This window comes from Cucumis melo, chromosome 7 (assembly GCF_025177605.1).
Source record: "Cucumis melo cultivar AY chromosome 7, USDA_Cmelo_AY_1.0, whole genome shotgun sequence".
Lineage (NCBI taxonomy): Eukaryota > Viridiplantae > Streptophyta > Magnoliopsida > Cucurbitales > Cucurbitaceae > Cucumis > Cucumis melo.
Window position 1 is genome coordinate 29,909,149 of NC_066863.1, and position 141,714 is coordinate 30,050,862.

A 141,714-nucleotide genomic window follows, 5' to 3' on the forward strand; every position below is an offset into this window, starting at 1 on the left:
AACCGTCGGGGGACCGCTTTTTACCCCAGGACGAGAAAACTGAGTCCGGGGCATTCCCGCTCGCGTTTTCTTGGGACGAGCACCGGAAGTCCTCGAGCTCAGCCCGTTTCCTTCGCTACAAGTGCATTTCCAGTGGTTTCTGACACCGGACGAGCGTTCGCCACTCGTTGGAAGCTTCGGCCATCTTTTGGACCGTTTTGGGTCGCACCACAGTTCTCCCTCCAACGAGCTCGCTTCCCGACCTATACCTCCAGAAAACGTGTCAGGGAGCATGCCAGGAGTGTGGGTTGAAGTCCTCGGAGCACGAGACCCGAAGATCGAAAGACTTATGACCAATACGGAGCAAAGGGAAGAAACCGTCGGGGGACCGCTTTTTACGCCAGGACGAGGAAACTGAGTCCGGGGCATTCCCGCTCGCGTTTTCTTGGGACGAGCACCGGAAGTCGTCGAGCTCAGCCCGTTTCCTTCGCTGCAAGTGCATTTCCAGTGGTTTCTGACACCGGACGAGCGTTCGCCACTCGTTGGAAGCTTCGGCCATCTTTTGGACCGTTTTGGGTCGCACCACAGTTCTCCCTCCAACGAGCTCGCTTCCCGACCTATACCTCCGGAAAACGTGTCAGGGAGCATGCCAGGAGTGTGGGTTGAAGTCCTCGGAGCACGAGACCCGAAGATCGAAAGACTTATGACCAATACGGAGCAAAGGGAAGAAACCGTCGGGGGACCGCTTTTTACCCCAGGACGAGAAAACTGAGTCCGGGGCATTCCCGCTCGCATTTTCTTGGGACGAGCACCGGAAGTCCTCGAGCTCAGCCCGTTTCCTTCGCTGCAAGTGCATTTCGAGTGGTTTCTGACACCGGACGAGCGTTCGCCACTCGTTGGAAGCTTCGGCCATCTTTTCGACCGTTTTCTGTCGCACCACAGTTCTCCCTCCAACGAGCTCGCTTCCCGACCTATACCTCCGGAAAACGTGTCAGGGAGCATGCCAGGAGTGTGGGTTGAAGTCCTCGGAGCACGAGACCCGAAGATCGAAAGACTTATGACCAATACGGAGCAAAGGGAAGAAACCGTCGGGGGACCGCTTTTTACCCCAGGACGAGAAAACTGAGTCCGAGGCATTCCCCTCGCGTTTTCTTGGGACGAGCACCGGAAGTCCTCGAGCTCAGCCCGTTTCCTTCGCTGCAAGTGCATTTCCAGTGGTTTCTGACACCGGACGAGCGTTCGCCACTCGTTGGAAGCTTCGGCCATCATTTGGACCGTTTTGGGTCGCACCACAGTTCTCCCTCCAACGAGCTCGCTTCCCAACCTATACCTCCGGAAAACGTGTCAGGGAGCATGCCAGGAGTGTGGGTTGAAGTCCTCGGAGCACGAGACCCGAAGATCGAAAGACTTATGACCAATACAGAGCAAAGGGAAGAAACCGTCGGGGGACCGCTTTTTACCCCAGGACGAGAAAACTGAGTCCGGGGCATTCCCGCTCGCGTTTTCTTGGGACGAGCACCGGAAGTCCTCGAGCTCAGCCCGTTTCCTTCGCTGCAAGTGCATTTCCAGTGGTTTCTGACACCGGACGAGCGTTCGCCACTCGTTGGAAGCTTCGGCCATATTTTGGACCGTTTTGGGTCGCACCACAGTTCTCCCTCCAACGAGCTCGCTTCCCGACCTATACCTCCGGATAACGTGTCAGGGAGCATGCCAGGAGTGTGGGTTGAAGTTCTCGGCGCACGAGACCCGAAGATCGAAAGACTTATGACCAATACGGAGCAAAGGGAAGAAACCGTCGGGGGACCGCTTTTTACCCCAGGACGAGAAAACTGAGTCCGGGGCATTCCCGCTGGCGTTTTCTTGGGACGAGCACCGGAAGTCCTCGAGCTCAGCCCGTTTCCTTCGCTGCAAGTGCATTTCCAGTGGTTTCTGACACAGGACGAGCGTTCGCCACTCGTTGGAAGCTTCGGCCATCTTTTGGACCGTTTTGGGTCGCACCACAGTTCTCCCTCCAACGAGCTCGCTTCCCGACCTATACCTCCGGAAAACGTGTCAGGGAGCATGCCAGGAGTGTGGGTTGAAGTCCTCGGAGCACGAGATCCGAAGATCGAAAGACTTATGACCAATACGGAGCAAAGGGAAGAAACCGTCGGGGGACCGCTTTTTACCCCAGGACGAGAAAATTGAGTCCGGGGCATTCCCGCTCGCGTTTTCTTGGGACGAGCACCGGAAGTCCTCGAGCTCAGCCCGTTTCCTTCGCTGCAAGTGCATTTCCAGTGGTTTCTGACACCGGACGAGCGTTCGCCACTCGTTGGAAGCTTCGGCCATCTTTTGGACCGTTTTGGGTCGCACCACAGTTCTCCCTCCAACGAGCTCGCTTCCCGACCTATACCTCCGGAAAACGTGTCAGGGAGCATGCCAGGAGTGTGGGTTGAAGTCCTCGGAGCACGAGACCTGAAGATCGAAAGACTTATGACCAATACGGAGCAAAGGGAAGAAACCGTCGGGGGACCGCTTTTTACCCCAGGACGAGAAAACTGAGTCCGGGGCATTCCCGCTCGCGTTTTCTTGGGACGAGCACCGGAAGTCCTCGAGCTCAGCCCGTTTCCTTCGCTGCAAGTGCATTTCCAGTGGTTTCTGACACCGGACGAGCGTTCGCCACTCGTTGGAAGCTTCGGACATCTTTTGGACCGTTTTGGGTCGCACCACAGTTCTCCCTCCAACGAGCTCGCTTCCCGACCTATACCTCCGGATAACGTGTCAGGGAGCATGCCAGGAGTGTGGGTTGAAGTCCTCGGAGCACGAGACCCGAAGATCGAAAGACTTATGACCAATACGGAGCAAAGGGAAGAAACCGTCGGGGGACCGCTTTTTACCCCAGGACGAGAAAACTGAGTCCGGGGCATTCCCGCTCGCGTTTTCTTGGGACGAGCACCGGAAGTCCTCGAGCTCAGCCCGTTTCCTTCGCTGCAAGTGCATTTCCAGTGGTTTCTGACACCGGACGAGCGTTCGCCACTCGTTGGAAGCTTCGGCCATATTTTGGACCGTTTTGGGTCGCACCACAGTTCTCCCTCCAACGAGCTCGCTTCCCGACCTATACCTCCGAAAAACGTGTCAGGGAGCATGCCAGGAGTGTGGGTTGAAGTCCTCGGAGCACGAGACCCGAAGATCGAAAGACTTATGACCAACACGGAGCAAAGGGAAGAAACCGTCGGGGGACCGCTTTTTACCCCAGGACGAGAAAACTGAGTCCGGGGCATTCCCGCTCGCGTTTTCTTGGGACGAGCACCGGAAGTCCTCGAGCTCAGCCCGTTTCCTTCGCTGCAAGTGCATTTCCAGTGGTTTCTGACACCGGACGAGCGTTCGCCACTCGTTGGAAGCTTCGGCCATCTTTTGGACCGTTTTGGGTCGCACCACAGTTCTCCCTCCAACGAGCTCGCTTCCCGACCTATACCTCCGGAAAACGTGTCAGGGAGCATGCCAGGAGTGTGGGTTGAAGTCCTCGGAGCACGAGACCCGAAGATCGAAAGACTTATGACCAATACGGAGCAAAGGGAAGAAACCGTCGGGGGACCGCTTTTTACCCCAGGACGAGAAAACTGAGTCCGGGGCATTCCCGCTCGCGTTTTCTTGGGACGAGCACCGGAAGTCCTCGAGCTCAGCCCGTTTTCTTCGCTGCAAGTGCATTTCCAGTGGTTTCTGACACAGGACGAGCGTTCGCCACTCGTTGGAAGCTTCGGCCATCTTTTGGACCGTTTTGGGTCGCACCACAGTTCTCCCTCCAACGAGCTCGCTTCCCGACCTATACCTCCGGAAAACGTGTCAGGGAGCATGCCAGGAGTGTGGGTTGAAGTCCTCGGAGCACGAGACCCGAAGATCGAAAGACTTATGACCAATACGGAGCAAAGGGAAGAAACCGTCGGGGGACCGCTTTTTACCCCAGGACGAGAAAACTGAGTCCGGGGCATTCCCGCTCGCGTTTTCTTGGGACGAGCACCGGAAGTCCTCGAGCTCAGCCCGTTTCCTTCGCTACAAGTGCATTTCCAGTGGTTTCTGACACCGGACGAGCGTTCGCCACTCGTTGGAAGCTTCGGCCATCTTTTGGACCGTTTTGGGTCGCACCACAGTTCTCCCTCCAACGAGCTCGCTTCCCGACCTATACCTCCAGAAAACGTGTCAGGGAGCATGCCAGGAGTGTGGGTTGAAGTCCTCGGAGCACGAGACCCGAAGATCGAAAGACTTATGACCAATACGGAGCAAAGGGAAGAAACCGTCGGGGGACCGCTTTTTACCCCAGGACGAGGAAACTGAGTCCGGGGCATTCCCGCTCGCGTTTTCTTGGGACGAGCACCGGAAGTCGTCGAGCTCAGCCCGTTTCCTTCGCTGCAAGTGCATTTCCAGTGGTTTCTGACACCGGACGAGCGTTCGCCACTCGTTGGAAGCTTCGGCCATCTTTTGGACCGTTTTGGGTCGCACCACAGTTCTCCCTCCAACGAGCTCGCTTCCCGACCTATACCTCCGGAAAACGTGTCAGGGAGCATGCCAGGAGTGTGGGTTGAAGTCCTCGGAGCACGAGACCCGAAGATCGAAAGACTTATGACCAATACGGAGCAAAGGGAAGAAACCGTCGGGGGACCGCTTTTTACCCCAGGACGAGAAAACTGAGTCCGGGGCATTCCCGCTCGCATTTTCTTGGGACGAGCACCGGAAGTCCTCGAGCTCAGCCCGTTTCCTTCGCTGCAAGTGCATTTCGAGTGGTTTCTGACACCGGACGAGCGTTCGCCACTCGTTGGAAGCTTCGGCCATCTTTTCGACCGTTTTCTGTCGCACCACAGTTCTCCCTCCAACGAGCTCGCTTCCCGACCTATACCTCCGGAAAACGTGTCAGGGAGCATGCCAGGAGTGTGGGTTGAAGTCCTCGGAGCACGAGACCCGAAGATCGAAAGACTTATGACCAATACGGAGCAAAGGGAAGAAACCGTCGGGGGACCGCTTTTTACCCCAGGACGAGAAAACTGAGTCCGAGGCATTCCCCTCGCGTTTTCTTGGGACGAGCACCGGAAGTCCTCGAGCTCAGCCCGTTTCCTTCGCTGCAAGTGCATTTCCAGTGGTTTCTGACACCGGACGAGCGTTCGCCACTCGTTGGAAGCTTCGGCCATCATTTGGACCGTTTTGGGTCGCACCACAGTTCTCCCTCCAACGAGCTCGCTTCCCAACCTATACCTCCGGAAAACGTGTCAGGGAGCATGCCAGGAGTGTGGGTTGAAGTCCTCGGAGCACGAGACCCGAAGATCGAAAGACTTATGACCAATACAGAGCAAAGGGAAGAAACCGTCGGGGGACCGCTTTTTACCCCAGGACGAGAAAACTGAGTCCGGGGCATTCCCGCTCGCGTTTTCTTGGGACGAGCACCGGAAGTCCTCGAGCTCAGCCCGTTTCCTTCGCTGCAAGTGCATTTCCAGTGGTTTCTGACACCGGACGAGCGTTCGCCACTCGTTGGAAGCTTCGGCCATATTTTGGACCGTTTTGGGTCGCACCACAGTTCTCCCTCCAACGAGCTCGCTTCCCGACCTATACCTCCGAAAAACGTGTCAGGGAGCATGCCAGGAGTGTGGGTTGAAGTCCTCGGAGCACGAGACCCGAAGATCGAAAGACTTATGACCAACACGGAGCAAAGGGAAGAAACCGTCGGGGGACCGCTTTTTACCCCAGGACGAGAAAACTGAGTCCGGGGCATTCCCGCTCGCGTTTTCTTGGGACGAGCACCGGAAGTCCTCGAGCTCAGCCCGTTTCCTTCGCTGCAAGTGCATTTCCAGTGGTTTCTGACACCGGACGAGCGTTCGCCACTCGTTGGAAGCTTCGGCCATCTTTTGGACCGTTTTGGGTCGCACCACAGTTCTCCCTCCAACGAGCTCGCTTCCCGACCTATACCTCCGGAAAACGTGTCAGGGAGCATGCCAGGAGTGTGGGTTGAAGTTCTCGGCGCACGAGACCCGAAGATCGAAAGACTTATGACCAATACGGAGCAAAGGGAAGAAACCGTCGGGGGACCGCTTTTTACCCCAGGACGAGAAAACTGAGTCCGGGGCATTCCCGCTGGCGTTTTCTTGGGACGAGCACCGGAAGTCCTCGAGCTCAGCCCGTTTCCTTCGCTGCAAGTGCATTTCCAGTGGTTTCTGACACAGGACGAGCGTTCGCCACTCGTTGGAAGCTTCGGCCATCTTTTGGACCGTTTTGGGTCGCACCACAGTTCTCCCTCCAACGAGCTCGCTTCCCGACCTATACCTCCGGAAAACGTGTCAGGGAGCATGCCAGGAGTGTGGGTTGAAGTCCTCGGAGCACGAGACCCGAAGATCGAAAGACTTATGACCAATACGGAGCAAAGGGAAGAAACCGTCGGGGGACCGCTTTTTACCCCAGGACGAGAAAACTGAGTCCGGGGCATTCCCGCTCGCGTTTTCTTGGGACGAGCACCGGAAGTCCTCGAGCTCAGCCCGTTTCCTTCGCTGCAATTGCATTTCCAGTGGTTTCTGACACCGGACGAGCGTTCGCCACTCGTTGGAAGCTTCGGCCATCTTTTGGACCGTTTTGGGTCGCACCACAGTTCTCTTTCCAACGAACTCGCTTCCCGACCTATACCTCCGGAAAACGTGTCAGGGAGCATGCCAGGAGTGTGGGTTGAAGTCCTCGGAGCACGAGACCCGAAGATCGAAAGACTTATGACCAATACGGAGCAAAGGGAAGAAACCGTCGGGGGACCGCTTTTTACCCCAGGACGAGAAAACTGAGTCCGGGGCATTCCCGCTCGCGTTTTCTTGGGACGAGCACCGGAAGTCCTCGAGCTCAGCCCGTTTCCTTCGCTGCAAGTGCATTTCCAGTGGTTTCTGACACCGGACGAGCGTTCGCCACTCGTTGGAAGCTTCGGCCATATTTTGGACCGTTTTGGGTCGCACCACAGTTCTCCCTCCAACGAGCTCGCTTCCCGACCTATACCTCCGGAAAACGTGTCAGGGAGCATGCCAGGAGTGTGGGTTGAAGTCCTCGGAGCACGAGACCCGAAGATCGAAAGACTTATGACCAACACGGAGCAAAGGGAAGAAACCGTCGGGGGACCGCTTTTTACCCCAGGACGAGAAAACTGAGTCCGGGGCATTCCCGCTCGCGTTTTCTTGGGACGAGCACCGGAAGTCCTCGAGCTCAGCCCGTTTCCTTCGCTGCAATTGCATTTCCAGTGGTTTCTGACACCGGACGAGCGTTCGCCACTCGTTGGAAGCTTCGGCCATCTTTTGGACCGTTTTGGGTCGCACCACAGTTCTCTTTCCAACGAACTCGCTTCCCGACCTATACCTCCGGAAAACGTGTCAGGGAGCATGCCAGGAGTGTGGGTTGAAGTCCTCGGAGCACGAGACCCGAAGATCGAAAGACTTATGACCAATACGGAGCAAAGGGAAGAAACCGTCGGGGGACCGCTTTTTACCCCAGGACGAGAAAACTGAGTCCGGGGCATTCCCGCTCGCGTTTTCTTGGGACGAGCACCGGAAGTCCTCGAGCTCAGCCCGTTTCCTTCGCTGCAAGTGCATTTCCAGTGGTTTCTGACACCGGACGAGCGTTCGCCACTCGTTGGAAGCTTCGGCCATCTTTTGGACCGTTTTGGGTCGCACCATAGTTCTCCCTCCAACGAGCTCGCTTCCCGACCTATACCTCCGGAAAACGTGTCAGGGAGCATGCCATGAGTGTGGGTTGAAGTCCTCGGAGCACGAGACCCGAAGATCGAAAGACTTATGACCAATACGGAGCAAAGGGAAGAAACCGTCGGGGGACCGCTTTTTACCCCAGGACGAGAAAACTGAGTCCGGGGCATTCCCGCTGGCGTTTTCTTGGGACGAGCACCGGAAGTCCTCGAGCTCAGCCCGTTTCCTTCGCTGCAAGTGCATTTCCAGTGGTTTCTGACACAGGACGAGCGTTCGCCACTCGTTGGAAGCTTCGGCCATCTTTTGGACCGTTTTGGGTCGCACCACAGTTCTCCCTCCAACGAGCTCGCTTCCCGACCTATACCTCCGGAAAACGTGTCAGGGAGCATGCCAGGAGTGTGGGTTGAAGTCCTCGGAGCACGAGACCCGAAGATCGAAAGACTTATGACCAATACGGAGCAAAGGGAAGAAACCGTCGGGGGACCGCTTTTTACCCCAGGACGAGAAAACTGAGTCCGGGGCATTCCCGCTCGCGTTTTCTTGGGACGAGCACCGGAAGTCCTCGAGCTCAGCCCGTTTCCTTCGCTGCAATTGCATTTCCAGTGGTTTCTGACACCGGACGAGCGTTCGCCACTCGTTGGAAGCTTCGGCCATCTTTTGGACCGTTTTGGGTCGCACCACAGTTCTCTTTCCAACGAACTCGCTTCCCGACCTATACCTCCGGAAAACGTGTCAGGGAGCATGCCAGGAGTGTGGGTTGAAGTCCTCGGAGCACGAGACCCGAAGATCGAAAGACTTATGACCAATACGGAGCAAAGGGAAGAAACCGTCGGGGGACCGCTTTTTACCCCAGGACGAGAAAACTGAGTCCGGGGCATTCCCGCTCGCGTTTTCTTGGGACGAGCACCGGAAGTCCTCGAGCTCAGCCCGTTTCCTTCGCTGCAAGTGCATTTCCAGTGGTTTCTGACACCGGACGAGCGTTCGCCACTCGTTGGAAGCTTCGGCCATCTTTTGGTCCGTTTTGGGTCGCACCACAGTTCTCCCTCCAACGAGCTCGCTTCCCGACCTATACCTCCGGAAAACGTGTCAGGGAGCATGCCATGAGTGTGGGTTGAAGTCCTCGGAGCACGAGACCCGAAGATCGAAAGACTTATGACCAATACGGAGCAAAGGGAAGAAACCGTCGGGGGACCGCTTTTTACCCCAGGACGAGAAAACTGAGTCCGGGGCATTCCCGCTCGCGTTTTCTTGGGACGAGCACCGGAAGTCCTCGAGCTCAGCCCGTTTCCTTCGCTGCAAGTGCATTTCCAGTGGTTTCTGACACCGGACGAGCGTTCGCCACTCGTTGGAAGCTTCGGCCATCTTTTGGACCGTTTTGGGTCGCACCACAGTTCTCCCTCCAACGAGCTCGCTTCCCGACCTATACCTCCGGAAAACGTGTCAGGGAGCATGCCAGGAGTGTGGGTTGAAGTCCTCGGAGCACGAGACCCGAAGATCGAAAGACTTATGACCAATACGGAGCAAAGGGAAGAAACCGTCGGGGGACCGCTTTTTACCCCAGGACGAGAAAACTGAGTCCGGGGCATTTCCGCTCGCGTTTTCTTGGGACGAGCACCGGAAGTCCTCGAGCTCAGCCCGTTTCCTTCGCTGCAAGTGCATTTCCAGTGGTTTCTGACACCGGACGAGCGTTCGCCACTCGTTGGAAGCTTCGGCCGTCTTTTGGACCGTTTTGGGTCGCACCACAGTTCTCCCTCCAACGAGCTCGCTTCCCGACCTATACCTCCGGAAAACGTGTCAGGGAGCATGCCAGGAGTGTGGGTTGAAGTCCTCGGAGCACGAGACCCGAAGATCGAAAGACTTATGACCAATACGGAGCAAAGGGAAGAAACCGTCGGGGGACCGCTTTTTACCCCAGGACGAGAAAACTGAGTCCGGGGCATTCCCGCTGGCGTTTTCTTGGGACGAGCACCGGAAGTCCTCGAGCTCAGCCCGTTTCCTTCGCTGCAAGTGCATTTCCAGTGGTTTCTGACACAGGACGAGCGTTCGCCACTCGTTGGAAGCTTCGGCCATCTTTTGGACCGTTTTGGGTCGCACCACAGTTCTCCCTCCAACGAGCTCGCTTCCCGACCTATACCTCCGGAAAACGTGTCAGGGAGCATGCCAGGAGTGTGGGTTGAAGTCCTCGGAGTACGAGACCCGAAGATCGAAAGACTTATGACCAATACGGAGCAAAGGGAAGAAACCGTCGGGGGACCGCTTTTTACCCCAGGACGAGAAAACTGAGTCCGGGGCATTCCCGCTCGCGTTTTCTTGGGACGAGCACCGGAAGTCCTCGAGCTCAGCCCGTTTCCTTCGCTGCAATTGCATTTCCAGTGGTTTCTGACACCGGACGAGCGTTCGCCACTCGTTGGAAGCTTCGGCCATCTTTTGGACCGTTTTGGGTCGCACCACAGTTCTCTTTCCAACGAACTCGCTTCCCGACCTATACCTCCGGAAAACGTGTCAGGGAGCATGCCAGGAGTGTGGGTTGAAGTCCTCGGAGCACGAGACCCGAAGATCGAAAGACTTATGACCAATACGGAGCAAAGGGAAGAAACCGTCGGGGGACCGCTTTTTACCCCAGGACGAGAAAACTGAGTCCGGGGCATTCCCGCTCGCGTTTTCTTGGGACGAGCACCGGAAGTCCTCGAGCTCAGCCCGTTTCCTTCGCTGCAAGTGCATTTCCAGTGGTTTCTGACACCGGACGAGCGTTCGCCACTCGTTGGAAGCTTCGGCCATCTTTTGGACCGTTTTGGGTCGCACCACAGTTCTCCCTCCAACGAGCTCGCTTCCCGACCTATACCTCCGGAAAACGTGTCAGGGAGCATGCCAGGAGTGTGGGTTGAAGTCCTCGAAGCACGAGACCCGAAGATCGAAAGACTTATGACCAATACGGAGCAAAGGGAAGAAACCGTCGGGGGACCGCTTTTTACCCCAGGACGAGAAAACTGAGTCCGGGGCATTCCCGCTCGCGTTTTCTTGGGACGAGCACCGGAAGTCCTCGAGCTCAGCCCGTTTCCTTCGCTGCAAGTGCATTTCCAGTGGTTTCTGACACCGGACGAGCGTTCGCCACTCGTTGGAAGCTTCGGCCATCTTTTGGACCGTTTTGGGTCGCACCACAGTTCTCCCTCCAACGAGCTCGCTTCCCGACCTATACCTCCGGAAAACGTGTCAGGGAGCATGCCAGGAGTGTGGGTTGAAGTCCTCGGAGCACGAGACCCGAAGATCGAAAGACTTATGACCAATACGGAGCAAAGGGAAGAAACCGTCGGGGGACCGCTTTTTACCCCAGGACGAGAAAACTGAGTCCGGGGCATTCCCGCTCGCGTTTTCTTGGGACGAGCACCGGAAGTCCTCGAGCTCAGCCCGTTTCCTTCGCTGCAAGTGCATTTCCAGTGGTTTCTGACACCGGACGAGCGTTCGCCACTCGTTGGAAGCTTCGGCCATCTTTTGGACCGTTTTGGGTCGCACCACAGTTCTCCCTCCAACGAGCTCGCTTCCCGACCTATACCTCCGGAAAACGTGTCAGGGAGCATGCCAGGAGTGTGGGTTGAAGTCCTCGGAGCATGACACCCGAAGATCGAAAGACTTATGACCAATACGGAGCAAAGGGAAGAAACCGTCGGGGGACCGCTTTTTACCCCAGGACGAGAAAACTGAGTCCGGGGCATTCTCGCTGGCGTTTTCTTGGGACGAGCACCGGAAGTCCTCGAGCTCAGCCCGTTTCCTTCGCTGCAAGTGCATTTCCAGTGGTTTCTGACACCGGACGAGCGTTCGCCACTCGTTGGAAGCTTCGGCCATCTTTTGGACCGTTTTGGGTCGCACCACAGTTCTCCCTCCAACGAGCTCGCTTCCCGACCTATACCTCCGGAAAACGTGTCAGGGAGCATGCCAGGAGTGTGGGTTGAAGTCCTCGGACCACGAGACCCGAAGATCGAAAGACTTATGACCAATACGGAGCAAAGGGAAGAAACCGTCGGGGGACCGCTTTTTACCCCAGGACGAGAAAACTGAGTCCGGGGCATTCCCGCTCGCGTTTTCTTGAGACGAGCACCGGAAGTCCTCGAGCTCAGCCCGTTTCCTTCGCTGCAAGAGCATTTCCAGTGGTTTCTGACAGCGGACGAGCGTTCGCAACTCGTTGGAAGCTTCGGCCATCTTTTGGACCGTTTTGGGTCGCACCACAGTTCTCCCTCCAACGAGCTCGCTTCCCGACCTATACCTCCGGAAAAAGTGTCAGGGAGCATGCCAGGAGTGTGGGTTGAAGTCCTCGGAGCACGAGACCCGAAGATCGAAAGACTTATGACCAATACGGAGCAAAGGGAAGAAACCGTCGGGGGACCGCTTTTTACCCCAGGACGAGAAAACTGAGTCCGGGGCATTCCCGCTCGCGTTTTCTTGGGACGAGCACCGGAAGTCCTCGAGCTCAGCCCGTTTCCTTCGCTGCAATTGCATTTCCTGTGGTTTCTGACACCGGACGAGCGTTCGCCACTCGTTGGAAGCTTCGGCCATCTTTTGGACCGTTTTGGGTCGCACCACAGTTCTCTTTCCAACGAACTCGCTTCCCGACCTATACCTCCGGAAAACGTGTTAGGGAGCATGCCAGGAGTGTGGGTTGAAGTCCTCGGAGCACGAGACCCGAAGATCGAAAGACTTATGACCAATACGGAGCAAAGGGAAGAAACCGTCGGGGGACCGCTTTTTACCCCAGGACGAGAAAACTGAGTCCGGGGCATTCCCGCTCGCGTTTTCTTGGGACGAGCACCGGAAGTCCTCGAGCTCAGCCCGTTTCCTTCGCTGCAAGTGCATTTCCAGTGGTTTCTGACACCGGACGAGCGTTCGCCACTCGTTGGAAGCTTCGGCCATCTTTTGGACCGTTTTGGGTCGCACCACAGTTCTCCCTCCAACGAGCTCGCTTCCCGACCTATACCTCCGGAAAACGTGTCAGGGAGCATGCCAGGAGTGTGGGTTGAAGTCCTCGGAGCACGACACCCGAAGATCGAAAGACTTATGACCAATACGGAGCAAAGGGAAGAAACCGTCGGGGAACCGCTTTTTACCCCAGGACGAGAAAACTGAGTCCGGGGCATTCCCGCTCGCGTTTTCTTGGGACGAGCACCAGAAGTCCTCGAGCTCAGCCCGTTTCCTTCGCTGCAAGTGCATTTCCAGTGGTTTCTGACACCGGACGAGCGTTCGCCACTCGTTGGAAGCTTCGGCCATCTTTTGGACCGTTTTGGGTCGCACCACAGTTCTCCCTCCAACGAGCTCGCTTCCCGACCTATACCTCCGGAAAACGTGTCAGGGAGCATGCCAGGAGTGTGGGTTGAAGTCCTCGGAGCACGAGACCCGAAGATCGAAAGACTTATGACCAATACGGAGCAAAGGGAAGAAACCGTCGGGGGACCGCTTTTTACCCCAGGACGAGAAAACTGAGTCCGGGGCATTCCCGCTGGCGTTTTCTTGGGACGAGCACCGGAAGTCCTCGAGCTCAGCCCGTTTCCTTCGCTGCAAGTGCATTTCCAGTGGTTTCTGACACAGGACGAGCGTTCGCCACTCGTTGGAAGCTTCGGCCATCTTTTGGACCGTTTTGGGTCGCACCACAGTTCTCCCTCCAACGAGCTCGCTTCCCGACCTATACCTCCGGAAAACGTGTCAGGGAGCATGCCAGGAGTGTGGGTTGAAGTCCTCGGAGCACGAGACCCGAAGATCGAAAGACTTATGACCAATACGGAGCAAAGGGAAGAAACCGTCGGGGGACCGCTTTTTACCCCAGGACGAGAAAACTGAGTCCGGGGCATTCCCGCTCGCGTTTTCTTGGGACGAGCACTGGAAGTCCTCGAGCTCAGCCCGTTTCCTTCGCTGCAATTGCATTTCCAGTGGTTTCTGACACCGGACGAGCGTTCGCCACTCGTTGGAAGCTTCGGCCATCTTTTGGACCGTTTTGGGTCGCACCACAGTTCTCTTTCCAACGAACTCGCTTCCCGACCTATACCTCCGGAAAACGTGTCAGGGAGCATGCCAGGAGTGTGGGTTGAAGTCCTCGGAGCACGAGACCCGAAGATCGAAAGACTTATGACCAATACGGAGCAAAGGGAAGAAACCGTCGGGGGACCGCTTTTTACACCAGGACGAGAAAACTGAGTCCGGGGCATTCCCGCTCGCGTTTTCTTGGGACGAGCACCGGAAGTCCTCGAGCTCAGCCCGTTTCCTTCGCTGCAAGTGCATTTCCAGTGGTTTCTGACACCGGACGAGCGTTCGCCACTCGTTGGAAGCTTCGGCCATCTTTTGGACCGTTTTGGGTCGCACCACAGTTCTCCCTCCAACGAGCTCGCTTCCCGACCTATACCTCCGGAAAACGTGTCAGGGAGCATGCCAGGAGTGTGGGTTGAAGTCCTCGGAGCACGACACCCGAAGATCGAAAGACTTATGACCAATACGGAGCAAAGGGAAGAAACCGTCGGGGAACCGCTTTTTACCCCAGGACGAGAAAACTGAGTCCGGGGCATTCCCGCTCGCGTTTTCTTGGGACGAGCACCGGAAGTCCTCGAGCTCAGCCCGTTTCCTTCGCTGCAAGTGCATTTCCAGTGGTTTCTGACACCGGACGAGCGTTCGCCACTCGTTGGAAGCTTCGGCCATCTTTTGGACCGTTTTGGGTCGCACCACAGTTCTCCCTCCAACGAGCTCGCTTCCCGACCTATACCTCCGGAAAACGTGTCAGGGAGTATGCCAGGAGTGTGGGTTGAAGTCCTCGGAGCACGAGACCCGAAGATCGAAAGACTTATGACCAATACGGAGCAAAGGGAAGAAACCGTCGGGGGACCGCTTTTTACCCCAGGACGAGAAAACTGAGTCCGGGGCATTCCCGCTGGCGTTTTCTTGGGACGAGCACCGGAAGTCCTCGAGCTCAGCCCGTTTCCTTCGCTGCAAGTGCATTTCCAGTGGTTTCTAACACAGGACGAGCGTTCGCCACTCGTTATAAGCTTCGGCCATCTTTTGGACCGTTTTGGGTCGCACCACAGTTCTCCCTCCAACGAGCTCGCTTCCCGACCTATACCTCCGGAAAACGTGTCAGGGAGCATGCCAGGAGTGTGGGTTGAAGTCCTCGGAGCACGAGACCCGAAGATCGAAAGACTTATGACCAATACGGAGCAAAGGGAAGAAACCGTCGGGGGACCGCTTTTTACCCCAGGACGAGAAAACTGAGTCCGGGGCATTCCCGCTCGCGTTTTCTTGGGACGAGCACCGGAAGTCCTCGAGCTCAGCCCGTTTCCTTCGCGGCAAGTGCATTTCCAGTGGTTTCTGACACCGGACGAGCGTTCGCCACTCGTTGGAAGCTTCGGCCAACTTTTGGACCGTTTTGGGTCGCACCACAGTTCTCCCTCCAACGAGCTCGCTTCCCGACCTATACCTCCGGAAAACGTGTCAGGGAGCATGCCAGGAGTGTGGGTTGAAGTCCTCGGAGCACGAGACCCGAAGATCGAAAGACTTATGACCAATACGGAGCAAAGGGAAGAAACCGTCGGGGGACCGCTTTTTACCCCAGGACGAGAAAACTGAGTCCGGGGCATTCCCGCTCGCGTTTTCTTGGGACGAGCACCGGAAGTCCTCGAGCTCAGCCCGTTTCCTTCGCTGCAAGTGCATTTCCAGTGGTTTCTGACACCGGACGAGCGTTCGCCACTCGTTGGAAGCTTCGGCCATCTTTTGGACCGTTTTGGGTCGCACCACAGTTCTCCCTCCAACGAGCTCGCTTCCCGACCTATACCTCCGGAAAACGTGTCAGGGAGCATGCCAGGAGTGTGGGTTGAAGTCCTCGGAGCACGAGACCCGATGATCGAAAGACTTATGACCAATACGGAGCAAAGGGAAGAAACCGTCGGGGGACCGCTTTTTACCCCAGGACGAGAAAACTGAGTCCGGGGCATTCCCGCTGGCGTTTTCTTGGGACGAGCACCGGAAGTCCTCGAGCTCAGCCCGTTTCCTTCGCTGCAAGTGCATTTCCAGTGGTTTCTGACACAGGACGAGCGTTCGCCACTCGTTGGAAGCTTCGGCCATCTTTTGGACCGTTTTGGGTCGCACCACAGTTCTCCCTCCAACGAGCTCGCTTCCCGACCTATACCTCCGGAAAAAGTGTCAAGGAGCATGCCAGGAGTGTGGGTTGAAGTCCTCGGAGCACGAGACCCGAAGATCGAAAGACTTATGACCAATACGGAGCAAAGGGAAGAAACCGTCGGGGACCGCTTTTTACCCCAGGACGAGAAAACTGAGTGCGGGGCATTCCCGCTCGCGTTTTCTTGGGACGAGCACCGGAAGTCCTCGAGCTCAGCCCGTTTCCTTCGCTGCAAGTGCATTTCCAGTGGTTTCTGACACCGGACGAGCGTTCGCCACTCGTTGGAAGCTTCGGCCATCTTTTGGACCGTTTTGGGTCGCACCACAGTTCTCCCTCCAACGAGCTCGCTTCCCGACCTATACCTCCGGAAAACGTGTCAGGGAGCATGCCAGGAGTGTGGGTTGAAGTCCTCGGAGCACGAGACCCGAAGATCGAAAGACTTATGACCAATACGGAGCAAAGGGAAGAAACCGTCGGGGGACCGCTTTTTACCCCAGGACGAGAAAACTGAGTCCGGGGCATTCCCGCTCGCGTTTTCTTGGGACGAGCACCGGAAGTCCTCGAGCTCAGCCCGTTTCCTTCGCTGCAATTGCATTTCCAGTGGTTTCTGACACCGGACGAGCGTTCGCCACTCGTTGGAAGCTTCGGCCATCTTTTGGACCGTTTTCGGTCGCACCACAGTTCTCCCTCCAACGAACTCGCTTCCCAACCTATACCTCCGGAAAACGTGTCAGGGAGCATGCCAGGAGTGTGGGTTGAAGTCCTCGGAGCACGAGACCCGAAGATCGAAAGACTTATGACCAATACGGAGCAAAGGGAAGAAACCGTCGGGGGACCGCTTTTTACCCCAGGACGAGAAAACTGAGTCCGGGGCATTCCCGCTCGCGTTTTCTTGGGACGAGCACCGGAAGTCCTCGAGCTCAGCCCGTTTCCTTCGCTGCAAGTGCATTTCCAGTGGTTTCTGACACCGGACGAGCGTTCGCCACTCGTTGGAAGCTTCGGCCATCTTTTGGACCGTTTTGGGTCGCACCACAGTTCTCCCTTCAACGAGCTCGCTTCCCGACCTATACCTCCGGAAAACGTGTCAGGGAGCATGCCAGGAGTGTGGGTTGAAGTCCTCGAAGCACGACACCCGAAGATCGAAAGACTTATGACCAATACGGAGCAAAGGGAAGAAACCGTCGGGGGACCGCTTTTTACCCCAGGACGAGAAAACTGAGTCCGGGGCATTCCCGCTCGCGTTTTCTTGGGACGAGCACCGGAAGTCCTCGAGCTCAGCCCGTTTCCTTCGCTGCAATTGCATTTCCAGTGGTTTCTGACACCGGACGAGCGTTCGCCACTCGTTGGAAGCTTCGGCCATCTTTTGGACCGTTTTGGGTCGCACCACAGTTCTCCCTCCAACGAACTCGCTTCCCGACCTATACCTCCGGAAAACGTGTCAGGGAGCATGCCAGGAGTGTGGGTTGAAGTCCTCGGAGCACGAGACCCGAAGATCGAAAGACTTATGACCAATACGGAGCAAAGGGAAGAAACCGTCGGGGGACCGCTTTTTACCCCAGGACGAGAAAACTGAGTCTGGGGCATTCCCGCTCGCGTTTTCTTGGGACGAGCACCAGAAGTCCTCGAGCTCAGCCCGTTTCCTTCGCTGCAAGTGCATTTCCAGTGGTTTCTGACACTGGACGAGCGTTCGCCACTCGTTGGAAGCTTCGGCCATCTTTTGGACCGTTTTGGGTCGCACCACAGTTCTCCCTCCAACGAGCTCGCTTCCCGACCTATACCTCCGGAAAACGTGTCAGAGAGCATGCCAGGAGTGTGGGTTGAAGTCCTCGGAGCACGACACCCGAAGATCGAAAGACTTATGACCAATACGGAGCAAAGGGAAGAAACCGTCGGGGGACCGCTTTTTACCCCAGGACGAGAAAACTGAGTCCGGGGCATTCCCGCTCGCGTTTTCTTAGGACGAGCACCGGAAGTCCTCGAGCTCAGCCCGTTTCCTTTGCTGCAAGTGCATTTCCAGTGGTTTCTGACACCGGATGAGCGTTCGCCACTCGTTGGAAGCTTCGGCCATCTTTTGGACCGTTTTGGGTCGCACCACAGTTCTCCCTCCAACGAGCTCGCTTCCCGACCTATACCTCCGGAAAACGTGTCATGGAGCATGCCAGGAGTGTGGGTTGAAGTCCTCGGAGCACGAGACCCGAAGATCGAAAGACTTATGACCAATACGGAGCAAAGGGAAGAAACCGTCGGGGGACCGCTTTTTACCCCAGGACGAGAAAACTGAGTCCGGGGCATTCCCGCTCGCGTATTCTTGGGACGAGCACCGGAAGTCCTCGAGCTCAGCCCGTTTCCTTCGTTGCAAGTGCATTTCCAGTGGTTTCTGACACCGGACGAGCGTTCGCCACTCGTTGGAAGCTTCGGCCATCTTTTGGACCGTTTTGGGTCGCACCACAGTTCTCCCTCCAACGAGCTCGCTTCCCGACCTATACCTCCGGAAAACGTGTCAGGGAGCATGCCAGGAGTGTGGGTTGAAGTCCTCGGAGCACGACACCCGAAGATCGAAAGACTTATGACCAATACGGAGCAAAGGGAAGAAACCGTCGGGGGACCGCTTTTTACCCCAGAACGAGAAAACTGAGTCCGGGTCATTCCCGCTCGCGTTTTCTTGGGACGAGCACCGGAAGTCCTCGAGCTCAGCCCGTTTCCTTCGCTGCAAGTGCATTTCCAGTGGTTTCTGACACCGGACGAGCGTTCGCCACTCGTTGGAAGCTTCGGCCATCTTTTGGACCGTTTTGGGTCGCACCACAGTTCTCCCTCCAACGAGCTCGCTTCCCGACCTATACCTCCGGAAAACGTGTCAGGGAGCATGCCAGGAGTGTGGGTTGAAGTCCTCGGAGCACGACACCCGAAGATCGAAAGACTTATGACCAATACGGAGCAAAGGGAAGAAACCGTCGGGGGACCGCTTTTTACCCCAGGACGAGAAAACTGAGTCCGGGGCATTCCCGCTCGCGTTTTCTTAGGACGAGCACCGGAAGTCCTCGAGCTCAGCCCGTTTCCTTTGCTGCAAGTGCATTTCCAGTGGTTTCTGACACCGGATGAGCGTTCGCCACTCGTTGGAAGCTTCGGCCATCTTTTGGACCGTTTTGGGTCGCACCACAGTTCTCCCTCCAACGAGCTCGCTTCCCGACCTATACCTCCGGAAAACGTGTCATGGAGCATGCCAGGAGTGTGGGTTGAAGTCCTCGGAGCACGAGACCCGAAGATCGAAAGACTTATGACCAATACGGAGCAAAGGGAAGAAACCGTCGGGGGACCGCTTTTTACCCCAGGACGAGAAAACTGAGTCCGGGGCATTCCCGCTCGCGTATTCTTGGGACGAGCACCGGAAGTCCTCGAGCTCAGCCCGTTTCCTTCGCTGCAAGTGCATTTCCAGTGGTTTCTGACACCGGACGAGCGTTCGCCACTCGTTGGAAGCTTCGGCCATCTTTTGGACCGTTTTGGGTCGCACCACAGTTCTCCCTCCAACGAGCTCGCTTCCCGACCTATACCTCCGGAAAACGTGTCAGGGAGCATGCCAGGAGTGTGGGTTGAAGTCCTCGGAGCACGAGACCCGAAGATCGAAAGACTTATGACCAATACGGAGCAAAGGGAAGAAACCGTCGGGGGACCGCTTTTTACCCCAGGACGAGAAAACTGAGTCCGGGGCATTCCCGCTCGCGTTTTCTTGGGACGAGCACCGGAAGTCCTCGAGCTCAGCCCGTTTCCTTCGCTGCAAGTGCATTTCCAGTGGTTTCTGACACCGGATGAGCGTTCGCCACTCGTTGGAAGCTTCGGCCATCTTTTGGACCGTTTTGGGTCGCACCACAGTTCTCCCTCCAACGAGCTCGCTTCCCGACCTATACCTCCGGAAAACGTGTCATGGAGCATGCCAGGAGTGTGGGTTGAAGTCCTCGGAGCACGAGACCCGAAGATCGAAAGACTTATGACCAATACGGAGCAAAGGGAAGAAACCGTCGGGGGACCGCTTTTTACCCCAGGACGAGAAAACTGAGTCCGGGGCATTCCCGCTCGCGTTTTCTTGGGACGAGCACCGGAAGTCCTCGAGCTCAGCCCGTTTCCTTCGCTGCAAGTGCATTTCCAGTGGTTTCTGACACCGGACGAGCGTTCGCCACTCGTTGGAAGCTTCGGCCATCTTTTGGACCGTTTTGGGTCGCACCACAGTTCTCCCTCCAACGAGCTTGCTTCCCGACCTATACCTCCGGAAAACGTGTCAGGGAGCATGCCAGGAGTGTGGGTTGAAGTCCTCGGAGCACGACACCCGAAGATCGAAAGACTTATGACCAATACGGAGCAAAGGGAAGAAACCGTCGGGGGACCGCTTTTTACCCCAGGACGAGAAAATTGAGTCCGGGGCATTCCCGCTCGCGTTTTCTTGGGACGAGCACCGGAAGTCCTCGAGCTCAGCCCGTTTCCTTCGCTGCAAGTGCATTTCCAGTGGTTTCTGACACCGGACGAGCGTTCGCCACTCGTTGGAAGCTTCGGCCATCTTTTGGACCGTTTTGGGTCGCACCACAGTTCTCCCTCCAACGAGCTCGCTTCCCGACCTATACCTCTGGAAAACGTGTCAGGGAGCATGCCAGGAGTGTGGGTTGAAGTCCTCGGAGCACGAGACCCGAAGATCGAAAGACTTATGACCAATACGGAGCAAAGGGAAGAAACCGTCTGGGGACCGCTTTTTACCCCAGGACGTGAAAACTGAGTCCGGGGCATTCCCGCTCGCGTTTTCTTCGGACGAGCACCGGAAGTCCTCGAGCTCAGCCCGTTTCCTTTGCTGCAAGTGCATTTCCAGTGGTTTCTGACACCGGATGAGCGTTCGCCACTCGTTGGAAGCTTCGGCCATCTTTTGGACCGTTTTGGGTCGCACCACAGTTCTCCCTCCAACGAGCTCGCTTCCCGACCTATACCTCCGGAAAACGTGTCATGGAGCATGCCAGGAGTGTGGGTTGAAGTCCTCGGAGCACGAGACCCGAAGATCGAAAGACTTATGACCAATACGGAGCAAAGGGAAGAAACCGTCGGGGGACCGCTTTTTACCCCAGGACGAGAAAACTGAGTCCGGGGCATTCCCGCTCGCGTTTTCTTGGGACGAGCACCGGAAGTCCTCGAGCTCAGCCCATTTCCTTCGCTGCAAGTGCATTTCCAGTGGTTTCTGACACCGGACGAGCGTTCGCCACTCGTTGGAAGCTTCGGCCATCTTTTGGACCGTTTTGGGTCGCACCACAGTTCTGCCTCCAACGAGCTCGCTTCCCGACCTATACCTCCGGAAAACGTGTCAGGGAGCATGCCAGGAGTGTGGGTTGAAGTCCTCGGAGCACGAGACCCGAAGATCGAAAGACTTATGACCAATACGGGGCAAAGGGAAGAAACCGTCGAAGGACCGCTTTTTACCCCAGGACGAGAAAACTGAGTCCGGGGCATTCCCGCTCGCGTTTTCTTGGGACGAGCACCGGAAGTCCTCGAGCTCAGCCCGTTTCCTTCGCTGCAAGTGCATTTCCAGTGGTTTCTGACACCGGACGAGCGTTCGCCACTCGTTGGAAGCTTCGGCCATCTTTTGGACCGTTTTGGGTCGCACCACAGTTCTCCCTCCAACGAGCTTGCTTCCCGACCTATACCTCCGGAAAACGTGTCAGGGAGCATGCCAGGAGTGTGGGTTGAAGTCCTCGGAGCACGACACCCGAAGATCGAAAGACTTATGACCAATACGGAGCAAAGGGAAGAAACCGTCGGGGGACCGCTTTTTACCCCAGGACGAGAAAACTGAGTCCGGGGCATTCCCGCTCGCGTTTTCTTGGGACGAGCACCGAAAGTCCTCGAGCTCAGCCCGTTTCCTTCGCTGCAAGTGCATTTCCTGTGGTTTCTGACACCGGACGAGCGTTCGCCACTCGTTGGAAGCTTCGGCCATCTTTTGGACCGTTTTGGGTCGCACCACAGTTCTCCCTCCAACGAGCTTGCTTCCCGACCTATACCTCCGGAAAACGTGTCAGGGAGCATGCCAGGAGTGTGGGTTGAAGTCCTCGGAGCACGACACCCGAAGATCGAAAGACTTATGACCAATACGGAGCAAAGGGAAGAAACCGTCGGGGGACCGCTTTTTAACCCAGGACGAGAAAACTGAGTCCGGGGCATTCCCGCTCGCGTTTTCTTGGGACGAGCACCGAAAGTCCTCGAGCTCAGCCCGTTTCCTTCGCTGCAAGTGCATTTCCAGTGGTTTCTGACACCGGACGAGCGTTCGCCACTCGTTGGAAGCTTCGGCCATCTTTTGGACCGTTTTGGGTCGCACCACAGTTCTCCCTCCAACGAGCTCGCTTCCCGACCTATACCTCCGGAAAACATGTCAGGGAGCATGCCAGGAGTGTGGGTTGAAGTCCTCGGAGCACGAGACCCGAAGATCGAAAGACTTATGACCAATACGGAGCAAAGGGAAGAAACCGTCGGGGGACCGCTTTTTACCCCAGGACGAGAAAACTGAGTCCGGGGCATTCCCGCTCGCGTTTTCTTGGGACGAGCACCGAAAGTCCTCGAGCTCAGCCCGTTTCCTTCGCTGCAAGTGCATTTCCAGTGGTTTCTGACACCGGACGAGCGTTCGCCACTCGTTGGAAGCTTCGGCCATCTTTTGGACCGTTTTGGGTCGCACCACAGTTCTCCCTCCAACGAGCTTGCTTCCCGACCTATACCTCCGGAAAACGTGTCAGGGAGCATGCCAGGAGTGTGGGTTGAAGTCCTCGGAGCACGACACCCGAAGATCGAAAGACTTATGACCAATACGGAGCAAAGGGAAGAAACCGTCGGGGGACCGCTTTTTACCCCAGGACGAGAAAATTGAGTCCGGGGCATTCCCGCTCGCGTTTTCTTGGGACGAGCACCGGAAGTCCTCGAGCTCAGCCCGTTTCCTTCGCTGCAAGTGCATTTCCAGTGGTTTCTGACACCGGACGAGCGTTCGCCACTCGTTGGAAGCTTCGGCCATCTTTTGGACCGTTTTGGGTCGCACCACAGTTCTCCCTCCAACGAGCTCGCTTCCCGACCTATACCTCTGGAAAACGTGTCAGGGAGCATGCCAGGAGTGTGGGTTGAAGTCCTCGGAGCACGAGACCCGAAGATCGAAAGACTTATGACCAATACGGAGCAAAGGGAAGAAACCGTCGGTGGACCGCTTTTTACCCCAGGACGAGAAAACTGAGTCCGGGGCATTCTCGCTCGCGTTTTCTTGGGACGAGCACCGGAAGTCCTCGAGCTCAGCACGTTTCCTTTGCTGCAAGTGCATTTCCAGTGGTTTCTGACACCGGACGAGCGTTCGCCACTCGTTGGAAGCTTCGGCCATCTTTTGGACCGTTTTGGGTCGCACCACAGTTCTCCCTCCAACGAGCTCGCTTCCCGACCTATACCTCCGGAAAACGTGTCATGGAGCATGTCAGGAGTGTGGGTTGAAGTCCTCGGAGCACGAGACCCGGAGATCGAAAGACTTATGACCAATACGGAGCAAAGGGAAGAAACCGTCGGGGGACCGCTTTTTACCCCAGGACGAGAAAACTGAGTCCGGGGCATTCCCGCTCGCGTTTTCTTGGGACGAGCACCGGAAGTCCTCGAGCTCAGCCCGTTTCCTTCGCTGCAAGTGCATTTCCAGTGGTTTCTGACACCGGACGAGCGTTCGCCACTCGTTGGAAGCTTCGGCCATCTTTTGGACCGTTTTGGGTCGCACCACAGTTCTCCCTCCAACGAGCTTGCTTCCCGACCTATACCTCCGGAAAACGTGTCAGGGAGCATGCCAGGAGTGTGGGTTGAAGTCCTCGGAGCACGACACCCGAAGATCGAAAGACTTATGACCAATACGGAGCAAAGGGAAGAAACCGTCGGGGGACCGCTTTTTACCCCAGGACGAGAAAATTGAGTCCGGGGCATTCCCGCTCGCGTTTTCTTGGGACGAGCACCGGAAGTCCTCGAGCTCAGCCCGTTTCCTTCGCTGCAAGTGCATTTCCAGTGGTTTCTGACACCAGACGAGCGTTCGCCACTCGTTGGAAGCTTCGGCCATCTTTTGGACCGTTTTGGGTCGCACCACAGTTCTCCCTCCAACGAGCTCGCTTCCCGACCTATACCTCTGGAAAACGTGTCAGGGAGCATGCCAGGAGTGTGGGTTGAAGTCCTCGGAGCACGAGACCCGAAGATCGAAAGACTTATGACCAATACGGAGCAAAGGGAAGAAACCGTCGGGGGACCGCTTTTTACCCCAGGATGAGAAAACTGAGTCCGGGGCATTCCCGCTCGCGTTTTCTTGGGACGAGCACCGGAAGTCCTCGAGCTCAGCCCGTTTCCTTCGCTGCAAGTGCATTTCCAGTGGTTTCTGACACCGGACGAGCGTTCGCCACTCGTTGGAAGCTTCGGCCATCTTTTGGACCGTTTTGGGTCGCACCACAGTTCTCCCTCCAACGAGCTTGCTTCCCGACCTATACCTCCGGAAAACGTGTCAGGGAGCATGCCAGGAGTGTGGGTTGAAGTCCTCGGAGCACGAGACCCGAAGATCGAAAGACTTATGACCAATACGGAGCAAAGGGAAGAAACCGTCGGGGGACCGCTTTTTACCCCAGGACGAGAAAATTGAGTCCGGGGCATTCCCGCTCGCGTTTTCTTGGGACGAGCACCGGAAGTCCTCGAGCTCAGCCCGTTTCCTTCGCTGCAAGTGCATTTCCAGTGGTTTCTGACACCGGACGAGCGTTCGCCACTCGTTGGAAGCTTCGGCCATCTTTTGGACCGTTTTGGGTCGCACCACAGTTCTCCCTCCAACGAGCTCGCTTCCCGACCTATACCTCCGGAAAACGGTTCAGGGAGCATGCCAGGAGTGTGGGTTGAAGTCCTCGGAGCACGAGACCCGAAGATCGAAAGACTTAGGACCAATACGGAGCAAAGGGAAGAAACCGTCGGGGGACCGCTTTTTACCCCAGGACGAGAAAACTGAGTCCGGGGCATTCCCGCTCGCGTTTTCTTGGGACGAGCACCGGAAGTCCTCGAGCTCAGCCCGTTTCCTTCGCTGCAAGTGCATTTCCGGTGGTTTCTGACACCGGACGAGCGTTCGCCACTCGTTGGAAGCTTCGGCCATCTTTTGGACCGTTTTGGGTCGCACCACAGTTCTCCCTCCAACGAGCTCGCTTCCCGACCTATACCTCCGGAAAACGTGTCAGGGAGCATGCCAGGAGTGTGGGTTGAAGTCCTCGGAGCACGAGACCCGAAGATCGAAAGACTTATGACCAATACGGAGCAAAGGGAAGAAACCGTCGGGGGACCGCTTTTTACCCCAGGACGAGAAAACTGAGTCCGGGGCATTCCCGCTCGCGTTTTCTTGGGACGAGCACCGGAAGTCCTCGAGCTCAGCCCGTTTCCTTCGCTGCAAGTGCATTTCCGGTGGTTTCTGACACCGGACGAGCGTTCGCCACTCGTTGGAAGCTTCGGCCATCTTTTGGACCGTTTTGGGTCGCACCACAGTTCTCCCTCCAACGAGCTCGCTTCCCGACCTATACCTCCGGAAAACGTGTCAGGGAGCATGCCAGGAGTGTGGGTTGAAGTCCTCGGAGCACGAGACCCGAAGATCGAAAGACTTATGACCAATACGGAGCAAAGGGAAGAAACCGTCGGGGGACCGCTTTTTACCCCAGGACGAGAAAACTGAGTCCGGGGCATTCCCGCTCGCGTTTTCTTGGGACGAGCACCGGAAGTCCTCGAGCTCAGCCCGTTTCCTTCGCTGCAAGTGCATTTCCAGTGGTTTCTGACACCGGACGAGCGTTCGCCACTCGTTGGAAGCTTCGGCCATCTTTTGGACCGTTTTGGGTCGCACCACAGTTCTCCCTCCAACGAGCTCGCTTCCCGACCTATACCTCCGGAAAACGTGTCAGGGAGCATGCCAGGAGTGTGGGTTGAAGTCCTCGGAGCACGAGACCCGAAGATCGAAAGACTTAGGACCAATACGGAGCAAAGGGAAGAAACCGTCGGGGGACCGCTTTTTACCCCAGGACGAGAAAACTGAGTCCGGGGCTTTCCCGCTCGCGTTTTCTTGGGACGAGCACCGGAAGTCCTCGAGCTCAGCCCGTTTCCTTCGCTGCAAGTGCATTTCCAGTGGTTTCTGACACCGGACGAGCGTTCGCCACTCGTTGGAAGCTTCGGCCATCTTTTGGACCGTTTTGGGTCGCACCACAGTTCTCCCTCCAACGAGCTCGCTTCCCGACCTATACCTCCGGAAAACGTGTCAGGGAGCATGCCAGGAGTGTGGGTTGAAGTCCTCGGAGCACGAGACCCGAAGATCGAAATACTTAGGACCAATACGGAGCAAAGGGAAGAAACCGTCGGGGGACCGCTTTTTACCCCAGGACGAGAAAACTGAGTCCGGGGCATTCCCGCTCGCGTTTTCTTGGGACGAGCACCGGAAGTCCTCGAGCTCAGCCCGTTTCCTTCGCTGCAAGTGCATTTCCAGTGGTTTCTGACACCGGACGAGCGTTCGCCACTCGTTGGAAGCTTCGGCCATCTTTTGGACCGTTTTGGGTCGCACCACAGTTCTCCCTCCAACGAGCTCGCTTCCCGACCTATACCTCCGGAAAACGTGTCAGGGAGCATGCCAGGAGTGTGGGTTGAAGTCCTCGGAGCACGAGACCCGAAGATCGAAAGAATTAGGACCAATACGGAGCAAAGGGAAGAAACCGTCGGGGGACCGCTTTTTACCCCAGGACGAGAAAACTGAGTCCGGGGCTTTCCCGCTCGCGTTTTCTTGGGACGAGCACCGGAAGTCCTCGAGCTCAGCCCGTTTCCTTCGCTGCAAGTGCATTTCCAGTGGTTTCTGACACCGGACGAGCGTTCGCCACTCGTTGGAAGCTTCGGCCATCTTTTGGACCGTTTTGGGTCGCACCACAGTTCTCCCTCCAACGAGCTCGCTTCCCCGACCTATACCTCCGGAAAACGTGTCAGGGAGCATGCCAGGAGTGTGGGTTGAAGTCCTCGGAGCACGAGACCCGAAGATCGAAAGACTTATGACCAATACGGAGCAAAGGGAAGAAACCGTCGGGTGACCGCTTTTTACCCCAGGACGAGAAAACTGAGTCCGGGGCATTCCCGCTCGCGTTTTCTTGGGACGAGCACCGGAAGTCCTCGAGCTCAGCCCGTTTCCTTCGCTGCAAGTGCATTTCCAGTGGTTTCTGACACCGGACGAGCGTTCGCCACTCGTTGGAAGCTTCGGCCATCTTTTGGACCGTTTTGGGTCGCACCACAATTCTCCCTCCAACGAGCTCGCTTCCCGACCTATACCTCCGGAAAACGTGTCAGGGAGCATGCCAGGAGTGTGGGTTGAAGTCCTCGGAGCACGAGACCCGAAGATCGAAAGACTTATGACCAATACGGAGCAAAGGGAAGAAACCGTCGGTGACCGCTTTTTACCCCAGGACGAGAAAACTGAGTCCGGGGCATTCCCGCTCGCGTTTTCTTGGGACGAGCACCGGAAGTCCTCGAGCTCAGCCCGTTTCCTTCGCTGCAAGTGCATTTCCAGTGGTTTCTGACACCGGACGAGCGTTCGCCACTCGTTGGAAGCTTCGGCCATCTTTTGGACCGTTTTGGGTCGCACCACAGTTCTCCCTCCAACGAGCTCGCTTCCCGACCTATACCTCCGGAAAATGTGTCAGGGAGCATGCCAGGAGTGTGGGTTGAAGTCCTCGGAGCACGAGACCCGAAGATCGAAAGACTTATGACCAATACGGAGCAAAGGGAAGAAACCGTCGGGGGACCGCTTTTTACCCCAGGACGAGAAAACTGAGTCCGGGGCATTCCCGCTCGCGTTTTCTTGGGACGAGCACCGGAAGTCCTCGAGCTCAGCCCGTTTCCTTCGCTGCAAGTGCATTTCCAGTGGTTTCTGACACCGGACGAGCGTTCGCCACTCGTTGGAAGCTTCGGCCATCTTTTGGACCGTTTTGGGTCGCACCACAGTTCTCCCTCCAACGAGCTCGCTTCCCGACCTATACCTCCGGAAAACGTGTCAGGGAGCATGCCAGGAGTGTGGGTTGAAGTCCTCGGAGCACGAGACCCGAAGATCGAAAGACTTATGACCAATACGGAGCAAAGGGAAGAAACCGTCGGGGGACCGCTTTTTACCCCAGGACGAGAAAACTGAGTCCGGGGCATTCCCGCTCGCGTTTTCTTGGGACGAGCACCGGAAGTCCTCGAGCTCAGCCCGTTTCCTTCGCTGCAAGTGCATTTCCAGTGGTTTCTGACACCGGACGAGCGTTCGCCACTCGTTGGAAGCTTCGGCCATCTTTTGGACCGTTTTGGGTCGCACCACAGTTCTCCCTCCAACGAGCTCGCTTCCCGACCTATACCTCCGGAAAACGTGTCAGGGAGCATGCCAGGAGTGTGGGTTGAAGTCCTCGGAGCACGAGACCCGAAGATCGAAAGACTTATGACCAATACGGAGCAAAGGGAAGAAACCGTCGGGGGACCGCTTTTTACCCCAGGACGAGAAAACTGAGTCCGGGGCATTCCCGCTCGCGTTTTCTTGGGACGAGCACCGGAAGTCCTCGAGCTCAGCCCGTTTCCTTCGCTGCAAGTGCATTTCCAGTGGTTTCTGACACCGGACGAGCGTTCGCCACTCGTTGGAAGCTTCGGCCATCTTTTGGACCGTTTTGGGTCGCACCACAGTTCTCCCTCCAACGAGCTCGCTTCCCGACCTATACCTCCGGAAAACGTGTCAGGGAGCATGCCAGGAGTGTGGGTTGAAGTCCTCGGAGTACGAGACCCGAAGATCGAAAGACTTATGACCAATACGGAGCAAAGGGAAGAAACCGTCGGGGGACCGCTTTTTACCCCAGGACGAGAAAACTGAGTCCGGGGCATTCCCGCTCGCGTTTTCTTGGGACGAGCACCGGAAGTCCTCGAGCTCAGCCCGTTTCCTTCGCTGCAAGTGCATTTCCAGTGGTTTCTGACACCGGACGAGCGTTCGCCACTCGTTGGAAGCTTCGGCCATCTTTTGGACCGTTTTGGGTCGCACCACAGTTCTCCCTCCAACGAGCTCGCTTCCCGACCTATACCTCCGGAAAACGTGTCAGGGAGCATGCCAGGAGTGTGGGTTGAAGTCCTCGGAGCACGAGACCCGAAGATCGAAAGACTTATGACCAATACGGAGCAAAGGGAAGAAACCGTCGGGGGACCGCTTTTTACCCCAGGACGAGAAAACTGAGTCCGGGGCATTCCCGCTCGCGTTTTCTTGGGACGAGCACCGGAAGTCCTCGAGCTCAGCCCGTTTCCTTCGCTGCAAGTGCATTTCCAGTGGTTTCTGACACCGGACGAGCGTTCGCCACTCGTTGGAAGCTTCGGCCATCTTTTGGACCGTTTTGGGTCGCACCACAGTTCTCCCTCCAACGAGCTCGCTTCCCGACCTATACCTCCGGAAAACGTGTCAGGGAGCATGCCAGGAGTGTGGGTTGAAGTCCTCGGAGCACGAGACCCGAAGATCGAAAGACTTATGACCAATACGGAGCAAAGGGAAGAAACCGTCGGGGGACCGCTTTTTACCCCAGGACGAGAAAACTGAGTCCGGGGCATTCCCGCTCGCGTTTTCTTGGGACGAGCACCGGAAGTCCTCGAGCTCAGCCCGTTTCCTTCGCTGCAAGTGCATTTCCAGTGGTTTCTGACACCGGACGAGCGTTCGCCACTCGTTGGAAGCTTCGGCCATCTTTTGGACCGTTTTGGGTCGCACCACAGTTCTCCCTCCAACGAGCTCGCTTCCCGACCTATACCTCCGGAAAACGTGTCAGGGAGCATGCCAGGAGTGTGGGTTGAAGTCCTCGGAGTACGAGACCCGAAGATCGAAAGACTTATGACCAATACGGAGCAAAGGGAAGAAACCGTCGGGGGACCGCTTTTTACCCCAGGACGAGAAAACTGAGTCCGGGGCATTCCCGCTCGCGTTTTCTTGGGACGAGCACCGGAAGTCCTCGAGCTCAGCCCGTTTCCTTCGCTGCAAGTGCATTTCCAGTGGTTTCTGACACCGGACGAGCGTTCGCCACTCGTTGGAAGCTTCGGCCATCTTTTGGACCGTTTTGGGTCGCACCACAGTTCTCCCTCCAACGAGCTCGCTTCCCGACCTATACCTCCGGAAAACGTGTCAGGGAGCATGCCAGGAGTGTGGGTTGAAGTCCTCGGAGCACGAGACCCGAAGATCGAAAGACTTATGACCAATACGGAGCAAAGGGAAGAAACCGTCGGGGGACCGCTTTTTACCCCAGGACGAGAAAACTGAGTCCGGGGCATTCCCGCTCGCGTTTTCTTGGGACGAGCACCGGAAGTCCTCGAGCTCAGCCCGTTTCCTTCGCTGCAAGTGCATTTCCAGTGGTTTCTGACACCGGACGAGCGTTCGCCACTCGTTGGAAGCTTCGGCCATCTTTTGGACCGTTTTGGGTCGCACCACAGTTCTCCCTCCAACGAGCTCGCTTCCCGACCTATACCTCCGGAAAACGTGTCAGGGAGCATGCCAGGAGTGTGGGTTGAAGTCCTCGGAGCACGAGACCCGAAGATCGAAAGACTTATGACCAATACGGAGCAAAGGGAAGAAACCGTCGGGGGACCGCTTTTTACCCCAGGACGAGAAAACTGAGTCCGGGGCATTCCCGCTCGCGTTTTCTTGGGACGAGCACTGGAAGTCCTCGAGCTCAGCCCGTTTCCTTCGCTGCAAGTGCATTTCCAGTGGTTTCTGACACCGGACGAGCGTTCGCCACTCGTTGGAAGCTTCGGCCATCTTTTGGACCGTTTTGGGTCGCACCACAGTTCTCCCTCCAACGAGCTCGCTTCCCGACCTATACCTCCGGAAAACGTGTCAGGGAGCATGCCAGGAGTGTGGGTTGAAGTCCTCGGAGCACGAGACCCGAAGATCGAAAGACTTATGACCAATACGGAGCAAAGGGAAGAAACCTTCGGGGGACCGCTTTTTACCCCAGGACGAGAAAACTGAGTCCGGGGCATTCCCGCTCGCGTTTTCTTGGGACGAGCACCGGAAGTCCTCGAGCTCAGCCCGTTTCCTTCGCTGCAAGTGCATTTCCAGTGGTTTCTGACACCGGACGAGCGTTCGCCACTCGTTGGAAGCTTCGGCCATCTTTTGGACCGTTTTGGGTCGCACCACAGTTCTCCCTCCAACGAGCTCGCTTCCCGACCTATACCTCCGGAAAACGTGTCAGGGAGCATGCCAGGAGTGTGGGTTGAAGTCCTCGGAGTACGAGACCCGAAGATCGAAAGACTTATGACCAATACGGAGCAAAGGGAAGAAACCGTCGGGGGACCGCTTTTTACCCCAGGACGAGAAAACTAAGTCCGGGGCATTCCCGCTCGCGTTTTCTTGGGACGAGCACCGGAAGTCCTCGAGCTCAGCCCGTTTCCTTCGCTGCAAGTGCATTTCCAGTGGTTTCTGACACCGGACGAGCGTTCGCCACTCGTTGGAAGCTTCGGCCATCTTTTGGACCGTTTTGGGTCGCACCACAGTTCTCCCTCCAACGAGCTCGCTTCCCGACCTATACCTCCGGAAAACGTGTCAGGGAGCATGCCAGGAGTGTGGGTTGAAGTCCTCGGAGCACGAGACCCGAAGATCGAAAGACTTATGACCAATACGGAGCAAAGGGAAGAAACCGTCGGGGGACCGCTTTTTACCCCAGGACGAGAAAACTGAGTCCGGGGCATTCCCGCTCGCGTTTTCTTGGGACGAGCACCGGAAGTCCTCGAGCTCAGCCCGTTTCCTTCGCTGCAAGTGCATTTCCAGTGGTTTCTGACACCGGACGAGCGTTCGCCACTCGTTGGAAGCTTCGGCCATCTTTTGGACCGTTTTGGGTCGCACCACAGTTCTCCCTCCAACGAGCTCGCTTCCCGACCTATACCTCCGGAAAACGTGTCAGGGAGCATGCCAGGAGTGTGGGTTGAAGTCCTCGGAGCACGAGACCCGAAGATCGAAAGACTTATGACCAATACGGAGCAAAGGGAAGAAACCGTCGGGGGACCGCTTTTTACCCCAGGACGAGAAAACTGAGTCCGGGGCATTCCCGCTCGCGTTTTCTTGGGACGAGCACCGGAAGTCCTCGAGCTCAGCCCGTTTCCTTCGCTGCAAGTGCATTTCCAGTGGTTTCTGACACCGGACGAGCGTTCGCCACTCGTTGGAAGCTTCGGCCATCTTTTGGACCGTTTTGGGTCGCACCACAGTTCTCCCTCCAACGAGCTCGCTTCCCGACCTATACCTCCGGAAAACGTGTCAGGGAGCATGCCAGGAGTGTGGGTTGAAGTCCTCGGAGCACGAGACCCGAAGATCGAAAGACTTATGACCAATACGGAGCAAAGGGAAGAAACCGTCGGGGGACCGCTTTTTACCCCAGGACGAGAAAACTGAGTCCGGGGCATTCCCGCTCGCGTTTTCTTGGGACGAGCACCGGAAGTCCTCGAGCTCAGCCCGTTTCCTTCGCTGCAAGTGCATTTCCAGTGGTTTCTGACACCGGACGAGCGTTCGCCACTCGTTGGAAGCTTCGGCCATCTTTTGGACCGTTTTGGGTCGCACCACAGTTCTCCCTCCAACGAGCTCGCTTCCCGACCTATACCTCCGGAAAACGTGTCAGGGAGCATGCCAGGAGTGTGGGTTGAAGTCCTCGGAGTACGAGACCCGAAGATCGAAAGACTTATGACCAATACGGAGCAAAGGGAAGAAACCGTCGGGGGACCGCTTTTTACCCCAGGACGAGAAAACTGAGTCCGGGGCATTCCCGCTCGCGTTTTCTTGGGACGAGCACCGGAAGTCCTCGAGCTCAGCCCGTTTCCTTCGCTGCAAGTGCATTTCCAGTGGTTTCTGACACCGGACGAGCGTTCGCCACTCGTTGGAAGCTTCGGCCATCTTTTGGACCGTTTTGGGTCGCACCACAGTTCTCCCTCCAACGAGCTCGCTTCCCGACCTATACCTCCGGAAAACGTGTCAGGGAGCATGCCAGGAGTGTGGGTTGAAGTCCTCGGAGCACGAGACCCGAAGATCGAAAGACTTATGACCAATACGGAGCAAAGGGAAGAAACCGTCGGGGGACCGCTTTTTACCCCAGGACGAGAAAACTGAGTCCGGGGCATTCCCGCTCGCGTTTTCTTGGGACGAGCACCGGAAGTCCTCGAGCTCAGCCCGTTTCCTTCGCTGCAAGTGCATTTCCAGTGGTTTCTGACACCGGACGAGCGTTCGCCACTCGTTGGAAGCTTCGGCCATCTTTTGGACCGTTTTGGGTCGCACCACAGTTCTCCCTCCAACGAGCTCGCTTCCCGACCTATACCTCCGGAAAACGTGTCAGGGAGCATGCCAGGAGTGTGGGTTGAAGTCCTCGGAGCACGAGACCCGAAGATCGAAAGACTTATGACCAATACGGAGCAAAGGGAAGAAACCGTCGGGGGACCGCTTTTTACCCCAGGACGAGAAAACTGAGTCCGGGGCATTCCCGCTCGCGTTTTCTTGGGACGAGCACTGGAAGTCCTCGAGCTCAGCCCGTTTCCTTCGCTGCAAGTGCATTTCCAGTGGTTTCTGACACCGGACGAGCGTTCGCCACTCGTTGGAAGCTTCGGCCATCTTTTGGACCGTTTTGGGTCGCACCACAGTTCTCCCTCCAACGAGCTCGCTTCCCGACCTATACCTCCGGAAAACGTGTCAGGGAGCATGCCAGGAGTGTGGGTTGAAGTCCTCGGAGCACGAGACCCGAAGATCGAAAGACTTATGACCAATACGGAGCAAAGGGAAGAAACCTTCGGGGGACCGCTTTTTACCCCAGGACGAGAAAACTGAGTCCGGGGCATTCCCGCTCGCGTTTTCTTGGGACGAGCACCGGAAGTCCTCGAGCTCAGCCCGTTTCCTTCGCTGCAAGTGCATTTCCAGTGGTTTCTGACACCGGACGAGCGTTCGCCACTCGTTGGAAGCTTCGGCCATCTTTTGGACCGTTTTGGGTCGCACCACAGTTCTCCCTCCAACGAGCTCGCTTCCCGACCTATACCTCCGGAAAACGTGTCAGGGAGCATGCCAGGAGTGTGGGTTGAAGTCCTCGGAGTACGAGACCCGAAGATCGAAAGACTTATGACCAATACGGAGCAAAGGGAAGAAACCGTCGGGGGACCGCTTTTTACCCCAGGACGAGAAAACTAAGTCCGGGGCATTCCCGCTCGCGTTTTCTTGGGACGAGCACCGGAAGTCCTCGAGCTCAGCCCGTTTCCTTCGCTGCAAGTGCATTTCCAGTGGTTTCTGACACCGGACGAGCGTTCGCCACTCGTTGGAAGCTTCGGCCATCTTTTGGACCGTTTTGGGTCGCACCACAGTTCTCCCTCCAACGAGCTCGCTTCCCGACCTATACCTCCGGAAAACGTGTCAGGGAGCATGCCAGGAGTGTGGGTTGAAGTCCTCGGAGCACGAGACCCGAAGATCGAAAGACTTATGACCAATACGGAGCAAAGGGAAGAAACCGTCGGGGGACCGCTTTTTACCCCAGGACGAGAAAACTGAGTCCGGGGCATTCCAGCTCGCGTTTTCTTGGGACGAGCACCGGAAGTCCTCGAGCTCAGCCCGTTTCCTTCGCTGCAAGTGCATTTCCAGTGGTTTCTGACACCGGACGAGCGTTCGCCACTCGTTGGAAGCTTCGGCCATCTTTTGGACCGTTTTGGGTCGCACCACAGTTCTCCCTCCAACGAGCTCGCTTCCCGACCTATACCTCCGGAAAACGTGTCAGGGAGCATGCCAGGAGTGTGGGTTGAAGTCCTCGGAGCACGAGACCCGAAGATCGAAAGACTTATGACCAATACGGAGCAAAGGGAAGAAACCGTCGGGGGACCGCTTTTTACCCCAGGACGAGAAAACTGAGTCCGGGGCATTCCCGCTCGCGTTTTCTTGGGACGAGCACCGGAAGTCCTCGAGCTCAGCCCGTTTCCTTCGCTGCAAGTGCATTTCCAGTGGTTTCTGACACCGGACGAGCGTTCGCCACTCGTTGGAAGCTTCGGCCATCTTTTGGACCGTTTTGGGTCGCACCACAGTTCTCCCTCCAACGAGCTCGCTTCCCGACCTATACCTCCGGAAAACGTGTCAGGGAGCATGCCAGGAGTGTGGGTTGAAGTCCTCGGAGCACGAGACCCGAAGATCGAAAGACTTATGACCAATACGGAGCAAAGGGAAGAAACCGTCGGGGGACCGCTTTTTACCCCAGGACGAGAAAACTGAGTCCGGGGCATTCCCGCTCGCGTTTTCTTGGGACGAGCACCGGAAGTCCTCGAGCTCAGCCCGTTTCCTTCGCTGCAAGTGCATTTCCAGTGGTTTCTGACACCGGACGAGCGTTCGCCACTCGTTGGAAGCTTCGGCCATCTTTTGGACCGTTTTGGGTCGCACCACAGTTCTCCCTCCAACGAGCTCGTTTCCCGACCTATACCTCCGGAAAACGTGTCAGGGAGCATGCCAGGGTGTGGGTTGAAGTCCTCGGAGCACGAGACCCGAAGATCGAAAGACTTATGACCAATACGGAGCAAAGGGAAGAAACCGTCGGGGGACTGCTTTTTACCCCAGGACGAGAAAACTGAGTCCGGGGCATTCCCGCTCGCGTTTTCTTGGGACGAGCACCCGAAGTCCTCGAGCTCAGCCCGTTTCCTTCGCTGCATGTGCATTTCCAGTGGTTTCTGACACCGGACGAGCGTTCGCCACTCGTTGGAAGCTTCGGCCATCTTTTGGACCGTTTTGGGTCGCACCACAGTTCTCCCTCCAACGAGCTCGCTTCCCGACCTATACCTCCGGAAAACGTGTCAGGGAGCATGCCAGGAGTGTGGGTTGAAGTCCTCGGAGCACGAGACCCGAAGATCGAAAGACTTATGACCAATACGGAGCAAAGGGAAGAAACCGTCGGGGGACCGCTTTTTACCCCAGGACGAGAAAACTGAGTCCGGGGCATTCCCGCTCGCGTTTTCTTTGGACGAGCACCGGAAGTCCTCGAGCTCAGCCCGTTTCCTTCGCTGCAAGTGCATTTCCAGTTGTTTCTGACACCGGACGAGCGTTCGCCACTCGTTGGAAGCTTCGGCCATCTTTTGGACCGTTTTGGGTCGCACCACAGTTCTCCCTCCAACGAGCTCGCTTCCCGACCTATACCTCCGGAAAACGTGTCAGGGAGCATGCCAGGAGTGTGGGTTGAAGTCCTCGGAGCACGAGACCCGAAGATCGAAAGACTTCTGACCAATACGGAGCAAAGGGAAGAAACCGTCGGGGGACCGCTTTTTACCCCAGGACGAGAAAACTGAGTCCGGGGCATTCACGCTCGCGTTTTCTTGGGACGAGCACCGGAAGTCCTCGAGCTCAGCCCGTTTCCTTCGCTGCAAGTGCATTTCCAGTTGTTTCTGACACCGGACGAGCGTTCGCCACTCGTTGGAAGCTTCGGCCATCTTTTGGACCGTTTTGGGTCGCACCAAAGTTCTCCCTCCAACGAGCTCGCTTCCCGACCTATACCTCCGGAAAACGTGTCAGGGAGCATGCCAGGAGTGTGGGTTGAAGTCCTCGGAGCACGAGACCCGAAGATCGAAAGACTTATGACCAATACGGAGCAAAGGGAAGAAACCGTCGGGGGACCGCTTTTTACCCCAGGACGAGAAAACTGAGTCCGGGGCATTCCCGCTCGCGTTTTCTTGGGACGAGCACCGGAAGTCCTCGAGCTCAGCCCGTTTCCTTCGCTGCAAGTGCATTTCCAGTGGTTTCTGACACCGGACGAGCGTTCGCCACTCGTTGGAAGCTTCGGCCATCTTTTGGACCGTTTTGGGTCGCACCACAGTTCTCCCTCCAACGAGCTCGCTTCCCGACCTATACCTCCGGAAAACGTGTCAGGGAGCATGCCAGGAGTGTGGGTTGAAGTCCTCGGAGCACGAGACCCGAAGATCGAAAGACTTATGACCAATACGGAGCAAAGGGAAGAAACCGTCGGGGGACCGCTTTTTACCCCAGGACGAGAAAACTGAGTCCGGGGCATTCCCGCTCGCGTTTTCTTGGGACGAGCACCGGAAGTCCTCGAGCTCAGCCCGTTTCCTTCGCTGCAAGTGCATTTCCAGTGGTTTCTGACACCGGACGAGCGTTCGCCACTCGTTGGAAGCTTCGGCCATCTTTTGGACCGTTTTGGGTCGCACCACAGTTCTCCCTCCAACGAGCTCGCTTCCCGACCTATACCTCCGGAAAACGTGTCAGGGAGCATGCCAGGAGTGTGGGTTGAAGTCCTCGGAGCACGAGACCCGAAGATCGAAAGACTTATGACCAATACGGAGCAAAGGGAAGAAACCGTCGGGGGACCGCTTTTTACCCCAGGACGAGAAAACAGAGTCCGAAGCATTCCTGCTCGCGTTTTCTTGGGACGAGCATCGGAAGTCCTCGAGCTCAACCCGTTTCCTTCGCTGCAAGTGCATTTCCAGTGGTTTCTGACACCGGACGAGCGTCGCCACTCGTTGGAAGCTTCGGCCATCTTTTGGACCGTTTCTGGTCGCACCACAGTTCTCCCTCCAACGAGCTCGCTTCCCGACCTATACCTCCGGAAAACGTGTCAGGGAGCATGCCAGGAGTGTGGGTTGAAGTCCTCGGAGCACGAGACCCGAAGATCGAAAGACTTATGACCAATACGGAGCAAAGGGAAGAAACCGTCGGGGGACCGCTTTTTACCCCAGGACGAGAAAACTGAGTCCGGGGCATTCCCGCTCGCGTTTTCTTGGGACGAGCACCGGAAGTCCTCGAGCTCGGCCCGTTTCCTTCGCTGCAAGTGCATTTCCAGTGGTTTCTGACACCGGACGAGCGTTCGCCACTCGTTGGAAGCTTCGGCCATCTTTTGGACCGTTTTGGGTCGCACCACAGTTCTCCCTCCAACGAGCTCGCTTCCCGACCTATACCTCCGGAAAACGTGTCAGGGAGCATGCCAGGAGTGTGGGTTGAAGTCCTCGGAGCACGAGACCCGAAGATCGAAAGACTTATGACCAATACGGAGCAAAGGGAAGAAACCGTCGGGGGACCGCTTTTTACCCCAGGACGAGGAAACTGAGTCCGGGGCATTCCCGCTCGCGTTTTCTTGGGACGAGCACCGGAAGTCCTCGAGCTCAGCCCGTTTCCTTCGCTGCAAGTGCATTTCCAGTTGTTTCTGACACCGGACGAGCGTTCGCCACTCGTTGGAAGCTTCGGCCATCTTTTGGACCGTTTTGGGTCGCACCACAGTTCTCCCTCCAACGAGCTCGCTTCCCGACCTATACCTCCGGAAAACGTGTCAGGGAGCATGCCAGGAGTGTGGGTTGAAGTCCTCGGAGCACGAGACCCGAAGATCGAAAGACTTATGACCAATACGGAGCAAAGGGAAGAAACCGTCGGGGGACCGCTTTTTACCCCAGGACGAGAAAACTGAGTCCGGGGCATTCCCGCTCGCGTTTTCTTGGGACGAGCACCGGAATTCCTCGAGCTCGTCCCGTTTCCTTCGCTGCAAGTGCATTTCCAGTGGTTTCTGACACCGGACGAGCGTTCGCCACTCGTTGGAAGCTTCGGCCATCTTTTGGACCGTTTTGGGTCGCACCACAGTTCTCCCTCCAACGAGCTCGCTTCCCGACCTATACCTCCGGAAAACGTGTCAGGGAGCATGCCAGGAGTGTGGGTTGAAGTCCTCGGAGCACGAGACCCGAAGATCGAAAGACTTATGACCAATACGGAGCAAAGGGAAGAAACCGTCGGGGGACCGCTTTTTACCCCAGGACGAGGAAACTGAGTCCGGGGCATTCCCGCTCGCGTTTTCTTGGGACGAGCACCGGAAGTCCTCGAGCTCAGCCCGTTTCCTTCGCTGCAAGTGCATTTCCAGTTGGTTCTGACACCGGACGAGCGTTCGCCACTCGTTGGAAGCTTCGGCCATCTTTTGGACCGTTTTGGGTCGCACCACAGTTCTCCCTCCAACGAGCTCGCTTCCCGACCTATACCTCCGGAAAACGTGTCAGGGAGCATGCCAGGAGTGTGGGTTGAAGTCCTCGGAGCACGAGACCCGAAGATCGAAAGACTTATGACCAATACGGAGCAAAGGGAAGAAACCGTCGGGGGACCGCTTTTTACCCCAGGACGAGAAAACTGAGTCCGGGGCATTCCCGCTCGCGTTTTCTTGGGACGAGCACCCGAAGTCCTCGAGCTCAGCCCGTTTCCTTCGCTGCAAGTGCATTTCCAGTGGTTTCTGACACCGGACGAGCGTTCGCCACTCGTTGGAAGCTTCGGCCATCTTTTGGACCGTTTTGGGTCGCACCACAGTTCTCCCTCCAACGAGCTCGCTTCCCGACCTATACCTCCGGAAAACGTGTCAGGGAGCATGCCAGGAGTGTGGGTTGAAGTCCTCGGAGCACGAGACCCGAAGATCGAAAGACTTATGACCAATACGGAGCAAAGGGAAGAAACCGTCGGGGGACCGCTTTTTACCCCAGGACGAGAAAACTGAGTCCGGGGCATTCCCGCTCGCGTTTTCTTGGGACGAGCACCGGAAGTCCTTGAGCTCAGCCCGTTTCCTTCGCTGCAAGTGCATTTCCAGTGGTTTCTGACACCGGACGAGCGTTCGCCACTCGTTGGAAGCTTCGGCCATCTTTTGGACCGTTTTGGGTCGCACCACAGTTCTCCCTCCAACGAGCTCGCTTCCCGACCTATACCTCCGGAAAACGTGTCAGGGAGCATGCCAGGAGTGTGGGTTGAAGTCCTCGGAGCACGAGACCCGAAGATCGAAAGACTTATGACCAATACGAAGCAAAGGGAAGAAACCGTCGGGGGACCGCTTTTTACCCCAGGACGAGAAAACTGAGTCCGGGGCATTCCCGCTTGCGTTTTCTTGGGACGAGCACCCGAAGTCCTCGAGCTCCGCCCGTTTCCTTCGCTGCAAGTGCATTTCCAGTGGTTTCTGACACCGGACGAGCGTTCGCCACTCGTTGGAAGCTTCGGCCATCTTTTGGACCGTTTTGGGTCGCACCACAGTTCTCCCTCCAACGAGCTCGCTTCCCGACCTATACCTCCGGAAAACGTGTCAGGGAGCATGCCAGGAGTGTGGGTTGAAGTCCTCGGAGCACGAGACCCGAAGATCGAAAGACTTATGACCAATAAGGAGCAAAGGGAAGAAACCGTCGGGGGACCGCTTTTTACCCCAGGACGAGAAAACTGAGTCCGGGGCATTCCCGCTCGCGTTTTCTTGGGACGAGCACCCGAAGTCCTCGAGCTCTGCCCGTTTCCTTCGCTGAAAGTGCATTTCCAGTTGTTTCTGACACCGGACGAGCGTTCGCAACTCGTTGGAAGCTTCGGCCATCTTTTGGACCGTTTTGGGTCGCACCACAGTTCTCCCTCCAACGAGCTCGCTTCCCGACCTATACCTCCGGAAAACGTGTCAGGGAGCATGCCAGGAGTGTGGGTTGAAGTCCTCGGAGCACGAGACCCGAAGATCGAAAGACTTATGACCAATAAGGAGCAAAGGGAAGAAACCGTCGGGGGACCGCTTTTTACCCCAGGACGAGAAAACTGAGTCCGGGGCATTCCCGCTCGCGTTTTCTTGGGACGAGCACCCGAAGTCCTCGAGCTCAGCCCGTTTCCTTCGCTGCAAGTGCATTTCCAGTGGTTTCTGACACCGGACGAGCGTTCGCCACTCGTTGGAAGCTTCGGCCATCTTTTGGACCGTTTTGGGTCGCACCACAGTTCTCCCTCCAACGAGCTCGCTTCCCGACCTATACCTCTGGAAAACGTGTCAGGGAGCATGCCAGGGTGTGGGTTGAAGTCCTCGGAGCACGAGACCCGAAGATCGAAAGACTTATGACCAATACGGAGCAAAGGGAAGAAACCGTCGGGGGACTGCTTTTTACCCCAGGACGAGAAAACTGAGTCCGGGGCATTCCCGCTCGCGTTTTCTTGGGACGAGCACCCGAAGTCCTCGAGCTCAGCCCGTTTCCTTCGCTGCAAGTGCATTTCCAGTGGTTTCTGACACCGGACGAGCGTTCGCCACTCGTTGGAAGCTTCGGCCATCTTTTGGACCGTTTTGGGTCGCACCACAGTTCTCCCTCCAACGAGCTCGCTTCCCGACCTATACCTCCGGAAAACGTGTCAGGGAGCATGCCAGGAGTGTGGGTTGAAGTCCTCGGAGCACGAGACCCGAAGAACGAAAGACTTATGACCAATACGGAGCAAAGGGAAGAAACCGTCGGGGGACCGCTTTTTACCCCAGGACGAGAAAACTGAGTCCGGGGCATTCCCGCTCGCGTTTTCTTGGGACGAGCACCCGAAGTCCTCGAGCTCAGCCCGTTTCCTTCGCTGCAAGTGCATTTCCAGTGGTTTCTGACACCGGACGAGCGTTCGCCACTCGTTGGAAGCTTCGGCCATCTTTTGGACCGTTTTGGGTCGCACCACAGTTCTCCCTCCAACGAGCTCGCTTCCCGACCTATACCTCTGGAAAACGTGTCAGGGAGCATGCCAGGAGTGTGGGTTGAAGTCCTCGGAGCACGAGACCCGAAGATCGAAAGACTTATGACCAATATGGAGCAAAGGGAAGAAACCGTCGGGGGACCGCTTTTTACCCCAGGACGAGAAAACTGAGTCCGGGGCATTCCCGCTTGCGTTTTCATGGGACGAGCACCGGAAGTCCTTGAGCTCAGCCCGTTTCCTTCGCTGCAAGTGCATTTCCAGTTGTTTCTGACACCGGACGAGCGTTCGCCACTCGTTGGAAGCTTCGGCCATCTTTTGGACCGTTTTGGGTCGCACCACAGTTCTCCCTCCAACGAGCTCGCTTCCCGACCTATACCTCTGGAAAACGTGTCAGGGAGCATGCCAGGGTGTGGGTTGAAGTCCTCGGAGCACGAGACCCGAAGATCGAAAGACTTATGACCAATACGGAGCAAAGGGAAGAAACCGTCGGGGGACTGCTTTTTACCCCAGGACGAGAAAACTGAGTCCGGGGCATTCCCGCTCGCGTTTTCTTGGGACGAGCACCCGAAGTCCTCGAGCTCAGCCCGTTTCCTTCGCTGCAAGTGCATTTCCAGTGGTTTCTGACACCGGACGAGCGTTCGCCACTCGTTGGAAGCTTCGGCCATCTTTTGGACCGTTTTGGGTCGCACCACAGTTCTCCCTCCAACGAGCTCGCTTCCCGACCTATACCTCCGGAAAACGTGTCAGGGAGCATGCCAGGAGTGTGGGTTGAAGTCCTCGGAGCACGAGACCCGAAGAACGAAAGACTTATGACCAATACGGAGCAAAGGGAAGAAACCGTCGGGGGACCGCTTTTTACCCCAGGACGAGAAAACTGAGTCCGGGGCATTCCCGCTCGCGTTTTCTTGGGACGAGCACCCGAAGTCCTCGAGCTCAGCCCGTTTCCTTCGCTGCAAGTGCATTTCCAGTGGTTTCTGACACCGGACGAGCGTTCGCCACTCGTTGGAAGCTTCGGCCATCTTTTGGACCGTTTTGGGTCGCACCACAGTTCTCCCTCCAACGAGCTCGCTTCCCGACCTATACCTCTGGAAAACGTGTAAGGGAGCATGCCAGGAGTGTGGGTTGAAGTCCTCGGAGCACGAGACCCGAAGATCGAAAGACTTATGACCAATATGGAGCAAAGGGAAGAAACCGTCGGGGGACCGCTTTTTACCCCAGGACGAGAAAACTGAGTCCGGGGCATTCCCGCTTGCGTTTTCATGGGACGAGCACCGGAAGTCCTCGAGCTCAGCCCGTTTCCTTCGCTGCAAGTGCATTTCCAGTTGTTTCTGACACCGGACGAGCGTTCGCCACTCGTTGGAAGCTTCGGCCATCTTTTGGACCGTTTTGGGTCGCACCACAGTTCTCCCTCCAACGAGCTCGCTTCCCGACCTATACCTCCGGAAAACGTGTCAGGGAGCATGCCAGGAGTGTGGGTTGAAGTCCTCGGAGCACGAGACCCGAAGAACGAAAGACTTATGACCAATACGGAGCAAAGGGAAGAAACCGTCGGGGGACCGCTTTTTACCCCAGGACGAGAAAACTGAGTCCGGGGCATTCCCGCTCGCGTTTTCTTGGGACGAGCACCCGAAGTCCTCGAGCTCAGCCCGTTTCCTTCGCTGCAAGTGCATTTCCAGTGGTTTCTGACACCGGACGAGCGTTCGCCACTCGTTGGAAGCTTCGGCCATCTTTTGGACCGTTTTGGGTCGCACCACAGTTCTCCCTCCAACGAGCTCGCTTCCCGACCTATACCTCCGGAAAACGTGTCAGGGAGCATGCCAGGAGTGTGGGTTGAAGTCCTCGGAGCACGAGACCCGAAGATCGAAAGACTTATGACCAATACGAAGCAAAGGGAAGAAACCGTCGGGGGACCGCTTTTTACCCCAGGACGAGAAAACTGAGTCCGGGGCATTCCCGCTCGCGTTTTCTTGGGACGAGCACCCGAAGTCCTCGAGCTCAGCCCGTTTCCTTCGCTGCAAGTGCATTTCCAGTGGTTTCTGACACCGGACGAGCGTTCGCCACTCGTTGGAAGCTTCGGCCATCTTTTGGACCGTTTTGGGTCGCACCACAGTTCTCCCTCCAACGAGCTCGCTTCCCGACCTATACCTCCGGAAAACGTGTCAGGGAGCATGCCAGGAGTGTGGGTTGAAGTCCTCGGAGCACGAGACCCGAAGATCGAAAGACTTATGACCAATACGGAGCAAAGGGAAGAAACCGTCGGGGGACCGCTTTTTACCCCAGGACGAGAAAACTGAGTCCGGGGCATTCCCGCTCGCGTTTTCTTGGGACGAGCACCGGAAGTCCTCGAGCTCAGCCCGTTTCCTTCGCTGCAAGTGCATTTCCAGTGGTTTCTGACACCGGACGAGCGTTCGCCACTCGTTGGAAGCTTCGGCCATCTTTTGGACCGTTTTGGGTCGCACCACAGTTCTCCCTCCAACGAGCTCGCTTCCCGACCTATACCTCTGGAAAACGTGTCAGGGAGCATGCCAGGGTGTGGGTTGAAGTCCTCGGAGCACGAGACCCGAAGATCGAAAGACTTATGACCAATACGGAGCAAAGGGAAGAAACCGTCGGGGGACTGCTTTTTACCCCAGGACGAGAAAACTGAGTCCGGGGCATTCCCGCTCGCGTTTTCTTGGGACGAGCACCCGAAGTCCTCGAGCTCAGCCCGTTTCCTTCGCTGCAAGTGCATTTCCAGTGGTTTCTGACACCGGACGAGCGTTCGCCACTCGTTGGAAGCTTCGGCCATCTTTTGGACCGTTTTGGGTCGCACCACAGTTCTCCCTCCAACGAGCTCGCTTCCCGACCTATACCTCCGGAAAACGTGTCAGGGAGCATGCCAGGAGTGTGGGTTGAAGTCCTCGGAGCACGAGACCCGAAGAACGAAAGACTTATGACCAATACGGAGCAAAGGGAAGAAACCGTCGGGGGACCGCTTTTTACCCCAGGACGAGAAAACTGAGTCCGGGGCATTCCCGCTCGCGTTTTCTTGGGACGAGCACCCGAAGTCCTCGAGCTCAGCCCGTTTCCTTCGCTGCAAGTGTATTTCCAGTGGTTTCTGACACCGGACGAGCGTTCGCCACTCGTTGGAAGCTTCGGCCATCTTTTGGACCGTTTTGGGTCGCACCACAGTTCTCCCTCCAACGAGCTCGCTTCCCGACCTATACCTCCGGAAAACGTGTCAGGGAGCATGCCAGGAGTGTGGGTTGAAGTCCTCGGAGCACGAGACCCGAAGATCGAAAGACTTATGACCAATACGAAGCAAAGGGAAGAAACCGTCGGGGGACCGCTTTTTACCCCAGGACGAGAAAACTGAGTCCGGGGCATTCCCGCTCGCGTTTTCTTGGGACGAGCACTGGAAGTCCTCGAGCTCAGCCCGTTTCCTTCGCTGCAAGTGCATTTCCAGTGGTTTCTGACACCGGACGAGCGTTCGCCACTCGTTGGAAGCTTCGGCCATCTTTTGGACCGTTTTGGGTCGCACCACAGTTCTCCCTCCAACGAGCTCGCTTCCCGACCTATACCTCCGGAAAACGTGTCAGGGAGCATGCCAGGAGTGTGGGTTGAAGTCCTCGGAGCACGAGACCCGAAGATCGAAAGACTTATGACCAATACGGAGCAAAGGGAAGAAACCGTCGGGGGACCGCATTTTACCCCAGGACGAGAAAACTGAGTCCGGGGCATTCCCGCTCGCGTTTTCTTGGGACGAACACCGGAAGTCCTCGAGCTCAGCCCGTTTCCTTCGCTGCAAGTGCATTTCCAGTGGTTTCTGACACCGGACGAGCGTTCGCCACTCGTTGGAAGCTTCGGCCATCTTTTGGACCGTTTTGGGTCGCACCACAGTTTTCCCTCCAACGAGCTCGCTTCCCGACCTATACCTCCGAAAAACGTGTCAGGGAGCATGCCAGGAGTGTGGGTTGAAGTCCTCGGAGCTCGAGACCCGAAGATCGAAAGACTTATGACCAATACGGAGCAAAGGGAAGAAACCGTCGGGGGACCGCTTTTTACCCCAGGACGAGAAAACTGAGTCCGGGGCATTCCCGCTCGCGTTTTCTTGGGACGAGCACCGGAAGTTCTCGAGCTCAGCCCGTTTCCTTCGCTGCAAGTGCATTTCCAGTGGTTTCTGAAACCGGACGAGCGTTCGCCACTCGTTGGAAGCTTCGGCCATCTTTTGGACCGTTTTGGGTCGCACCACAGTTCTCCCTCCAACGAGCTCGCTTCCCGACCTATACCTCCGGAAAACGTGTCAGGTAGCATGCCAGGAGTGTGGGTTGAAGTCCTCGGAGCACGAGACCCGAAGATCGAAAGACTTATGACCAATATGGAGCAAAGGGAAGAAACCGTCGGGGGACCGCTTTTTACCCCAGGACGAGAAAACTGAGTCCGGGGCATTCCCGCTCGCGTTTTCTTGGGACGAGCACCGGAAGTCCTCGAGCTCAGCCCGTTTCCTTCGCTGCAAGTGCATTTCCAGTGGTTTCTGACACCGGACGAGCGTTCGCCACTCGTTGGAAGCTTCGGCCATCTTTTGGACCGTTTTGGGTCGCACCACAGTTCTCCCTCCAACGAGCTCGCTTCCCGACCTATACCTCCGGAAAACGTGTCAGGGAGCATGCCAGGAGTGTGGGTTGAAGTCCTCGGAGCACGAGACCCGAAGATCGAAAGACTTATGACCAATACGGAGCAAAGGGAAGAAACCGTCGGGGGACCGCTTTTTACCCCAGGACGAGAAAACTGAGTCCGGGGCATTCCCGCTCGCGTTTTCTTGGGACGAGCACCGGAAGTCCTCGAGCTCAGCCCGTTTCCTTCGCTGCAAGTGCATTTCCAGTGGTTTCTGACACCGGACGAGCGTTCGCCACTCGTTGGAAGCTTCGGCCATCTTTTGGACCGTTTTGGGTCGCACCACAGTTCTCCCTCCAACGAGCTCGCTTCCCGACCTATACCTCCGGAAAACGTGTCAGGGAGCATGCCAGGAGTGTGGGTTGAAGTCCTCGGAGCACGAGACCCGAAGATCGAAAGACTTATGACCAATACGGAGCAAAGGGAAGAAACCGTCGGGGGACCGCTTTTTACCCCAATACGAGAAAACTGAGTCCGGGGCATTCCCGCTCGCGTTTTCTTGGGACGAGCACCGGAAGTCCTCGAGCTCAGCCCGTTTCCTTCGCTGCAAGTGCATTTCCAGTGGTTTTTGACACCGGACGAGCGTTCGCCACTCGTTGGAAGTTTCGGCCATCTTTTGGACCGTTTTGGGTCGCACCACAGTTTTCCCTCCAACGAGCTCGCTTCCCGACCTATACCTCCGGAAAACGTGTCAGGGAGCATGCCAGGAGTGTGGGTTGAAGTCCTCGGAGCACGAGACCCGAAGATCGAAAGACTTATGACCAATACGGAGCAAAGGGAAGAAACCGTCGGGGGACCGCTTTTTACCCCAGGACGAGAAAACTGAGTCCGGGGCATTCCCGCTCGCGTTTTCTTGGGACGAGCACCGGAAGTCCTCGAGCTCAGCCCGTTTCCTTCGCTGCAAGTGCATTTCCAGTGGTTTCTGACACCGGACGAGCGTTCGCCACTCGTTGGAAGCTTCGGCCATCTTTTGGACCGTTTTGGGTCGCACCACAGTTCTCCCTCCAACGAGCTCGCTTCCCGACCTATACCTCCGGAAAACGTGTCAGGGAGCATGCCAGGAGTGTGGGTTGAAGTCCTCGGAGCACGAGACCCGAAGATCGAAAGACTTATGACCAATACGGAGCAAAGGGAAGAAACCGTCGGGGGACCGCTTTTTACCCCAGGACGAGAAAACTGAGTCCGGGGCATTCCCGCTCGCGTTTTCTTGGGACGAGCACCGGAAGTCCTCGAGCTCAGCCCGTTTCCTTCGCTGCAAGTGCATTTCCAGTGGTTTCTGACACCGGACGAGCGTTCGCCACTCGTTGGAAGCTTCGGCCATCTTTTGGACCGTTTTGGGTCGCACCACAGTTTTCCCTCCAACGAGCTCGCTTCCCGACCTATACCTCCGAAAAACGTGTCAGGGAGCATGCCAGGAGTGTGGGTTGAAGTCCTCGGAGCACGAGACCCGAAGATCGAAAGACTTATGACCAATACGGAGCAAAGGGAAGAAACCGTCGGGGGACCGCTTTTTACCCCAGGACGAGAAAACTGAGTCCGGGGCATTCCCGCTCGCGTTTTCTTGGGACGAGCACCGGAAGTCCTCGAGCTCAGCCCGTTTCCTTCGCTGCAAGTGCATTTCCAGTGGTTTCTGACACCGGACGAGCGTTCGCCACTCGTTGGAAGCTTCGGCCATCTTTTGAACCGTTTTGGGTCGCACCACAGTTCTCCCTCCAACGAGCTCGCTTCCCGACCTATACCTCCGGAAAACGTGTCAGGGAGCATGCCAGGAGTGTGGGTTGAAGTCCTCGGAGCACGAGACCCGAAGATCGAAAAACTTATGACCAATACGGAGCAAAGGGAAGAAACCGTCGGGGGACCGCTTTTTACCCCAATACGAGAAAACTGAGTCCGGGGCATTCCCGCTCGCGTTTTCTTGGGACGAGCACCGGAAGTCCTCGAGCTCAGCCCGTTTCCTTCGCTGCAAGTGCATTTCCAGTGGTTTCTGACACCGGACGAGCGTTCGCCACTCGTTGGAAGGTTCGGCCATCTTTTGGACCGTTTTGGGTCGCACCACAGTTTTCCCTCCAACGAGCTCGCTTCCCGACCTATACCTCCGGAAAACGTGTCAGGGAGCATGCCAGGAGTGTGGGTTGAAGTCCTCGGAGCACGAGACCCGAAGATCGAAAGACTTATGACCAATACGGAGCAAAGGGAAGAAACCGTCGGGGGACCGCTTTTTACCCCAGGACGAGAAAACTGAGTCCGGGGCATTCCCGCTCGCGTTTTCTTGGGACGAGCACCGGAAGTCCTCGAGCTCAGCCCGTTTCCTTCGCTGCAAGTGCATTTTCAGTGGTTTCTGACACCGGACGAGCGTTCGCCACTCGTTGGAAGCTTCGGCCATCTTTTGGACCGTTTTGGGTCGCACCACAGTTCTCCCTCCAACGAGCTCGCTTCCCGACCTATACCTCCGGAAAACGTGTCAGGGAGCATGCCAGGAGTGTGGGTTGAAGTCCTCGGAGCACGAGACCCGAAGATCGAAAGACTTATGACCAATACGGAGCAAAGGGAAGAAACCGTCGGGGGACCGCTTTTTACCCCAGGACGAGAAAACTGAGTCCGGGGCATTCCCGCTCGCGTTTTCTTGGGACGAGCACCGGAAGTCCTCGAGCTCAGCCCGTTTCCTTCGCTGCAAGTGCATTTCCAGTGGTTTCTGACACCGGACGAGCGTTCGCCACTCGTTGGAAGCTTCGGCCATCTTTTGGACCGTTTTGGGTCGCACCACAATTTTCCCTCCAACGAGCTCGCTTCCCGACCTATACCTCCGAAAAACGTGTCAGGGAGCATGCCAGGAGTGTGGGTTGAAGTCCTCGGAGCACGAGACCCGAAGATCGAAAGACTTATGACCAATACGGAGCAAAGGGAAGAAACCGTCGGGGGACCGCTTTTTACCCCAGGACGAGAAAACTGAGTCCGGGGCATTCCCGCTCGCGTTTTCTTGGGACGAGCACCGGAAGTCCTCGAGCTCAGCCCGTTTCCTTCGCTGCAAGTGCATTTCCAGTGGTTTCTGAAACCGGACGAGCGTTCGCCACTCGTTCGAAGCTTCGGCCATCTTTTGGACCGTTTTGGGTCGCACCACAGTTCTCCCTCCAACGAGCTCGCTTCCCGACCTATACCTCCGGAAAACGTGTCAGGTAGCATGCCAGGAGTGTGGGTTGAAGTCCTCGGAGCACGAGACCCGAAGATCGAAAGACTTATGACCAATACGGAGCAAAGGGAAGAAACCGTCGGGGGACCGCTTTTTACCCCAGGACGAGAAAACTGAGTCCGGGGCATTCCCGCTAGCGTTTTCTTGGGACGAGCACCGGAAGTCCTCGAGCTCAGCCCGTTTCCTTCGCTGCAAGTGCATTTCCAGTGGTTTCTGACACCGGACGAGCGTTCGCCACTCGTTGGAAGCTTCGGCCATCTTTTGGACCGTTTTGGGTCGCACCACAGTTCTCCCTCCAACGAGCTCGCTTCCCGACCTATACCTCCGGAAAACGTGTCAGTGAGCATGCCAGGAGTGTGGGTTGAAGTCCTCGGAGCACGAGACCCGAAGATCGAAAGACTTATGACCAATACGGAGCAAAGGGAAGAAACCGTCGGGGGACTGCTTTTTACCCCAGGACGAGAAAACTGAGTCCGGGGCATTCCCGCTCGCGTTTTCTTGGGACGAGCACCGGAAGTCCTCGAGCTCAGCCCGTTTCCTTTGCTGCAAGTGCATTTCCAGTGGTTTCTGACACCGGACGAGCGTTCGCCACTCGTTGGAAGCTTCGGCCATCTTTTGGACCGTTTTGGGTCGCACCACAGTTCTCCCTCCAACGAGCTCGCTTCCCGACCTATACCTCCGGAAAACGTGTCAGGGAGCATGCCAGGAGTGTGGGTTGAAGTCCTCGGAGCACGAGACCCGAAGATCGAAAGACTTATGACCAATACGGAGCAAAGGGAAGAAACCGTCGGGGGACCGCTTTTTACCCCAGGACGAGAAAACTGAGTCCGGGGCATTCCCGCTCGCGTTTTCTTGGGACGAGCACCGGAAGTCCTCGAGCTCAGCCCGTTTCCTTCGCTGCAAGTGCATTTCCAGTGGTTTCTGACACCGGACGAGCGTTCGCCACTCGTTGGAAGTTTCGGCCATCTTTTGGACCGTTTTTGGTCGCACCACAGTTTTCCCTCCAACGAGCTCGCTTCCCGACCTATACCTCCGGAAAACGTGTCAGGGAGCATGCCAGGAGTGTGGGTTGAAGTCCTCGGAGCACGAGACCCGAAGATCGAAAGACTTATGACCAATACGGAGCAAAGGGAAGAAACCGTCGGGGGACCGCTTTTTACCCCAATACGAGAAAACTGAGTCCGGGGCATTCCCGCTCGCGTTTTCTTGGGACGAGCACCGGAAGTCCTCGAGCTCAGCCCGTTTCCTTCGCTGCAAGTGCATTTCCAGTGGTTTCTGACACCGGACGAGCGTTCGCCACTCGTTGGAAGCTTCGGCCATCTTTTGGACCATTTTGGGTCGCACCACAGTTCTCCCTCCAACGAGCTCGCTTCCCGACCTATACCTCCGGAAAACGTGTCAGGGAGCATGCCAGGAGTGTGGGTTGAAGTCCTCGGAGCACGAGACCCGAAGATCGAAAGACTTATGACCAATACGGAGCAAAGGGAAGAAACCGTCGGGGGACCGCTTTTTACCCCAGGACGAGAAAACTGAGTCCGGGGCATTCCCGCTCGCGTTTTCTTGGGACGAGCACCGGAAGTCCTCGAGCTCAGCCCGTTTCCTTCGCTGCAAGTGCATTTCCAGTGGTTTCTGACACCGGACGAGCGTTCGCCACTCGTTGGAAGCTTCGGCCATCTTTTGGACCGTTTTGGGTCGCACCACAGTTTTCCCTCCAACGAGCTCGCTTCCCGACCTATACCTCCGAAAAACGTGTCAGGGAGCATGCCAGGAGTGTGGGTTGAAGTCCTCGGAGCACGAGACCCGAAGATCGAAAGACTTATGACCAATACGGAGCAAAGGGAAGAAACCGTCGGGGGACCGCTTTTTACCCCAGGACGAGAAAACTGAGTCCGGGGCATTCCCGCTCGCGTTTTCTTGGGACGAGCACCGGAAGTCCTCGAGCTCAGCCCGTTTCCTTCGCTGCAAGTGCATTTCCAGTGGTTTCTGAAACCGGACGAGCGTTCGCCACTCGTTCGAAGCTTCGGCCATCTTTTGGACCGTTTTGGGTCGCACCACAGTTCTCCCTCCAACGAGCTCGCTTCCCGACCTATACCTCCGGAAAACGTGTCAGGTAGCATGCCAGGAGTGTGGGTTGAAGTCCTCGGAGCACGAGACCCGAAGATCGAAAGACTTATGACCAATACGGAGCAAAGGGAAGAAACCGTCGGGGGACCGCTTTTTACCCCAGGACGAGAAAACTGAGTCCGGGGCATTCCCGCTAGCGTTTTCTTGGGACGAGCACCGGAAGTCCTCGAGCTCAGCCCGTTTCCTTCGCTGCAAGTGCATTTCCAGTGGTTTCTGACACCGGACGAGCGTTCGCCACTCGTTGGAAGCTTCGGCCATCTTTTGGACCGTTTTGGGTCGCACCACAGTTCTCCCTCCAACGAGCTCGCTTCCCGACCTATACCTTCGGAAAACGTGTCAGTGAGCATGCCAGGAGTGTGGGTTGAAGTCCTCGGAGCACGAGACCCGAAGATCGAAAGACTTATGACCAATACGGAGCAAAGGGAAGAAACCGTCGGGGGACTGCTTTTTACCCCAGGACGAGAAAACTGAGTCCGGGGCATTCCCGCTCGCGTTTTCTTGGGACGAGCACCGGAAGTCCTCGAGCTCAGCCCGTTTCCTTTGCTGCAAGTGCATTTCCAGTGGTTTCTGACACCGGACGAGCGTTCGCCACTCGTTGGAAGCTTCGGCCATCTTTTGGACCGTTTTGGGTCGCACCACAGTTCTCCCTCCAACGAGCTCGCTTCCCGACCTATACCTCCGGAAAACGTGTCAGGGAGCATGCCAGGAGTGTGGGTTGAAGTCCTCGGAGCACGAGACCCGAAGATCGAAAGACTTATGACCAATACGGAGCAAAGGGAAGAAACCGTCGGGGGACCGCTTTTTACCCCAGGACGAGAAAACTGAGTCCGGGGCATTCCCGCTCGCGTTTTCTTGGGACGAGCACCGGAAGTCCTCGAGCTCAGCCCGTTTCCTTCGCTGCAAGTGCATTTCCAGTGGTTTCTGACACCGGACGAGCGTTCGCCACTCGTTGGAAGTTTCGGCCATCTTTTGGACCGTTTTTGGTCGCACCACAGTTTTCCCTCCAACGAGCTCGCTTCCCGACCTATACCTCCGGAAAACGTGTCAGGGAGCATGCCAGGAGTGTGGGTTGAAGTCCTCGGAGCACGAGACCCGAAGATCGAAAGACTTATGACCAATACGGAGCAAAGGGAAGAAACCGTCGGGGGACCGCTTTTTACCCCAATACGAGAAAACTGAGTCCGGGGCATTCCCGCTCGCGTTTTCTTGGGACGAGCACCGGAAGTCCTCGAGCTCAGCCCGTTTCCTTCGCTGCAAGTGCATTTCCAGTGGTTTCTGACACCGGACGAGCGTTCGCCACTCGTTGGAAGGTTCGGCCATCTTTTGGACCGTTTTGGGTCGCACCACAGTTTTCCCTCCAACGAGCTCGCTTCCCGACCTATACCTCCGGAAAACGTGTCAGGGAGCATGCCAGGAGTGTGGGTTGAAGTCCTCGGAGCACGAGACCCGAAGATCGAAAGACTTATGACCAATACGGAGCAAAGGGAAGAAACCGTCGGGGGACCGCTTTTTACCCCAGGACGAGAAAACTGAGTCCGGGGCATTCCCGCTCGCGTTTTCTTGGGACGAGCACCGGAAGTCCTCGAGCTCAGCCCGTTTCCTTCGCTGCAAGTGCATTTCCAGTGGTTTCTGACACCGGACGAGCGTTCGCCACTCGTTGGAAGCTTCGGCCATCTTTTGGACCATTTTGGGTCGCACCACAGTTCTCCCTCCAACGAGCTCGCTTCCCGACCTATACCTCCGGAAAACGTGTCAGGGAGCATGCCAGGAGTGTGGGTTGAAGTCCTCGGAGCACGAGACCCGAAGATCGAAAGACTTATGACCAATACGGAGCAAAGGGAAGAAACCGTCGGGGGACCGCTTTTTACCCCAGGACGAGAAAACTGAGTCCGGGGCATTCCCGCTCGCGTTTTCTTGGGACGAGCACCGGAAGTCCTCGAGCTCAGCCCGTTTCCTTCGCTGCAAGTGCATTTCCAGTGGTTTCTGACACCGGACGAGCGTTCGCCACTCGTTGGAAGCTTCGGCCATCTTTTGGACCGTTTTGGGTCGCACCACAGTTTTCCCTCCAACGAGCTCGCTTCCCGACCTATACCTCCGAAAAACGTGTCAGGGAGCATGCCAGGAGTGTGGGTTGAAGTCCTCGGAGCACGAGACCCGAAGATCGAAAGACTTATGACCAATACGGAGCAAAGGGAAGAAACCGTCGGGGGACCGCTTTTTACCCCAGGACGAGAAAACTGAGTCCGGGGCATTCCCGCTCGCGTTTTCTTGGGACGAGCACCGGAAGTCCTCGAGCTCAGCCCGTTTCCTTCGCTGCAAGTGCATTTCCAGTGGTTTCTGAAACCGGACGAGCGTTCGCCACTCGTTCGAAGCTTCGGCCATCTTTTGGACCGTTTTGGGTCGCACCACAGTTCTCCCTCCAACGAGCTCGCTTCCCGACCTATACCTCCGGAAAACGTGTCAGGTAGCATGCCAGGAGTGTGGGTTGAAGTCCTCGGAGCACGAGACCCGAAGATCGAAAGACTTATGACCAATACGGAGCAAAGGGAAGAAACCGTCGGGGGACCGCTTTTTACCCCAGGACGAGAAAACTGAGTCCGGGGCATTCCCGCTAGCGTTTTCTTGGGACGAGCACCGGAAGTCCTCGAGCTCAGCCCGTTTCCTTCGCTGCAAGTGCATTTCCAGTGGTTTCTGACACCGGACGAGCGTTCGCCACTCGTTGGAAGCTTCGGCCATCTTTTGGACCGTTTTGGGTCGCACCACAGTTCTCCCTCCAACGAGCTCGCTTCCCGACCTATACCTCCGGAAAACGTGTCAGTGAGCATGCCAGGAGTGTGGGTTGAAGTCCTCGGAGCACGAGACCCGAAGATCGAAAGACTTATGACCAATACGGAGCAAAGGGAAGAAACCGTCGGGGGACTGCTTTTTACCCCAGGACGAGAAAACTGAGTCCGGGGCATTCCCGCTCGCGTTTTCTTGGGACGAGCACCGGAAGTCCTCGAGCTCAGCCCGTTTCCTTTGCTGCAAGTGCATTTCCAGTGGTTTCTGACACCGGACGAGCGTTCGCCACTCGTTGGAAGCTTCGGCCATCTTTTGGACCGTTTTGGGTCGCACCACAGTTCTCCCTCCAACGAGCTCGCTTCCCGACCTATACCTCCGGAAAACGTGTCAGGGAGCATGCCAGGAGTGTGGGTTGAAGTCCTCGGAGCACGAGACCCGAAGATCGAAAGACTTATGACCAATACGGAGCAAAGGGAAGAAACCGTCGGGGGACCGCTTTTTACCCCAGGACGAGAAAACTGAGTCCGGGGCATTCCCGCTCGCGTTTTCTTGGGACGAGCACCGGAAGTCCTCGAGCTCAGCCCGTTTCCTTCGCTGCAAGTGCATTTCCAGTGGTTTCTGACACCGGACGAGCGTTCGCCACTCGTTGGAAGTTTCGGCCATCTTTTGGACCGTTTTTGGTCGCACCACAGTTTTCCCTCCAACGAGCTCGCTTCCCGACCTATACCTCCGGAAAACGTGTCAGGGAGCATGCCAGGAGTGTGGGTTGAAGTCCTCGGAGCACGAGACCCGAAGATCGAAAGACTTATGACCAATACGGAGCAAAGGGAAGAAACCGTCGGGGGACCGCTTTTTACCCCAATACGAGAAAACTGAGTCCGGGGCATTCCCGCTCGCGTTTTCTTGGGACGAGCACCGGAAGTCCTCGAGCTCAGCCCGTTTCCTTCGCTGCAAGTGCATTTCCAGTGGTTTCTGACACCGGACGAGCGTTCGCCACTCGTTGGAAGGTTCGGCCATCTTTTGGACCGTTTTGGGTCGCACCACAGTTTTCCCTCCAACGAGCTCGCTTCCCGACCTATACCTCCGGAAAACGTGTCAGGGAGCATGCCAGGAGTGTGGGTTGAAGTCCTCGGAGCACGAGACCCGAAGATCGAAAGACTTATGACCAATACGGAGCAAAGGGAAGAAACCGTCGGGGGACCGCTTTTTACCCCAGGACGAGAAAACTGAGTCCGGGGCATTCCCGCTCGCGTTTTCTTGGGACGAGCACCGGAAGTCCTCGAGCTCAGCCCGTTTCCTTCGCTGCAAGTGCATTTCCAGTGGTTTCTGACACCGGACGAGCGTTCGCCACTCGTTGGAAGCTTCGGCCATCTTTTGGACCATTTTGGGTCGCACCACAGTTCTCCCTCCAACGAGCTCGCTTCCCGACCTATACCTCCGGAAAACGTGTCAGGGAGCATGCCAGGAGTGTGGGTTGAAGTCCTCGGAGCACGAGACCCGAAGATCGAAAGACTTATGACCAATACGGAGCAAAGGGAAGAAACCGTCGGGGGACCGCTTTTTACCCCAGGACGAGAAAACTGAGTCCGGGGCATTCCCGCTCGCGTTTTCTTGGGACGAGCACCGGAAGTCCTCGAGCTCAGCCCGTTTCCTTCGCTGCAAGTGCATTTCCAGTGGTTTCTGACACCGGACGAGCGTTCGCCACTCGTTGGAAGCTTCGGCCATCTTTTGGACCGTTTTGGGTCGCACCACAGTTTTCCCTCCAACGAGCTCGCTTCCCGACCTATACCTCCGAAAAACGTGTCAGGGAGCATGCCAGGAGTGTGGGTTGAAGTCCTCGGAGCACGAGACCCGAAGATCGAAAGACTTATGACCAATACGGAGCAAAGGGAAGAAACCGTCGGGGGACCGCTTTTTACCCCAGGACGAGAAAACTGAGTCCGGGGCATTCCCGCTCGCGTTTTCTTGGGACGAGCACCGGAAGTCCTCGAGCTCAGCCCGTTTCCTTCGCTGCAAGTGCATTTCCAGTGGTTTCTGAAACCGGACGAGCGTTCGCCACTCGTTCGAAGCTTCGGCCATCTTTTGGACCGTTTTGGGTCGCACCACAGTTCTCCCTCCAACGAGCTCGCTTCCCGACCTATACCTCCGGAAAACGTGTCAGGTAGCATGCCAGGAGTGTGGGTTGAAGTCCTCGGAGCACGAGACCCGAAGATCGAAAGACTTATGACCAATACGGAGCAAAGGGAAGAAACCGTCGGGGGACCGCTTTTTACCCCAGGACGAGAAAACTGAGTCCGCGGCATTCCCGCTAGCGTTTTCTTGGGACGAGCACCGGAAGTCCTCGAGCTCAGCCCGTTTCCTTCGCTGCAAGTGCATTTCCAGTGGTTTCTGACACCGGACGAGCGTTCGCCACTCGTTGGAAGCTTCGGCCATCTTTTGGACCGTTTTGGGTCGCACCACAGTTCTCCCTCCAACGAGCTCGCTTCCCGACCTATACCTCCGGAAAACGTGTCAGGGAGCATGCCAGGAGTGTGGGTTGAAGTCCTCGGAGCACGAGACCCGAAGATCGAAAGACTTATGACCAATACGGAGCAAAGGGAAGAAACCGTCGGGGGACCGCTTTTTACCCCAGGACGAGAAAACTGAGTCCGGGGCATTCCCGCTAGCGTTTTCTTGGGACGAGCACCGGAAGTCCTCGAGCTCAGCCCGTTTCCTTCGCTGCAAGTGCATTTCCAGTGGTTTCTGACACCGGACGAGCGTTCGCCACTCGTTGGAAGCTTCGGCCATCTTTTGGACCGTTTTGGGTCGCACCACAGTTCTCCCTCCAACGAGCTCGCTTCCCGACCTATACCTCCGGAAAACGTGTCAGGGAGCATGCCAGGAGTGTGGGTTGAAGTCCTCGGAGCACGAGACCCGAAGATCGAAAGACTTATGACCAATACGGAGCAAAGGGAAGAAACCGTCGGGGGACTGCTTTTTACCCCAGGACGAGAAAACTGAGTCCGGGGCATTCCCGCTCGCGTTTTCTTGGGACGAGCACCGGAAGTCCTCGAGCTCAGCCCGTTTCCTTTGCTGCAAGTGCATTTCCAGTGGTTTCTGAAACCGGACGAGCGTTCGCCACTCGTTCGAAGCTTCGGCCATCTTTTGGACCGTTTTGGGTCGCACCACAGTTCTCCCTCCAACGAGCTCGCTTCCCGACCTATACCTCCGGAAAACGTGTCAGGTAGCATGCCAGGAGTGTGGGTTGAAGTCCTCGGAGCACGAGACCCGAAGATCGAAAGACTTATGACCAATACGGAGCAAAGGGAAGAAACCGTCGGGGGACCGCTTTTTACCCCAGGACGAGAAAACTGAGTCCGGGGCATTCCCGCTAGCGTTTTCTTGGGACGAGCACCGGAAGTCCTCGAGCTCAGCCCGTTTCCTTCGCTGCAAGTGCATTTCCAGTGGTTTCTGACACCGGACGAGCGTTCGCCACTCGTTGGAAGCTTCGGCCATCTTTTGGACCGTTTTGGGTCGCACCACAGTTCTCCCTCCAACGAGCTCGCTTCCCGACCTATACCTCCGGAAAACGTGTCAGGGAGCATGCCAGGAGTGTGGGTTGAAGTCCTCGGAGCACGAGACCCGAAGATCGAAAGACTTATGACCAATACGGAGCAAAGGGAAGAAACCGTCGGGGGACCGCTTTTTACCCCAGGACGAGAAAACTGAGTCCGGGGCATTCCCGCTCGCGTTTTCTTGGGACGAGCACCGGAAGTCCTCGAGCTCAGCCCGTTTCCTTCGCTGCAAGTGCATTTCCAGTGGTTTCTGACACCGGACGAGCGTTCGCCACTCGTTGGAAGCTTCGGCCATCTTTTGGACCGTTTTGGGTCGCACCACAGTTCTCCCTCCAACGAGCTCGCTTCCCGACCTATACCTCCGGAAAACGTGTCAGGGAGCATGCCAGGAGTGTGGGTTGAAGTCCTCGGAGCACGAGACCCGAAGATCGAAAGACTTATGACCAATACGGAGCAAAGGGAAGAAACCGTCGGGGGACCGCTTTTTACCCCAGGACGAGAAAACTGAGTCCGGGGCATTCCCGCTCGCGTTTTCTTGGGACGAGCACCGGAAGTCCTCGAGCTCAGCCCGTTTCCTTCGCTGCAAGTGCATTTCCAGTGGTTTCTGACACCGGACGAGCGTTCGCCACTCGTTGGAAGCTTCGGCCATCTTTTGGACCGTTTTGGGTCGCACCACAGTTCTCCCTCCAACGAGCTCGCTTCCCGACCTATACCTCCGGAAAACGTGTCAGGGAGCATGCCAGGAGTGTGGGTTGAAGTCCTCGGAGCACGAGACCCGAAGATCGAAAGACTTATGACCAATACGGAGCAAAGGGAAGAAACCGTCGGGGGACCGCTTTTTACCCCAGGACGAGAAAACTGAGTCCGGGGCATTCCCGCTCGCGTTTTCTTGGGACGAGCACCGGAAGTCCTCGAGCTCAGCCCGTTTCCTTCGCTGCAAGTGCATTTCCAGTGGTTTCTGAAACCGGACGAGCGTTCGCCACTCGTTCGAAGCTTCGGCCATCTTTTGGACCGTTTTGGGTCGCACCACAGTTCTCCCTCCAACGAGCTCGCTTCCCGACCTATACCTCCGGAAAACGTGTCAGGTAGCATGCCAGGAGTGTGGGTTGAAGTCCTCGGAGCACGAGACCCGAAGATCGAAAGACTTATGACCAATACGGAGCAAAGGGAAGAAACCGTCGGGGGACCGCTTTTTACCCCAGGACGAGAAAACTGAGTCCGGGGCATTCCCGCTAGCGTTTTCTTGGGACGAGCACCGGAAGTCCTCGAGCTCAGCCCGTTTCCTTCGCTGCAAGTGCATTTCCAGTGGTTTCTGACACCGGACGAGCGTTCGCCACTCGTTGGAAGCTTCGGCCATCTTTTGGACCGTTTTGGGTCGCACCACAGTTCTCCCTCCAACGAGCTCGCTTCCCGACCTATACCTCCGGAAAACGTGTCAGGGAGCATGCCAGGAGTGTGGGTTGAAGTCCTCGGAGCACGAGACCCGAAGATCGAAAGACTTATGACCAATATGGAGCAAAGGGAAGAAACCGTCGGGGGACCGCTTTTTACCCCAGGACGAGAAAACTGAGTCCGGGGCATTCCCGCTCGCGTTTTCTTGGGACGAGCACCGGAAGTCCTCGAGCTTAGCCCGTTTCCTTCGCTGCAAGTGCATTTCCAGTGGTTTCTGACACCGGACGAGCGTTCGCCACTCGTTGGAAGCTTCGGCCATCTTTTGGACCGTTTTGGGTCGCACCACAGTTCTCCCTCCAACGAGCTCGCTTCCCGACCTATACCTCCGGAAAACGTGTCAGGGAGCATGCCAGGAATGTGGGTTGAAGTCCTCGGAGCACGAGACCCGAAGATCGAAAGACTTATGACCAATACGGAGCAAAGGGAAGAAACCGTCGGGGGACCGCTTTTTACCCCAGGACGAGAAAACTGAGTCCGGGGCATTCCCGCTCGCGTATTCTTGGGACGAGCACCGGAAGTCCTCGAGCTCAGCCCGTTTCCTTCGCTGCAAGTGCATTTCCAGTGGTTTCTGACACCGGACGAGCGTTCGCCACTCGTTGGAAGCTTCGGCCATCTTTTGGACCGTTTTGGGTCGCACCACAGTTCTCCCTCCAACGAGCTCGCTTCCCGACCTATACCTCCGGAAAACGTGTCAGGGAGCATGCCAGGAGTGTGGGTTGAAGTCCTCGGAGCACGAGACCCGAAGATCGAAAGACTTATGACCAATACGGAGCAAAGGGAAGAAACCGTCGGGGGACCGCTTTTTACCCCAGGACGAGAAAACTGAGTCCGGGGCATTCCCGCTCGCGTTTTCTTGGGACGAGCACCGGAAGTCCTCGAGCTCAGCCCGTTTCCTTCGCTGCAAGTGCATTTCCAGTGGTTTCTGACACCGGACGAGCGTTCGCCACTCGTTGGAAGCTTCGGCCATCTTTTGGACCGTTTTGGGTCGCACCACAGTTTTCCCTCCAACGAGCTCGCTTCCCGACCTATACCTCCGAAAAACGTGTCAGGGAGCATGCCAGGAGTGTGGGTTGAAGTCCTCGGAGCACGAGACCCGAAGATCGAAAGACTTATGACCAATACGGAGCAAAGGGAAGAAACCGTCGGGGGACCGCTTTTTACCCCAGGACGAGAAAACTGAGTCCGGGGCATTCCCGCTCGCGTTTTCTTGGGACGAGCACCGGAAGTCCTCGAGCTCAGCCCGTTTCCTTCGCTGCAAGTGCATTTCCAGTGGTTTCTGAAACCGGACGAGCGTTCGCCACTCGTTCGAAGCTTCGGCCATCTTTTGGACCGTTTTGGGTCGCACCACAGTTCTCCCTCCAACGAGCTCGCTTCCCGACCTATACCTCCGGAAAACGTGTCAGGTAGCATGCCAGGAGTGTGGGTTGAAGTCCTCGGAGCACGAGACCCGAAGATCGAAAGACTTATGACCAATACGGAGCAAAGGGAAGAAACCGTCGGGGGACCGCTTTTTACCCCAGGACGAGAAAACTGAGTCCGGGGCATTCCCGCTAGCGTTTTCTTGGGACGAGCACCGGAAGTCCTCGAGCTCAGCCCGTTTCCTTCGCTGCAAGTGCATTTCCAGTGGTTTCTGACACCGGACGAGCGTTCGCCACTCGTTGGAAGCTTCGGCCATCTTTTGGACCGTTTTGGGTCGCACCACAGTTCTCCCTCCAACGAGCTCGCTTCCCGACCTATACCTCCGGAAAACGTGTCAGGGAGCATGCCAGGAGTGTGGGTTGAAGTCCTCGGAGCACGAGACCCGAAGATCGAAAGACTTATGACCAATATGGAGCAAAGGGAAGAAACCGTCGGGGGACCGCTTTTTACCCCAGGACGAGAAAACTGAGTCCGGGGCATTCCCGCTCGCGTTTTCTTGGGACGAGCACCGGAAGTCCTCGAGCTTAGCCCGTTTCCTTCGCTGCAATTGCATTTCCAGTGGTTTCTGACACCGGACGAGCGTTCGCCACTCGTTGGAAGCTTCGGCCATCTTTTGGACCGTTTTGGGTCGCACCACAGTTCTCCCTCCAACGAGCTCGCTTCCCGACCTATACCTCCGGAAAACGTGTCAGGGAGCATGCCAGGAATGTGGGTTGAAGTCCTCGGAGCACGAGACCCGAAGATCGAAAGACTTATGACCAATACGGAGCAAAGGGAAGAAACCGTCGGGGGACCGCTTTTTACCCCAGGACGAGAAAACTGAGTCCGGGGCATTCCCGCTCGCGTTTTCTTGGGACGAGCACCGGAAGTCCTCGAGCTCAGCCCGTTTCCTTCGCTGCAAGTGCATTTCCAGTGGTTTCTGACACCGGACGAGCGTTCGCCACTCGTTGGAAGCTTCGGCCATCTTTTGGACCGTTTTGGGTCGCACCACAGTTCTCCCTCCAACGAGCTCGCTTCCCGACCTATACCTCCGGAAAACGTGTCAGGGAGCATGCCAGGAGTGTGGGTTGAAGTCCTCGGAGCACGAGACCCGAAGATCGAAAAACTTATGACCAATACGGAGCAAAGGGAAGAAACCGTCGGGGGACCGCTTTTTACCCCAGGACGAGAAAACTGAGTCCGGGGCATTCCCGCTCGCGTTTTCTTGGGACGAGCACCGGAAGTCCTCGAGATCAGCCCGTTTCCTTCGCTGCAAGTGCATTTCCAGTGGTTTCTGAAACCGGACGAGCGTTCGCCACTCGTTCGAAGCTTCGGCCATCTTTTGGACCGTTTTGGGTCGCACCACAGTTCTCCCTCCAACGAGCTCGCTTCCCGACCTATACCTCTGGAAAATGTGTCAGGTAGCATGCCAGGAGTGTGGGTTGAAGTCCTCGGAGCACGAGACCCGAAGATCGAAAGACTTATGACCAATACGGAGCAAAGGGAAGAAACCGTCGGGGGACCGCTTTTTACCCCAGGACGAGAAAACTGAGTCCGGGGCATTCCCGCTCGCGTTTTCTTGGGACGAGCACCGGAAGTCCTCGAGCTCAGCCCGTTTCCTTCGCTGCAAGTGCATTTCCAGTGGTTTCTGACACCGGACGAGCGTTCGCCACTCGTTGGAAGCTTCGGCCATCTTTTGGACCGTTTTGGGTCGCACCACAGTTCTCCCTCCAACGAGCTCGCTTCCCGACCTATACCTCCGGAAAACGTGTCAGGGAGCATGCCAGGAGTGTGGGTTGAAGTCCTCGGAGCACGAGACCCGAAGATCGAAAAACTTATGACCAATACGGAGCAAAGGGAAGAAACCGTCGGGGGACCGCTTTTTACCCCAGGACGAGAAAACTGAGTCCGGGGCATTCCCGCTCGCGTTTTCTTGGGACGAGCACCGGAAGTCCTCGAGCTCAGCCCGTTTCCTTCGCTGCAAGTGCATTTCCAGTGGTTTCTGACACCGGACGAGCGTTCGCCACTCGTTGGAAGCTTCGGCCATCTTTTGGACCGTTTTGGGTCGCACCACAGTTCTCCCTCCAACGAGCTCGCTTCCCGACCTATACCTCCGGAAAACGTGTCAGGGAGCATGCCAGGAGTGTGGGTTGAAGTCCTCGGAGCACGAGACCAGAAGATCGAAAGACTTATGACCAATACGGAGCAAAGGGAAGAAACCGTCGGGGGACCGCTTTTTACCCCAGGACGAGAAAACTGAGTCCGGGGCATTCCCGCTCGCGTTTTCTTGGGACGAGCACCGGAAGTCCTCGATCTCAGCCCGTTTCCTTCGCTGCAAGTGCATTTCCAGTGGTTTCTGACACCGGACGAGCGTTCGCCACTCGTTGGAAGCTTCGGCCATCTTTTGGACCGTTTTGGGTCGCACCACAGTTCTCCCTCCAACGAGCTCGCTTCCCGACCTATACCTCCGGAAAACGTGTCAGGGAGCATGCCAGGAGTGTGGGTTGAAGTCCTCGGAGCACGAGACCCGAAGATCGAAAGACTTATGACCAATACGGAGCAAAGGGAAGAAACCGTCGGGGGACCGCTTTTTACCCCAGGACGAGAAAACTGAGTCCGGGGCATTCCCGCTCGCGTTTTCTTGGGACGAGCACCGGAAGTCCTCGAGATCAGCCCGTTTCCTTCGCTGCAAGTGCATTTCCAGTGGTTTCTGAAACCGGACGAGCGTTCGCCACTCGTTCGAAGCTTCGGCCATCTTTTGGACCGTTTTGGGTCGCACCACAGTTCTCCCTCCAACGAGCTCGCTTCCCGACCTATACCTCTGGAAAATGTGTCAGGTAGCATGCCAGGAGTGTGGGTTGAAGTCCTCGGAGCACGAGACCCGAAGATCGAAAGACTTATGACCAATACGGAGCAAAGGGAAGAAACCGTCGGGGGACCGCTTTTTACCCCAGGACGAGAAAACTGAGTCCGCGGCATTCCCGCTAGCGTTTTCTTGGGACGAGCACCGGAAGTCCTCGAGCTCAGCCCGTTTCCTTCGCTGCAAGTGCATTTCCAGTGTTTTCTGACACCGGACGAGCGTTCGCCACTCGTTGGAAGCTTCGGGCATCTTTTGGACCGTTTTGGGTCGCACCACAGTTCTCCCTCCAACGAGCTTGCTTCCCGACCTATACCTCCGGAAAACGTGTCAGGGAGCATGCCAGGAGTGTGGGTTGAAGTCCTCGGAGCACGAGACCCGAAGATCGAAAGACTTATGACCAATACGGAGCAAAGGGAAGAAACCGTCGGGGGACCGCTTTTTACCCCAGGACGAGAAAACTGAGTCCGGGGCATTCCCGCTCGCGTTTTCTTGGGACGAGCACCGGAAGTCCTCGAGCTCAGCCCGTTTCCTTCGCTGCAAGTGCATTTCCAGTGGTTTCTGACACCGGACGAGCGTTCGCCACTCGTTGGAAGCTTCGGCCATCTTTTGGACCGTTTTGGGTCGCACCACAGTTCTCCCTCCAACGAGCTCGCTTCCCGACCTATACCTCCGGAAAACGTGTCAGGGAGCATGCCAGGAGTGTGGGTTGAAGTCCTCGGAGCACGAGACCCGAAGATCGAAAGACTTATGACCAATACGGAGCAAAGGGAAGAAACCGTCGGGGGACCGCTTTTTACCCCAGGACGAGAAAACTGAGTCCGGGGCATTCCCGCTCGCGTTTTCTTGGGACGAGCACCGGAAGTCCTCGAGATCAGCCCGTTTCCTTCGCTGCAAGTGCATTTCCAGTGGTTTCTGAAACCGGACGAGCGTTCGCCACTCGTTCGAAGCTTCGGCCATCTTTTGGACCGTTTTGGGTCGCACCACAGTTCTCCCTCCAACGAGCTCGCTTCCCGACCTATACCTCTGGAAAATGTGTCAGGTAGCATGCCAGGAGTGTGGGTTGAAGTCCTCGGAGCACGAGACCCGAAGATCGAAAGACTTATGACCAATACGGAGCAAAGGGAAGAAACCGTCGGGGGACCGCTTTTTACCCCAGGACGAGAAAACTGAGTCCGCGGCATTCCCGCTAGCGTTTTCTTGGGACGAGCACCGGAAGTCCTCGAGCTCAGCCCGTTTCCTTCGCTGCAAGTGCATTTCCAGTGGTTTCTGACACCGGACGAGCGTTCGCCACTCGTTGGAAGCTTCGGGCATCTTTTGGACCGTTTTGGGTCGCACCACAGTTCTCCCTCCAACGAGCTTGCTTCCCGACCTATACCTCCGGAAAACGTGTCAGGGAGCATGCCAGGAGTGTGGGTTGAAGTCCTCGGAGCACGAGACCCGAAGATCGAAAGACTTATGACCAATACGGAGCAAAGGGAAGAAACCGTCGGGGGACCGCTTTTTACCCCAGGACGAGAAAACTGAGTCCGGGGCATTCCCGCTCGCGTTTTCTTGGGACGAGCACCGGAAGTCCTCGAGCTCAGCCCGTTTCCTTCGCTGCAAGTGCATTTCCAGTGGTTTCTGACACCGGACGAGCGTTCGCCACTCGTTGGAAGCTTCGGCCATCTTTTGGACCGTTTTGGGTCGCACCACAGTTCTCCCTCCAACGAGCTCGCTTCCCGACCTATACCTCCGGAAAACGTGTCAGGGAGCATGCCAGGAGTGTGGGTTGAAGTCCTCGGAGCACGAGACCCGAAGATCGAAAGACTTATGACCAATACGGAGCAAAGGGAAGAAACCGTCGGGGGACCGCTTTTTACCCCAGGACGAGAAAACTGTGTCCGGGGCATTCCCGCTCGCGTTTTCTTGGGACGAGCACCGGAAGTCCTCGAGCTCAGCCCGTTTCCTTCGCTGCAAGTGCATTTCCAGTGGTTTCTGACACCGGACGAGCGTTCGCCACTCGTTGGAAGCTTCGGCCATCTTTTGGACCGTTTTGGGTCGCACCACAGTTCTCCCTCCAACGAGCTCGCTTCCCGACCTATACCTCCGGAAAACGTGTCAGGGAGCATGCCAGGAGTGTGGGTTGAAGTCCTCGGAGCACGAGACCCGAAGATCGAAAGACTTATGACCAATACGGAGCAAAGGGAAGAAACCGTCGGGGGACCGCTTTTTACCCCAGGACGAGAAAACTGAGTCCGGGGCATTCCCGCTCGCGTTTTCTTGGGACGAGCACCGGAAGTCCTCGAGATCAGCCCATTTCCTTCGCTGCAAGTGCATTTCCAGTGGTTTCTGAAACCGGACGAGCGTTCGCCACTCGTTCGAAGCTTCGGCCATCTTTTGGACCGTTTTGGGTCGCACCACAGTTCTCCCTCCAACGAGCTCGCTTCCCGACCTATACCTCTGGAAAATGTGTCAGGTAGCATGCCAGGAGTGTGGGTTGAAGTCCTCGGAGCACGAGACCCGAAGATCGAAAGACTTATGACCAATACGGAGCAAAGGGAAGAAACCGTCGGGGGACCGCTTTTTACCCCAGGACGAGAAAACTGAGTCCGCGGCATTCCCGCTAGCGTTTTCTTGGGACGAGCACCGGAAGTCCTCGAGCTCAGCCCGTTTCCTTCGCTGCAAGTGCATTTCCAGTGGTTTCTGACACCGGACAAGCGTTCGCCACTCGTTGGAAGCTTCGGGCATCTTTTGGACCGTTTTGGGTTGCACCACAGTTCTCCCTCCAACGAGCTTGCTTCCCGACCTATACCTCCGGAAAACGTGTCAGGGAGCATGCCAGGAGTGTGGGTTGAAGTCCTCGGAGCACGAGACCCGAAGATCGAAAGACTTATGACCAATACGGAGCAAAGGGAAGAAACCGTCGGGGGACCGCTTTTTACCCCAGGACGAGAAAACTGAGTCCGGGGCATTCCCGCTCGCGTTTTCTTGGGACGAGCACCGGAAGTCCTCGAGCTCAGCCCGTTTCCTTCGCTGCAAGTGCATTTCCAGTGGTTTCTGACACCGGACGAGCGTTCGCCACTCGTTGGAAGCTTCGGCCATCTTTTGGACCGTTTTGGGTCGCACCACAGTTCTCCCTCCAACGAGCTCGCTTCCCGACCTATACCTCCGGAAAACGTGTCAGGGAGCATGCCAGGAGTGTGGGTTGAAGTCCTCGGAGCACGAGACCCGAAGATCGAAAGACTTATGACCAATACGGAGCAAAGGGAAGAAACCGTCGGGGGACCGCTTTTTACCCCAGGACGAGAAAACTGAGTCCGGGGCATTCCCGCTCGCGTTTTCTTGGGACGAGCACCGGAAGTCCTCGAGATCAGCCCGTTTCCTTCGCTGCAAGTGCATTTCCAGTGGTTTCTGAAACCGGACGAGCGTTCGCCACTCGTTCGAAGCTTCGGCCATCTTTTGGACCGTTTTGGGTCCCACCACAGTTCTCCCTCCAACGAGCTCGCTTCCCGACCTATACCTCTGGAAAATGTGTCAGGTAGCATGCCAGGAGTGTGGGTTGAAGTCCTCGGAGCACGAGACCCGAAGATCGAAAGACTTATGACCAATACGGAGCAAAGGGAAGAAACCGTCGGGGGACCGCTTTTTACCCCAGGACGAGAAAACTGAGTCCGCGGCATTCCCGCTAGCGTTTTCTTGGGACGAGCACCGGAAGTCCTCGAGCTCAGCCCGTTTCCTTCGCTGCAAGTGCATTTCCAGTGGTTTCTGACACCGGACGAGCGTTCGCCACTCGTTGGAAGCTTCGGCCATCTTTTGGACCGTTTTGGGTCGCACCACAGTTCTCCCTCCAACGAGCTCGCTTCCCGACCTATACCTCCGGAAAACGTGTCAGGGAGCATGCCAGGAGTGTGGGTTGAAGTCCTCGGAGCACGAGACCCGAAGATCGAAAGACTTATGACCAATACGGAGCAAAGGGAAGAAACCGTCGGGGGACCGCTTTTTACCCCAGGACGAGAAAACTGAGTCCGGGGCATTCCCGCTCGCGTTTTCTTGGGACGAGCACCGGAAGTCCTCGAGCTCAGCCCGTTTCCTTCGCTGCAAGTGCATTTCCAGTGGTTTCTGACACCGGACGAGCGTTCGCCACTCGTTGGAAGCTTCGGCCATCTTTTGGACCGTTTTGGGTCGCACCACAGTTCTCCCTCCAACGAGCTCGCTTCCCGACCTATACCTCCGGAAAACGTGTCAGGGAGCATGCCAGGAGTGTGGGTTGAAGTCCTCGGAGCACGAGACCCGAAGATCGAAAGACTTATGACCAATACGGAGCAAAGGGAAGAAACCGTCGGGGGACCGCTTTTTACCCCAGGACGAGAAAACTGAGTCCGGGGCATTCCCGCTCGCGTATTCTTGGGACGAGCACCGGAAGTCCTCGAGCTCAGCCCGTTTCCTTCGATGCAAGTGCATTTCCAGTGGTTTCTGACACCGGACGAGCGTTCGCCACTCGTTGGAAGCTTCGGCCATCTTTTGGACCGTTTTGGGTCGCACCACAGTTCTCCCTCCAACGAGCTCGCTTCCCGACCTATACCTCCGGAAAACGTGTCAGGGAGCATGCCAGGAGTGTGGGTTGAAGTCCTCGGAGCACGAGACCCGAAGATCGAAAGACTTATGACCAATACGGAGCAAAGGGAAGAAACCGTCGGGGGACCGCTTTTTACCCCAGGACGAGAAAACTGTGTCCGGGGCATTCCCGCTCGCGTTTTCTTGGGACGAGCACCGGAAGTCCTCGAGCTCAGCCCGTTTCCTTCGCTGCAAGTGCATTTCCAGTGGTTTCTGACACCGGACGAGCGTTCGCCACTCGTTGGAAGCTTCGGCCATCTTTTGGACCGTTTTGGGTCGCACCACAGTTCTCCCTCCAACGAGCTCGCTTCCCGACCTATACCTCCGGAAAACGTGTCAGGGAGCATGCCAGGAGTGTGGGTTGAAGTCCTCGGAGCACGAGACCCGAAGATCGAAAGACTTATGACCAATACGGAGCAAAGGGAAGAAACCGTCGGGGGACCGCTTTTTACCCCAGGACGAGAAAACTGAGTCCGGGGCATTCCCGCTCGCGTTTTCTTGGGACGAGCACCGGAAGTCCTCGAGCTCAGCCCGTTTCCTTCGCTGCAAGTGCATTTCCAGTGGTTTCTGACACCGGACGAGCGTTCGCCACTCGTTGGAAGCTTCGGCCATCTTTTGGACCGTTTTGGGTCGCACCACAGTTCTCCCTCCAACGAGCTTGCTTCCCGACCTATACGTCCGGAAAACGTGTCAGGGAGCATGCCAGGAGTGTGGGTTGAAGTCCTCGGAGCACGAGACCCGAAGATCGAAAGACTTATGACCAATACGGAGCAAAGGGAAGAAACCGTAGGGGGACCGCTTTTTACCCCAGGACGAGGAAACTGAGTCCGCGGCATTCCCGCTCGCGTTTTCTTGGGACGAGCACCGGAAGTCCTCGAGCTCAGCCCGTTTCCTTCGCTGCAAGTGCATTTCCAGTGGTTTCTGACAACGGACGAGCGTTCGCCACTCGTTGGAAGCTTCGGCCATCTTTTGGACCGTTTTGGGTCGCACCACAGTTCTCCCTCCAACGAGCTCGCTTCCCGACCTATACCTCCGGAAAACGTGTCAGGGAGCTTGCCAGGAGTGTGGGTTGAAGTCCTCGGAGGACGAGACCCGAAGATCGAAAGACTTATGACCAATACGGAGCAAAGGGAAGAAACCGTCGGGGGACCGCTTTTTACCCCAGGACGAGAAAACTGAGTCCGGGGCATTCCCGCTCGCGTTTTCTTGGGACGAGCACCGGAAGTCCTCGAGCTCAGCCCGTTTCCTTCGCTGCAAGTGCATTTCCAGTGGTTTCTGACACCGGACGAGCGTTCGCCACTCGTTGGAAGCTTCGGGCATCTTTTGGACCGTTTTGGGTCGCACCACAGTTCTCCCTCCAACGAGCTCGCTTCCCGACCTATACCTCCGGAAAACGTGTCAGGGAGCATGCCAGGAGTGTGGGTTGAAGTCCTCGGAGCACGAGACCCGAAGATCGAAAGACTTATGACCAATACGGAGCAAAGGGAAGAAACCGTCGGGGGACCGCTTTTTACCCCAGGACGAGAAAACTGAGTCCGGGGCATTCCCGCTCGCGTTTTCTTGGGACGAGCACCGGAAGTCCTCGAGCTCAGCCCGTTTCCTTCGCTGCAAGTGCATTTCCAGTGGTTTCTGACACCGGACGAGCGTTCGCCACTCGTTGGAAGCTTCGGCCATCTTTTGGACCGTTTTGGGTCGCACCACAGTTCTCCCTCCAACGAGCTCGCTTCCCGACCTATACCTCCGGAAAACGTGTCAGGGAGCATGCCAGGAGTGTGGGTTGAAGTCCTCGGAGCACGAGACCCGAAGATCGAAAGACTTATGACCAATACGGAGCAAAGGGAAGAAACCGTCGGGGGACCGCTTTTTACCCCAGGACGAGAAAACTGTGTCCGGGGCATTCCCGCTCGCGTTTTCTTGGGACGAGCACCGGAAGTCCTCGAGCTCAGCCCGTTTCCTTCGCTGCAAGTGCATTTCCAGTGGTTTCTGACACCGGACGAGCGTTCGCCACTCGTTGGAAGCTTCGGCCATCTTTTGGACCGTTTTGGGTCGCACCACAGTTCTCCCTCCAACGAGCTCGCTTCCCGACCTATACCTCCGGAAAACGTGTCAGGGAGCATGCCAGGAGTGTGGGTTGAAGTCCTCGGAGCACGAGACCCGAAGATCGAAAGACTTATGACCAATACGGAGCAAAGGGAAGAAACCGTCGGGGGACCGCTTTTTACCCCAGGACGAGAAAACTGAGTCCGGGGCATTCCCGCTCGCGTTTTCTTGGGACGAGCACCGGAAGTCCTCGAGCTCAGCCCGTTTCCTTCGCTGCAAGTGCATTTCCAGTGGTTTCTGACACCGGACGAGCGTTCGCCACTCGTTGGAAGCTTCGGCCATCTTTTGGACCGTTTTGGGTCGCACCACAGTTCTCCCTCCAACGAGCTTGCTTCCCGACCTATACGTCCGGAAAACGTGTCAGGGAGCATGCCAGGAGTGTGGGTTGAAGTCCTCGGAGCACGAGACCCGAAGATCGAAAGACTTATGACCAATACGGAGCAAAGGGAAGAAACCGTAGGGGGACCGCTTTTTACCCCAGGACGAGGAAACTGAGTCCGCGGCATTCCCGCTCGCGTTTTCTTGGGACGAGCACCGGAAGTCCTCGAGCTCAGCCCGTTTCCTTCGCTGCAAGTGCATTTCCAGTGGTTTCTGACAACGGACGAGCGTTCGCCACTCGTTGGAAGCTTCGGCCATCTTTTGGACCGTTTTGGGTCGCACCACAGTTCTCCCTCCAACGAGCTCGCTTCCCGACCTATACCTCCGGAAAACGTGTCAGGGAGCTTGCCAGGAGTGTGGGTTGAAGTCCTCGGAGGACGAGACCCGAAGATCGAAAGACTTATGACCAATACGGAGCAAAGGGAAGAAACCGTCGGGGGACCGCTTTTTACCCCAGGACGAGAAAACTGAGTCCGGGGCATTCCCGCTCGCGTTTTCTTGGGACGAGCACCGGAAGTCCTCGAGCTCAGCCCGTTTCCTTCGCTGCAAGTGCATTTCCAGTGGTTTCTGACACCGGACGAGCGTTCGCCACTCGTTGGAAGCTTCGGCCATCTTTTGGACCGTTTTGGGTCGCACCACAGTTCTCCCTCCAACGAGCTTGCTTCCCGACCTATACCTCCGGAAAACGTGTCAGGGAGCATGCCAGGAGTGTGGGTTGAAGTCCTCGGAGCACGAGACCCGAAGATCGAAAGACTTATGACCAATACGGAGCAAAGGGAAGAAACCGTCGGGGGACCGCTTTTTACCCCAGGACGAGAAAACTGAGTCCGGGGCATTCCTGCTCGCGTTTTCTTGGGACGAGCACCGGAAGTCCTCGAGCTCAGCCCGTTTCCTTCGCTGCAAGTGCATTTCCAGTGGTTTCTGACACCGGACGAGCGTTCGCCACTCGTTGGAAGCTTCGGCCATCTTTTGGACCGTTTTGGGTCGCACCACAGTTTTCCCTCCAACGAGCTCGCTTCCCGACCTATACCTCCGGAAAACGTGTCAGGGAGCATGCCAGGAGTGTGGGTTGAAGTCCTCGGAGCACGAGACCCGAAGATCGAAAGACTTATGACCAATACGGAGCAAAGGGAAGAAACCGTCGGGGGACCGCTTTTTACCCCAGGACGAGAAAACTGTGTCCGGGGCATTCCCGCTCGCGTTTTCTTGGGACGAGCACCGGAAGTCCTCGAGCTCAGCCCGTTTCCTTCGCTGCAAGTGCATTTCCAGTGGTTTCTGACACCGGACGAGCGTTCGCCACTCGTTGGAAGCTTCGGCCATCTTTTGGACCGTTTTGGGTCGCACCACAGTTCTCCCTCCAACGAGCTCGCTTCCCGACCTATACCTCCGGAAAACGTGTCAGGGAGCATGCCAGGAGTGTGGGTTGAAGTCCTCGGAGCACGAGACCCGAAGATCGAAGGACTTATGACCAATACGGAGCAAAGGGAAGAAACCGTCGGGGGACCGCTTTTTACCCCAGGACGAGAAAACTGAGTCCGGGGCATTCCCGCTCGCGTTTTCTTGGGACGAGCACTGGAAGTCCTCGAGCTCAGCCCGTTTCCTTCGCTGCAAGTGCATTTCCAGTGGTTTCTGACACCGGACGAGCGTTCGCCACTCGTTGGAAGCTTCGGCCATCTTTTGGACCGTTTTGGGTCGCACCACAGTTCTCCCTCCAACGAGCTCGCTTCCCGACCTATACCTCCAGAAAACGTGTCAGGGAGCATGCCAGGAGTGTGGGTTGAAGTCCTCGGAGCACGAGAACCGAAGATCGAAAGACTTATGACCAATACGGAGCAAAGGGAAGAAACCGTCGGGGGACCGCTTTTTACCCCAGGACGAGAAAACTGAGTCCGGGGCATTCCCGCTCGCGTTTTCTTGGGACGAGCACCGGAAGTCCTCGAGCTCAGCCCGTTTCCTTCGCTGCAAGTGCATTTCCAGTGGTTTCTGAAACTGGACGAGCGTTTGCCACTCGTTCGAAGCTTCGGCCATCTTTTGGACCGTTTTGGGTCGCACCACAGTTCTCCCTCCAACGAGCTCGCTTCCCGACCTATACCTCCAGAAAACGTGTCAGGTAGCATGCCAGGAGTGTGGGTTCAAGTCCTCGGAGCACGAGACCCGAAGATCGAAAGACTTATGACCAATACGGAGCAAAGGGAAGAAACCGTCGGGGGACCGCTTTTTACCCCAGGACGAGAAAACTGAGTCCGGGGCATTCCCGCTCGCGTTTTCTTGGGACGAGCACCGGAAGTCCTCGAGCTCAGCCCGTTTCCTTCGCTGCAAGTGCATTTCCAGTGGTTTCTAACACCGGACGAGCGTTCGCCACTCGTTGGAAGCTTCGGCCATCTTTTGGACCGTTTTGGGTCGCACCACAGTTCTCCCTCCAACGAGCTCGCTTCCCGACCTATACCTCCGGAAAACGTGTCAGGGAGCATGCCAGGAGTGTGGGTTGAAGTCCTCGGAGCACGAGACCCGAAGATCGAAAGACTTATGACCAATACGGAGCAAAGGGAAGAAACCGTCGGGGGACCGCTTTTTACCCCAGGACGAGAAAACTGAGTCCGGGGCATTCCCGCTCGCGTTTTCTTGGGACGAGCACCGGAAGTCCTCGAGCTCAGCCCGTTTCCTTCGCTGCAAGTGCATTTCCAGTGGTTTCTGACACCGGACGAGCGTTCGCCACTCGTTGGAAGCTTCGGCCATCTTTTGGACCGTTTTGGGTCGCACCACAGTTCTCCCTCCAACGAGCTTGCTTCCCGACCTATACCTCCGGAAAACGTGTCAGGGAGCATGCCAGGAGTGTGGGTTGAAGTCCTCGGAGCACGAGACCCGAAGATCGAAAGACTTATGACCAATACGGAGCAAAGGGAAGAAACCGTCGGGGGACCGCTTTTTACCCCAGGACGAGGAAACTGAGTCCGGGGCATTCCCGCTCGCGTTTTCTTGGGACGAGCACCGGAAGTCCTCGAGCTCAGCCCGTTTCCTTCGCTGCAAGTGCATTTCCAGTGGTTTCTGACACCGGACGAGCGTTCGCCACTCGTTGGAAGCTTCGGCCATCTTTTGGACCGTTTTGGGTCGCACCACAGTTCTCCCTCCAACGAGCTCGCTTCCCGACCTATACCTCCGGAAAACGTGTCAGGGAGCTTGCCAGGAGTGTGGGTTGAAGTCCTCGGAGGACGAGACCCGAAGATCGAAAGACTTATGACCAATACGGAGCAAAGGGAAGAAACCGTCGGGGGACCGCTTTTTACCCCAGGACGAGAAAACTGAGTCCGGGGCATTTCCGCTCGCGTTTTCTTGGGACGAGCACCGGAAGTCCTCGAGCTCAGCCCGTTTCCTTCGCTGCAAGTGCATTTCCAGTGGTTTCTGACACCGGACGAGCGTTCGCCACTCGTTGGAAGCTTCGGCCATCTTTTGGACCGTTTTGGGTCGCACCACAGTTCTCCCTCCAACGAGCTCGCTTCCCGACCTATACCTCCAGAAAACGTGTCAGGGAGCATGCCAGGAGTGTGGGTTGAAGTCCTCGGAGCACGAGACCCGAAGATCGAAAGACTTATGACCAATACGGAGCAAAGGGAAGAAACCGTCGGGGGACCGCTTTTTACCCCAGGACGAGAAAACTGAGTCCGGGGCATTCCCGCTCGCGTTTTCTTGGGACAAGCACCGGAAGTCCTCGAGCTCAGCCCGTTTCCTTCGCTGCAAGTGCATTTCCAGTGGTTTCTGACACCGGACGACCGTTCGCCACTCGTTGGAAGCTTCGGCCATCTTTTGGACCGTTTTGGGTCGCACCACAGTTCTCCCTCCAACGAGCTCGCTTCCCGACCTATACCTCCGGAAAACGTGTCAGGGAGCATGCCAGGAGTGTGGGTTGAAGTCCTCGGAGCACGAGACCCGAAGATCGAAAGACTTATGACCAATACGGTGCAAAGGGAAGAAACCGTCGGGGGACCGCTTTTTACCCCAGGACGAGAAAACTGAGTCCGGGGCATTCCCGCTCGCGTTTTCTTGGGACGAGCACCGGAAGTCCTCGAGCTCAGCCCGTTTCCTTCGCTGCAAGTGCATTTCCAGTGGTTTCTGACACCGGACGAGCGTTCGCCACTCGTTGGAAGCTTCGGCCATCTTTTGGACCGTTTTGGGTCGCACCACAGTTCTCCCTCCAACGAGCTCGCTTCTCGACCTATACCTCCGGAAAACGTGTCAGGGAGCATGCCAGGAGTGTGGGTTGAAGTCCTCGGAGCACGAGACCCGAAGATCGAAAGACTTATGACCAATACGGAGCAAAGGGAAGAAACCGTCGGGGGACCGCTTTTTACCCCAGGACGAGAAAACTGAGTCCGGGGCATTCCCGCTCGCGTTTTCTTGGGACGAGCACCGGAAGTGCTCGAGCTCAGCCCGTTTCCTTCGCTGCAAGTGCATTTCCAGTGGTTTCTGACACCGGACGAGCGTTCGCCACTCGTTGGAAGCTTCGGCCATCTTTTGGACCGTTTTGGGTCGCACCACAGTTCTCCCTCCAACGAGCTTGCTTCCCGACCTATACCTCCGGAAAACGTGTCAGGGAGCATGCCAGGAGTGTGGGTTGAAGTCCTCGGAGCACGAGACCCGAAGATCGAAAGACTTATGACCAATACGGAGCAAAGGGAAGAAACCGTCGGGGGACCGCTTTTTACCCCAGGACGAGGAAACTGAGTCCGGGGCATTCCCGCTCGCGTTTTCTTGGGACGAGCACCGGAAGTCCTCGAGCTCAGCCCGTTTCCTTCGCTGCAAGTGCATTTCCAGTGGTTTCTGACACCGGACGAGCGTTCGCCACTCGTTGGAAGCTTCGGCCATCTTTTGGACCGTTTTGGGTCGCACCACAGTTCTCCCTCCAACGAGCTCGCTTCCCGACCTATACCTCCGGAAAACGTGTCAGGTAGCATGCCAGGAGTGTGGGTTGAAGTCCTCGGAGCACGAGACCCGAAGATCGAAAGACTTATGACCAATACGGAGCAAAGGGAAGAAACCGTCGGGGGACCGCTTTTTACCCCAGGACGAGGAAACTGAGTCCGGGGCATTCCCGCTCGCGTTTTCTTGGGACGAGCACCGGAAGTCCTCGAGCTCAGCCCGTTTCCTTCGCTGCAAGTGCATTTCCAGTGGTTTCTGACACCGGACGAGCGTTCGCCACTCGTTGGAAGCTTCGGCCATCTTTTGGACCGTTTTGGGTCGCACCACAGTTCTCCCTCCAACGAGCTCGCTTCTCGACCTATACCTCCGGAAAACGTGTCAGGGAGCATGCCAGGAGTGTGGGTTGAAGTCCTCGGAGCACGAGACCCGAAGATCGAAAGACTTATGACCAATACGGAGCAAAGGGAAGAAACCGTCGGGGGACCGCTTTTTACCCCAGGACGAGAAAACTGAGTCCGGGGCATTCCCGCTCGCGTTTTCTTGGGACGAGCACCGGAAGTGCTCGAGCTCAGCCCGTTTCCTTCGCTGCAAGTGCATTTCCAGTGGTTTCTGACACCGGACGAGCGTTCGCCACTCGTTGGAAGCTTCGGCCATCTTTTGGACCGTTTTGGGTCGCACCACAGTTCTCCCTCCAACGAGCTTGCTTCCCGACCTATACCTCCGGAAAACGTGTCAGGGAGCATGCCAGGAGTGTGGGTTGAAGTCCTCGGAGCACGAGACCCGAAGATCGAAAGACTTATGACCAATACAGAGCAAAGGGAAGAAACCGTCGGGGGACCGCTTTTTACCCCAGGACGAGGAAACTGAGTCCGGGGCATTCCCGCTCGCGTTTTCTTGGGACGAGCACCGGAAGTCCTCGAGCTCAGCCCGTTTCCTTCGCTGCAAGTGCATTTCCAGTGGTTTCTGACACCGGACGAGCGTTCGCCACTCGTTGGAAGCTTCGGCCATCTTTTGGACCGTTTTGGGTCGCACCACAGTTCTCCCTCCAACGAGCTCGCTTCCCGACCTATACCTCCGGAAAACGTGTCAGGTAGCATGCCAGGAGTGTGGGTTGAAGTCCTCGGAGCACGAGACCCGAAGATCGAAAGACTTATGACCAATACGGAGCAAAGGGAAGAAACCGTCGGGGGACCGCTTTTTACCCCAGGACGAGGAAACTGAGTACAGGGCATTCCCGCTCGCGTTTTCTTGGGACGAGCACCGGAAGTCCTCGAGCTCAGCCCGTTTCCTTCGCTGCAAGTGCATTTCCAGTGGTTTCTGACACCGGACGAGCGTTCGCCACTCGTTGGAAGCTTCGGCCATCTTTTGGACCGTTTTGGGTCGCACCACAGTTCTCCCTCCAACGAGCTCGCTTCTCGACCTATACCTCCGGAAAACGTGTCAGGGAGCATGCCAGGAGTGTGGGTTGAAGTCCTCGGAGCACGAGACCCGAAGATCGAAAGACTTATGACCAATACGGAGCAAAGGGAAGAAACCGTCGGGGGACCGCTTTTTACCCCAGGACGAGAAAACTGAGTCCGGGGCATTCCCGCTCGCGTTTTCTTGGGACGAGCACCGGAAGTGCTCGAGCTCAGCCCGTTTCCTTCGCTGCAAGTGCATTTCCAGTGGTTTCTGACACCGGACGAGCGTTCGCCACTCGTTGGAAGCTTCGGCCATCTTTTGGACCGTTTTGGGTCGCACCACAGTTCTCCCTCCAACGAGCTTGCTTCCCGACCTATACCTCCGGAAAACGTGTCAGGGAGCATGCCAGGAGTGTGGGTTGAAGTCCTCGGAGCACGAGACCCGAAGATCGAAAGACTTATGACCAATACAGAGCAAAGGGAAGAAACCGTCGGGGGACCGCTTTTTACCCCAGGACGAGGAAACTGAGTCCGGGGCATTCCCGCTCGCGTTTTCTTGGGACGAGCACCGGAAGTCCTCGAGCTCAGCCCGTTTCCTTCGCTGCAAGTGCATTTCCAGTGGTTTCTGACACCGGACGAGCGTTCGCCACTCGTTGGAAGCTTCGGCCATCTTTTGGACCGTTTTGGGTCGCACCACAGTTCTCCCTCCAACGAGCTCGCTTCCCGACCTATACCTCCGGAAAACGTGTCAGGTAGCATGCCAGGAGTGTGGGTTGAAGTCCTCGGAGCACGAGACCCGAAGATCGAAAGACTTATGACCAATACGGAGCAAAGGGAAGAAACCGTCGGGGGACCGCTTTTTACCCCAGGACGAGGAAACTGAGTACAGGGCATTCCCGCTCGCGTTTTCTTGGGACGAGCACCGGAAGTCCTCGAGCTCAGCCCGTTTCCTTCGCTGCAAGTGCATTTCCAGTGGTTTCTGACACCGGACGAGCGTTCGCCACTCGTTGGAAGCTTCGGCCATCTTTTGGACCGTTTTTTGTCGCACCACAGTTCTCTCTCCAACGAGCTCGCTTCCCGACCTATACCTCCGGAAAACGTGTCAGGGAGCATGCCAGGAGTGTGGGTTGAAGTCCTCGGAGCACGAGACCCGAAGATCGAAAGACTTATGACCAATACGGAGCAAAGGGAAGAAACCGTCGGGGGACCGCTTTTTACGCCAGGACGAGAAAACTGAGTCCGGGGCATTCCCGCTCGCGTTTTCTTGGGACGAGCACCGGAAGTCCTCGAGCTCAGCCCGTTTCCTTCGCTGCAAGTGCATTTCCAGTGGTTTCTGACACCGGACGAGCGTTCGCCACTCGTTGGAAGCTTCGGCCATCTTTTGGACCGTTTTGGGTCGCACCACAGTTCTCCCTCCAACGAGCTCGCTTCCCGACCTATACCTCCGGAAAACGTGTCAGGGAGCATGCCAGGAGTGTGGGTTGAAGTCCTCGGAGCACGAGACCCGAAGATCGAAAGACTTATGACCAATACGGAGCAAAGGGAAGAAACCGTCGGGGGACCGCTTTTTACCCCAGGACGAGAAAACTGAGTCCGGGGCATTCCCGCTCGCGTTTTCTTGGGACGAGCACCGGAAGACCTCGAGCTCAGCCCGTTTCCTTCGCTGCAAGTGCATTTCCAGTGGTTTCTGAAACCGGACGAGCGTTCGCCACTCGTTCGAAGCTTCGGCCATCTTTTGGACCGTTTTGGGTCGCACCACAGTTCTCCCTCCAACGAGCTCGCTTCCCGACCTATACCTCCGGAAAACGTGTCAGGTAGCATGCCAGGAGTGTGGGTTGAAGTCCTCGGAGCACGAGACCCGAAGATCGAAAGACTTTAACCAATACGGAGCAAAGGGAAGAAACCGTCGGGGGACCGCTTTTTACCCCAGGACGAGAAAACTGAGTCCGGGGCATTCCCGCTCGCGTTTTCTTGGGACGAGCACCGGAAGTCCTCGAGCTCAGCCCGTTTCCTTCGCTGCAAGTGCATTTCCAGTGGTTTCTGACACCGGACGAGCGTTCGCCACTCGTTGGAAGCTTCGGCCATCTTTTGGACCGTTTTGGGTCGCACCACAGTTCTCCCTCCAACGAGCTCGCTTCCCGACCTATACCTCCGGAAAACGTGTCAAGGAGCATGCCAGGAGTGTGGGTTGAAGTCGTCGGAGCACGAGACCCGAAGATCGAAAGACTTATGACCAATACGGAGCAAAGGGAAGAAACCGTCGGGGGACCGCTTTTTACCCCAGGACGAGGAAACTGAGTCCGGGGCATTCCCGTTCGCGTTTTCTTGGGACGAGCACCGGAAGTCCTCGAGCTCAGCCCGTTTCCTTCGCTGCAAGTGCATTTCCAGTGGTTTCTGACACCGGACGAGCGTTCGCCACTCGTTGGAAACTTCGGCCATCTTTTGGACCGTTTTGGGTCGCACCACAGTTCTCCCTCCAACGAGCTCGCTTCCCGACCTATACCTCCGGAAAACGTGTCAGGTAGCATGCCAGGAGTGTGGGTTGAAGTCCTCGGAGCACGAGACCCGAAGATCGAAAGACTTATGACCAATACGGAGCAAAGGGAAGAAACCGTCGGGGGACCGCTTTTTACCCCAGGACGAGAAAACTGAGTCCGAGTCATTCCCGCTCGCGTTTTCTTGGGACGAGCACCGGAAGTCCTCGAGCTCAGCCCGTTTCCTTCGCTGCAAGTGCATTTCCAGTGGTTTCTGACACCGGACGAGCGTTCGCCACTCGTTGGAAGCTTCGGCCATCTTTTGGACCGTTTGGGTCGCACCACAGTTCTCCCTCCAACGAGCTCGCTTCCCGACCTATACCTCCGGAAAACGTGTCAGGGAGCATGCCAGGAGTGTGGGTTGAAGTCCTCGGAGCACGAGACCCGAAGATCGAAAGACTTATGACCAATACGGAGCAAAGGGAAGAAACCGTCGGGGGACCGCTTTCTACCCCAGGACGAGAAAACTGAGTCCGGGGCATTCCCGCTCGCGTTTTCTTGGGACGAGCACCGGAAGTCCTCGAGCTCAGCCCGTTTCCTTCGCTGCAAGTGCATTTCCAGTGGTTTCTGACACCGGACGAGCGTTCGCCACTCGTTGGAAGCTTCGGCCATCTTTTGGACCGTTTTGGGTCGCACCACAGTTCTCCCTCCAACGAGCTCGCTTCCCGACCTATACCTCCGGAAAACGTGTCAGGGAGCATGCCAGGAGTGTGGGTTGAAGTCCTCGGAGCACGAGACCCGAAGATCGAAAGACTTATGACCAATACGGAGCAAAGGGAAGAAACCGTCGGGGGACCGCTTTTTACCCCAGGACGAGAAAACTGAGTCCGGGTCATTCCCGCTCGCGTTTTCTTGGGACGAGCACCGGAAGTCCTCGAGCTCAGCCCGTTTCCTTCGCTGCAAGTGCATTTCCAGTGGTTTCTGACACCGGACGAGCGTTCGCCACTCGTTGGAAGCTTCGGCCATCTTTTGGACCGTTTTGGGTCGCACCACAGTTCTCCCTCCAACGAGCTCGCTTCCCGACCTATACCTCCGGAAAACGTGTCAGGGAGCATGCCAGGAGTGTGGGTTGAAGTCCTCGGAGCACGAGACCCGAAGATCGAAAGACTTATGACCAATACGGAGCAAAGGGAAGAAACCGTCGGGGGACCGCTTTTTACCCCATGACGAGAAAACTGAGTCCGGGGCATTCCCGCTCGCGTTTTCTTGGGACGAGCACCGTAAGTCCTCGAGCTCAGCCCGTTTCCTTCGCTGCAAGTGCATTTCCAGTGGTTTCTGACACCGGACGAGCGTTCGCCACTCGTTGGAAGCTTCGGCCATCTTTTGGACCGTTTTGGGTCGCACCACAGTTCTCCCTCCAACGAGCTCGCTTCCCGACCTATACCTCCGGAAAACGTGTCAGGGAGCATGCCAGGAGTGTGGGTTGAAGTCCTCGGAGCACGAGACCCGAAGATCGAAAGACTTATGACCAATACGGAGCAAAGGGAAGAAACCGTCGGGGGACCGCTTTTTACCCCAGGACGAGAAAACTGAGTCCGGGGCATTCCCGCTCGCGTTTTCTTGGGACGAGCACCGGAAGTCCTCGAGCTCAGCCCGTTTCCTTCGCTGCAAGTGCATTTCCAGTGGTTTCTGACACCGGACGAGCGTTCGCCACTCGTTGGAAGATTCGGCCATCTTTTGGACCGTTTTGGGTCGCACCACAGTTCTCCCTCCAACGAGCTCGCTTCCCGACCTATACCTCCGGAAAACGTGTCAGGGAGCATGCCAGGAGTGTGGGTTGAAGTCCTCGGAGCACGAGACCCGAAGATCGAAAGACTTATGACCAATACGGAGCAAAGGGAAGAAACCGTCGGGGGACCGCTTTTTACTCCAGGACGAGGAAACTGAGTCCGGGGCATTCCCGCTCGCGTTTTCTTGGGACGAGCACCGTAAGTCCTCGAGCTCAGCCCGTTTCCTTCGCTGCAAGTGCATTTCCAGTGGTTTCTGACACCGGACGAGCGTTCGCCACTCGTTGGAAGCTTCGGCCATCTTTTGGACCGTTTTGGGTCGCACCACAGTTCTCCCTCCAACGAGCTCGCTTCCCGACCTATACCTCCGGAAAACGTGTCAGGGAGCATGCCAGGAGTGTGGGTTGAAGTCCTCGGAGCACGAGACCCGAAGATCGAAAGACTTATGACCAATACGGAGCAAAGGGAAGAAACCGTCGGGGGACCGCTTTTTACCCCAGGACGAGAAAACTGAGTCCGGGGCATTCCCGCTCGCGTTTTCTTGGGACGAGCACCGGAAGTCCTCGAGCTCAGCCCGTTTCCTTCGCTGCAAGTGCATTTCCAGTGGTTTCTGACACCGGACGAGCGTTCGCCACTCGTTGGAAGATTCGGCCATCTTTTGGACCGTTTTGGGTCGCACCACAGTTCTCCCTCCAACGAGCTCGCTTCCCGACCTATACCTCCGGAAAACGTGTCAGGGAGCATGCCAGGAGTGTGGGTTGAAGTCCTCGGAGCACGAGACCCGAAGATCGAAAGACTTATGACCAATACGGAGCAAAGGGAAGAAACCGTCGGGGGACCGCTTTTTACCCCAGGACGAGGAAACTGAGTCCGGGGCATTCCCGCTCGCGTTTTCTTGGGACGAGCACCGTAAGTCCTCGAGCTCAGCCCGTTTCCTTCGCTGCAAGTGCATTTCCAGTGGTTTCTGACACCGGACGAGCGTTCGCCACTCGTTGGAAGCTTCGGCCATCTTTTGGACCGTTTTGGGTCGCACCACAGTTCTCCCTCCAACGAGCTCGCTTCCCGACCTATACCTCCGGAAAACGTGTCAGGGAGCATGCCAGGAGTGTGGGTTGAAGTCCTCGGAGCACGAGACCCGAAGATCGAAAGACTTATGACCAATACGGAGCAAAGGGAAGAAACCGTCGGGGGACCGCTTTTTACCCCAGGACGAGAAAACTGAGTCCGGGGCATTCCCGCTCGCGTTTTCTTGGGACAAGCACCGGAAGTCCTCGAGCTCAGCCCGTTTCCTTCGCTGCAAGTGCATTTCCAGTGGTTTCTGACACCGGACGAGCGTTCGCCACTCGTTGGAAGCTTCGGCCATCTTTTGGACCGTTTTGGGTCGCACCACAGTTCTCCCTCCAACGAGCTCGCTTCCCGACCTATACCTCCGGAAAACGTGTCAGGGAGCATGCCAGGAGTGTGGGTTGAAGTCCTCGGAGCACGAGACCCGAAGATCGAAAGACTTATGACCAATACGGAGCAAAGGGAAGAAACCGTCGGGGGACCGCTTTTTACCCCATGACGAGAAAACTGAGTCCGGGGCATTCCCGCTCGCGTTTTCTTGGGACGAGCACCGTAAGTCCTCGAGCTCAGCCCGTTTCCTTCGCTGCAAGTGCATTTCCAGTGGTTTCTGACACCGGACGAGCGTTCGCCACTCGTTGGAAGCTTCGGCCATCTTTTGGACCGTTTTGGGTCGCACCACAGTTCTCCCTCCAACGAGCTCGCTTCCCGACCTATACCTCCGGAAAACGTGTCAGGGAGCATGCCAGGAGTGTGGGTTGAAGTCCTCGGAGCACGAGACCCGAAGATCGAAAGACTTATGACCAATACGGAGCAAAGGGAAGAAACCGTCGGGGGACCGCTTTTTACCCCAGGACGAGAAAACTGAGTCCGGGGCATTCCCGCTCGCGTTTTCTTGGGACGAGCACCGGAAGTCCTCGAGCTCAGCCCGTTTCCTTCGCTGCAAGTGCATTTCCAGTGGTTTCTGACACCGGACGAGCGTTCGCCACTCGTTGGAAGATTCGGCCATCTTTTGGACCGTTTTGGGTCGCACCACAGTTCTCCCTCCAACGAGCTCGCTTCCCGACCTATACCTCCGGAAAACGTGTCAGGGAGCATGCCAGGAGTGTGGGTTGAAGTCCTCGGAGCACGAGACCCGAAGATCGAAAGACTTATGACCAATACGGAGCAAAGGGAAGAAACCGTCGGGGGACCGCTTTTTACTCCAGGACGAGGAAACTGAGTCCGGGGCATTCCCGCTCGCGTTTTCTTGGGACGAGCACCGTAAGTCCTCGAGCTCAGCCCGTTTCCTTCGCTGCAAGTGCATTTCCAGTGGTTTCTGACACCGGACGAGCGTTCGCCACTCGTTGGAAGCTTCGGCCATCTTTTGGACCGTTTTGGGTCGCACCACAGTTCTCCCTCCAACGAGCTCGCTTCCCGACCTATACCTCCGGAAAACGTGTCAGGGAGCATGCCAGGAGTGTGGGTTGAAGTCCTCGGAGCACGAGACCCGAAGATCGAAAGACTTATGACCAATACGGAGCAAAGGGAAGAAACCGTCGGGGGACCGCTTTTTACCCCAGGACGAGAAAACTGAGTCCGGGGCATTCCCGCTCGCGTTTTCTTGGGACGAGCACCGGAAGTCCTCGAGCTCAGCCCGTTTCCTTCGCTGCAAGTGCATTTCCAGTGGTTTCTGACACCGGACGAGCGTTCGCCACTCGTTGGAAGATTCGGCCATCTTTTGGACCGTTTTGGGTCGCACCACAGTTCTCCCTCCAACGAGCTCGCTTCCCGACCTATACCTCCGGAAAACGTGTCAGGGAGCATGCCAGGAGTGTGGGTTGAAGTCCTCGGAGCACGAGACCCGAAGATCGAAAGACTTATGACCAATACGGAGCAAAGGGAAGAAACCGTCGGGGGACCGCTTTTTACCCCAGGACGAGGAAACTGAGTCCGGGGCATTCCCGCTCGCGTTTTCTTGGGACGAGCACCGTAAGTCCTCGAGCTCAGCCCGTTTCCTTCGCTGCAAGTGCATTTCCAGTGGTTTCTGACACCGGACGAGCGTTCGCCACTCGTTGGAAGCTTCGGCCATCTTTTGGACCGTTTTGGGTCGCACCACAGTTCTCCCTCCAACGAGCTCGCTTCCCGACCTATACCTCCGGAAAACGTGTCAGGGAGCATGCCAGGAGTGTGGGTTGAAGTCCTCAGAGCACGAGACCCGAAGATCGAAAGACTTATGACCAATACGGAGCAAAGGGAAGAAACCGTCGGGGGACCGCTTTTTACCCCAGGACGAGAAAACTGAGTCCGGGGCATTCCCGCTCGCGTTTTCTTGGGACGAGCACCGGAAGTCCTCAAGCTCAGCCCGTTTCCTTCGCTGCAAGTGCATTTCCAGTGGTTTCTGACACCGGACGAGCGTTCGCCACTCGTTGGAAGCTTCGGCCATCTTTTGGACCGTTTTGGGTCGCACCACAGTTCTCCCTCCAACGAGCTCGCTTCCCGACCTATACCTCCGGAAAACGTGTCAAGGAGCATGCCAGGAGTGTGGGTTGAAGTCCTCGGAGCACGAGACCCGAAGATCGAAAGACTTATGACCAATACGGAGCAAAGGGAAGAAACCGTCGGGGGACCGCTTTTTACCCCAGGACGAGGAAACTGAGTCCGGGGCATTCCCGCTCGCGTTTTCTTGGGACGAGCACCGGAAGTCCTCGAGCTCAGCCCGTTTCCTTCGCTGCAAGTGCATTTCCAGTGGTTTCTGACACCGGACGAGCGTTCGCCACTCGTTGGAAACTTCGGCCATCTTTTGGACCGTTTTGGGTCGCACCACAGTTCTCCCTCCAACGAGCTCGCTTCCCGACCTATACCTCCGGAAAACGTGTCAGGGAGCATGCCAGGAGTGTGGGTTGAAGTCCTCGGAGCACGAGACCCGAAGATCGAAAGACTTATGACCAATACGGAGCAAAGGGAAGAAACCGTCGGGGGACCGCTTTTTACCCCAGGACGAGAAAACTGAGTCCGGGGCATTCCCGCTCGCGTTTTCTTGGGACGAGCACCGGAAGTCCTCGAGCTCAGCCCGTTTCCTTCGCTGCAAGTGCATTTCCAGTGGTTTCTGACACCGGACGAGCGTTCGCCACTCGTTGGAAGCTTCGGCCATCTTTTGGACCGTTTGGGTCGCACCATAGTTCTCCCTCCAACGAGCTCGCTTCCCGACCTATACCTCCGGAAAACGTGTCAGGGAGCATGCCAGGAGTGTGGGTTGAAGTCCTCGGAGCACGAGACCCGAAGATCGAAAGACTTATGACCAATACGGAGCAAAGGGAAGAAACCGTCGGGGGACCGCTTTCTACCCCAGGACGAGAAAACTGAGTCCGGGGCATTCCCGCTCGCGTTTTCTTGGGACGAGCACCGGAAGTCCTCGAGCTCAGCCCGTTTCCTTCGCTGCAAGTGCATTTCCAGTGGTTTCTGACACCGGACGAGCGTTCGCCACTCGTTGGAAGCTTCGGCCATCTTTTGGACCGTTTTGGGTCGCACCACAGTTCTCCCTCCAACGAGCTCGCTTCCCGACCTATACCTCCGGAAAACGTGTCAGGGAGCATGCCAGGAGTGTGGGTTGAAGTCCTCGGAGCACGAGACCCGAAGATCGAAAGACTTATGACCAATACGGAGCAAAGGGAAGAAACCGTCGGGGGACCGCTTTTTACCCCAGGACGAGAAAACTGAGTCCGGGGCATTCCCGCTCGCGTTTTCTTGGGACGAGCACCGGAAGTCCTCGAGCTCAGCCCGTTTCCTTCGCTGCAAGTGCATTTCCAGTGGTTTCTGACACCGGACGAGCGTTCGCCACTCGTTGGAAGCTTCGGCCATCTTTTGGACCGTTTTGGGTCGCACCACAGTTCTCCCTCCAACGAGCTCGCTTCCCGACCTATACCTCCGGAAAACGTGTCAGGGAGCATGCCAGGAGTGTGGGTTGAAGTCCTCGGAGCACGAGACCCGAAGATCGAAAGACTTATGACCAATACGGAGCAAAGGGAAGAAACCGTCGGGGGACCGCTTTCTACCCCAGGACGAGAAAACTGAGTCCGGGGCATTCCCGCTCGCGTTTTCTTGGGACGAGCACCGGAAGTCCTCGAGCTCAGCCCGTTTCCTTCGCTGCAAGTGCATTTCCAGTGGTTTCTGACACCGGACGAGCGTTCGCCACTCGTTGGAAGCTTCGGCCATCTTTTGGACCGTTTTGGGTCGCACCACAGTTCTCCCTCCAACGAGCTCGCTTCCCGACCTATACCTCCAGAAAACGTGTCAGGGAGCATGCCAGGAGTGTGGGTTGAAGTCCTCGGAGCACGAGACACGAAGATCGAAAGACTTATGACCAATACGGAGCAAAGGGAAGAAACCGTCGGGGGACCGCTTTTTACCCCAGGACGAGGAAACTGAGTCCGGGGCATTCCCGCTCGCGTTTTCTTGGGACGAGCACCGAAAGTCCTCGAGCTCAGCCCGTTTCCTTCGCTGCAAGTGCATTTCCAGTGGTTTCTGACACCGGACGAGCGTTCGCCACTCGTTGGAAGCTTCGGCCATCTTTTGGACCGTTTTGGGTCGCACCACAGTTCTCGCTCCAACGAGCTCGCTTCCCGACCTATACCTCCGGAAAACGTGTCAGGGAGCATGCCAGGAGTGTGGGTTGAAGTCCTCGGAGCACGAGACCCGAAGATCGAAAGACTTATGACCAATACGGAGCAAAGGGAAGAAACCGTCGGGGGACCGCTTTTTACCCCAGGACGAGAAAACTGAGTCCGGGGCATTCCCGCTCGCGTTTTCTTGGGACGAGCACCGGAAGTCCTCGAGCTCAGCCCGTTTCCTTCGCTGCAATTGCATTTCCAGTGGTTTCTGACACCGGACGAGCGTTCGCCACTCGTTGGAAGCTTCGGCCATCTTTTGGACCGTTTTGGGTCGCACCACAGTTCTCCCTCCAACGAGCTCGCTTCCCGACCTATACCTCCGGAAAACGTGTCAGGGAGCATGCCAGGAGTGTGGGTTGAAGTCCTCGGAGCACGAGACCCGAAGATCGAAAGACTTATGACCAATACGGAGCAAAGGGAAGAAACCGTCGGGGGACCGCTTTTTACCCCAGGACGAGAAAACTGAGTCCGGGGCATTCCCGCTCGCGTTTTCTTGGGACGAGCACCGGAAGTCCTCGAGCTCAGCCCGTTTCCTTCGCTGCAAGTGCATTTCCAGTGGTTTCTGACACCGGACGAGCGTTCGCCACTCGTTGGAAGCTTCGGCCATCTTTTGGACCGTTTTGGGTCGCACCACAGTTCTCCCTCCAACGAGCTCGCTTCCCGACCTATACCTCAGGAAAACGTGTCAGGGAGCATGCCAGGAGTGTGGGTTGAAGTCCTCGGAGCACGAGACCGGAAGATCGAAAGACTTATGACCAATACGGAGCAAAGGGAAGAAACCGTCGGGGGACCGCTTTTTACCCCAGGACGAGAAAACTGAGTCCGGGGCATTCCCGCTCGCGTTTTCTTGGGACGAGCACCGGAAGTCCTCGAGCTCAGCCCGATTCCTTCGCTGCAAGTGCATTTCCAGTGGTTTCTGACACCGGACGAGCGTTCGCCACTCGTTGGAAGCTTCGGCCATCTTTTGGACCGTTTTGGGTCGCACCACAGTTCTCCCTCCAACGAGCTCGCTTCCCGACCTATACCTCCGGAAAACGTGTCAGGGAGCATGCCAGGAGTGTGGGTTGAAGTCCTCGGAGCACGAGACCCGAAGATCGAAAGACTTATGACCAATACGGAGCAAAGGGAAGAAACCGTCGGGGGACCGCTTTTTACCCCAGGACGAGAAAACTGATTCCGGGGCATTCCCGCTCGCGTTTTCTTGGGACGAGCACCGGAAGTCCTCGAGCTCAGCCCGTTTCCTTCGCTGCAAGTGCATTTCCAGTGGTTTCTGAAACCGGACGAGCGTTCGCCACTCGTTCGAAGCTTCGGCCATCTTTTGGACCGTTTTGGGTCGCACCACAGTTCTCCCTCCAACGAGCTCGCTTCCCGACCTATACCTCCGGAAAACGTGTCAGGTAGCATGCCAGGAGTGTGGGTTGAAGTCCTCGGAGCACGAGACCCGAAGATCGAAAGACTTATGACCAATACGGAGCAAAGGGAAGAAACCGTCGGGGGGACCGCTTTTTACCCCAGGACGAGAAAACTGAGTCCGGGGCATTCCCGCTCGCGTTTTCTTGGGACGAGCACCGGTAGTCCTCGAGCTCAGCCCGTTTCCTTCGCTGCAAGTGCATTTCCAGTGGTTTCTGACACCGGACGAGCGTTCGCCACTCGTTGGAAGCTTCAGCCATCTTTTGGACCGTTTTGGGTCGCACCACAGTTCTCCCTCCAACGAGCTCGCTTCCCGACCTATACCTCCGGAAAACGTGTCAGGGAGCATGCCAGGAGTGTGGGTTGAAGTCCTCGGAGCACGAGACCCGACGATCGAAAGACTTATGACCAATACGGAGCAAAGGGAAGAAACCGTCGGGGGACCGCTTTTTACCCCAGGACGAGAAAACTGAGTCCGGGGCATTCCCGCTCGCGTTTTCTTGGGACGAGCACTGGAAGTCCTCGAGCTCAGCCCGTTTCCTTCGCTGCAAGTGCATTTCCAGTGGTTTCTGACACCGGACGAGCGTTCGCCACTCGTTGGAAGCTTCGGCCATCTTTTGGACCGTTTTGGGTCGCACCACAGTTCTCCCTCCAACGAGCTCGCTTCCCGACCTATACCTCAGGAAAACGTGTCAGGGAGCATGCCAGGAGTGTGGGTTGAAGTCCTCGGAGCACGAGACCGGAAGATCGAAAGACTTATGACCAATACGGAGCAAAGGGAAGAAACCGTCGGGGGACCGCTTTTTACCCCAGGACGAGAAAACTGAGTCCGGGGCATTCCCGCTCGCGTTTTCTTGGGACGAGCACCGGAAGTCCTCGAGCTCAGCCCGATTCCTTCGCTGCAAGTGCATTTCCAGTGGTTTCTGACACCGGACGAGCGTTCGCCACTCGTTGGAAGCTTCGGCCATCTTTTGGACCGTTTTGGGTCGCACCACAGTTCTCCCTCCAACGAGCTCGCTTCCCGACCTATACCTCCGGAAAACGTGTCAGGGAGCATGCCAGGAGTGTGGGTTGAAGTCCTCGGAGCACGAGACCCGAAGATCGAAAGACTTATGACCAATACGGAGCAAAGGGAAGAAACCGTCGGGGGACCGCTTTTTACCCCAGGACGAGAAAACTGATTCCGGGGCATTCCCGCTCGCGTTTTCTTGGGACGAGCACCGGAAGTCCTCGAGCTCAGCCCGTTTCCTTCGCTGCAAGTGCATTTCCAGTGGTTTCTGAAACCGGACGAGCGTTCGCCACTCGTTCGAAGCTTCGGCCATCTTTTGGACCGTTTTGGGTCGCACCACAGTTCTCCCTCCAACGAGCTCGCTTCCCGACCTATACCTCCGGAAAACGTGTCAGGTAGCATGCCAGGAGTGTGGGTTGAAGTCCTCGGAGCACGAGACCCGAAGATCGAAAGACTTATGACCAATACGGAGCAAAGGGAAGAAACCGTCGGGGGACCGCTTTTTACCCCAGGACGAGAAAACTGAGTCCGGGGCATTCCCGCTCGCGTTTTCTTGGGACGAGCACCGGTAGTCCTCGAGCTCAGCCCGTTTCCTTCGCTGCAAGTGCATTTCCAGTGGTTTCTGACACCGGACGAGCGTTCGCCACTCGTTGGAAGCTTCGGCCATCTTTTGGACCGTTTTGGGTCGCACCACAGTTCTCCCTCCAACGAGCTCGCTTCCCGACCTATACCTCCGGAAAACGTGTCAGGGAGCATGCCAGGAGTGTGGGTTGAAGTCCTCGGAGCACGAGACCCGAAGATCGAAAGACTTATGACCAATACGGAGCAAAGGGAAGAAACCGTCGGGGGACCGCTTTTTACCCCAAGACGAGAAAACTGAGTCCGGGGCATTCCCGCTCGCGTTTTCTTGGGACGAGCACCGGAAGTCCTCGAGCTCAGCCCGTTTCCTTCGCTGCAAGTGCATTTCCAGTGGTTTCTGACACCGGACGAGCGTTCGCCACTCGTTGGAAACTTCGGCCATCTTTTGGACCGTTTTGGGTCGCACCACAGTTCTCCCTCCAACGAGCTCGCTTCCCGACCTATACCTCCGGAAAACGTGTCAGGGAGCATGCCAGGAGTGTGGGTTGAAGTCCTCGGAGCACGAGACCCGAAGATCGAAAGACTTATGACCAATACGGAGCAAAGGGAAGAAACCGTCGGGGGACCGCTTTTTACCCCAGGACGAGAAAACTGAGTCCGGGGCATTCCCGCTCGCGTTTTCTTGGGACGAGCACCGGAAGTCCTCGAGCTCAGCCCGTTTCCTTCGCTGCAAGTGCATTTCCAGTGGTTTCTGAAACCGGACGAGCGTTCGCCACTCGTTCGAAGCTTCGGCCATCTTTTGGACCGTTTTGGGTCGCACCACAGTTCACCCTCCAACGAGCTCGCTTCCCGACCTATACCTCCGGAAAACGTGTCAGGTAGCATGCCAGGAGTGTGGGTTGAAGTCCTCGGAGCACGAGACCCGAAGATCGAAAGACTTATGACCAATACGGAGCAAAGGGAAGAAACCGTCGGGGGACCGCTTTTTACCCCAGGACGAGAAAACTGAGTCCGGGGCATTCCCGCTCGCGTTTTCTTGGGACGAGCACCGGAAGTCCTCGAGCTCAGCCCGTTTCCTTCGCTGCAAGTGCATTTCCAGTGGTTTCTGACACCGGACGAGCGTTCGCCACTCGTTGGAAGCTTCGGCCATCTTTTGGACCGTTTTGGGTCGCACCACAGTTCTCCCTCCAACGAGCTCGCTTCCCGACCTATACCTCCGGAAAACGTGTCAGGGAGCATGCCAGGAGTGTGGGTTGAAGTCCTCGGAGCACGAGACCGGAAGATCGAAAGACTTATGACCAATACGGAGCAAAGGGAAGAAACCGTCGGGGGACCGCTTTTTACCCCAGGACGAGAAAACTGAGTCCGGGGCATTCCCGCTCGCGTTTTCTTGGGACGAGCACCGGAAGTCCTCGAGCTCAGCCCGTTTCCTTCGCTGCAAGTGCATTTCCAGTGGTTTCTGAAACCGGACGAGCGTTCGCCACTCGTTCGAAGCTTCGGCCATCTTTTGGACCGTTTTGGGTCGCACCACAGTTCTCCCTCCAACGAGCTCGCTTCCCGACCTATACCTCCAGAAAACGTGTCAGGTAGCATGCCAGGAGTGTGGGTTGAAGTCCTCGGAGCACGAGACCCAAAGATCGAAAGACTTATGACCAATACGGAGCAAAGGGAAGAAACCGTCGGGGGACCGCTTTTTACCCCAGGACGAGAAAACTGAGTCCGGGGCATTCCCGCTCGCGTTTTCTTGGGACGAGCACCGGAAGTCCTCGAGCTCAGCCCGTTTCCTTCGCTGCAAGTGCATTTCCAGTGGTTTCTGAAACCGGACGAGCGTTCGCCACTCGTTCGAAGCTTCGGCCATCTTTTGGACCGTTTTGGGTCGCACCACAGTTCACCCTCCAACGAGCTCGCTTCCCGACCTATACCTCCGGAAAACGTGTCAGGTAGCATGCCAGGAGTGTGGGTTGAAGTCCTCGGAGCACGAGACCCGAAGATCGAAAGACTTATGACCAATACGGAGCAAAGGGAAGAAACCGTCGGGGGACCGCTTTTTACCCCAGGACGAGAAAACTGAGTCCGGGGCATTCCCGCTCGCGTTTTCTTGGGACGAGCACCGGAAGTCCTCGAGCTCAGCCCGTTTCCTTCGCTGCAAGTGCATTTCCAGTGGTTTCTGACACCGGACGAGCGTTCGCCACTCGTTGGAAGCTTCGGCCATCTTTTGGACCGTTTTGGGTCGCACCACAGTTCTCCCTCCAACGAGCTCGCTTCCCGACCTATACCTCCGGAAAACGTGTCAGGGAGCATGCCAGGAGTGTGGGTTGAAGTCCTCGGAGCACGAGACCGGAAGATCGAAAGACTTATGACCAATACGGAGCAAAGGGAAGAAACCGTCGGGGGACCGCTTTTTACCCCAGGACGAGAAAACTGAGTCCGGGGCATTCCCGCTCGCGTTTTCTTGGGACGAGCACCGGAAGTCCTCGAGCTCAGCCCGTTTCCTTCGCTGCAAGTGCATTTCCAGTGGTTTCTGAAACCGGACGAGCGTTCGCCACTCGTTCGAAGCTTCGGCCATCTTTTGGACCGTTTTGGGTCGCACCACAGTTCTCCCTCCAACGAGCTCGCTTCCCGACCTATACCTCCGGAAAACGTGTCAGGTAGCATGCCAGGAGTGTGGGTTGAAGTCCTCGGAGCACGAGACCCAAAGATCGAAAGACTTATGACCAATACGGAGCAAAGGGAAGAAACCGTCGGGGGACCGCTTTTTACCCCAGGACGAGAAAACTGAGTCCGGGGCATTCCCGCTCGCGTTTTCTTGGGACGAGCACCGGAAGTCCTCGAGCTCAGCCCGTTTCCTTCGCTGCAAGTGCATTTCCAGTGGTTTCTGAAACCGGACGAGCGTTCGCCACTCGTTCGAAGCTTCGGCCATCTTTTGGACCGTTTTGGGTCGCACCACAGTTCACCCTCCAACGAGCTCGCTTCCCGACCTATACCTCCGGAAAACGTGTCAGGTAGCATGCCAGGAGTGTGGGTTGAAGTCCTCGGAGCACGAGACCCGAAGATCGAAAGACTTATGACCAATACGGAGCAAAGGGAAGAAACCGTCGGGGGACCGCTTTTTACCCCAGGACGAGAAAACTGAGTCCGGGGCATTCCCGCTCGCGTTTTCTTGGGACGAGCACCGGAAGTCCTCGAGCTCAGCCCGTTTCCTTCGCTGCAAGTGCATTTCCAGTGGTTTCTGACACCGGACGAGCGTTCGCCACTCGTTGGAAGCTTCGGCCATCTTTTGGACCGTTTTGGGTCGCACCACAGTTCTCCCTCCAACGAGCTCGCTTCCCGACCTATACCTCCGGAAAACGTGTCAGGGAGCATGCCAGGAGTGTGGGTTGAAGTCCTCGGAGCACGAGACCGGAAGATCGAAAGACTTATGACCAATACGGAGCAAAGGGAAGAAACCGTCGGGGGACCGCTTTTTACCCCAGGACGAGAAAACTGAGTCCGGGGCATTCCCGCTCGCGTTTTCTTGGGACGAGCACCGGAAGTCCTCGAGCTCAGCCCGTTTCCTTCGCTGCAAGTGCATTTCCAGTGGTTTCTGAAACCGGACGAGCGTTCGCCACTCGTTCGAAGCTTCGGCCATCTTTTGGACCGTTTTGGGTCGCACCACAGTTCTCCCTCCAACGAGCTCGCTTCCCGACCTATACCTCCGGAAAACGTGTCAGGTAGCATGCCAGGAGTGTGGGTTGAAGTCCTCGGAGCACGAGACCCAAAGATCGAAAGACTTGTGACCAATACGGAGCAAAGGGAAGAAACCGTCGGGGGACCGCTTTTTACCCCAGGACGAGAAAACTGAGTCCGGGGCATTCCCGCTAGCGTTTTCTTGGGACGAGCACCGGAAGTCCTCGAGCTCAGCCCGTTTCCTTCGCTGCAAGTGCATTTCCAATGGTTTCTGACACCGGACGAGCGTTCGCCACTCGTTGGAAGCTTCGGCCATCTTTTGGACCGTTTTGGGTCGCACCACAGTTCTCCCTCCAACGAGCTCGCTTCCCGACCTATACCTCCGGAAAACGTGTCAGGGAGCATGCCAGGAGTGTGGGTTGAAGTCCTCGGAGCACGAGACCCGAAGATCGAAAGACTTATGACCAATACGGAGCAAAGGGAAGAAACCGTCGGGGGACCGCTTTTTACCCCAGGACGAGAAAACTGTGTCCGGGGCATTCCCGCTCGCGTTTTCTTGGGACGAGCACCGGAAGTCCTCGAGCTCAGCCCGTTTCCTTCGCTGCAAGTGCATTTCCAGTGGTTTCTGACACCGGACGAGCGTTCGCCACTCGTTGGAAGCTTCGGCCATCTTTTGGACCGTTTTGGGTCGCACCGCAGTTCTCCCTCCAACGAGCTCGCTTCCCGACCTATACCTCCGGAAAACGTGTCAGGTAGCATGCCAGGAGTGTGGGTTGAAGTCCTCGGAGCACGAGACCCGAAGATCGAAAGACTTATGACCAATACGGAGCAAAGGGAAGAAACCGTCGGGGGACCGCTTTTTACCCCAGGACGAGAAAACTGAGTCCAGGGCATTCCCGCTAGCGTTTTCTTGGGACGAGCACCGGAAGTCCTCGAGCTCAGCCCGTTTCCTTCGCTGCAAGTGCATTTCCAGTGGTTTCTGACACCGGACGAGCGTTCGCCACTCGTTGGAAGCTTCGGCCATCTTTTGGACCGTTTTGGGTCGCACCACAGTTCTCCCTCCAACGAGCTCGCTTCCCGACCTATACCTCCGGAAAACGTGTCAGGGAGCATGCCAGGAGTGTGGGTTGAAGTCCTCGGAGCACGAAACCCGAAGATCGAAAGACTTATGACCAATACGGAGCAAAGGGAAGAAACCGTCGGGGGACCGCTTTTTACCCCAGGACGAGAAAACTGAGTCCGGGGCATTCCCGCTCGCGTTTTCTTGGGACGAGCACCGGAAGTCCTCGAGCTCAGCCCGTTTCCTTCGCTGCAAGTGCATTTCCAGTGGTTTCTGACACCGGACGAGCGTTCGCCACTCGTTGGAAGCTTCGGCCATCTTTTGGACCGTTTTGGGTCGCACCACAGTTCTCCCTCCAACGAGCTCGCTTCCCGACCTATACCTCCGGAAAACGTGTCAGGGAGCATGCCAGGAGTGTGGGTTGAAGTCCTCGGAGCACGAGACCCGAAGATCGAAAGACTTATGACCAATACGGAGCAAAGGGAAGAAACCGTCGGGGGACCGCTTTTTACCCCAGGACGAGAAAACTGAGTCCGGGGCATTCCCGCTCGCGTTTTCTTGGGTGGAACACCGGAAGTCCTCGAGCTCAGCCCGTTTCCTTCGCTGCAAGTGCATTTCCAGTGGTTTCTGACACCGGACGAGCGTTCGCCACTCGTTGGAAGCTTCGGCCATCTTTTGGACCGTTTTGGGTCGCACCACAGTTGTCCCTCCAACGAGCTCGCTTCCCGACCTATACCTCCGGAAAACGTGTCAGGGAGCATGCCAGGAGTGTGGGTTGAAGTCCTCGGAGCACGAGACCCGAAGATCGAAAGACTTATGACCAATACGGAGCAAAGGGAAGAAACCGTCGGGGGACCGCTTTTTACCCCAGGACGAGAAAACTGTGTCCGGGGCATTCCCGCTCGCGTTTTCTTGGGACGAGCACCGGAAGTCCTCGAGCTCAGCCCGTTTCCTTCGCTGCAAGTGCATTTCCAGTGGTTTCTGACACCGGACGAGCGTTCGCCACTCGTTGGAAGCTTCGGCCATCTTTTGGACCGTTTTGGGTCGCACCACAGTTCTCCCTCCAACGAGCTCGCTTCCCGACCTATACCTCCGGAAAACGTGTCAGGGAGCATGCCAGGAGTGTGGGTTGAAGTCCTCGGAGCACGAGACCCGAAGATCGAAAGACTTATGACCAATACGGAGCAAAGGGAAGAAACCGTCGGGGGACCGCTTTTTACCCCAGGACGAGAAAACTGAGTCCGGGGCATTCCCGCTCGCGTTTTCTTGGGACGAGCACCGGAAGTCCTCGAGCTCAGCCCGTTTCCTTCGCTGCAAGTGCATTTCCAGTGGTTTCTGACACCGGACGAGCGTTCGCCACTCGTTGGAAGCTTCGGCCATCTTTTGGACCGTTTTGGGTCGCACCACAGTTCTCCCTCCAACGAGCTCGCTTCCCGACCTATACCTCCGGAAAACGTGTCAGGGAGCATGCCAGGAGTGTGGGTTGAAGTCCTCGGAGCACGAGACCCGAAGATTGAAAGACTTATGACCAATACGGAGCAAAGGGAAGAAACCGTCGGGGGACCGCTTTTTACCCCAGGACGAGAAAACTGAGTCCGGGGCATTCCCGCTCGCGTTTTCTTGGGACGAGCACCGGAAGTCCTCGAGCTCAGCCCGTTTCCTTCGCTGCAAGTGCATTTCCAGTGGTTTCTGACACCGGACGAGCGTTCGCCACTCGTTGGAAGCTTCGGCCATCTTTTGGACCGTTTTGGGTCGCACCACAGTTCTCCCTCCAACGAGCTCGCTTCCCGACCTATACCTCCGGAAAACGTGTCAGGGAGCATGCCAGGAGTGTGGGTTGAAGTCCTCGGAGCACGAGACCGGAAGATCGAAAGACTTATGACCAATACGGAGCAAAGGGAAGAAACCGTCGGGGGACCGCTTTTTACCCCAGGACGAGAAAACTGAGTCCGGGGCATTCCCGCTCGCGTTTTCTTGGGACGAGCACCGGAAGTCCTCGAGCTCAGCCCGATTCCTTCGCTGCAAGTGCATTTCCAGTGGTTTCTGACACCGGACGAGCGTTCGCCACTCGTTGGAAGCTTCGGCCATCTTTTGGACCGTTTTGGGTCGCACCACAGTTCTCCCTCCAACGAGCTCGCTTCCCGACCTATACCTCCGGAAAACGTGTCAGGGAGCATGCCAGGAGTGTGGGTTGAAGTCCTCGGAGCACGAGACCCGATGATTGAAAGACTTATGACCAATACGGAGCAAAGGGAAGAAACCGTCGGGGGACCGCTTTTTACCCCAGGACGAGAAAACTGAGTCCGGGGCATTCCCGCTCGCGTTTTCTTGGGACGAGCACCGGAAGTCCTCGAGCTCAGCCCGTTTCCTTCGCTGCAAGTGCATTTCCAGTGGTTTCTGACACCGGACGAGCGTTCGCCACTCGTTGGAAGCTTCGGCCATCTTTTGGACCGTTTTGGGTCGCACCACAGTTCTCCCTCCAACGAGCTCGCTTCCCGACCTATACCTCCGGAAAACGTGTCAGGGAGCATGCCAGGAGTGTGGGTTGAAGTCCTCGGAGCACGAGACCCGAAGATCGAAAGACTTATGACCAATACGGAGCAAAGGGAAGAAACCGTCGGGGGACCGCTTTTTACCCCAGGACGAGAAAACTGAGTCCGGGGCATTCCCGCTCGCGTTTTCTTGGGACGAGCACCGGAAGTCCTCGAGCTCAGCCCGTTTCCTTCGCTGCAAGTGCATTTCCAGTGGTTTCTGACACCGGACGAGCGTTCGCCACTCGTTGGAAGCTTCGGCCATCTTTTGGACCGTTTTGGGTCGCACCACAGTTCTCCCTCCAACGAGCTCGCTTCCCGACCTATACCTCCGGAAAACGTGTCAGGGAGCATGCCAGGAGTGTGGGTTGAAGTCCTCGGAGCACGAGACCGGAAGATCGAAAGACTTATGACCAATACGGAGCAAAGGGAAGAAACCGTCGGGGGACCGCTTTTTACCCCAGGACGAGAAAACTGAGTCGGGGCATTCCCGCTCGCGTTTTCTTGGGACGAGCACCGGAAGTCCTCGAGCTCAGCCCGATTCCTTCGCTGCAAGTGCATTTCCAGTGGTTTCTGACACCGGACGAGCGTTCGCCACTCGTTGGAAGCTTCGGCCATCTTTTGGACCGTTTTGGGTCGCACCACAGTTGTCCCTCCAACGAGCTCGCTTCCCGACCTATACCTCCGGAAAACGTGTCAGGGAGCATGCCAGGAGTGTGGGTTGAAGTCCTCGGAGCACGAGACCCGAAGATCGAAAGACTTATGACCAATACGGAGCAAAGGGAAGAAACCGTCGGGGGACCGCTTTTTACCCCAGGACGAGAAAACTGAGTCCGGGGCATTCCCGCTCGCGTTTTCTTGGGACGAGCACCGGAAGTCCTCGAGCTCAGCCCGTTTCCTTCGCTGCAAGTGCATTTCCAGTGGTTTCTGACACCGGACGAGCGTTCGCCACTCGTTGGAAGCTTCGGCCATCTTTTGGACCGTTTTGGGTCGCACCACAGTTCTCCCTCCAACGAGCTCGCTTCCCGACCTATACCTCCGGAAAACGTGTCAGGGAGCATGCCAGGAGTGTGGGTTGAAGTCCTCGGAGCACGAGACCGGAAGATCGAAAGACTTATGACCAATACGGAGCAAAGGGAAGAAACCGTCGGGGGACCGCTTTTTACCCCAGGACGAGAAAACTGAGTCCGGGGCATTCCCGCTCGCGTTTTCTTGGGACGAGCACCGGAAGTCCTCGAGCTCAGCCCGATTCCTTCGCTGCAAGTGCATTTCCAGTGGTTTCTGACACCGGACGAGCGTTCGCCACTCGTTGGAAGCTTCGGCCATCTTTTGGACCGTTTTGGGTCGCACCACAGTTCTCCCTCCAACGAGCTCGCTTCCCGACCTATACCTCCGGAAAACGTGTCAGGGAGCATGCCAGGAGTGTGGGTTGAAGTCCTCGGAGCACGAGACCCGAAGATCGAAAGACTTATGACCAATACGGAGCAAAGGGAAGAAACCGTCGGGGGACCGCTTTTTACCCCAGGACGAGAAAACTGAGTCCGGGGCATTCCCGCTCGCGTTTTCTTGGGACGAGCACCGGAAGTCCTCGAGCTCAGCCCGTTTCCTTCGCTGCAAGTGCATTTCCAGTGGTTTCTGAAACCGGACGAGCGTTCGCCACTCGTTCGAAGCTTCGGCCATCTTTTGGACCGTTTTGGGTCGCACCACAGTTCTCCCTCCAACGAGCTCGCTTCCCGACCTATACCTCTGGAAAACGTGTCAGGTAGCATGCCAGGAGTGTGGGTTGAAGTCCTCGGAGCACGAGACCCGAAGATCGAAAGACTTATGACCAATACGGAGCAAAGGGAAGAAACCGTCGGGGGACCGCTTTTTACCCCAGGACGAGAAAACTGAGTCGGGGCATTCCCGCTCGCGTTTTCTTGGGACGAGCACCGGAAGTCCTCGAGCTCAGCCCGATTCCTTCGCTGCAAGTGCATTTCCAGTGGTTTCTGACACCGGACGAGCGTTCGCCACTCGTTGGAAGCTTCGGCCATCTTTTGGACCGTTTTGGGTCGCACCACAGTTGTCCCTCCAACGAGCTCGCTTCCCGACCTATACCTCCGGAAAACGTGTCAGGGAGCATGCCAGGAGTGTGGGTTGAAGTCCTCGGAGCACGAGACCCGAAGATCGAAAGACTTATGACCAATACGGAGCAAAGGGAAGAAACCGTCGGGGGACCGCTTTTTACCCCAGGACGAGAAAACTGAGTCCGGGGCATTCCCGCTCGCGTTTTCTTGGGACGAGCACCGGAAGTCCTCGAGCTCAGCCCGTTTCCTTCGCTGCAAGTGCATTTCCAGTGGTTTCTGACACCGGACGAGCGTTCGCCACTCGTTGGAAGCTTCGGCCATCTTTTGGACCGTTTTGGGTCGCACCACAGTTCTCCCTCCAACGAGCTCGCTTCCCGACCTATACCTCCGGAAAACGTGTCAGGGAGCATGCCAGGAGTGTGGGTTGAAGTCCTCGGAGCACGAGACCGGAAGATCGAAAGACTTATGACCAATACGGAGCAAAGGGAAGAAACCGTCGGGGGACCGCTTTTTACCCCAGGACGAGAAAACTGAGTCCGGGGCATTCCCGCTCGCGTTTTCTTGGGACGAGCACCGGAAGTCCTCGAGCTCAGCCCGATTCCTTCGCTGCAAGTGCATTTCCAGTGGTTTCTGACACCGGACGAGCGTTCGCCACTCGTTGGAAGCTTCGGCCATCTTTTGGACCGTTTTGGGTCGCACCACAGTTCTCCCTCCAACGAGCTCGCTTCCCGACCTATACCTCCGGAAAACGTGTCAGGGAGCATGCCAGGAGTGTGGGTTGAAGTCCTCGGAGCACGAGACCCGAAGATCGAAAGACTTATGACCAATACGGAGCAAAGGGAAGAAACCGTCGGGGGACCGCTTTTTACCCCAGGACGAGAAAACTGAGTCCGGGGCATTCCCGCTCGCGTTTTCTTGGGACGAGCACCGGAAGTCCTCGAGCTCAGCCCGTTTCCTTCGCTGCAAGTGCATTTCCAGTGGTTTCTGAAACCGGACGAGCGTTCGCCACTCGTTCAAAGCTTCGGCCATCTTTTGGACCGTTTTGGGTCGCACCACAGTTCTCCCTCCAACGAGCTCGCTTCCCGACCTATACCTCTGGAAAACGTGTCAGGTAGCATGCCAGGAGTGTGGGTTGAAGTCCTCGGAGCACGAGACCCGAAGATCGAAAGACTTATGACCAATACGGAGCAAAGGGAAGAAACCGTCGGGGGACCGCTTTTTACCCCAGGACGAGAAAACTGAGTCCGGGGCATTCCCGCTAGCGTTTTCTTGGGACGAGCACCGGAAGTCCTCGAGCTCAGCCCGTTTCCTTCGCTGCAAGTGCATTTCCAGTGGTTTCTGACACCGGACGAGCGTTCGCCACTCGTTGGAAGCTTCGGCCATCTTTTGGACCGTTTTGGGTCGCACCACAGTTCTCCCTCCAACGAGCTCGCTTCCCGACCTATACCTCCGGAAAACGTGTCAGGGAGCATGCCAGGAGTGTGGGTTGAAGTCCTCGGAGCACGAGACCCGAAGATCGAAAGACTAATGACCAATACGGAGCAAAGGGAAGAAACCGTCGGGGGACCGCTTTTTACCCCAGGACGAGAAAACTGAGTCCGGGGCATTCCCGCTCGCGTTTTCTTGGGACGAGCACCGGAAGTCCTCGAGCTCAGCCCGTTTCCTTCGCTGCAAGTGCATTTCCAGTGGTTTCTGACACCGGGCGAGCGTTCGCCACTCGTTGGAAGCTTCGGCCATCTTTTGGACCGTTTTGGGTCGCACCACAGTTCTCCCTCCAACGAGCTCGCTTCCCGACCTATACCTCCGGAAAACGTGTCAGGGAGCATGCCAGGAGTGTGGGTTGAAGTCCTCGGAGCACGAGACCCGAAGATCGAAAGACTTATGACCAATACGGAGCAAAGGGAAGAAACCGTCGGGGGACCGCTTTTTACCCCGGACGAGAAAACTGAGTCCGGGGCATTCCCGCTCGCGTTTTCTTGGGACGAGCACCGGAAGTCCTCGAGCTCAGCCCGTTTCCTTCGCTGCAAGTGCATTTCCAGTGGTTTCTGACACCGGACGAGCGTTCGCCACTCGTTGGAAGCTTCGGCCATCTTTTGGACCGTTTTGGGTCGCACCACAGTTCTCCCTCCAACGAGCTCGCTTCCCGACCTATACCTCCGGAAAACGTGTCAGGGAGCATGCCAGGAGTGTGGGTTGAAGTCCTCGAAGCACGAGACCCGAAGATCGAAAGACTTATGACCAATACGGAGCAAAGGGAAGAAACCGTCGGGGGACCGCTTTTTACCCCAGGACGAGAAAACTGAGTCCGGGGCATTCCCGCTCCCGTTTTCTTGGGACGAGCACCGGAAGTCCTCGAGCTCAGCCCGTTTCCTTCGCTGCAAGTGCATTTCCATTGGTTTCTGACACCGGACGAGCGTTCGCCACTCGTTGGAAGCTTCGGCCATCTTTTGGACCGTTTTGGGTCGCACCACAGTTCTCCCTCCAACGAGCTCGCTTCCCGACCTATACCTCCGGAAAACATGTCAGGGAGCATGCCAGGAGTGTGGGTTGAAGTCCTCGGAGCACGAGACCCGAAGATCGAAAGACTTATGACCAATACGGAGCAAAGGGAAGAAACCGTCGGGGGACCGCTTTTTACCCCAGGACGAGAAAACTGAGTCCGGGGCATTCCCGCTCGCGTTTTCTTGGGACGAGCACCGGAAGTCCTCGAGCTCAGCCCGTTTCCTTCGCTGCAAGTGCATTTCCAGTGGTTTCTGACACCGGACGAGCGTTCGCCACTCGTTGGAAGCTTCGGCCATCTTTTGGACCGTTTTGGGTCGCACCACAGTTCTCCCTCCAACGAGCTCGCTTCCCGACCTATACCTCCGGAAAACGTGTCAGGGAGCATGCCAGGAGTGTGGGTTGAAGTCCTCGGAGCACGAGACCCGAAGATCGAAAGACTTATGACCAATACGGAGCAAAGGGAAGAAACCGTCGGGGGACCGCTTTTTACCCCAGGACGAGAAAACTGAGTCCGGGGCATTCCCGCTCGCGTTTTCTTGAGACGAGCACCGGAAGTCCTCGAGCTCAGCCCGTTTCCTTCGCTGCAAGTGCATTTCCAGTGGTTTCTGACACCGGACGAGCGTTCGCCACTCGTTGGAAGCTTCGGCCATCTTTTGGACCGTTTTGGGTCGCACCACAGTTCTCCCTCCAACGAGCTCGCTTCCCGACCTATACCTCCGGAAAACGTGTCAGGGAGCATGCCAGGAGTGTGGGTTGAAGTCCTCGGAGCACGAGACCCGAAGATCGAAAGACTTATGACCAATACGGAGCAAAGGGAAGAAACCGTCGGGGGACCGCTTTTTACCCCAGGACGAGAAAACTGTGTCCGGGGCATTCCCGCTCGCGTTTTCTTGGGACGAGCACCGGAAGTCCTCGAGCTCAGCCCGTTTCCTTCGCTGCAAGTGCATTTCCAGTGGTTTCTGACACCGGACGAGCGTTCGCCACTCGTTGGAAGCTTCGGCCATCTTTTGGACCGTTTTGGGTCGCACCACAGTTCTCCCTCCAACGAGCTCGCTTCCCGACCTATACCTCCGGAAAACGTGTCAGGGAGCATGCCAGGAGTGTGGGTTGAAGTCCTCGGAGCACGAGACCCGAAGATCGAAAGACTTATGACCAATACGGAGCAAAGGGAAGAAACCGTCGGGGGACCGCTTTTTACCCCAGGACGAGAAAACTGAGTCCGGGGCATTCACGCTCGCGTTTTCTTGGGACGAGCACCGGAAGTCCTCGAGCTCAGCCCGTTTCCTTCGCTGCAAGTTCATTTCCAGTGGTTTCTGACACCGGACGAGCGTTCGCCACTCGTTGGAAGCTTCGGCCATCTTTTGGACCGTTTTGGGTCGCACCACAGTTCTCCCTCCAACGAGCTCGCTTCCCGACCTATACCTCCGGAAAACGTGTCAGGGAGCATGCCAGGAGTGTGGGTTGAAGTCCTCGGAGCACGAGACCCGAAGATCGAAAGACTTATGACCAATACGGAGCAAAGGGAAGAAACCGTCGGGGGACCGCTTTTTACCCCAGGACGAGAAAACTGAGTCCGGGGCATTCCCGCTCGCGTTTTCTTGGGACGAGCACCAGAAGTCCTCGAGCTCAGCCCGTTTCCTTCGCTGCAAGTGCATTTTCAGTGGTTTCTGACACCGGACGAGCGTTCGCCACTCGTTGGAAGCTTCGGCCATCTTTTGGACCGTTTTGGGTCGCACCACAGTTCTCCCTCCAACGAGCTCGCTTCCCGACCTATACCTCCGGAAAACGTGTCAGGTAGCATGCCAGGAGTTTGGGTTGAAGTCCTCGGAGCACGAGACCCGAAGATCGAAAGACTTATGACCAATACGGAGCAAAGGGAAGAAACCGTCGGGGGACCGCTTTTTACCCCAGGACGAGAAAACTGAGTCCGGGGCATTCCCGCTAGCGTTTTCTTGGGACGAGCACCGGAAGTCCTCGAGCTCAGCCCGTTTCCTTCGCTGCAAGTGCATTTCCAGTGGTTTCTGACACCGGACGAGCGTTCGCCACTCGTTGGAAGCTTCGGCCATCTTTTGGACCGTTTTGGGTCGCACCACAGTTCTCCCTCCAACGAGCTCGCTTCCCGACCTATACCTCCGGAAAACGTGTCAGGGAGCATGCCAGGAGTGTGGGTTGAAGTCCTTGGAGCACGAGACCCGAAGATCGAAAGACTTATGACCAATACGGAGCAAAGGGAAGAAACCGTCGGGGGACCGCTTTTTACCCCAGGACGAGAAAACTGAGTCCGGGGCATTCCCGCTCGCGTTTTCTTGGGACGAGCACCGGAAGTCCTCGAGCTCAGCCCGTTTCCTTCGCTGCAAGTGCATTTCCAGTGGTTTCTGACACCGGACGAGCGTTCGCCACTCGTTGGAAGCTTCGGCCATCTTTTGGACCGTTTTGGGTCGCACCACAGTTCTCCCTCCAACGAGCTCGCTTCCCGACCTATACCTCCGGAAAACGTGTCAGGGAGCATGCCAGGAGTGTGGGTTGAAGTCCTCGGAGCACGAGACCCGAAGATCGAAAGACTTATGACCAATACGGAGCAAAGGGAAGAAACCGTCGGGGGACCGCTTTTTACCCCAGGACGAGAAAACTGAGTCCGGGGCATTCCCGCTCGCGTTTTCTTGGGTGGAGCACCGGAAGTCCTCGAGCTCAGCCCGTTTCCTTCGCTGCAAGTGCATTTCCAGTGGTTTCTGACACCGGACGAGCGTTCGCCACTTGTTGGAAGCTTCGGCCATCTTTTGGACCGTTTTGGGTCGCACCACAGTTCTCCCTCCAACGAGCTCGCTTCCCGACCTATACCTCCGGGAAACGTGTCAGGGAGCATGCCAGGAGTGTGGGTTGAAGTCCTCGGAGCACGAGACCCGAATATCGAAAGACTTATGACCAATACGGAGCAAAGGGAAGAAACCGTCGGGGGACCGCTTTTTACCCCAGGACGAGAAAACTGTGTCCGGGGCATTCCCGCTCGCGTTTTCTTGGGACGAGCACCGGAAGTCCTCGAGCTCAGCCCGTTTCCTTCGCTGCAAGTGCATTTCCAGTGGTTTCTGACACCGGACGAGCGTTCGCCACTCGTTGGAAGCTTCGGCCATCTTTTGGACCGTTTTGGGTCGCACCACAGTTCTCCCTCCAACGAGCTCGCTTCCCGACCTATACCTCCGGAAAACGTGTCAGGGAGCATGCCAGGAGTGTGGGTTAAAGTCCTCGGAGCACGAGACCCGAAGATCGAAAGACTTATGACCAATACGGAGCAAAGGGAAGAAACCGTCGGGGGACCGCTTTTTACCCCAGGACGAGAAAACTGAGTCCGGGGCATTCACGCTCGCGTTTTCTTGGGACGAGCACCGGAAGTCCTCGAGCTCAGCCCGTTTCCTTCGCTGCAAGTGCATTTCCAGTGGTTTCTGACACCGGACGAGCGTTCGCCACTCGTTGGAAGCTTCGGCCATCTTTTGGACCGTTTTGGGTCGCACCACAGTTCTCCCTCCAACGAGCTCGCTTCCCGACCTATACCTCCGGAAAACGTGTCAGGGAGCATGCCAGGAGTGTGGGTTGAAGTCCTCGGAGCACGAGACCCGAAGATCGAAAGACTTATGACCAATACGGAGCAAAGGGAAGAAACCGTCGGGGGACCGCTTTTTACCCCAGGACGAGAAAACTGAGTCCGGGGCATTCCCGCTCGCGTTTTCTTGGGACGAGCACCGGAAGTCCTCGAGCTCAGCCCGTTTCCTTCGCTGCAAGTGCATTTTCAGTGGTTTCTGACACCGGACGAGCGTTCGCCACTCGTTGGAAGCTTCGGCCATCTTTTGGACCGTTTTGGGTCGCACCACAGTTCTCCCTCCAACGAGCTCGCTTCCCGACCTATACCTCCGGAAAACGTGTCAGGTAGCATGCCAGGAGTTTGGGTTGAAGTCCTCGGAGCACGAGACCCGAAGATCGAAAGACTTATGACCAATACGGAGCAAAGGGAAGAAACCGTCGGGGGACCGCTTTTTACCCCAGGACGAGAAAACTGAGTCCGGGGCATTCCCGCTAGCGTTTTCTTGGGACGAGCACCGGAAGTCCTCGAGCTCAGCCCGTTTCCTTCGCTGCAAGTGCATTTCCAGTGGTTTCTGACACCGGACGAGCGTTCGCCACTCGTTGGAAGCTTCGGCCATCTTTTGGACCGTTTTGGGTCGCACCACAGTTCTCCCTCCAACGAGCTCGCTTCCCGACCTATACCTCCGGAAAACGTGTCAGGGAGCATGCCAGGAGTGTGGGTTGAAGTCCTCGGAGCACGAGACCCGAAGATCGAAAGACTTATGACCAATACGGAGCAAAGGGAAGAAACCGTCGGGGGACCGCTTTTTACCCCAGGACGAGAAAACTGAGTCCGGGGCATTCCCGCTCGCGTTTTCTTGGGACGAGCACCGGAAGTCCTCGAGCTCAGCCCGTTTCCTTCGCTGCAAGTGCATTTCCAGTGGTTTCTGACACCGGACGAGCGTTCGCCACTCGTTGGAAGCTTCGGCCATCTTTTGGACCGTTTTGGGTCGCACCACAGTTCTCCCTCCAACGAGCTCGCTTCCCGACCTATACCTCCGGAAAACGTGTCAGGGAGCATGCCAGGAGTGTGGGTTGAAGTCCTCGGAGCACGAGACCCGAAGATCGAAAGACTTATGACCAATACGGAGCAAAGGGAAGAAACCGTCGGGGGACCGCTTTTTACCCCAGGACGAGAAAACTGAGTCCGGGGCATTCCCGCTCGCGTTTTCTTGGGACGAGCACCGGAAGTCCTCGAGCTCAGCCCGTTTCCTTCGCTGCAAGTGCATTTCCAGTGGTTTCTGACACCGGACGAGCGTTCGCCACTCGTTGGAAGCTTCGGCCATCTTTTGGACCGTTTGGGTCGCACCACAGTTCTCCCTCCAACGAGCTCGCTTCCCGACCTATACCTCCGGAAAACGTGTCAGGGAGCATGCCAGGAGTGTGGGTTGAAGTCCTCGGAGCACGAGACCCGAAGATCGAAAGACTTATGACCAATACGGAGCAAAGGGAAGAAACCGTCGGGGGACCGCTTTTTACCCCAGGACGAGAAAACTGAGTCCGGGGTATTCCCGCTCGCGTTTTCTTGGGACGAGCACCGGAAGTCCTCGAGCTCAGCCCGTTTCCTTCGCTGCAAGTGCATTTCCAGTGGTTTCTGACACCGGACGAGCGTTCGCCACTCGTTGGAAGCTTCGGCCATCTTTTGGACCGTTTTGGGTCGCACCACAGTTCTCCCTCCAACGAGCTCGCTTCCCGACCTATACCTCCAGAAAACGTGTCAGGGAGCATGCCAGGAGTGTGGGTTGAAGTCCTCGGAGCACGAGACCCGAAGATCGAAAGACTTATGACCAATACGGAGCAAAGGGAAGAAACCGTCGGGGGACCGCTTTTTACCCCAGGACGAGGAAACTGAGTCCGGGGCATTCCCGCTCGACTTTTCTTGGGACGAGCACCGGAAGTCCTCGAGCTTAGCCCGTTTCCTTCGCTGCAAGTGCATTTCCAGTGGTTTCTGACACCGGATGAGCGTTCGCCACTCGTTGGAAGCTTCGGCCATCTTTTGGACCGTTTTGGGTCGCACCACAGTTCTCCCTCCAACGAGCTCGCTTCCCGACCTATACCTCCGGAAAACGTGTCAGGGAGCATGCCAGGAGTGTGGGTTGAAGTCCTCGGAGCACGAGACCCGAAGATCGAAAGACTTATGACCAATACGGAGCAAAGGGAAGAAACCGTCGGGGGACCGCTTTTTACCCCAGGACGAGAAAACTGAGTCCGGGGCATTCCCGCTCGCGTTTTCTTGGGACGAGCACCGGAAGTCCTCGAGCTCAGCCCGTTTCCTTCGCTGCAAGTGCATTTCCAGTGGTTTCTGACACCGGACGAGCGTTCGCCACTCGTTGGAAGCTTCGGCCATCTATTGGACCGTTTTGGGTCGCACCACAGTTCTCCCTCCAACGAGCTCGCTTCCCGACCTATACCTCCGGAAAACGTGTCAGGGAGCATGCCAGGAGTGTGGGTTGAAGTCCTCGGAGCACGAGACCCGAAGATCGAAAGACTTATGACCAATACGGAGCAAAGGGAAGAAACCGTCGGGGGACCGCTTTTTACCCCAGGACGAGGAAACTGAGTCCGGGGCATTCCCGCTCGCGTTTTCTTGGGACGAGCACCGGAAGTCCTCGAGCTCAGCCCGTTTCCTTCGCTGCAAGTGCATTTCCAGTGGTTTCTGACACCGGACGAGCGTTCGCCACTCGTTGGAAGCTTCGGCCATCTTTTGGACCGTTTTGGGTCGCACCACAGTTCTCCCTCCAACGAGCTCGCTTCCCGACCTATACCTCCGGAAAACGTGTCAGGGAGCATGCCAGGAGTGTGGGTTGAAGTCCTCGGAGCACGAGACCCGAAGATCGAAAGACTTATGACCAATACGGAGCAAAGGGAAGAAACCGTCGGGGGACCGCTTTTTACCCCAGGACGAGAAAACTGAGTCTGGGGCATTCCCGCTCGCGTTTTCTTGGGACGAGCACCGGAAGTCCTCGAGCTCAGCCCGTTTCCTTCGCTGCAAGTGCATTTCCAGTGGTTTCTGACACCGGACGAGCGTTCGCCACTCGTTGGAAGCTTCGGCCATCTTTTGGACCGTTTTGGGTCGCACCACAGTTCTCCCTCCAACGAGCTCGCTTCCCGACCAATACCTCCGGAAAACGTGTCAGGGAGCATGCCAGGAGTGTGGGTTGAAGTCCTCGGAGCACGAGACCCGAAGATCGAAAGACTTATGACCAATACGGAGCAAAGGGAAGAAACCGTCGGGGGACCGCTTTTTACCCTAAGACGAGAAAACTGAGTCCGGGGCATTCCCGCTCGCGTTTTCTTGGGACGAGCACCAGAAGTCCTCGAGCTCAGCCCGTTTCCTTCGCTGCAAGTGCATTTCCAGTGGTTTCTGACACCGGACGAGCGTTCGCCACTCGTTGGAAGCTTCGGCCATCTTTTGGACCGTTTTGGGTCGCACCACAGTTCTCCCTCCAACGAGCTCGCTTCCCGACCTATACCTCCGGAAAACGTGTCAGGGAGCATGCCAGGAGTGTGGGTTGAAGTCCTCGGAGCACGAGACCCGAAGATCGAAAGACTTATGACCAATACGGAGCAAAGGGAAGAAACCGTCGGGGGACCGCTTTTTACCCCAGGACGAGGAAACTGAGTCCGGGGCATTCCCGCTCGCGTTTTCTTGGGACGAGCACCGGAAGTCCTCGAGCTCAGCCCGTTTCCTTCGCTGCAAGTGCATTTCCAGTGGTTTCTGACACCGGACGAGCGTTCGCCACTCGTTGGAAACTTCGGCCATCTTTTGGACCGTTTTGGGTCGCACCACAGTTCTCCCTCCAACGAGCTCGCTTCCCGACCTATACCTCCGGAAAACGTGTCAGGGAGCATGCCAGGAGTGTGGGTTGAAGTCCTCGGAGCACGAGACTCGAAGATCGAAAGACTTATGACCAATACGGAGCAAAGGGAAGAAACCGTCGGGGGACCGCTTTTTACCCCAGGACGAGAAAACTGAGTCCGGGGCATTCTTGCTCGCGTTTTCTTGGGACGAGCACCGGAAGTCCTCGAGCTCAGCTCGTTTCCTTCGCTGCAAGTGCATTTCCAGTGGTTTCTGACACCGGACGAGCGTTCGCCACTCGTTGGAAGCTTCGGCCATCTTTTGGACCGTTTTGGGTCGCACCACAGTTCTCCCTCCAACGAGCTCGCTTCCCGACCTATACCTCCGGAAAACGTGTCAGGGAGCATGCCAGGAGTGTGGGTTGAAGTCCTCGGAGCACGAGACCCGAAGATCGAAAGACTTATGACCAATACGGAGCAAAGGGAAGAAACCGTCGGGGGACCGCTTTTTACCCTAAGACGAGAAAACTGAGTCCGGGGCATTCCCGCTCGCGTTTTCTTGGGACGAGCACCGGAAGTCCTCGAGCTCAGCCCGTTTCCTTCGCTGCAAGTGCATTTCCAGTGGTTTCTGACACCGGACGAGCGTTCGCCACTCGTTGGAAGCTTCGGCCATCTTTTGGACCGTTTTGGGTCGCACCACAGTTCTCCCTCCAACGAGCTCGCTTCCCGACCTATACCTCCGGAAAACGTGTCAGGGAGCATGCCAGGAGTGTGGGTTGAAGTCCTCGGAGCACGAGACCCGAAGATCGAAAGACTTATGACCAATACGGAGCAAAGGGAAGAAACCGTCGGGGGACCGCTTTTTACCCCAGGACGAGGAAACTGAGTCCGGGGCATTCCCGCTCGCGTTTTCTTGGGACGAGCACCGGAAGTCCTCGAGCTCAGCCCGTTTCCTTCGCTGCAAGTGCATTTCCAGTGGTTTCTGACACCGGACGAGCGTTCGCCACTCGTTGGAAACTTCGGCCATCTTTTGGACCGTTTTGGGTCGCACCACAGTTCTCCCTCCAACGAGCTCGCTTCCCGACCTATACCTCCGGAAAACGTGTCAGGGAGCATGCCAGGAGTGTGGGTTGAAGTCCTCGGAGCACGAGACTCGAAGATCGAAAGACTTATGACCAATACGGAGCAAAGGGAAGAAACCGTCGGGGGACCGCTTTTTACCCCAGGACGAGAAAACTGAGTCCGGGGCATTCCCGCTCGCGTTTTCTTGGGACGAGCACCGGAAGTCCTCGAGCTCAGCCCGTTTCCTTCGCTGCAAGTGCATTTCCAGTGGTTTCTGACACCGGACGAGCGTTCGCCACTCGTTGGAAGCTTCGGCCATCTTTTGGACCGTTTTGGGTCGCACCACAGTTCTCCCTCCAACGAGCTCGCTTCCCGACCTATACCTCCGGAAAACGTGTCAGGGAGCATGCCAGGAGTGTGGGTTGAAGTCCTCGGAGCACGAGACCCGAAGATCGAAAGACTTATGACCAATACGGAGCAAAGGGAAGAAACCGTCGGGGGACCGCTTTTTACCCCAGGACGAGAAAACTGAGTCCGGGGCATTCCCGCTCGCGTTTTCTTGGGACGAGCACCGGAAGTCCTCGAGCTCAGCCCGTTTCCTTCGCTGCAAGTGCATTTCCAGTGGTTTCTGGCACCGGACGAGCGTTCGCCACTCGTTGGAAGCTTCGGCCATCTTTTGGACCGTTTGGGTCGCACCACAGTTCTCCCTCCAACGAGCTCGCTTCCCGACCTATACCTCCGGAAAACGTGTCAGGGAGCATGCCAGGAGTGTGGGTTGAAGTCCTCGGAGCACGAGACCCGAAGATCGAAAGACTTATGACCAATACGGAGCAAAGGGAAGAAACCGTCGGGGGACCGCTTTTTACCCCAGGACGAGAAAACTGAGTCCGGGGCATTCCCGCTCGCGTTTTCTTGGGACGAGCACCGGAAGTCCTCGAGCTCAGCCCGTTTCCTTCGCTGCAAGTGCATTTCCAGTGGTTTCTGACACCGGACGAGCGTTCGCCACTCGTTGGAAGCTTCGGCCATCTTTTGGACCGTTTTGGGTCGCACCACAGTTCTCCCTCCAACGAGCTCGCTTCCCGACCTATACCTCCAGAAAACGTGTCAGGGAGCATGCCAGGAGTGTGGGTTGAAGTCCTCGGAGCACGAGACCCGAAGATCGAAAGACTTATGACCAATACGGAGCAAAGGGAAGAAACCGTCGGGGGACCGCTTTTTACCCCAGGACGAGGAAACTGAGTCCGGGGCATTCCCGCTCGAGTTTTCTTGGGACGAGCACCGGAAGTCCTCGAGCTTAGCCCGTTTCCTTCGCTGCAAGTGCATTTCCAGTGGTTTCTGACACCGGATGAGCGTTCGCCACTCGTTGGAAGCTTCGGCCATCTTTTGGATCGTTTTGGGTCGCACCACAGTTCTCCCTCCAACGAGCTCGCTTCCCGACCTATACCTCCGGAAAACGTGTCAGGGAGCATGCCAGGAGTGTGGGTTGAAGTCCTCGGAGCACGAGACCCGAAGATCGAAAGACTTATGACCAATACGGAGCAAAGGGAAGAAACCGTCGGGGGACCGCTTTTTACCCCAGGACGAGGAAACTGAGTCCGGGGCATTCCGGCTCGCGTTTTCTTGGGACGAGCACCGGAAGTCCTCGAGCTGAGCCCGTTTCCTTCGCTGCAAGTGCATTTCCAGTGGTTTCTGACACCGGACGAGCGTTCGCCACTCGTTGGAAGCTTCGGCCATCTTTTGGACCGTTTTGGGTCGCACCACAGTTCTCCCTCCAACGAGCTCGCTTCCCGACCTATACCTCCGGAAAACGTGTCAGGGAGCATGCCAGGAGTGTGGGTTGAAGTCCTCGGAGCACGAGACCCGAAGATCGAAAGACTTATGACCAATACGGAGCAAAGGGAAGAAACCGTCGGGGGACCGCTTTTTACCCCAGGACGAGGAAACTGAGTCCGGGGCATTCCCGCTCGCGTTTTCTTGGGACGAGCACCGGAAGTCCTCGAGCTCAGCCCGTTTCCTTCACTGCAAGTGCATTTCGAGTGGTTTCTGACACCGGACGAGCGTTCGCCACTCGTTGGAAGCTTCGGCCATCTTTTGGACCGTTTTGGGTCGCACCACAGTTCTCCCTCCAACGAGCTCGCTTCCCGACCTATACCTCCGGAAAACGTGTCAGGGAGCATGCCAGGAGTGTGGGTTGAAGTCCTCGGAGCACGAGACCCGAAGATCGAAAGACTTATGACCAATACGGAGCAAAGGGAAGAAACCGTCGGGGGACCGCTTTTTACCCCAGGACGAGGAAACTGAGTCCGGGGCATTCCCGCTCGCGTTTTCTTGGGACGAGCACCGGAAGTCCTCGAGCTCAGCCCGTTTCCTTCGCTGCAAGTGCATTTCCAGTGGTTTCTGACACCGGACGAGCGTTCGCCACTCGTTGGAAGCTTCGGCCATCTTTTGGACCGTTTTGGGTCGCACCACAGTTCTCCCTCCAACGAGCTCGCTTCCCGACCTATACCTCCGGAAAACGTGTCAGGGAGCATGCCAGGAGTGTGGGTTGAAGTCCTCGGAGCACGAGACCCGAAGATCGAAAGACTTATGACAAATACGGAGCAAAGGGAAGAAACCGTCGGGGGACCGCTTTTTACCCCAGGACGAGGAAACTGAGTCCGGGGCATTCCCGCTCGCGTTTTCTTGGGACGAGCACCGGAAGTCCTCGAGCTCAGCCCGTTTCCTTCGCTGCAAGTGCATTTCCAGTGGTTTCTGACACCGGACGAGCGTTCGCCACTCGTTGGAAGCTTCGGCCATCTTTTGGACCGTTTCGGGTCGCACCACAGTTCTCCCTCCAACGAGCTCGCTTCCCGACCTATACCTCCGGAAAACGTGTCAGGGAGCATGCCAGGAGTGTGGGTTGAAGTCCTCGGAGCACGAGACCCGAAGATCGAAAGACTTATGACCAATACGGAGCAAAGGGAAGAAACCGTCGGGGGACCGCTTTTTACCCCAGGACGAGGAAACCGAGTCCGGGGCATTCCCGCTCGCGTTTTCTTGGGACGAGCACCGGAAGTCCTCGAGCTCAGCCCGTTTCCTTCGCTGCAAGTGCATTTCGAGTGGTTTCTGACACCGGACGAGCGTTCGCCACTCGTTGGAAGCTTCGGCCATCTTTTGGACCGTTTTGGGTCGCACCACAGTTCTCCCTCCAACGAGCTCGCTTCCCGACCTATACCTCCGGAAAACGTGTCAGGGACCATGCCAGGAGTGTGGGTTGAAGTCCTCGGAGCACGAGACCCGAAGATCGAAAGACTTATGACCAATACGGAGCAAAGGGAAGAAACCGTCGGGGGACCGCTTTTTACCCCAGGACGAGGAAACTGAGTCCGGGGCATTCCGGCTCGCGTTTTCTTGGGACGAGCACCGGAAGTCCTCGAGCTGAGCCCGTTTCCTTCGCTGCAAGTGCATTTCCAGTGGTTTCTGACACCGGACGAGCGTTCGCCACTCGTTGGAAGCTTCGGCCATCTTTTGGACCGTTTTGGGTCGCACCACAGTTCTCCCTCCAACGAGCTCGCTTCCCGACCTATACCTCCGGAAAACGTGTCAGGGAGCATGCCAGGAGTGTGGGTTGAAGTCCTCGGAGCACGAGACCCGAAGATCGAAAGACTTATGACCAATACGGAGCAAAGGGAAGAAACCGTCGGGGGACCGCTTTTTACCCCAGGACGAGGAAACTGAGTCCGGGGCATTCCCGCTCGCGTTTTCTTGGGACGAGCACCGGAAGTCCTCGAGCTCAGCCCGTTTCCTTCGCTGCAAGTGCATTTCGAGTGGTTTCTGACACCGGACGAGCGTTCGCCACTCGTTGGAAGCTTCGGCCATCTTTTGGACCGTTTTGGGTCGCACCACAGTTCTCCCTCCAACGAGCTCGCTTCCCGACCTATACCTCCGGAAAACGTGTCAGGGAGCATGCCAGGAGTGTGGGTTGAAGTCCTCGGAGCACGAGACCCGAAGATCGAAAGACTTATGACCAATACGGAGCAAAGGGAAGAAACCGTCGGGGGACCGCTTTTTACCCCAGGACGAGGAAACTGAGTCCGGGGCATTCCCGCTCGCGTTTTCTTGGGACGAGCACCGGAAGTCCTCGAGCTCAGCCCGTTTCCTTCGCTGCAAGTGCATTTCCAGTGGTTTCTGACACCGGACGAGCGTTCGCCACTCGTTGGAAGCTTCGGCCATCTTTTGGACCGTTTTGGGTCGCACCACAGTTCTCCCTCCAACGAGCTCGCTTCCCGACCTATACCTCCGGAAAACGTGTCAGGGAGCATGCCAGGAGTGTGGGTTGAAGTCCTCGGAGCACGAGACCCGAAGATCGAAAGACTTATGACCAATACGGAGCAAAGGGAAGAAACCGTCGGGGGACCGCTTTTTACCCCAGGACGAGGAAACTGAGTCCGGGGCATTCCCGCTCGCGTTTTCTTGGGACGAGCACCGGAAGTCCTCGAGCTCAGCCCGTTTCCTTCGCTGCAAGTGCATTTCCAGTGGTTTCTGACACCGGACGAGCGTTCGCCACTCGTTGGAAGCTTCGGCCATCTTTTGGACCGTTTCGGGTCGCACCACAGTTCTCCCTCCAACGAGCTCGCTTCCCGACCTATACCTCCGGAAAACGTGTCAGGGAGCATGCCAGGAGTGTGGGTTGAAGTCCTCGGAGCACGAGACCCGAAGATCGAAAGACTTATGACCAATACGGAGCAAAGGGAAGAAACCGTCGGGGGACCGCTTTTTACCCCAGGACGAGGAAACCGAGTCCGGGGCATTCCCGCTCGCGTTTTCTTGGGACGAGCACCGGAAGTCCTCGAGCTCAGCCCGTTTCCTTCGCTGCAAGTGCATTTCGAGTGGTTTCTGACACCGGACGAGCGTTCGCCACTCGTTGGAAGCTTCGGCCATCTTTTGGACCGTTTTGGGTCGCACCACAGTTCTCCCTCCAACGAGCTCGCTTCCCGACCTATACCTCCGGAAAACGTGTCAGGGACCATGCCAGGAGTGTGGGTTGAAGTCCTCGGAGCACGAGACCCGAAGATCGAAAGACTTATGACCAATACGGAGCAAAGGGAAGAAACCGTCGGGGGACCGCTTTTTACCCCAGGACGAGGAAACTGAGTCCGGGGCATTCCGGCTCGCGTTTTCTTGGGACGAGCACCGGAAGTCCTCGAGCTGAGCCCGTTTCCTTCGCTGCAAGTGCATTTCCAGTGGTTTCTGACACCGGACGAGCGTTCGCCACTCGTTGGAAGCTTCGGCCATCTTTTGGACCGTTTTGGGTCGCACCACAGTTCTCCCTCCAACGAGCTCGCTTCCCGACCTATACCTCCGGAAAACGTGTCAGGGAGCATGCCAGGAGTGTGGGTTGAAGTCCTCGGAGCACGAGACCCGAAGATCGAAAGACTTATGACCAATACGGAGCAAAGGGAAGAAACCGTCGGGGGACCGCTTTTTACCCCAGGACGAGGAAACTGAGTCCGGGGCATTCCCGCTCGCGTTTTCTTGGGACGAGCACCGGAAGTCCTCGAGCTCAGCCCGTTTCCTTCGCTGCAAGTGCATTTCGAGTGGTTTCTGACACCGGACGAGCGTTCGCCACTCGTTGGAAGCTTCGGCCATCTTTTGGACCGTTTTGGGTCGCACCACAGTTCTCCCTCCAACGAGCTCGCTTCCCGACCTATACCTCCGGAAAACGTGTCAGGGAGCATGCCAGGAGTGTGGGTTGAAGTCCTCGGAGCACGAGACCCGAAGATCGAAAGACTTATGACCAATACGGAGCAAAGGGAAGAAACCGTCGGGGGATCGCTTTTTACCCCAGGACGAGAAAACTGAGTCCGGGGCATTCCCGCTCGCGTTTTCTTGGGACGAGCACCGGAAGTCCTCGAGCTCAGCCCGTTTCCTTCGCTGCAAGTGCATTTCCAGTGGTTTCTGACACCGGACGAGCGTTCGCCACTCGTTGGAAGCTTCGGCCATCTTTTGGACCGTTTTGGGTCGCACCAAAGTTCTCCCTCCAACGAGCTCGCTTCCCGACCTATACCTCCGGAAAACGTGTCAGGGAGCATGCCAGGAGTGTGGGTTGAAGTCCTCGGAGCACGAGACCCGAAGATCGAAAGACTTATGACCAATACGGAGCAAAGGGAAGAAACCGTCGGGGGACCGCTTTTTACCCCAGGACGAGAAAACTGAGTCCAGGGCATTCCCGCTCGCGTTTTCTTGGGACGAGCACCGGAAGTCCTCGAGCTCAGCCCGTTTCCTTCGCTGCAAATGCATTTCCAGTGGTTTCTGACACCGGACGAGCGTTCGCCACTCGTTGGAAGCTTCGGCCATCTTTTGGACCGTTTTGGGTCGCACCACAGTTCTCCCTCCAACGAGCTCGCTTCCCGACCTATACCTCCGGAAAACGTGTCAGGGAGCATGCCAGGAGTGTGGGTTGAAGTCCTCGGAGCACGAGACCCGAAGATCGAAAGACTTATGACCAATACGGAGCAAAGGGAAGAAACCGTCGGGGGACCGCTTTTTACCCCAGGACGAGAAAACTGAGTCCGGGGCATTCCCGCTCGCGTTTTCTTGGGACGAGCACCGGAAGTCCTCGAGCTCAGCCCGTTTCCTTCGCTGCAAGTGCATTTTCAGTGGTTTCTGACACGGGACGAGCGTTCGCCAATCGTTGGAAGCTTCGGCCATCTTTTGGACCGTTTTGGGTCGCACCACAGTTCTCCCTCCAACGAGCTCGCTTCCCGACCTATACCTCCGGAAAACGTGTCAGGGAGCATGCCAGGAGTGTGGGTTGAAGTCCTCGGAGCACGAGACCCGAAGATCGAAAGACTTATGACCAATACGGAGCAAAGGGAAGAAACCGTCGGGGGACCGCTTTTTACCCCAGGACGAGAAAACTGAGTCCGGGGCATTCCCGCTCGCGTTTTCTTGGGACGAGCACCGGAAGTCCTCGAGCTCAGCCCGTTTCCTTCGCTGCAAGTGCATTTCCAGTGGTTTCTGACACCGGACGAGCGTTCGCCACTCGTTGGAAGCTTCGGCCATCTTTTGGACCGTTTTGGGTCGCACCACAGTTCTCCCTCCAACGAGCTCGCTTCCCGACCTATACCTCCGGAAAACGTGTCAGGGAGCATGCCAGGAGTGTGGGTTGAAGTCCTCGGAGCACGAGACCCGAAGATCGAAAGACTTATGACCAATACGGAGCAAAGGGAAGAAACCGTCGGGGGACCGCTTTTTACCCCAGGACGAGAAAACTGAGTCCGGGGCATTCCCGCTCGCGTTTTCTTGGGACGAGCACCGGAAGTCCTCGAGCTCAGCCCGTTTCCTTCGCTGCAAGTGCATTTCCAGTGGTTTCTGACACCGGACGAGCGTTCGCCACCGTTGGAAGCTTCGGCCATCTTTTGGACCGTTTTGGGTCGCACCAAAGTTCTCCCTCCAACGAGCTCGCTTCCCGACCTATACCTCCGGAAAACGTGTCAGGGAGCATGCCAGGAGTGTGGGTTGAAGTCCTCGGAGCACGAGACCCGAAGATCGAAAGACTTATGACCAATACGGAGCAAAGGGAAGAAACCGTCGGGGGACCGCTTTTTACCCCAGGACGAGAAAACTGAGTCCGGGGCATTCCCGCTCGCGTTTTCTTGGGACGAGCACCGGAAGTCCTCGAGCTCAGCCCGTTTCCTTCGCTGCAAGTGCATTTCCAGTGGTTTCTGACACCGGACGAGCGTTCGCCACTCGTTGGAAGCTTCGGCCATCTTTTGGACCGTTTTGGGTCGCACCACAGTTCTCCCTCCAACGAGCTCGCTTCCCGACCTATACCTCCGGAAAACGTGTCAGGGAGCATGCCAAGAGTGTGGGTTGAAGTCCTCGGAGCACGAGACCCGAAGATCGAAAGACTTATGACCAATACGGAGCAAAGGGAAGAAACCGTCGGGGGACCGCTTTTTACCCCAGGACGAGAAAACTGAGTCCGGGGCATTCCCGCTCGCGTTTTCTTGGGACGAGCACCGGAAGTCCTCGAGCTCAGCCCGTTTCCTTCGCTGCAAGTGCATTTCCAGTGGTTTCTGACACCGGACGAGCGTTCGCCACTCGTTGGAAGCTTCGGCCATCTTTTGGACCGTTTTGGGTCGCACCACAGTTCTCCCTCCAACGAGCTCGCTTCCCGACCTATACCTCCGGAAAACGTGTCAGGGAGCATGCCAGGAGTGTGGGTTGAAGTCCTCGGAGCACGAGACCCGAAGATCGAAAGACTTATGACCAATACGGAGCAAAGGGAAGAAACCGTCGGGGGACCGCTTTTTACCCCAGGACGAGAAAACTGAGTCCGGGGCATTCCCGCTCGCGTTTTCTTGGGACGAGCACCGGAAGTCCTCGAGCTCAGCCCGTTTCCTTCGCTGCAAGTGCATTTCCAGTGGTTTCTGACACCGGACGAGCGTTCGCCACTCGTTGGAAGCTTCGGCCATCTTTTGGACCGTTTTGGGTCGCACCACAGTTCTCCCTCCAACGAGCTCGCTTCCCGACCTATACCTCCGGAAAACGTGTCAGGGAGCATGCCAGGAGTGTGGGTTGAAGTCCTCGGAGCACGAGACCCGAAGATCGAAAGACTTATGACCAATACGGAGCAAAGGGAAGAAACCGTCGGGGGACCGCTTTTTACCCCAGGACGAGAAAACTGAGTCCGGGGCATTCCCGCTCGCGTTTTCTTGGGACGAGCACCGGAAGTCCTCGAGCTCCGCCCGTTTCCTTCGCTGCAAGTGCATTTCCAGTGGTTTCGGACACCGGACGAGCGTTCGCCACTCGTTGGAAGCTTCGGCCATCTTTTGGACCGTTTTGGGTCGCACCACAGTTCTCCCTCCAACGAGCTCGCTTCCCGACCTATACCTCCGGAAAACGTGTCAGGGAGCATGCCAGGAGTGTGGGTTGAAGTCCTCGGAGCACGAGACCCGAAGATCGAAAGACTTATGACCAATACGGAGCAAAGGGAAGAAACCGTCGGGGGACCGCTTTTTACCCCAGGACGAGAAAACTGAGTCTGGGGCATTCCCGCTCGCGTTTTCTTGGGACGAGCACCGGAAGTCCTCGAGCTCAGCCCGTTTCCTTCGCTGCAAGTGCATTTCCAGTGGTTTCTGACACCGGACGAGCGTTCGCCACTCGTTGGAAGCTTCGGCCATCTTTTGGACCGTTTTGGGTCGCACCACAGTTCTCCCTCCAACGAGCTCGCTTCCCGACCTATACCTCCGGAAAACGTGTCAGGGAGCATGCCAGGAGTGTGGGTTGAAGTCCTCGGAGCACGAGACCCGAAGATCGAAAGACTTATGACCAATACGGAGCAAAGGGAAGAAACCGTCGGGGGACCGCTTTTTACCCCAGGACGAGAAAACTGAGTCCGGGGCATTCCCGCTCGCGTTTTCTTGGGACGAGCACCGGAAGTCCTCGAGCTCAGCCCGTTTCCTTCGCTGCAAGTGCATTTCCAGTTGTTTCTGACACCGGACGAGCGTTCGCCACTCGTTGGAAGCTTCGGCCATCTTTTGGACCGTTTTGGGTCGCACCACAGTTCTCCCTCCAACGAGCTCGCTTCCCGACCTATACCTCCAGAAAACGTGTCAGGGAGCATGCCAGGAGTGTGGGTTGAAGTCCTCGGAGCACGAGACCCGAAGATCGAAAGACTTATGACCAATACGGAGCAAAGGGAAGAAACCGTCGGGGGACCGCTTTTTACCCCAGGACGAGAAAACTGAGTCTGGGGCATTCCCGCTCGCGTTTTCTTGGGACGAGCACCGGAAGTCATCGAGCTCAGCCCGTTTCCTTCGCTGCAAGTGCATTTCCAGTGGTTTCTGACACCGGACGAGCGTTCGCCACTCGTTGGAAGCTTCGGCCATCTTTTGGACCGTTTTGGGTCGCACCACAGTTCTCCCTCCAACGAGCTCGCTTCCCGACCTATACCTCCGGAAAACGTGTCAGGGAGCATGCCAGGAGTGTGGGTTGAAGTCCTCGGAGCACGAGACCCGAAGATCGAAAGACTTATGACCAATACGGAGCAAAGGGAAGAAACCGTCGGGGGACCGCTTTTTACCCCAGGACGAGAAAACTGAGTCCGGGGCATTCCCGCTCGCGTTTTCTTGGGACGAGCACCGGAAGTCCTCGAGCTCAGCCCGTTTCCTTCGCTGCAAGTGCATTTCCAGTGGTTTCTGACACCGGACGCGCGTTCGCCACTCGTTGGAAGCTTCGGCCATCTTTTGGACCGTTTTGGGTCGCACCAAAGTTCTCAATCCAACGAGCTCGCTTCCCGACCTATACCTCCGGAAAACGTGTCAGGGAGCATGCCAGGAGTGTGGGTTGAAGTCCTCGGAGCACGAGACCCGAATATCGAAAGACTTATGACCAATACGGAGCAAAGGGAAGAAACCGTCGGGGGACCGCTTTTTACCCCAGGACGAGAAAACTGAGTCCGGGGCATTCCTGCTCGCGTTTTTTGGGACGAGCACCGGAAGTCCTCGAGCTCAGCCCGTTTCCTTCGCTGCAAGTGCATTTCCAGTGGTTTCTGACACCGGACGAGCGTTCGCCACTCGTTGGAAGCTTCGGCCATCTTTTGGACCGTTTTGGGTCGCACCAAAGTTCTCCCTCCAACGAGCTCGCTTCCCGACCTATACCTCCGGAAAACGTGTCCGGGAGCATGCCAGGAGTGTGGGTTGAAGTCCTCGGAGCACGAGACCCGAAGATCGAAAGACTTATGACCAATACGGAGCAAGGGAAGAAACCGTCGGGGGACCGCTTTTTACCCCAGGACGAGAAAACTGAGTCCGGGGCATTCCCGCTCGCGTTTTCTTGGGACGAGCACCGGAAGTCCTCGAGCTCAGCCCGTTTCCTTTGCTGCAAGTGCATTTCCAGTGGTTTCTGACACCGGACGAGCGTTCGCCACTCGTTGGAAGCTTCGGCCATCTTTTGGAACGTTTTGGGTCGCACCACAGTTCTCCCTCCAACGAGCTCGCTTCCCGACCTATACCTCCGGAAAACGTGTCAGGGAGCATGCCAGGAGTGTGGGTTGAAGTCCTCGGAGCACGAGACCCGAAGATCGAAAGACTTATGACCAATACGGAGCAAAGGGAAGAAACCGTCGGGGGACCGCTTTTTACCCCAGGACGAGAAAACTGAGTCCGGGGCATTCCCGCTCGCGTTTTCTTGGGACGAGCACCGGAAGTCCTCGAGCTCAGCCCGTTTCCTTCGCTGCAAGTGCATTTCCAGTGGTTTCTGACACCGGACGAGCGTTCGCCACTCGTTGGAAGCTTCGGCCATCTTTTGGACCGTTTTGGGTCGCACCACAGTTCTCCCTCCAACGAGCTCGCTTCCCGACCTATACCTCCGGAAAACGTGTCAGGGAGCATGCTAGGAGTGTGGGTTGAAGTCCTCGGAGCACGAGACCCGAAGATCGAAAGACTTATGACCAATACGGAGCAAAGGGAAGAAACCGTCGGGGGACCGCTTTTTACCCCAGGACGAGAAAACTGAGTTTGGGGCATTCCCGCTCGCGTTTTCTTGGGACGTGCACCAAAAGTCCTCGAGCTCAGCCCGTTTCCTTCGCTGCAAGTGCATTTCCAGTGGTTTCTGACACCGGACGAGCGTTCGCCAGTCGTTGGAAGCTTCGGCCATCTTTTGGACCGTTTTGGGACGCACCAAAGTTCTCCCTCCAACGAGCTCGCTTCCCGACCTATACCTCCGGAAAACGTGTCAGGGAGCATGCCAGGAGTGTGGGTTGAAGTCCTCGGAGCACGAGACCCGAAGATCGAAAGACTTATGACCAATACGGAGCAAAGGGAAGAAACCGTCGGGGGACCGCTTTTTACCCCAGGACGAGAAAACTGAGTCCGGGGCATTCCCGCTCGTGTTTTCTTGGGACGAGCACCGGTAGTCCTCGAGCTCAGCCCGTTTCCTTCGCTGCAAGTGCATTTCCATTGGTTTCTGACACCGGACGAGCGTTCGCCACTCGTTGGAAGCTTCGGCCATCTTTTGGACCGTTTTGGGTCGCACCACAGTTCTCCCTCCAACGAGCTCGCTTCCCGACCTATACCTCTGGAAAACGTGTCAGGGAGCATGCCAGGAGTGTGGGTTGAAGTCCTCGGAGCACGAGACCCGAAGATCGAAAGACTTATGACCAATACGGAGCAAAGGGAAGAAACCGTCGGGGGACCGCTTTTTACCCCAGGACGAGAAAACTGAGTCCGGGGCATTCCCGCTCGCGTTTTCTTGGGACGAGCACCGGAAGTCCTCGAGCTCAGCCCGTTTCCTTCGCTGCAAGTGCATTTCCAGTGGTTTCTGACACCGGACGAGCGTTCGCCACTCGTTGGAAGCTTCGGCCATCTTTTGGACCGTTTTGGGTCGCACCACAGTTCTCCCTCCAACGAGCTCGCTTCCCGACCTATACCTCCGGAAAACGTGTCAGGGAGCATGCCAGGAGTGTGGGTTGAAGTCCTCGGAGCACGAGACCCGAAGATCGAAAGACTTATTACCAATACGGAGCAAAGGGAAGAAACCGTCGGGGGACCGCTTTTTACCCCAGGACGAGAAAACTGAGTCCGGGGCATTCCCGCTCGCGTTTTCTTGGGACGAGCACCGGAAGTCCTCGAGCTCAGCCCGTTTCCTTGGCTGCAAGTGCATTTCCAGTGGTTTCTGACACCGGACGAGCGTTCGCCACTCGTTGGAAGCTTCGGCCATCTTTTGGACCGTTTTGGGTCGCACCAAAGTTCTCCCTCCAACGAGCTCGCTTCCCGACCTATACCTCCGGAAAACGTGTCCGGGAGCATGCCAGGAGTGTGGGTTGAAGTACTCAGAGCACGAGACCCGAAGATCGAAAGACTTATGACCAATACGGAGCAAGGGAAGAAACCGTCGGGGGACCGCTTTTTACCCCAGGACGAGAAAACTGAGTCCGGGGCATTCCCGCTCGCGTTTTCTTGGGACGAGCACCGGAAGTCCTCGAGCTCAGCCCGTTTCCTTCGCTGCAAGTGCATTTCCAGTGGTTTCTGACACCGGACGAGCGTTCGCCACTCGTTGGAAGCTTCGGCCATCTTTTGGAACGTTTTGGGTCGCACCACAGTTCTCCCTCCAACGAGCTCGCTTCCCGACCTATACCTCCGGAAAACGTGTCAGGGAGCATGCCAGGAGTGTGGGTTGAAGTCCTCGGAGCACGAGACCCGAAGATCGAAAGACTTATGACCAATACGGAGCAAAGGGAAGAAACCGTCGGGGGACCGCTTTTTACCCCAGGACGAGAAAACTGAGTCCGGGGCATTCCCGCTCGCGTTTTCTTGGGACGAGCACCGGTAGTCCTCGAGCTCAGCCCGTTTCCTTCGCTGCAAGTGCATTTCCAGTTGTTTCTGACACCGGACGAGCGTTCGCCACTCGTTGGAAGCTTCGGCCATCTTTTGGACCGTTTTGGGTCGCACCACAGTTCTCCCTCCAACGAGCTCGCTTCCCGACCTATACCTCCGGAAAACGTGTCAGGGAGCATGCTAGGAGTGTGGGTTGAAGTCCTCGGAGCACGAGACCCGAAGATCGAAAGACTTATGACCAATACGGAGCAAAGGGAAGAAACCGTCGGGGGACCGCTTTTTACCCCAGGACGAGAAAACTGAGTTCGGGGCATTCCCGCTCGCGTTTTCTTGGGACGAGCACCGGAAGTCCTCGAGCTCAGCCCGTTTCCTTCGCTGCAAGTGCATTTCCAGTGGTTTCTGACACCGGACGAGCGTTCGCCACTCGTTGGAAGCTTCGGCCATCTTTTGGACCGTTTTGGGTCGCACCAAAGTTCTCCCTCCAACGAGCTCGCTTCCCGACCTATACCTCCGGAAAACGTGTTAGGGAGCATGCCAGGAGTGTGGGTTGAAGTCCTCGGAGCACGAGACCCGAAGATCGAAAGACTTATGACCAATACGGAGCAAAGGGAAGAAACCGTCGGGGGACCGCTTTTTACCCCAGGACGAGAAAACTGAGTCCGGGGCATTCCTGCTCGCGTTTTCTTGGGACGAGCACCGGAAGTCCTCGAGCTCAGCCCGTTTCCTTCGCTGCAAGTGCATTTCCAGTGGTTTCTGACACCGGACGAGCGTTCGCCACTCGTTGGAAGCTTCGGCCATCTTTTGGACCGTTTTGGGTCGCACCACAGTTCTCCCTCCAACGAGCTCGCTTCCCGACCTATACCTCCGGAAAACGTGTCAGGGAGCATGCCAGGAGTGTGGGTTGAAGTCCTCGGAGCACGAGACCCGAAGATCGAAAGACTTATGACCAATACGGAGCAAAGGGAAGAATCCGTCGGGGGACCGCTTTTTACCCCAGGACGAGAAAACTGAGTCCGGGGCATTCCCGCTCGCGTTTTCTTGGGACGAGCACCGGAAGTCCTCGAGCTCAGCCCGTTTCCTTCGCTGCAAGTGCATTTCCAGTGGTTTCTGACACCGGACGAGCGTTCGCCACTCGTTGGAAGCTTCGGCCATCTTTTGGACCGTTTTGGGTCGCACCACAGTTCTCCCTCCAACGAGCTCGCTTCCCGACCTATACCTCCGGAAAACGTGTCAGGGAGCATGCCAGGAGTGTGGGTTGAAGTCCTCGGAGCACGAGACCCGAAGATCGAAAGACTTATGACCAATACGGAGCAAAGGGAAGAAACCGTCGGGGGACCGCTTTTTACCCCAGGACGAGAAAACTGAGTCCGGGGCATTCCCGCTCGCGTTTTCTTGGGACGAGCACCGGAAGTCCTCGAGCTCAGCCCGTTTTCTTCGCTGCAAGTGCATTTCCAGTGGTTTCTGACACCGGACGAGCGTTCGCCACTCGTTGGAAGCTTCGGCCATCTTTTGGACCGTTTTGGGTCGCACCACAGTTCTCCCTCCAACGGGCTCGCTTCCCGACCTATACCTCCGGAAAACGTGTCAAGGAGCATGCCAGGAGTGTGGGTTGAAGTCCTCGGAGCACGAGACCCGAAGATCGAAAGACTTATGACCAATACGGAGCAAAGGGAAGAAACCGTCGGGGGACCGCTTTTTACCCCAGGACGAGAAAACTGAGTCCGGGGCATTCCCGCTCTCGTTTTCTTGGGACGAGCACCGGAAGTCCTCGAGCTCAGCCTGTTTCCTTTGCTGCAAGTGCATTTCCAGTGGTTTCTGACACCGGACGAGCGTTCGACACTCGTTGGAAGCTTCAGCCATCTTTTGGACCGTTTCGGGTCGCACCACAGTTCTCCCTCCAACGAGCTCGCTTCCCGACCTATACCTCCGGAAAACGTGTCAGGGAGCATGCCAGGAGTGTGGGTTGAAGTCCTCGGAGCACGAGACCCGAAGATCGAAAGACTTATGACCAATACGGAGCAAAGGGAAGAAACCGTCGGGGGACCGCTTTTTACCCCAGGACGAGAAAACTGAGTCCGGGGCATTCCCGCTCGCGTTTTCTTGGGACGAGCACCGGAAGTCCTCGAGCTCAGCCCGTTTCCTTGGCTGCAAGTGCATTTCCAGTGGTTTCTGACACCGGACGAGCGTTCGCCACTCGTTGGAAGCTTCGGCCATCTTTTGGACCGTTTTGGGTCGCACCAAAGTTCTCCCTCCAACGAGCTCGCTTCCCGACCTATACCTCCGGAAAACGTGTCCGGGAGCATGCCAGGAGTGTGGGTTGAAGTCCTCGGAGCACGAGACCCGAAGATCGAAAGACTTATGACCAATACGGAGCAAGGGAAGAAACCGTCGGGGGACCGCTTTTTACCCCAGGACGAGAAAACTGAGTCCGGGGCATTCCCGCTCGCGTTTTCTTGGGACGAGCACCGGAAGTCCTCGAGCTCAGCCCGTTTCCTTCGCTGCAAGTGCATTTCCAGTGGTTTCTGACACCGGACGAGCGTTCGCCACTCGTTGGAAGCTTCGGCCATCTTTTGGAACGTTTTGGGTCGCACCACAGTTCTCCCTCCAACGAGCTCGCTTCCCGACCTATACCTCCGGAAAACGTGTCAGGGAGCATGCCAGGAGTGTGGGTTGAAGTCCTCGGAGCACGAGACCCGAAGATCGAAAGACTTATGACCAATACGGAGCAAAGGGAAGAAACCGTCGGGGGACCGCTTTTTACCCCAGGACGAGAAAACTGAGTCCGGGGCATTCCCGCTCGCGTTTTCCTTGGACGAGCACCGAAAGTCCTCGAGCTCAGCCCGTTTCCTTCGCTGCAAGTGCATTTCCAGTGGTTTCTGACACCGGACGAGCGTTCGCCACTCGTTGGAAGCTTCGGCCATCTTTTGGACCGTTTTGGGTCGCACCACAGTTCTCCCTCCAACGAGCTCGCTTCCCGACCTATACCTCCGGAAAATGTGTCAGGGAGCATGCGAGGAGTGTGGGTTGAAGTCCTCGGAGCACGAGACCCGAAGATCGAAAGACTTATGACCAATACGGAGCAAAGGGAAGAAACCGTCGGGGGACCGCTTTTTACCCCAGGACGAGAAAACTGAGTTCGGGGCATTCCCGCTCGCGTTTTCTTGGGACGAGCACCGGAAGTCCTCGAGCTCAGCCCGTTTCCTTCGCTGCAAGTGCATTTCCAGTGGTTTCTGACACCGGACGAGCGTTCGCCACTCGTTGGAAGCTTCGGCCATCTTTTGGACCGTTTTGGGTCGCACCAAAGTTCTCCCTCCAACGAGCTCGCTTCCCGACCTATACCTCCGGAAAACGTGTCAGGGAGCATGCCAGGAGTGTGGGTTGAAGTCCTCGGAGCACGAGACCCGAAGATCGAAAGACTTATGACCAATACGGAGCAAAGGGAAGAAACCGTCGGGGGACCGCTTTTTACCCCAGGACGAGAAAACTGAGTCCGGGGCATTCCTGCTCGCGTTTTCTTGGGACGAGCACCGGAAGTCCTCGAGCTCAGCCCGTTTCCTTCGCTGCAAGTGCATTTCCAGTGGTTTCTGACACCGGACGAGCGTTCGCCACTCGTTGGAAGCTTCGGCCATCTTTTGGACCGTTTTGGGTCGCACCACAGTTCTCCCTCCAACGAGCTCGCTTCCCGACCTATACCTCCGGAAAACGTGTCAGGGAGCATGCCAGGAGTGTGGGTTGAAGTCCTCGGAGCACGAGACCCGAAGATCGAAAGACTTATGACCAATACGGAGCAAAGGGAAGAAACCGTCGGGGGACCGCTTTTTACCCCAGGACGAGAAAACTGAGTCTGGGGCATTCCCGCTCGCGTTTTCTTGGGACGAGCACCGGTAGTCCTCGAGCTCAGCCCGTTTCCTTCGCTGCAAGTGCATTTCCAGTGGTTTCTGACACCGGACGAGCGTTCGCCACTCGTTGGAAGCTTCGGCCATCTTTTGGACCGTTTTGGGTCGCACCACAGTTCTCCCTCCAACGAGCTCGCTTCCCGACCTATACCTCCGGAAAACGTGTCAGGGAGCATGCCAGGAGTGTGGGTTGAAGTCCTCGGAGCACGAGACCCGAAGATCGAAAGACTTATGACCAATACGGAGCAAAGGGAAGAAACCGTCGGGGGACCGCTTTTTACCCCAGGACGAGAAAACTGAGTCCGGGGCATTCCCGCTCGCGTTTTCTTGGGACGAGCACCGGAAGTCCTCGAGCTCAGCCCGTTTCCTTCGCTGCAAGTGCATTTCCAGTGGTTTCTGACACCGGACGAGCGTTCGCCACTCGTTGGAAGCTTCGGCGCTCTTTTGGACCGTTTTGGGTCGCACCACAGTTCTCCCTCCAACGAGCTCGCTTCCCGACCTATACCTCCGGAAAACGTGTCAGGGAGCATGCCAGGAGTGTGGGTTGAAGTCCTCGGAGCACGAGACCCGAAGATCGAAAGACTTATGACCAATACGGAGCAAAGGGAAGAAACCGTCGGGGGACCGCTTTTTACCCCAGGACGAGAAAACTGAGTCCGGGGCATTCCTGCTCGCGTTTTCTTGGGACGAGCACCGGTAGTCCTCGAGCTCAGCCCGTTTCCTTCGCTGCAAGTGCATTTCCAGTGGTTTCTGACACCGGACGGGCGTTCGCCACTCGTTGGAAGCTTCGGCCATCTTTTGGACCGTTTTGGGTCGCACCACAGTTCTCCCTCCAACGAGCTCGCTTCCCGACCTATACCTCCGGAAAACGTGTCAGGGAGCATGCCAGGAGTGTGGGTTGAAGTCCTCGGAGCACGAGACCCGAAGATCGAAAGACTTATGACCAATACGGAACAAAGGGAAGAAACCGTCGGGGGACCGCTTTTTACCCCAGGACGAGAAAACTGAGTCCGGGGCATTCCCGCTCGCGTTTTCTTGGGACGAGCACCGGTAGTCCTCGAGCTCAGCCCGTTTCCTTCGCTGCAAGTGCATTTCCAGTGGTTTCTGACACCGGACGAGCGTTCGCCACTCGTTGGAAGCTTCGGCCATCTTTTGGACCGTTTTGGGTCGCACCACAGTTCTCCCTCCAACGAGCTCGCTTCCCGACCTATACCTCCGGAAAACGTGTCAGGGAGCATGCCAGGAGTGTGGGTTGAAGTCCTCGGAGCACGAGACCCGAAGATCGAAAGACTTATGACCAATACGGAGCAAAGGGAAGAAACCGTCGGGGGACCGCTTTTTACCCCAGGACGAGAAAACTGAGTCCGGGGCATTCCCGCTCGCGTTTTCTTGGGACGAGCACCGGAAGTCCTCGAGCTCAGCCCGTTTCCTTCGCTGCAAGTGCATTTCCAGTGGTTTCTGACACCGGACGAGCGTTCGCCACTCGTTGGAAGCTTCGGCCATCTTTTGGACCGTTTTGGGTCGCACCACAGTTCTCCCTCCAACGGGCTCGCTTCCCGACCTATACCTCCGGAAAACGTGTCAGGGAGCATGCCAGGAGTGTGGGTTGAAGTCCTCGGAGCACGAGACCCGAAGATCGAAAGACTTATGACCAATACGGAGCAAAGGGAAGAAACCGTCGGGGGACCGCTTTTTACCCCAGGACGAGAAAACTGAGTCCGGGGCATTCCCGCTCGCGTTTTCCTTGGACGAGCACCGAAAGTCCTCGAGCTCAGCCCGTTTCCTTCGCTGCAAGTGCATTTCCAGTGGTTTCTGACACCGGACGAGCGTTCGCCACTCGTTGGAAGCTTCGGCCATCTTTTGGACCGTTTTGGGTCGCACCACAGTTCTCCCTCCAACGAGCTCGCTTCCCGACCTATACCTCCGGAAAATGTGTCAGGGAGCATGCGAGGAGTGTGGGTTGAAGTCCTCGGAGCACGAGACCCGAAGATCGAAAGACTTATGACCAATACGGAGCAAAGGGAAGAAACCGTCGGGGGACCGCTTTTTACCCCAGGACGAGAAAACTGAGTTCGGGGCATTCCCGCTCGCGTTTTCTTGGGACGAGCACCGGAAGTCCTCGAGCTCAGCCCGTTTCCTTCGCTGCAAGTGCATTTCCAGTGGTTTCTGACACCGGACGAGCGTTCGCCACTCGTTGGAAGCTTCGGCCATCTTTTGGACCGTTTTGGGTCGCACCAAAGTTCTCCCTCCAACGAGCTCGCTTCCCGACCTATACCTCCGGAAAACGTGTCAGGGAGCATGCCAGGAGTGTGGGTTGAAGTCCTCGGAGCACGAGACCCGAAGATCGAAAGACTTATGACCAATACGGAGCAAAGGGAAGAAACCGTCGGGGGACCGCTTTTTACCCCAGGACGAGAAAACTGAGTCCGGGGCATTCCTGCTCGCGTTTTCTTGGGACGAGCACCGGAAGTCCTCGAGCTCAGCCCGTTTCCTTCGCTGCAAGTGCATTTCCAGTGGTTTCTGACACCGGACGAGCGTTCGCCACTCGTTGGAAGCTTCGGCCATCTTTTGGACCGTTTTGGGTCGCACCACAGTTCTCCCTCCAACGAGCTCGCTTCCCGACCTATACCTCCGGAAAACGTGTCAGGGAGCATGCCAGGAGTGTGGGTTGAAGTCCTCGGAGCACGAGACCCGAAGATCGAAAGACTTATGACCAATACGGAGCAAAGGGAAGAAACCGTCGGGGGACCGCTTTTTACCCCAGGACGAGAAAACTGAGTCTGGGGCATTCCCGCTCGCGTTTTCTTGGGACGAGCACCGGTAGTCCTCGAGCTCAGCCCGTTTCCTTCGCTGCAAGTGCATTTCCAGTGGTTTCTGACACCGGACGAGCGTTCGCCACTCGTTGGAAGCTTCGGCCATCTTTTGGACCGTTTTGGGTCGCACCACAGTTCTCCCTCCAACGAGCTCGCTTCCCGACCTATACCTCCGGAAAACGTGTCAGGGAGCATGCCAGGAGTGTGGGTTGAAGTCCTCGGAGCACGAGACCCGAAGATCGAAAGACTTATGACCAATACGGAGCAAAGGGAAGAAACCGTCGGGGGACCGCTTTTTACCCCAGGACGAGAAAACTGAGTCCGGGGCATTCCCGCTCGCGTTTTCTTGGGACGAGCACCGGAAGTCCTCGAGCTCAGCCCGTTTCCTTCGCTGCAAGTGCATTTCCAGTGGTTTCTGACACCGGACGAGCGTTCGCCACTCGTTGGAAGCTTCGGCGCTCTTTTGGACCGTTTTGGGTCGCACCACAGTTCTCCCTCCAACGAGCTCGCTTCCCGACCTATACCTCCGGAAAACGTGTCAGGGAGCATGCCAGGAGTGTGGGTTGAAGTCCTCGGAGCACGAGACCCGAAGATCGAAAGACTTATGACCAATACGGAGCAAAGGGAAGAAACCGTCGGGGGACCGCTTTTTACCCCAGGACGAGAAAACTGAGTCCGGGGCATTCCTGCTCGCGTTTTCTTGGGACGAGCACCGGTAGTCCTCGAGCTCAGCCCGTTTCCTTCGCTGCAAGTGCATTTCCAGTGGTTTCTGACACCGGACGGGCGTTCGCCACTCGTTGGAAGCTTCGGCCATCTTTTGGACCGTTTTGGGTCGCACCACAGTTCTCCCTCCAACGAGCTCGCTTCCCGACCTATACCTCCGGAAAACGTGTCAGGGAGCATGCCAGGAGTGTGGGTTGAAGTCCTCGGAGCACGAGACCCGAAGATCGAAAGACTTATGACCAATACGGAACAAAGGGAAGAAACCGTCGGGGGACCGCTTTTTACCCCAGGACGAGAAAACTGAGTCCGGGGCATTCCCGCTCGCGTTTTCTTGGGACGAGCACCGGTAGTCCTCGAGCTCAGCCCGTTTCCTTCGCTGCAAGTGCATTTCCAGTGGTTTCTGACACCGGACGAGCGTTCGCCACTCGTTGGAAGCTTCGGCCATCTTTTGGACCGTTTTGGGTCGCACCACAGTTCTCCCTCCAACGAGCTCGCTTCCCGACCTATACCTCCGGAAAACGTGTCAGGGAGCATGCCAGGAGTGTGGGTTGAAGTCCTCGGAGCACGAGACCCGAAGATCGAAAGACTTATGACCAATACGGAGCAAAGGGAAGAAACCGTCGGGGGACCGCTTTTTACCCCAGGACGAGAAAACTGAGTCCGGGGCATTCCCGCTCGCGTTTTCTTGGGACGAGCACCGGAAGTCCTCGAGCTCAGCCCGTTTCCTTCGCTGCAAGTGCATTTCCAGTGGTTTCTGACACCGGACGAGCGTTCGCCACTCGTTGGAAGCTTCGGCCATCTTTTGGACCGTTTTGGGTCGCACCACAGTTCTCCCTCCAACGGGCTCGCTTCCCGACCTATACCTCCGGAAAACGTGTCAGGGAGCATGCCAGGAGTGTGGGTTGAAGTCCTCGGAGCACGAGACCCGAAGATCGAAAGACTTATGACCAATACGGAGCAAAGGGAAGAAACCGTCGGGGGACCGCTTTTTACCCCAGGACGAGAAAACTGAGTCCGGGGCATTCCCGCTCTCGTTTTCTTGGGACGAGCACCGGAAGTCCTCGAGCTCAGCTTGTTTCCATTGCTGCAAGTGCATTTCCAGTGGTTTCTGACACCGGACGAGCGTTCGCCACTCGTTGGAAGCTTCGGCCATCTTTTGGACCGTTTCGGGTCGCACCACAGTTCTCCCTCCAACGTGCTCGCTTCCCGACCTATACCTCCGGAAAACGTGTCAGGGAGCATGCCAGGAGTGTGGGTTGAAGTCCTCGGAGCACGAGACCCGAAGATCGAAAGACTTATGACCAATACGGAGCAAAGGGAAGAAACCGTCGGGGGACCGCTTTTTACCCCAGGACGAGAAAACTGAGTCCGGGGCATTCCCGCTCGCGTTTTCTTGGGACGAGCACCGGAAGTCCTCGAGCTCAGCCCGTTTCCTTGGCTGCAAGTGCATTTCCAGTGGTTTCTGACACCGGACGAGCGTTCGCCACTCGTTGGAAGGTTCGGCCATCTTTTGGACCGTTTTGGGTCGCACCAAAGTTCTCCCTTCAACGAGCTCGCTTCCCGACCTATACCTCCGGAAAACGTGTCCGGGAGCATGCCAGGAGTGTGGGTTGAAGTCCTCGGAGCACGAGACCCGAAGATCGAAAGACTTATGACCAATACGGAGCAAAGGGAAGAAACCGTCGGGGGACCGCTTTTTACCCCAGGACGAGAAAACTGAGTCCGGGGCATTCCCGCTCGCGTTTTCTTGGGACGAGCACCGGAAGTCCTCGAGCTCAGCCCGTTTCCTTCGCTGCAAGTGCATTTCCAGTGGTTTCTGACACCGGACGAGCGTTCGCCACTCGTTGGAAGCTTCGGCGCTCTTTTGGACCGTTTTGGGTCGCACCACAGTTCTCCCTCCAACGAGCTCGCTTCCCGACCTATACCTCCGGAAAACGTGTCAGGGAGCATGCCAGGAGTGTGGGTTGAAGTCCTCGGAGCACGAGACCCGAAGATCGAAAGACTTATGACCAATACGGAGCAAAGGGAAGAAACCGTCGTGGGACCGCTTTTTACCCCAGGACGAGAAAACTGAGTCCGGGGCATTCCTGCTCGCGTTTTCTTGGGACGAGCACCGGTAGTCCTCGAGCTCAGCCCGTTTCCTTCGCTGCAAGTGCATTTCCAGTGGTTTCTGACACCGGACGGGCGTTCGCCACTCGTTGGAAGCTTCGGCCATCTTTTGGACCGTTTTGGGTCGCACCACAGTTCTCCCTCCAACGAGCTCGCTTCCCGACCTATACCTCCGGAAAACGTGTCAGGGAGCATGCCAGGAGTGTGGGTTGAAGTCCTCGGAGCACGAGACCCGAAGATCGAAAGACTTATGACCAATACGGAACAAAGGGAAGAAACCGTCGGGGGACCGCTTTTTACCCCAGGACGAGAAAACTGAGTCCGGGGCATTCCCGCTCGCGTTTTCTTGGGACGAGCACCGGTAGTCCTCGAGCTCAGCCCGTTTCCTTCGCTGCAAGTGCATTTCCAGTGGTTTCTGACACCGGACGAGCGTTCGCCACTCGTTGGAAGCTTCGGCCATCTTTTGGACCGTTTTGGGTCGCACCACAGTTCTCCCTCCAACGAGCTCGCTTCCCGACCTATACCTCCGGAAAACGTGTCAGGGAGCATGCCAGGAGTGTGGGTTGAAGTCCTCGGAGCACGAGACCCGAAGATCGAAAGACTTATGACCAATACGGAGCAAAGGGAAGAAACCGTCGGGGGACCGCTTTTTACCCCACGACGAGAAAACTGAGTCCGGGGCATTCCCGCTCGCGTTTTCTTGGGACGAGCACCGGAAGTCCTCGAGCTCAGCCCGTTTCCTTCGCTGCAAGTGCATTTCCAGTGGTTTCTGACACCGGACGAGCGTTCGCCACTCGTTGGAAGCTTCGGCCATCTTTTGGACCGTTTTGGGTCGCACCACAGTTCTCCCTCCAACGGGCTCGCTTCCCGACCTATACCTCCGGAAAACGTGTCAGGGAGCATGCCAGGAGTGTGGGTTGAAGTCCTCGGAGCACGAGACCCGAAGATCGAAAGACTTATGACCAATACGGAGCAAAGGGAAGAAACCGTCGGGGGACCGCTTTTTACCCCAGGACGAGAAAACTGAGTCCGGGGCATTCCCGCTCTCGTTTTCTTGGGACGAGCACCGGAAGTCCTCGAGCTCAGCTTGTTTCCTTTGCTGCAAGTGCATTTCCAGTGGTTTCTGACACCGGACGAGCGTTCGCCACTCGTTGGAAGCTTCGGCCATCTTTTGGACCGTTTCGGGTCGCACCACAGTTCTCCCTCCAACGAGCTCGCTTCCCGACCTATACCTCCGGAAAACGTGTCAGGGAGCATGCCAGGAGTGTGGGTTGAAGTCCTCGGAGCACGAGACCCGAAGATCGAAAGACTTATGACCAATACGGAGCAAAGGGAAGAAACCGTCGGGGGACCGCTTTTTACCCCAGGACGAGAAAACTGAGTCCGGGGCATTCCCGCTCGCGTTTTCTTGGGACGAGCACCGGAAGTCCTCGAGCTCAGCCCGTTTCCTTCGCTGCAAGTGCATTTCCAGTGGTTTCTGACACCGGACGAGCGTTCGCCACTCGTTGGAAGCTTCGGCCATCTTTTGGACCGTTTTGGGTTGCACCACAGTTCTCCCTCCAACGAGCTCGCTTCCCGACCTATACCTTCGGAAAACGTGTCAGGGAGCATGCCAGGAGTGTGGGTTGAAGTCCTCGGAGCACGAGACCCGAAGATCGAAAGACTTATGACCAATACGGAGCAAAGGGAAGAAACCGTCGGGGGACCGCTTTTTACCCCAGGACGAGAAAACTGAGTCCGGGGCATTCCCGCTCGCGTTTTCTTGGGACGAGCACCGGAAGTCCTCGAGCTCAGCCCGTTTCCTTCGCTGCAAGTGCATTTCCAGTGGTTTCTGACACCGGACGAGCGTTCGCCACTCGTTGGAAGCTTCGGCCATCTTTTGGACCGTTTTGGGTTGCACCACAGTTCTCCCTCCAACGAGCTCGCTTCCCGACCTATACCTTCGGAAAACGTGTCAGGGAGCATGCCAGGAGTGTGGGTTGAAGTCCTCGGAGCACGAGACCCGAAGATCGAAAGACTTATGACCAATACGGAGCAAAGGGAAGAAACCGTCGGGGGACCGCTTTTTACCCCAGGACGAGAAAACTGAGTTCGGGGCATTCCCGCTCGCGTTTTCTTGGGACGAGCACCGGAAGTCCTCGAGCTCAGCCCGTTTCCTTCGCTGCAAGTGCATTTCCAGTGGTTTCTGATACCGGACGAGCGTTCGCCACTCGTTGGAAGCTTCGGCCATCTTTTGGACCGTTTTGGGTCGCACCACAGTTCTCCCTCCAACGAGCTCGCTTCCCGACCTATACCTCCGGAAAACGTGTCAGGGAGCATGCCAGGAGTGTGGGTTGAAGTCCTCGGAGCACGAGACCCGAAGATCGAAAGACTTATGACCAATACGGAGCAAAGGGAAGAAACCGTCTGGGGACCGCTTTTTACCCCAGGACGAGAAAACTGAGTCCGGGGCATTCCCGCTCGCGTTTTATTGGGACGAGCACCGGAAGTCCTCGAGCTCAGCCCGTTTCCTTCGCTGCAAGTGCATTTCCAGTGGTTTCTGACACCGGACGAGCGTTCGCCACTCGTTGGAAGCTTCGGCCATCTTTTGGACCGTTTTGGGTCGCACCAGAGTTCTCCCTCCAACGAGCTCCCTTCCCGACCTATACCTCCGGAAAACGTGTCAGGGAGCATGCCAGGAGTGTGGGTTGAAGTCCTCGGAGCACGAGACCTGAAGATCGAAAGACTTATGACCAATACGGAGCAAAGGGAAGAAACCGTCGGGGGACCGCTTTTTACCCCAGGACGAGAAAACTGAGTCCGGGGCATTCCCGCTCGCGTTTTCTTGGGACGAGCACCGGAAGTCCTCGAGCTCAGCCCGTTTCCTTCGCTGCAAGTGCATTTCCAGTGGTTTCTGACACCGGACGAGCGTTCGCCACTCGTTGGAAGCTTCGGCCATCTTTTGGACCGTTTTGGGTCGCACCACAGTTCTCCCTCCAACGAGCTCACTTCCCGACCTATACCTCCGGAAAACGTGTCAGGGAGCATGCCAGGAGTGTTGGTTGAAGTCCTCGGAGCACGAGACCCGAAGATCGAAAGACTTATGACCAATACGGAGCAAAGGGAAGAAAACGTCGGGGGACCGCTTTTTACCCCAGGACGAGAAAACTGAGTCCGGGGCATTCCCGCTCGCGTTTTCTTGGGACGAGCACCGGAAGTCCTCGAGCTCAGCCCGTTTCCTTCGCTGCAAGTGCATTTCCAGTGGTTTCTGACACCGGACGAGCGTTCGCCACTCGTTGGAAGCTTCGGCCATCTTTTGGACCGTTTTGGGTCGCACCACAGTTCTCCCTCCAACGAGCTCGCTTCCCGACCTATACCTCCGGAAAACGTGTCAGGGAGCATGCCAGGAGTGTGGGTTGAAGTGCTCGGAGCACGAGACCCGAAGATCGAAAGACTTATGACCAATACGGAGCAAAGGGAAGAAACCGTCGGGGGACCGCTTTTTACCCCAGGACGAGAAAACTGAGTCCGGGGCATTCCCGCTCGCGTTTTCTTGGGACGAGCACCGGTAGTCCTCGAGCTCAGCCCGTTTCCTTCGCTGCAAGTGCATTTCCAGTGGTTTCTGACACCGGACGAGCGTTCGCCACTCGTTGGAAGCTTCGGCCATCTTTTGGACCGTTTTGGGTCGCACCACAGTTCTCCCTCCAACGAGCTCCCTTCCCGACCTATACCTCCGGAAAACGTGTCAGGGAGCATGCCAGGAGTGTGGGTTGAAGTCCTCGGAGCACGAGACCCGAAGATCGAAAGACTTATGACCAATACGGAGCAAAGGGAAGAAACCGTCGAGGGACCGCTTTTTACCCCAGGACGAGAAAACTGAGTCCGGGGCATTCCCGCTCGCGTTTTCTTGGGACGAGCACCGGAAGTCCTCGAGCTCAGCCCGTTTCCTTCGCTGCAAGTGCATTTCCAGTGGTTTCTGACACCGGACGAGCGTTCGCCACTCGTTGGAAGCTTCGGCCATCTTTTGGACCGTTTTGGGTCGCACCACAGTTCTCCCTCCAACGAGCTCACTTCCTGACCTATACCTCCGGAAAACGTGTCAGGGAGCATGCCAGGAGTGTTGGTTGAAGTCCTCGGAGCACGAGACCCGAAGATCGAAAGACTTATGACCAATACGGAGCAAAGGGAAGAAAACGTCGGGGGACCGCTTTTTACCCCAGGACGAGAAAACTGAGTCCGGGGCATTCCCGCTCGCGTTTTCTTGGGACGAGCACCGGAAGTCCTCGAGCTCAGCCCGTTTCCTTCGCTGCAAGTGCATTTCCAGTGGTTTCTGACACCGGACGAGCGTTCGCCACTCGTTGGAAGCTTCGGCCATCTTTTGGACGGTTTTGGGTCGCACCACAGTTCTCCCTCCAACGAGCTCGCTTCCCGACCTATACCTCCGGAAAACGTGTCAGGGAGCATGCCAGGAGTGTGGGTTGAAGTCCTCGGAGCACGAGACCCGAAGATCGAAAGACTTATGACCAATACGGAGCAAAGGGAAGAAACCGTCGGGGGACCGCTTTTTACCCCAGGACGAGAAAACTGAGTCCGGGGCATTCCCGCTCGCGTTTTCTTGGGACGAGCACCGGAAGTCCTCGAGCTCAGCCCGTTTCCTTCGCTGCAAGTGCATTTCCAGTGGTTTCTGACACCGGACGAGCGTTCGCCACTCGTTGGAAGCTTCGGCCATCTTTTGGACCGTTTTGGGTCGCACCACAGTTCTCCCTCCAACGAGCTCGCTTCCCGACCTATACCTCCGGAAAACGTGTCAGGGAGCATGCCAGGAGTGTGGGTTGAAGTCCTCGGAGCACGAGACCCGAAGATCGAAAGACTTATGACCAATACGGAGCAAAGGGAAGAAACCGTCGGGGACCGCTTTTTACCCCAGGACGAGAAAACTGAGTCCGGGGCATTCCCGCTCGCGTTTTCTTGGGACGAGCACCGGAAGTCCTCGAGCTCAGCCCGTTTCCTTCGCTGCAAGTGCATTTCCAGTGGTTTCTGACACCGGACGAGCGTTCGCCACTCGTTGGAAGCTTCGGCCATCTTTTGGACCGTTTTGGGTCGCACCACAGTTCTCCCTCCAACGAGCTCGCTTCCCGACCTATACCTCCGGAAAACGTGTCAGGGAGCATGCCAGGAGTGTGGGTTGAAGTCCTCGGAGCACGAGACCCGAAGATCGAAAGACTTATGACCAATACGGAGCAAAGGGAAGAAACCGTCGGGGGACCGCTTTTTACCCCAGGACGAGAAAACTGAGTCCGAGGCATTCCCGCTCGCGTTTTCTTGGGACGAGCACCGGAAGTCCTCGAGCTCAGCCCGTTTCCTTCGCTGCAAGTGCATTTCCAGTGGTTTCTGACACCGGACGAGCGTTCGCCACTCGTTGGAAGCTTCGGCCATCTTTTGGACCGTTTTGGGTCGCACCACAGTTCCCCCTCCAACGAGCTCGCTTCCCGACCTATACCTCCGGAAAACGTGTCAGGGAGCATGCCAGGAGTGTGGGTTGAAGTCCTCGGAGCACGAGACCCGAAGATCGAAAGACTTATGACCAATACGGAGCAAAGGGAAGAAACCGTCGGGGGACCGCTTTTTACCCCAGGACGAGAAAACTGAGTCCGGGGCATTCCCGCTCGCGTTTTCTTGGGACGAGCACCGGAAGTCCTCGAGCTCAGCCCGTTTCCTTCGCTGCAAGTGCATTTCCAGTGGTTTCTGACACCGGACGAGCGTTCGCCACTCGTTGGAAGCTTCGGCCATCTTTTGGACCGTTTTGGGTCGCACCACAGTTCTCCCTCCAACGAGCTCGCTTCCCGACCTATACCTCCGGAAAACGTGTCAGGGAGCATGCCAGGAGTGTGGGTTGAAGTCCTCGGAGCACGAGACCCGAAGATCGAAAGACTTATGACCAATACGGAGCAAAGGGAAGAAACCGTCGGGGGACCGCTTTTTACCCCAGGACGAGAAAACTGAGTCCGAGGCATTCCCGCTCGCGTTTTCTTGGGACGAGCACCGGAAGTCCTCGAGCTCAGCCCGTTTCCTTCGCTGCAAGTGCATTTCCAGTGGTTTCTGACACCGGACGAGCGTTCGCCACTCGTTGGAAGCTTCGGCCATCTTTTGGACCGTTTTGGGTCGCACCACAGTTCTCCCTCCAACGAGCTCGCTTCCCGACCTATACCTCCGGAAAACGTGTCAGGGAGCATGCCAGGAGTGTGGGTTGAAGTCCTCGGAGCACGAGACCCGAAGATCGAAAGACATATGACCAATACGGAGCAAAGGGAAGAAACCGTCGGGGGACCGCTTTTTACCCCAGGACGAGAAAACTGAGTCCGGGGCATTCCCGCTCGCGTTTTCTTGGGACGAGCACCGGAAGTCCTCGAGCTCAGCCCGTTTCCTTCGCTGCAAGTGCATTTCCAGTGGTTTCTGACACCGGACGAGCGTTCGCCACTCGTTGGAAGCTTCGGCCATCTTTTGGACCGTTTTGGGTCGCACCACAGTTCTCCCTCCAACGAGCTCGCTTCCCGACCTATACCTCCGGAAAACGTGTCAGGGAGCATGCCAGGAGTGTGGGTTGAAGTCCTCGGAGCACGAGACCCGAAGATCGAAAGACTTATGACCAATACGGAGCAAAGGGAAGAAACCGTCGGGGGACCGCTTTTTACCCCAGGACGAGAAAACTGAGTCCGGGGCATTCCCGCTCGCGTTTTCTTGGGACGAGCACCGGAAGTCCTCGAGCTCAGCCCGTTTCCTTCGCTGCAAGTGCATTTCCAGTGGTTTCTGACACCGGACGAGCGTTCGCCACTCGTTGGAAGCTTCGGCCATCTTTTGGACCGTTTTGGGTCGCACCACAGTTCTCCCTCCAACGAGCTCGCTTCCCGACCTATACCTCCGGAAAACGTGTCAGGGAGCATGCCAGGAGTGTAGGTTGAAGTCCTCGGAGCACGAGACCCGAAGATCGAAAGACTTATGACCAATACGGAGCAAAGGGAAGAAACCGTCGGGGGACCGCTTTTTACCCCAGGACGAGAAAACTGAGTCCGGGGCATTCCCGCTCGCGTTTTCTTGGGACGAGCACCGGAAGTCCTCGAGCTCAGCCCGTTTCCTTCGCTGCAAGTGCATTTCCAGTGGTTTCTGACACCGGACGAGCGTTCGCCACTCGTTGGAAGCTTCGGCCATCTTTTGGACCGTTTTGGGTCGCACCACAGTTCTCCCTCCAACGAGCTCGCTTCCCGACCTATACCTCCGGAAAACGTGTCAGGGAGCATGCCAGGAGTGTGGGTTGAAGTCCTCGGAGCACGAGACCCGAAGATCGAAAGACTTATGACCAATACGGAGCAAAGGGAAGAAACCGTCGGGGGACCGCTTTTTACCCCAGGACGAGAAAACTGAGTCCGGGGCATTCCCGCTCGCGTTTTCTTGGGACGAGCACCGGAAGTCCTCGAGCTCAGCCCGTTTCCTTCGCTGCAAGTGCATTTCCAGTGGTTTCTGACACCGGACGAGCGTTCGCCACTCGTTGGAAGCTTCGGCCATCTTTTGGACCGTTTTGGGTCGCACCACAGTTCTCCCTCCAACGAGCTCGCTTCCCGACCTATACCTCCGGAAAACGTGTCAGGGAGCATGCCAGGAGTGTGGGTTGAAGTCCTCGGAGCACGAGACCCGAAGATCGAAAGACTTATGACCAATACGGAGCAAAGGGAAGAAACCGTCGGGGGACCGCTTTTTACCCCAGGACGAGAAAACTGAGTCCGGGGCATTCCCGCTCGCGTTTTCTTGGGACGAGCACCGGAAGTCCTCGAGCTCAGCCCGTTTCCTTCGCTGCAAGTGCATTTCCAGTGGTTTCTGACACCGGACGAGCGTTCGCCACTCGTTGGAAGCTTCGGCCATCTTTTGGACCGTTTTGGGTCGCACCAAAGTTCTCCCTCCAACGAGCTCGCTTCCCGACCTATACCTCCGGAAAACGTGTCAGGGAGCATGCCAGGAGTGTGGGTTGAAGTCCTCGGAGCACGAGACCCGAAGATCGAAAGACTTATGACCAATACGGAGCAAAGGGAAGAAACCGTCGGGGGACTGCTTTGTACCCCAGGACGAGAAAACTGAGTCCGGGGCATTCCCGCTCGCGTTTTCTTGGGACGAGCACCGGAAGTCCTCGAGCTCAGCCCGTTTCCTTCGCTGCAAGTGCATTTCCAGTGGTTTCTGACACCGGACGAGCGTTCGCCACTCGTTGGAAGCTTCGGCCATCTTTTGGACCGTTTTGGGTCGCACCACAGTTCTCCCTCCAACGAGCTCGCTTCCCGACCTATACCTCCGGAAAACGTGTCAGGGAGCATGCCAGGAGTGTGGGTTGAAGTCCTCGGAGCACGAGACCCGAAGATCGAAAGACTTATGACCAATACGGAGCAAAGGGAAGAAACCGTCGGGGGACCGCTTTTTACCCCAGGACGAGAAAACTGAGTCCGGGGCATTCCTGCTCGCGTTTTCTTGGGACGAGCACCGGAAGTCCTCGAGCTCAGCCCGTTTCCTTCGCTGCAAGTGCATTTCCAGTGGTTTCTGACACCGGACGAGCGTTCGCCACTCGTTGGAAGCTTCGGCCATCTTTTGGACCGTTTTGGGTCGCACCACAGTTCTCCCTCCAACGAGCTCGCTTCCCGACCTATACCTCCGGAAAACGTGTCAGGGAGCATGCCAGGAGTGTGGGTTGAAGTCCTCGGAGCACGAGACCCGAAGATCGAAAGACTTATGACCAATACGGAGCAAAGGGAAGAAACCGTCGGGGGACCGCTTCTTACCCCAGGACGAGAAAACTGAGTCCGGGGCATTCCCGCTCGCGTTTTCTTGGGACGAGCACCGGAAGTCCTCGAGCTCAGCCCGTTTCCTTCGCTGCAAGTGCATTTCCAGTG